Source organism: Manacus candei, unplaced genomic scaffold (genome assembly GCF_025592945.1).
Source record: "Manacus candei isolate 608988 ecotype Guabito, Panama unplaced genomic scaffold, ASM2559294v1 h1tg000003l, whole genome shotgun sequence".
Classification (NCBI taxonomy): domain Eukaryota; kingdom Metazoa; phylum Chordata; class Aves; order Passeriformes; family Pipridae; genus Manacus; species Manacus candei.
Genome location: NW_026138051.1, coordinates 15,111,439 through 15,215,383, shown reverse-complemented (window position 1 = coordinate 15,215,383; position 103,945 = coordinate 15,111,439). Strand labels below are relative to the sequence as shown.

At 37.3% G+C, this 103,945-nt stretch overlaps 3 long non-coding RNA genes across 3 annotated transcripts; 1 reads left to right on the top strand and 2 right to left on the bottom strand.

Annotated features, from left to right (window-relative positions):
- Nucleotides 1–31,113: 31,113 nt before the first annotated feature.
- LOC127470857 (uncharacterized) lies at nucleotides 31,114–46,091 on the bottom strand. Its single transcript, XR_007904430.1, has 9 exons — nucleotides 45,966–46,091; nucleotides 42,310–42,451; nucleotides 41,712–41,871; nucleotides 40,745–40,803; nucleotides 40,319–40,400; nucleotides 37,020–37,206; nucleotides 36,713–36,810; nucleotides 33,055–33,141; nucleotides 31,114–31,322 (listed from the first exon to the last, which is right to left on the bottom strand). It is a non-coding gene; the product is annotated as an uncharacterized LOC127470857 (long non-coding RNA).
- Nucleotides 46,092–60,409: 14,318 nt separating this feature from the next.
- Nucleotides 60,410–74,396, bottom strand: LOC127470865 (uncharacterized). The gene is made up of 4 exons (XR_007904433.1): nucleotides 73,889–74,396; nucleotides 66,978–67,045; nucleotides 66,482–66,666; nucleotides 60,410–60,575 (listed from the first exon to the last, which is right to left on the bottom strand). It is a non-coding gene; the product is annotated as an uncharacterized LOC127470865 (long non-coding RNA).
- Nucleotides 61,602–87,596, top strand: LOC127470877 (uncharacterized). Its single transcript, XR_007904436.1, has 5 exons — nucleotides 61,602–61,753; nucleotides 76,222–76,600; nucleotides 79,394–79,626; nucleotides 80,620–80,757; nucleotides 87,308–87,596. It is a non-coding gene; the product is annotated as an uncharacterized LOC127470877 (long non-coding RNA).
- Nucleotides 87,597–103,945: the final 16,349 nt, after the last annotated feature.

The window sequence follows — 103,945 nt, the reverse complement described above, 5'->3', positions numbered from 1 at the left end:
ATTATAATTATTATTTTATTTATTACAAATATAAGAATTCTTGTTTGGTTTACAGATATCTCCCAGGTGTGTTGTATCATTCATATCTCACAGTACTCAGGTATTTTATGTGGTACAGAGCGTGACTTTTAACCAAGTCTTTAGCAAATAAGTATGAAATAAATATGTGCAATATCCTTCACTTGTGTAATGTCTTAGTTGAACAAAAAAAGGCTTAATAAAATAATGATAGGTCAGGAAGTAGATGCTGAAGTAGGCAAAGAAGACACAGGGAAGTGAAAACTTCTTAAACTAAATTATGCTACCAAAGAAAATGTAAAAGGTTACTGGACTCTGAAAGGATTTCACCTGTGACTCATCTCACATTCTGGATCAGTGCTGTGAGGAGAAACAATCTATTTAAAATATGCTCCTCAAATTTTTCCACAAAATTTAATCAAACAGTATCTGTAACTTCCTCTAGAAAGCACAAGTCTCTAGTACTCAAATTCTATCTGAGACATGAAAAATCTTACAGTAGTACCAGTTTCCTGGTTTTCATTATGAGCTTTTTTAGTTCTTTTTCAAAATCTGTGTTCCTAATTGCAATTTAAATTTACCATATTAAATTTTAGAACTGAAAGCTTAATATTAAATTGAACTGAGCTTATTACTGTGTTTCTTTCTTGGCACTGGCTACTTAAGTCCAAAAGTGATTTACCTCCTGGATGAACACAGAACTAACTTTTAGATATTCTGTATAATTGCGTGTTTCATTTATCCACAGACAGAAATTGGACATTTCTTTTCTTAAAAAGAGAGCAGAAACTAAAAAGCCATTGCACAAATATCTTTGTGAAGCCCAGAGTGCAATGAAATGCTTTATTTTGTTCTAATTTTAAACAGAAAGCTGAAAACTGCTTGAATAACTGGGTTTCAGACAATTATACATAAGACTAGTACAAACTAGTACTTCAAAAATGTAAAAAAATACAAAACATTTTTTATTACTTAATTCTGCCTTTTCCAGGCTCTGTCATTAAGTGTTGAATGGTTCAGGTAAGAATTTTATCATCTTTACATTTCAAAGGTTTTTCTAAGACCAAGTTTTAGAGAGAAAGTATTTAAAAAACCTTCAGAACACAAAACAAATTGGTGTAAATACCTTGCTCAAAAAACTGTTGAAATTAGATTTTCATCTTGGTCATTTAAAAACAAACTATTACTGGTCAAAATACAGCTTGAGTTTCAATGGGAAGAGTCTGTTTGGATCAGAACAACTTAAAAGCTTTAAAGAAAACGGCATTTTTTGAACTCTTTCTGAGTTTCAATACTCACCTTATTAAATCTCACATTAAGAGTTCAATTTCAGTAAATCTATTTTTTTTTCATAATTAAAAGCAGTAGCTTTAATAGAAACTAATTTGAATTTCTAAAAATAACTGTTTCCATGAAAATGACTATCAGTGAATCAATCCCGTGGAGAAAAGAGCCCTACTTTGTCCTGGCAGCAGTGCTGGGTTTGTGGGATCCTCGGCTGGTTGACTTTTTTTCCTGCAAAAATGCACTTCCTTAAAGAGCTGCTGGTCAATTATGGAAAAATCTTTTAAAACCAGTATTTTCTGTATATTGGCATGTTCAAAAAGTGATTTTCACTTGCCTAATTTTATTTACATAAAGGCACTAAACCCCCAACAGAAGGGTCTGACCCAAATTATTAACATTACACTTGCATCTACTGTTTTGAAAGATTACAAACAATCCAGTTTCTAGAAAAATCTTAAAATGGAACATTTCTAGATAAAGTTTGGATACAATATTCAAACAAAAACTGGACTCTATACCTACTGTATCTTAATTTGTCTTTCCTATTACAGATTCCTGTGGAACGGAAGAAAGTTGTCCTCATTTTACTGAGATAGCAATTATTAATTTCCACAAAAACACCCATAGGTCACAGTTGGCCAATCTGATGATGGGAGCATTGGAAGAGTTAGTTAAGTGACCTTCAGAAAGAGCTTAACCAGGTATAAAAATCTTTCAGGATGTACTGGGTATATGAGATAAATACCCCCCGTCTTCAGAGCAGTGAAAAGGGCATTTGTCAGGGTTTCAGCTCTCCAGTTCTAACTGCAGACCTGTTCTTTGAGATATCTATTGCTGTAAATGGAGTACATCTTATTAATATCCATATCTGAAAATGTAACAAAAATAAAAGGAAAAATACAAACAAAAAAAAAGGAGGAAACATTCATTTCACTTTTTTTTTTTTTTTTAATCTGGATATTAATTACTTGCTAGGGGTGAGTGGAATTCACATTACTGTCTTCATTTTACCACTTCAGTTTCAGCAGAGGGAAGAGCTTTACCCTGTCTGGGGCAAAAGGGACTGACCTCCGTGAGTAATTTGATATTTTACAGCATGATTTACACAGGGTGATGTGTAAGGCAAATCAAAATGGTGATTTCATACCCAAATGGACCTAGAAAAGCTTCAGAAGGAGTCCTAGACAAAGGCATAACACTCAGGTGACAGTGTGACTGACTGACCCATCCCAGGGTCCGTGAGTGCAGCACATGGCCAGGAGAGGGGCAGCAAGGGCACCACTGCAAAATCACCTCATGCCTCAGCTACTTCAAAATGGAGCTGCACGGTGATAACAGTGATTTCCTGCAGCTTTCCAAAACCTTTTGTTGTTCAAAGTCTTCTCAAAATTACCTTCAGCCCTTGTAATGGAAGATTCTCCCACCAGATGATGTTAAATGCATTTAATTGTTTGTCCCACACTTGGCTCTGTTAGAGGCAGCTCTGTCGAGAGATGGTGAAAATGAGAGATCTGCCCAGAGGGGATGAGAGAGGGTAGTTCTGCTCTGAGGGCTTTACCTTCTTAAATTCAACTTCTGGACATGGTTTTTGATGAAACTAAATAAATTTTCACTGGATTTCTCAAAAGTTAAAAAAAAAAAAAAAGTTCACATAATCATACTGGAGAACAGTCACAGATAGACTGAATGCTTTACATAAATGCTGGATTTCCCAACAGTTATTAAAGTTTTTAGTACTGAAATCTGTCTACTCCAGCCTTTTCTAAGTGTACAGTAACTATGTCTTGGTGCAGACAAGACTATTATGTTTCAAATGCACAATATTTATTCTAATCAATATCAGCAGCCACACGTTATTAAAGTGTTCCAGATTTAAACTGCATTAATTTGCTTAAAGCATCTTTTCCAAACAAAATATGGTTAAAATGAATATTTGGCTTTGAGCTTTGTGTTTGGAAGCCTGCCAGAGACGCTAAAATGGATTGCAGGATTTTCCATTTCATTTCCTTACCTCCAAACAGTATTTAAAGCCAGCTTCAAAATAAGGCATGAGATTTTGAGGGAAACTAATTTACTTTTATTTTTTTAATTATGTTAAATCAAGGGCATACCTATTATTTCGGGTTTTTAAATAGTCTTTAGGGTCATTAAATAGCTTAATTACAAGACTGGATTGCTGAGGACATACTTGACTAAGAACAGACATGTTCGGTGTGAGAAAAAGGTGGTGGCTTTATGACATGTAACAGCTAAATGGAATAAAGACCAGAACAACATGGCTCAGCTGAAAGCAGCTTTGGAGCCTGAACCAGAAGCACAAAACCATGGGGACCATCTCTAAAATCACACCATAAATCTCTGGATTGGGTCTGTGATGTACAATGTTTAATTTTTGTACAGAAGGACTTTAAATGCTTGCTCAGGAATATTTATCCCATTTGGATCAAATTGTCTCCTCTTATTCAGAGGTCAAATGCTCCATCATATTCCTAATTTTTCCCTTCATCTTAGAAAACTTCAGAACCTTCCTCCCCACACACAGGCTGCTGCTCTGCAGGTCTTTTTTTTTCTGCTCCAGAGATATCAGGTCAGACAATTCCCACAATCTACACACATTAAAAGCCAAATGAAGCCATAAATAATGCATGGAACACTAACTACCCTATGCTTGGATGTGTGTATCTTGTAAGATCTGCTTCTGCATTTCACATACAAATGTATATTAGCCAGTTTGACAGGACAAATTGGGATGTATTCCTGATGGCATCTCCAGGAGCATTATCAAACTCAGACTTGTTATAATGAGACTCAGTTTGAGAAACAAGAAAATAATAACAGGAAAATCCTTTTCCTTGCAGTTATGTTTATTAGAATAAGTTCTGCTCCTATCTCTGATAACTAAACACCTCATGCAGTTACTTTACATAAAGCCAGCAAGATTATTATAGCAATAATAATTTATTCACGTTAGGTATTCACATATTTTTGCTTCTATAATAATCAGGTAGTATCAGATGTTAGGTGTTACATCTGGGTAACTTTTAAAACAACAGTAATATCAGCTCTTACTGTGATGTATAAAATAAGCTTTGGTTCATTCTGCCTCTCTGCTGCCGTTAAAAGATGCTGGATTCTTGTTTTGAAGAAAAAAAGCTTCAGAAAAAAAAGTACCAGCTGTGAAAGGACAGAGAACCCCAACATCTTATTTTCAAAGCAACCAGGTTTCCTCAAAAAGGAGAACAAAAAAATACTTCTTGGTGGTGTTCACCTAAATTCTTATCTGTCAGAAGAACTGTCTTGCTTTCTCTCCCTGTCTTCTCCTAAAGACACAATGAGTGAAAAATGGCAGAGAAAGTGAAGGGAAATCTGTCATCATTTTCTGTGCACTGTGTGCTGGTGGCCTGGGGAGATCCTGAAAGGTTCCCCAGCAGCCACCTGCCAACAACCTTCTGCTTGGTCAGCTCTCGTGCATGTGTGAAATACAGGGCAGCTCTGTTGGTCATTTTTGCCCAAATGGAGACAATGAAGTAAAGAAAATATATTTGACACTGAAGACAAAAGATTAGGCTTGGGACACAAAGGCCTGGAAAATAAAGAATTCATCCTTGAGCTGAGTAAATGAGTTCCACACATCCATCTTTCCCTTCTCTAGATTTTCAACCCCATTTTCATATTTTTTTGTTTCTTTGCAAGTGTTCAGGACCCAGTAGCCTCATATACAGAGCCAAACAATCATACTAAAAGTCAGACAAAAGATCTCTCATCTGGTTTACAGGATACTACAAAAAGTCAGTTCTTTTTCTGTAATAATAAATTATTCACCTGCAGGGAAAATTTCCTGCTATAATAAAAGCATTTGAGTGGAGAACACAGTAAATATGTATTTCTCATGGACAAGAGCTCACAAGGCTTTTCCCTGTCCTCTCCTGGCAATAGTAAGAACTCCATGTACTTGAACAAAGCTGAAATGAGACTTTTCCAAGGAGATAATTAGCTGTCCTTTATTACTTCAGGAGATCATTAGAGACCTTTAATATCCTCAAGAACAAAAATGCAATAGATTCTCTCTGAGGAAAACCCACATTGCTCCCAAATATGGTTTGCAGTGGTAAAGTATCTAGTCCACCTTTTTTCAGCTATTAAAAGGTGGATTCATATAATAAGGAGCTTTGTAATTGGAAACTCAGGGTGTTTTCACGGTCCCTCAGACTTGTGGGATAAGTACAGATTCCAGATCATTTAGCCACTTCAGACTTAAACAAAATGTGAGTTATAGCCACATACCTGAGCATAAATTGCACTTATTCTATACAACAAGAGAACTAAGAAGGTCTTTTGGAGATGTAGATCTCAGTGAACAACTGCAAAGAAATATTTAAAGAGTATTATTTGTATAGTTCAGAGAATCTTTTATTATAAGACAAAAGGCTATATAAGAAATACAGATAGCTAGAAGATTTAATAATTCACTGAACTCTCATCCTTCAGAGTTCAAAATTTCTTCTTGTTTTTAAGGGAAAAATGAAACATATATAAATATATATATATATGTTTGTGTACTATTAAGAAAATTACAAACCCCACAACATTTTCTGTCTCTCATTACAACTGGAACTCCAATTCCCTCCTTTCAGTTCTCTCCAAAACCCTCTAAGATATTTTACTCAAAAAAAATCTGCCTTCTAAGTTCCACAGTGTTTCAGATCTTGGTGTTACCCAGACTTGTCATCACAGGTCAATTAACACTAGATCAGTCCTTTTCCAAGATTTTCTGTATCAAGCATCCTTATTCTGCTGATCTTGAAATGCTTACAGTTTTTGGCTCTAAGCTAGGAACAAACTAAAAGAAAATCCAACAAAACAAAAGAGATAACAAAGTTTGCCTTTATAATTAAAAAGAGCACTTGAGCATTGTTTTAAAAAGTAATTAAAGTTGTGCTTCTCACTGACTATTTACCTGATGGCCTTTGAAAGATGTGACTCACATTTCTTTGCAAATAATGTTATCATAGAGAGCACTGTACACCTAAATGAACCTTTCACAGTTTTAATAATTTAAACCTCTATCTTATTTTACCAAACATCTGCAAAAGGGTTTTTACTTAATGAACATGTCGTTCATTGTTATCTTGTGAATATTACTAATGTGTTATTTTAAATGGAAAATCAAAGTTTTGACACTAGTCTGGGAAGCACAAGAAGAGTCCACGTATACTGGAAATATGTCTGGATTGGTACCTTGAAACTGGTAGAAAAGAGAAAGAAAGAAATGTCTAGAAGTCAAAAGGGTAATATCCTTAAGATTTCCTAAAGTTTTTCTACATTATTTCTTATCTTAGCTGTTCTGTTTCCAGTTACTGTCGAAGGGATTGTTCTCATAGCATCTCTAACACCACATTTAACTAAATCTCTGAAATCTAAGAATTGCAGATGTTCTGAAATATCTCTTTTTTTTTTTTTTTTTTTTTTTAGAGTACATGCCTGTCCTTTCACAGTTTTTTCATCTTTCCAAGTAGCTTATGACTCCAAAACAATGAAGAGAGTTCCCTGCCCCTAAGGATGGATCACACACATCCATTGCAAGAAAGACTTCCAGTGATCTATGTGGTCTCTCTTCCTACAACCAAAGCCAGTGCTACACCACGAGTACTCACTTTTTATTATCCTGTCCATAAATCTGATGTAAAACCCAAGGCACCAAGGATGGCACAGAACAGGTTCTCAGTTTAGAATCCTGTGAGAATCCCAACATCACTTCCCAGCTCTCCCAACTGTTAAAACTTCCAGCACAGTAAAAGGACCCACTCACCTTTTAATTTTGAGAAATACTTTAAGCTAGAGATACCTTTCAGCTGTTTAAAGCCTAACAAAAATACGGTACAAGTAATTTATTAACTGTAAAGTCCACGTAAGTAATTCTCATAAAAAGTCAAATTTAGGATACTCTGCAAAAGAATTCTTTCGTGCTTGACAGTCTTATTATTTTAAATTTAAATGACATATTCAGAGACATTCAATGCTGTACAGCTTGGATCAAAGACACTAGTGCAATGGAAGCAAAATGCAGTGATTAAAAAAAAAAAACAAACCAAAAACCAACAGAAAATCAAGTCCAGCTGTCAGTACTTTTCAATAGAGATTTACATCAAGCCACTTTAAACTCTCATAATTCTTCAAGCACTGTTATAAATCAGATCAAAATGCATTCCTAGTCAAGTCCCCTTTTCCTATAACATTTGATATGTCTTGGATGAATCTCAAGAATTATTTAAATAAAGTACTCCACAAGGGTGAGACTAAAAGTAGAAGAATATACAAAACACTAGAAGTGCACAGAACTCCCCAGATGGGTTATGTCCTCAGCCATGAAGTTTGGTCTCAGTAGAATAGGAAACATTTTGTTGGAAAGTAATATTGGATGAGAATGAGCTCAGTTGGTTGACAGATCACTTCTCTAAACCTTTACCAGACTATAAATTGGTTTGTATAAACTGATTTGGATTCTGGGGGGGGAGAACAGAAAAAATTTCCAATGCCGGACCACACTGTGGGGTTAGTCTGATTTCCCAAACTGATTTACAGGGAAGACTCTGATGAAAGACTGCAAGAGGTAAGAAATGTTTTATGGCTTTGACTTAGCCATTCCTCCAAACAGAATTCCCAGAATAGACTGGGTTTGTGTGAAGATTTTTAAATGGAACCAGAGAGAATTTGCAGAAAACAAGTGAGAACTGTCTTGTTGTTAAGTAAAACTATAATCTGAGGGAGGAAAAAAACCAAAAACTAAACCAAATCAAATTGGTTCACTGTAAAAAATAGAGACCAGCTTGATTTACTCCTATGGACTGAGCTGGGTGGGAGAATGACACCAGCTGATGTTTCTGGCACAGCTCCAGATCCAAGGTGTAAGTTCACAGCAGATTTTCATATGTCATATACCAGTGAAACAGGAAATGAGGATTTTTTCCATTTATCCAAGATCTCTCTATGGTACCATACAGGCACAGTTTGAGACAGAGCATATTTCTAAATCACAAGGGAGTTAGTTTATTCTTGTGTACAGAAGAGTCTCTCATTCTATCCCTACCTTAGTAGTCATTGCAGTAAAAACACATCCTAAAATACCCCTTGCATCTCTGCAGGTTTCTTTAAATAAGAGGATTCCTTAGCACAAGGCAATATATCCTTTGGAAATGAAGTCAGCTTTAGATGTTAGATAGTGGGGCCTGATGGGACAGGTTTCATCATTTCAGAGAACTATTTATTTCTCCTGAAATATGATGCCACCAGGTACTGCACCTGCTCCTTGCATGTTGATAAACTGTTTAGCATTGCCTGTGTAGGTAGGAATATTTACTATTTCTGTTAGTAGGAAAATAGGAGGAGGCAAGCAGGATGTTCAGCTCACAGTGACTTCTCTCTGCCATCTCAGTATCTTCCAAATGCAGGGCTTTTGTTGTATCGAAATTACATATTAAGCAGGTGACCTTTCTGGGCTTTGATTCAAAAACCTTCTGCAAATAAATTAGTAGGTACTCTGTTAATGTAATTTAAGACAAAAGAGATGTAAAGTTATGCCTACTGCAGCCTGCTCTTCCTTCTGGTAGGAAAGCAAGCTTGGAGAGTGCAGATAGCTTATTCTGCATGCACATCTGTGGAGGGAGACAAACAGTTCTTTGATTCAGGTGGATAAACTGTCAACTTTCATGTATGACAGATAGTGTAATGCACAGTGAAACAACTACTGTGGCTATTCATTGCTGCTAAATGCATCAGCAAATGCTGTCTGTGACAGAAAAGCAGTGAAGAAATGCACTATAGTGAGGGCAGATGTCCACAGTGCTTAAAAAGAAATCTGTGTCTTCTTAGATTTAAGGAAACAACTGGATTGATACAATTTACTGTAATTTATCTGATTCTTAGCAAGTTCTATCTTACAAAGCTCATATAATAACAGATGCGTATCTATTCTTTTTCATGCTTTAAGAGTCCATTTAACTTTTGAACGAAGGAAAGAGCACTTAGAGGAGCAGTCACTGATGACAGACTATTGTTAAAAAGCCATCATGTATTCAAATCCATCTGGTGCTATCCTGGGAGCAGTGTGTTACAAACTAATAAAAGTACTGCAGAGGTAGGAAACCAGCAAAGAGAATTTTTAAAAAATGGCCATTTGTTTTATAGACAGAAAAATTACATTGTTTTATGTCACGCAAAACACTTAAAAACACCATTTAGGCAAAATGATCTTCATTTCAAAAGGCTTCAGTCTTATCCAGATTCATGTCAGTCAATGTCTGAATATTCCATAAACAATGATTATAAAAATATCTGCTAGACAATTCTTAGACATTTCTGAAAGGTGAGAATAAGCCTGAAATATGTTTTCACATTTCTGAACTGTAAAGCAATAATAAAAATGATATAAATATGGAGTTAGTCATATTATTAGGACAGTGAATACATTAAAATATTCTGGGTGGTTTTAATTATTTATTCATCCCATCACCTCTTAAACACTACATAGCTTTGTAATACTTCTTAACCCCTTCAACTGCAGCCTTAAAGAAAATGAAAGCACAGCAGATATGAGTCCAAACTGGTCTGGACACAGGAGCACAAATTCTACCTGGATTTGTGCAAAGCTTTTGACACTGTCTCATGTGACATCCTTGTCTCTAAACTGAGAAGACATGGAGCTGATTGACCATGTAGTGCATAAGGAATTGACTGGATGGTCACACTCCAAGAGTTGTGATCAACAGCTCAATATCCAAGGCTGACCAGGAAGGAGTGGTGTCCTCAGGGGTCGGGGTTGGGACTGGCTCTGTTAAACATCTGCCAGTGCCATGGACATTGGGATCAAGGCACCCTCAGCAAGTCTGAGGCTTGACAACCCCAGGATGTGTGGTGTGGTCAGCACTGGAGGGAAGGGGTGGATCCAGAGGGACCTGGACAGGCTGGAGAAGTGAGACTGTGCAAACTTCCTCAAGTTCAACAAGGCCAAACACAAGGTCTTGCATATGGGTCAGGGTAATCCCAAACACAGGCTGAGCAGGGAATGGATTGAGAGCAGCCAGAGGAGAAGGACTTGGTGTCAGTGGACAACAATGTGAGCTGGCAATGGGCACTGGCAGCACAGAAAGCTGAAGGATCGTGGTGGGGGATACCAAAGGAAGCCTGAGCAGCAGATCCAGGAGGGATATTCCCCTCTACTCTGTTTCCATGAAATCCCACCTGCAGTGCTGTGTCCAGCTCTTGGGCCCCTCGACATCAGAAGGATGCAGACCTGTTGGAGCAAGAGTAGAGGATGCCACAAAGATGCTCAGAGGGCTAGAGCACCTGTGCTATAAATAGCTGGAGAAGGAATTTGGACTAGGACATGGAGTTGACAATATAAGAGGGCATGGCTTCATACTGTCAGAGAGCAAGGCTACGTAAGATATTAAAAAGAAATTCTTCCCTGGGAGGGTGGAGAGGCCCTGGCACAGGTTGCTCAGAGAAGCTGTGGCTGTCCCATCCCTGGAAGTGTTCAAGGCCAGGTTGGAAAGGGCTTGGAGTAACCTGGGATAGTGGAAGGTGTCCCTGCCCATGGCAGGGAGATGAAATCAGGTCATCTTTAAAGTCTCTCCCAACCAAACCATCCTGTGATAATCCAACAGTTCTCATAAATCACTTTAAAAATAGTTTTCCAGCTGCAAGTTTTCCCAGTCATAAGCACTTATTCCTCTCAGTGCAGAGAAGCAATCACGGAGAAAACATCCAGCAAAATGTGAACCCAGCCGTGTAAAGCTTTGTTTTCCCTGCGTTTGTTTGAATGGTTTATATTTAATTGATGGATCCCAGTGTGAGTGTCTGAATGACTTTCAGTTCCCCAGTGCCTCAATCAGCACAGAGCAGACACACAAACCACAGGTGGGCTTCCTCACGCTGCTATGCTGATGTTCCTTCCCTCTTCATCTTAAATGACCACCTGAGCTGAATGTGATAGACATTTTTATCTGGGAGTTTATGCAGTTTTTGGCCTTTTCTGAGGCAAACTGTCAGCTTGCTCCCTCTGCACCACATACAACTTAAAAAGAGCAAAAGTTCAAAGTGTAATTCTTATTTATTTAGTTTCTTCTTCTTTTTTTTTTCTGCACGGATTAAGGACAGGTTCATACCTTAGCTCCAAGAAAGAGAAATTCTAAGCATGAAATATATAATATAAAAGTGAAAGGCCACAGATGTTTGCTGCCAAGACATATGGCTGGTAAAAAAGAGTGAAAATGCATTAACACAGATAATATGTAACTAGTCCTTTTAAGTATGGTCTTATTACAAAATACACAAGGGCATTTGTGTTAGATATTGAGATGTATGGCTGGCAAAAAAAAAATGTAAATGCACTAACAGATTTTGTATGCAATTTCACTCTTTAAAAATGATCTTAGACCTGAAAACATGATATCTTTCCTTTATTCTTTTCAGAGCAGGGATCAGAGGGAAAAGAAATTCATTAATACACACATTAGCATCAACAGGCAGAGAATGCAATCATTAGTGTCATGGCTCAGGTGTTTTGTGAATGCAGCTGTAGGATCAAATCATATCACACTAATGTAAATGGCAATGAAGCTCTCCACTGGCTTTTCCTATTATTTGAGTGTTAAACCTGTTTTGCTACAGATCTCTGAAGGACACTGACAATAGTAAACTAACCTTCATTATCATCAACTTCACCCCATCCTTTTTTTTTTTTTAAATCAATAGTAAAGCTGTCATAGCCTATTTTCTGCAAGTTACCCTTTCTGGTTCTGGTAGAATGGATACTTTAAAGTCAGAGCTGTACAAAAGGCATTTGACAGAAATATTAAGTACTTGAGATTTCCTAGTAAAGGCACAGGTAATTCAGTGACTCAAACTCCCCCCCAAAAAACAAACAAACAAACAAAAACCACAAACAAACAGAAATACAACCCAAACCAGGGATGAAAATATTACATACTTATTAGTTTACAGAGAACATTCCGAAAACAGAATGACAAAAAGTGTCCTTAACTGAATGATTTCAGAATGAAATCTCCCAGTTTTGTGCTTAGAAAGGTATTGAGTATTTCTGCATTAGTAGACTTTGGGCCTCTTTCTGTGTTTTCTTTTACTTGCATTTTGACTAAATGCTATTTAATGCAATCATAAATAAATGGAATTACACTGTTTAAGACCATACTAAGGTCTAAGTACGTACATTCTAGAGGAAAACTTGGAGGAAAAACATTAGAAAGGCCCACATTTGGTGTCAGTGCTATTATACTATTATATTTATATTGCAATCTAATGAAAATTAAATACAGAGCCACAAAACAGCTATTTCAGAAGATGAGTTTTCCCTGTAAAGCAAGACTCAGATTCCAGCATGGTTCCCAAGGATCTTGTTTCCTTCCATACTTCAGCTACAGAGTGCCCCTAGAAGGGAAGCTTCCTCTGCACCCCCTTTCCCTGGCACCAGACCAAACCTTTATGCAAATGCAGCAAGTTAGGCCAGCCCTGGGTCTGACACTACTGTTTTTAGTGTCTTAGCTTTCCACTAGATGGTTGAGCTGAACCAACTTCCCTTGTAGCCCCATGTTTGTCAGATCCAATACAGAAGCTGGGATCTTTCCTGATGGAAAAGGTCTGTTCTTTGACTAAAATTTCTTTTCCACTAGTCTGATTTTTCATTTGCAGCCCAAAATTTCAGATACTCTCAGTGGTAGTTCCAATTGGAATTGCTACTAAACTTGCTTCCAGTGTTGGAAAAAATATCTTAGCTAAGTTTCACTTGGTATAGTGTGAAAACTCATATCAAAGTGCCTGAGCACCCTTGAAGTTTAAATGACCTCATTTACACATGTTGTTCTGACAGAATTATATATTATGGTTCTGTCCCATGGGGAGAAAGCAGATCACAATTTTGTCACTTGCGTATCTAAAATTAACATACCAAAGGTTTACTCACAATGTGAAAACAGCCCTCTGTGTTTTTAGACCCTTCTGTTGAATGCTAAATGTCTTCATAAATCTTTACCTGTACCTCAGCATTTACATGGTAATGAATCCACGGTTTAAAACTCCTGAGGTACAATGCCATGTGCTGTCTTGAGTGACTGCCTTCACACGTGGGAGGTAAAAGTTCACAAATCTAAAAATTCAGAATTCCCTTTAGCGTCAAAGAAAAATTCAGACCCAGACAGAATGACTGAGCTGTGGAAATTCAATAGCAGTTGACTTTCATGACTACTAATGGAAGATCTACACTGGAAGAAGTCTGTCCTGAGCTGAACCAAAACGGGACATGGCTCAGAAAGGCTCAAAGAAATGCAATTTTTTCAGGAGTTCATTATTAAAAAGGATTACACAAGGTAGACCTCTATGTTTGTAGCACAGAAGTAAGGTCAGCAGATAGACATTGTGGCATCACTGGCTGCAATCTTCTCTGACAACCATCAGCCCAGAGAAATACAAGTCAATGCTATGAGCAAAAATATTTGTACATTGCTCAGGCAGGAATGAAAACAAACCCTAACTCAAAAGTGCTGTAGAAGATGAGAAAGATGGGAAACATTCCAAGAAATCTTTTGAAAACACAGTGCTAAGTACCAAGAGCACAAGCTCTGTAACACAAAAGGCTTCATATCAGCCTTTGTGGGTTGTGAAGGAACAGCTGCATTAACAGAGCTAAAGCAGTAAAGACACCTGAGAGCAAGGCCTGAACCTTGCCATCAAACAGATCTTGAGAGGGCTGACAAATGGCCTGCATTTATTTGGGATCTCTAGGAAGTCTAGAGATATTTCAGGTTCACAGATTCAAGGGCATTTACCACCAATGTCTACTGGGGGAAATTCTCCATCTCAGAACAGCTTTTACTTGAACCAGCAATCGCTGCACTAAAGCTCCAGCACACCAAATAGATGCTTCCTCCAGGCCATTTTTCACACTCTAATCATTATGGAAGGTTCTGGTAGTTCTGGTCAGAGACTGTTGATATTTAAATGATGGTACAAAACCAAAAGACTGAAGACTTAACAACCAGGTATGATGGCTTATATTATTGAAGATCAGATGTACATATGAAAAGGATTCTTTTTTACTGCTCTTATCAATAAATTCATGAGCAGCTGGTCAAAAAACGTATCCTTACAATAAAAGAAATGTAATGGTGAATTTTCAATTATGTTTTTCTTAAACTTTTAGCCTGCATTCTTCAGTGTGGGAATCATGAAGGGAATAAGAGCGTGGGAAAAACTGGATGCCTCTCTGCTGAGGAGAGGGAGTAGAGAGCATAAACCTCAACTCATAATTAACAAACTTGTACTATTTCTTATTCATTTCCTATTATTTCCTCATTTTCCTCACTTTTTTTCCCCAGTAACTATTAGCAGAGATATTAAAAACTGAAGAAACATTAGGCTAAACTGACCTTACACTAATTAAAATAATCTTTTTATTACTGCACAAACTTAGGGGAAAAACCCTGTATTCCTGTGTTAAAACTACTGCACAAAAATATGCAAAACTGTCCTAAAGGCAACTTCAACAGTCACAATACCCTTAAGGAACATATAGAACTCTACATAAGGTCAAATTTCCATTTGAATGAGAATGGTTTAGCATATATTCTTAACAATCATAGGTTATTTCACAACAGCAATTCCAAAACCACAAGGTCATATGTGAATTTGCAGAAGTGGTGTTGGTTTAATTGTTACAACACTCACTGTAAACTCTCTTGGAAGCATCAGGTACTCACAGCACTTAATGTGTGTTATCTCTCACTCAAGTGTAACTGTGAGAGAGAAGTTAGAGATAAGTGCTTTTCCTTTTTACATATAGAACTCACTGAGAGACCAACTCATTTCTCTTCAAGCAATACTGGGTTCTTGCTGTTCTTAAGAATATTCTCAAATACTTGGGTTAAATGCCCCACTAACAACATTATATTTTTTTTACAAGTTTTGCCTTTGCCTACTGTTATCTTGACATCTCCAACAGGAATGTCAGATTCTCTTAACTGGGAAGTCTGATAGTTTTGCTTTATGTTTGTTATTTAAGTCCACTTGTGTTCTGAAGGTATCACTGCTTCCCTCAATTTTCTTGAGGTAGATTCAGGAAAGCTGGCATGATACAGAACAGTGTTAGCCATGCTTTTTCCCATGCTTATTGAACCTCTGAGGAACATTCATTTTCCTTCTGAAGGGGAGGTGAAGTTCTGTTTATAATCCAGATTTTTTCTTTTATTATTTTTTTAGAGAGGTGCTGGACTGGTATAGAGATGTAGCTTTGGAGACTTTAACTAAAAGTTGGAATTGAGTGACTCATCCTACTAATTATTAAATAAGAGAATGTGCTCATTTGGGGGGAGGGGGGAACCAAACTAAAACAGTCCTCACAGCTTAGAGCTTTAGCATTTCATCAGTGAATGACATTGTTACATGTGAAATGAAAATCAATTCTTATAAAGTGCATGTATTGAATTAAAATGGTCTCTCAAAAGAACTGTCTACTTCCCCAGCAGGATGGGAAATAGGAATTTGCCTTTGAATATAAGAGATTCTGAGCTCAACCATCTCATCTGGTACTTACTCTTGCTATGGTAAGGTCAAGATTATTTTTTTTTAATTCTGAATTACAGCATTAATTTATTTTTTAAAATGTATTACTGAGAGTGTGATAACAAATGCAAATATATAAATGAAAAAGGAGAGGTAAAATAATACAACTCAAGCCTGAAACAGTGACAAGTTAACTGTGGCCACATCAACACCATCACCATCGTTTCTTGACAATATTTTGTGCAGAAAGAACCATCTAACCATGCATCTTTGGAAATTGAATAACATGGTAGAGCTGCTGGCCTAAAATAAATAATAAGTAATCACTTGCCTTTAATCAGAAAAGTTTGGTTCTGTATTAAATATGCATCAAATACAAAAGTATATTCTCAATTACAGATCAAATCTCAGACAAAGTTATTAATATGCCTATGATATTGTTATAGTAATATTTTGGGTTATAAATAATAGAAAAGCAATAATTCAGTGTGTGCTGAAATTATGAAAGCACATTTAAAAAAGAAAGGCAGCACAAAACTTCTTCAATATCTGCCTCTACAGGGATTCCTTGTGACCATGCTGTCAGGCATAATAGGTCACCTCCTGTTCTTTTACATAGGATATTGCCAAATACTTCATCTAATTGTGCTTTTGTTTCTTTCTACATACATTACAAGCTTTGGCATTTTTATCTCTTCCTGTAAAACTTCATTTCAGAGTTTAAAGCAGCTCTGCAGCTTTAGTAAACAGCACTTCAGCCTCCAGCCCAGGTAATCAGGTGTCTACACCACTCCAGCACCTTCTCAGATAAGGTTTTAGAAGCAAGAGCTGGACTATTTTCTTCAGAAAAAACCAGATCAACAGCAAACACATGGCTGTAGATTCTCTGGTCTTCTTCCCTTCATCCATATCTCCCCATTCTTTACTATCCTTAATAATGCTGCACCCGAGGAACAGGGTTCTGAACTGCGCTTCCTAAATTTGCCCTCCATATTTTCCCAAAAGGAATAACAGCAATATCATGCAGGAGTAACCTCATTAGACAAAAAACTGTGCAGTAAGGTTTAGTGGACTTCCTATGCCAACATATTTTTTAAAAGATATGCAGGGATATATCTGTGTTTAAAATGAATTGACTTTGATACCATGTAACCAAGGAAACAGCATCAAAAAATAGATAAAATCACGGTTGATCCAAAACATCTGAAGTTCAGGGGTTTTGTTTTGAATAATCATATTTATAAAACATGCCTTCAAAGTAGGCAATTCAAAATAAAAGCAGTGCAGCAAACAAATATCAAGTGCCGACATGTTTCTGGTGATCCAGAAGAGGCAGAGAGAGCACAGCTCACACCACAAGTGCATAAATCCTGCTTAGTTTGTGTCATTCTCTGGCCACTCTGGGAAGTGTAAAAAGCAGACAATACTCTGACTACAACTAAAGTTATCCCAAGGCTTGAGTTAAGTCACATCCTTGGCACAGGAACAGGTAAAGATGACAAGGGTGTAGCTCTTACACCAGCTCTGGTATCTTACCTGTGTGAACTCACTTGGCATGTCTGTATGAAAATGGATTTAGAACAGAAATTTTAATTGGCTTTTCTTCCCCTGCATGTGCCAAGGCTTTCTACCTCCTTAGGTCACAGGTATGGATGGATCTGCTTTGTGTTTCCATAAATAAACAAGTCAGTGTGGTGTCAGTACCACTCACTGCACTGAGATGTCAAAACTATATAAAGGGGAATGAAACATTATTTAGAAGAAAGGCACTCCAGAATCTTATTTAACAACATCAGTTCTTCACAGGCTCAGGATCACCCAATAATTCTCAAGACAACATTAAAAAAATCCAATCTTAAAGAATTTTTTACCTTAATTTAGACAATCAATGGGTAACAACCAAATTAAACTAACAAATAGATTAAGTGTGCATATAATAAATGTGCAAATAAAAAAAAAAAGACAAGTATGGCTTGTAAGTAATGGTTAAATGTAGAGCTTTTACCTATCCTAGAAAAGACAGGTAAAACATGTTGTAAGAGTTTTAAACATAACATTCCATATAATCTTTCAGCAAGATACTACAATTAAAAGATGAATTATATCAGAGTCCTTTGTTTGAGGCATTTAAAGAAAATCAGGTATTACCAAAGTCCAAGGACAACATTGTCCTAGAGGTAAATTATCACTTCAAAATAATTAATTATTTGCTATTTAGGTAAAGAAGTGGGCAGAGAAGAGTTCTAACCTGTCCCAGGCCAATTTGCGCCCCTTGGTGCCCTCCAGCAGAATAATAAGTTGTTTCCAGGAAAGGAAAAAAGTTTTGAAGTTTGGTAGTTTTATAAACAGGTTTGTTAGGAAAGGTCAATGCAAGTCTAATCACTACTTAATTATTTTAATCTCTTCAGTGAAACTGAAAACAAAGAGAGGATTTTTACCTTCTATAAAACACTCATTAAAGGCTCATAAATAATTAAATCCAAAGAAGTTGAGTTTGCAAACTGTTACAGATGTGATAATGTACATGAAAAAACAGAAATGGCTGCTTTTGCTCGTTGAAATCCAGGAACAGTATTTTGGTGGTATTTAGATTTATTTTTAGTATTTATAACTAATTTATTACGAAAATACGTGGATAGAAGTTTTTCTCGGTTTAATTTCCATGTGTTTAGCTCCTAAATTAATAAAAGCAAATTCTGCAAAAATCATGTAGTGTTTTAACTGTCTGAAACTTTAAATGTTGTTCTTATCTAAAGTTCATATACACAAGACAGACCTTACTCTATTTTTCTTTTCCTCAGCAAATTCTGAATGTTTCTTCATCCCTGCTCCTGCATGATTTTAATTTTTCTAAAAAAAAAAAAAAAAATTATTAAGCTATCAGTTATAAATATCCATAATTTAATATCCCTATTCTTATATTAGAAAACTCTATAGTTTAATAACAGCTACGACAAGAACAAATATTTTACAGCTAATTGCAAATGTGTATTTTCCACAACAGACTAGAAATATGAGATAAACCGAGTTTATCTCTGAATATTTGAAGATAATATTGTCCCTCTTATTCCTTCCCAGTGAGCACAGGTTAAAATTCATTAAAGAAAATACAATTTATTTCTCTTAATGGAAAAAAATGTACCCAAATCATGGCTTTTTATTCTTTTGGCCATTCTATTTTATCATGTTCCTCTGGTATATTTATGAGCTTCCTCAGATTTGATCTGTTCCTGCCATCCTGACAATAAACTTACATGTGATTTAGATGGGTCTTAATCTTATTGTTTATTCAGATGCTCCATCAAAAATTACCCCTTGATTATTTTCTTCTACAGTCTAAACCTCTTTAATTTAGGTGCTTTTCTGTTTCTCCTCTCTGCAAGGTGCTCATGTGGTTCCTGTGTCAATATTAATGAATTAATTCTCTGCCCTATTTTCCCTAAAATTCTGGTGTCTCTAAAAGAAAGGGGTGTTGTGCTGTATTTATTATCCCTTACAAATAAACATCTATTCCAGGAACTCTCAGCAAGCCAAGAATAATATTTCATGTGATAGGGAGCACATCACACAGTATTTCAAATAATCTTGCTCTTTTCTCACATTCAGCTCATGTTCAGACAAATTCAGATGAGGGTGGGCTGGGCTAAACTTTTCTAGCTGGGGTACAGTGGACGTATTTATAGTTTTGCTTTTTGGTTTGAAAGGGATTAAAAATAAGCAAAGAATGTGTTCAAAAAGTCAAACAATTGTTTTTTATTTGCCATCCTTGTGACTTGAAAGTAATTATCCAGCTTTTCATTGACACTGTTTTGGGATTGAGATGCAGACTGGAAACTTTTGCTTCAGAGTTCATACTGCTGCTGAATTCCAAGCAGTTACAGTAGATATTCTGAGCCAGCCCTGGCAGCAGTGGCAGAGAAAATACTCCACTATTAGATTTCTGCAGCAATCAATGGGAAAGCACTGGCAGAATCTACCCTAAGGTACTTTTCTTACCCAGCATAATAATTAGAGCTGTATTTTAAAAGCACTAGCACAGGACAATGTTTTCTGAAATTATAAAGTTACTGCAATCACTATATTTCATTAACCCTCTCCTGTTTCCCACTTTCCTCCATCTTTTGTTCTCATTGAGTGTTATCCTGACCTTCCAGTATGTAAAAATCAACACAAAGCATTTCCTTTTTAATAAGAGATTGATTGCAGGAGGCCTGGGACCACAATGAAAAGGAGACATTACCTGTGCTCAAAACACATCAACTTTGTTACACAGTCAGTGATATTTGGCCCAATAGTAACAGCAGTGCAGACCTGATATTCAAATGCAAGAACGCACAATTTATGATGCCATAAATCAGAAAGAAGTGTATGCACTGTGAGAGAAAATTTTCAATAATTCTATTTAGACATGGATATACAGCTGGAAAAACCTATTACAATGAAGATTACAGGGAGCTATTATGGTCCTACCTGGGATGACAGGCAAAAATGTGTCAGTGTATAGAACTGTGGACACCAATATACCCTAAAGGTGAATGTGCTGTCAAAGCAACTGCACCTTGGCTCTAGAGACATAGAACTCTGCACAAGGGTTTATGGCAACCTCATCTGATAGGATGCTGGCTGATCAAGCTAGTAGATTCCAAAACTCTTTCCTGCCTAGAGTTCTGAGCATAATATAGTTGAATGAGTACAAGAAAATCATAATTTTAAACATCATGAATTGACCACTGTCCCCATTTTATAGAAGGTTAGGTTTTTTAAAGCTTTTAAATATTTGTTTATACAGGGACTTACCCACAAGTCAAAGCCTGATTTGACTTTGAATCTTATTTGTGATACACTCTTGTCCTGTTACTTCAACTGATCTACACACTATTTATGAAATACATCTGAAAACAACCAAACAAATTATTATAAACAGGTTATGACCAGCTGCTGTTGACAGTCAGAAGCACTTGAATAGCACAGTACTGAGCCACAGTTTGATTTTATATGGTTATACTTTCATTTCTGAAGGTCTAAGGTGTCATGCACTTGTCCCTAATCATAAATAAGACTAAAAGAAAGGAAGTGGTCCATAATATAAATATCCCTAGTTTAATTCCTCTCATTAGTCTGCTTTATTGGTTGTGGCATGCACTTGCTCTACCCAGTGAAGGTTAAACAGCCCTGTTTCTTTTACCATCATCCAGCCCCAGGCCTGTCGATCAATGACAATTATTACTTAATGAACATGTAATGACGGGGAAGCCCAGGGAGAAGGGAACAAATAAATCACTCATTACAGCCCTGGTAGGGAGTTAGTCTGTCTCCTGTCAGAGGGCTCTGGTGTGCAGGTTTGTTTAGCCAACATCTTCATCAGTAATCAGCAGCAGCAGGTGCTTAAAAATGCTGGAAATCTTCAATGACCTGAAGTATATTCAACTATTCAGCTTCAAAAGGAGATGTACACAACATTTTCACCTTAATTGAAAAATCTCTTCTAAGTAGCCCTCTAAAAAAAAAAAAGCTCACAGAGCTGTTTGTTTCTTCCTGATTTTTCCCTTCTCACACGAGCAAAGTTGCATTCTTATTCCAGTTTAAATAATAAAAACTTTCCAGAGGCTTTAGTGTGCAACCCACAGTGACTAAACGTGATCTTAACAGTGCTTGATGTTCATCCAACTCTCTGAATAAACAACTCTAAGGAACTAGAGTTCTCTATTCATAGACCCAAACAGCAAGGAGTCCTGGTGAGTTCTGTCAATCAATATTGTGCCAGTAAAACAGGTTATATATTTCACAGAAAGGATGCAGGTGTTTGTTTCTGTGATGCCAATTCCTGCTCATTAAGCTCTGAAGTAAAACTCACTGAAATATTGTGCATCTTAGTAGCAAACTTGAAAAGTTCTAGTCTGGCTTCCACATTAATTTCTCATTTTCCTGTTTTTTAAACAACTCTACCAAAGTTAAAGTAATGTGAGAAGGGAAATCAACAGTTAACTGGTAATCCACAGCCAAGTAAAATTAATACTTCTGGAAACAAACCCACAAATTGGGTATGTGCAGAGGCATATTGACATAAATTCTACAGATTTCCTCTCATGCCCTTTTATATTTTGATGTAACATGGCACCAGTGTCCTGTTTCTTCAAACGATGTTTGGCTTTTTCAAATAACAGTCACGACAGCAAGATTTAATTGAAGTTATTTAGAACTTAAAAAATGGGATTTCACCATAGGATGCCATCATTTCCATGGGATGGAAACAGGCTATCACCATTGGGAAAATCCAGATGAATTTGTAATGGTTCTTTCTAAAGAAAAATCATTCCACAAGACAGTTTCTGTGCAGTTCTCCGAATTCTTGATGTTAAAAATCCTTGCTTTGCAAGATGGTCCTCCTAAAAATTTCACTTAAGGAAGCTTAGTTTTATTTAACAGAAAGTTTAGCAACTTTCTAAAAAAAAAAAAATTCCATAAGAGCATAAAGCTTATAGAAACTCCCTGTGCAAATTTAAATGAGATGAATCTAGTAAAAAATGTAGGGAAAGGGTTACTTCCTCATCCAAGGAAGACTTATTTTTATGTATTTATTTATTTACTGTCAACATTGAGAGAAATATTTACATGAAATTTAAGAGAACATTGACTATCCAAAGTCTCCTTCTAATTCAATGTAGTGTTTGCCAGGCATAAAAGCCTGTTAGACATTCAAATAACAGATTAAGTGTAAAGCACTGAAAAAATCCACCTTGTGTTTTCAAACATATCATTAAAGGAATGGCTTCTTGGGGGAGAAAAAAGAAAACCCCACAGATTTCAAAGCTCTTCAGCCTTTCAGAAGTAAAGAAGAGGGGGAAAAAAAGAGAGAAAAAATATTGTTTCAAGTCAAAGCAGGTAACTGTTCCAGGGCAATACCACATTGGAAAAGGATTTCAATACTTAATTGTAATTTCTATCAACAGAGAAAACTCATAATCATTCTTATCTCCTAAAATAGCTTGTTAAACATGAAAAAAGCTTATTGCTGAAACAGGCTGTATCTGGGCAAGAATCATAAGCAGAAACGTGCTTTAATTACTTTTTTTCCAATATCTTCAACTAAAAGTTGATTTTAATGAGAAGAATCCCTGAGGCTGTATTTTTTTCCTTTCTGTCTTGCATGGGTTTAGGTTTTGTTTGTTATTTTGGGTCAGGCAGGCAAAGGTAGGCAAACTCATCTCAAAAACTGTCAGAAGAACACAGGAAAGTTTACAAGCTGAGGTGTTCACTTTTTGAATGATATTTATAGTACATACCAAGAAATGCAGAGAAAGCCTTAATTCAGTGTCACACAGCCAGACATGGTGAATGATGGCATGGACACCTCAGAACTAACTGGTGGCTTCAAACTATAATCACCACTGGGAAAAGGTGGATTCCTGAAGTCTTTCCACAGTTAAAGCATTGACCACACCATCTTTGATGATTCCTCACTTGAACTTGCCAAACAATAAAATTTAAACTGAGCTTGACAGATGGTGTTTTATCAAACTCTCAAAAAATCCCAACAAAACAAAACAGAAAATAGCTACCAGCAGAAATACATGGATCTTGGAGAAGCAAGGAAAGCTTCCCACAAACCCAGATCTCACGATTCAAACCTGACTCTGCCTAAATGCACAGGATGCTCCCTCACATTACACTGTATTTCTGAGGGACAGAAAGCATGTGATGTCGAGGATAGACTTGTTTAAGAGATAAGTAAAGCATTAGAAGTCTGTTGTTTCTTCTTATTTGTTCGAAGTTTTAAGCCAGTGGGGCTGGGGGAAGCCAGAGGAACAAGTTAGTAGCCCCTCTGTGAAGTTTGATTTTGTCCTGTCACCTTTTGATACTCCTTAGTCCTCACAAATAGTAGGTCTTTTTTATTTTGCAAACGCATCAGCTGATCTTATTGTGATCATTATCAGAGTCCTCCTCAGCTGCACTTCATCAGAAAGTAGATAAGCTGCACTTAAGTAGAACCAGACTCTTTCAATTTCAACAAAGATCTAAGACATAATTTCTCTTGGTTTTTTGTGACATCACTTCTTTCCTTAAATATCTGCTGCTATTATGCTGGGATGAAGAACGACTCTGATGAGGAGCATCAGAAAAATTAAATTAGCACAACTCAATGCCTTGGAAAGGCAGTCTCAGAGGAACACAAAAATTGTCAAATGAATGAAAGGCTTTATGTTAACATATAGACATTTGAAAGTTTTTGAAGAAATGTATCTGATCATTATTAAATATCTTTTATTGTCTTTCTCCCCATTCATATTTTCCACTTCCTCCCCCCCCCTTACCTAAGTATGTTCTTTGAGATTGCATAAAGATGTCTTATGATGTATTACAAATATATCTTTTTTGGTTTTCTTGGGTTTACAAAAGAAATAAAGCAAACAAGAAAAAAATAATCAAACCTTTAAATAGTCAAGGACAAAGCAGTTAGGTTATGAATTACCAAAGCTGTCTCATAATCAAGGCAGGGCACTAAAAATGCCAGGCGGTTACATATGCTATACAGCTCTCTACTGTATAAATCCTTAGCACTGCTGTGTTCCCTTCCTCTTGGATGTAGAAGTATTAGCTGTAATTTGTCACTGTGTTATGTCATGGAAGGAAGGTTTGCTCTTAAAATGCCACTTGGAGAGTAAACAGCAGCCTGCAGAGCAGGATTTGTTTATATCACTTTGGGCACGATGAATAACACACTTAGAAAGATATACTGAATATGAAACATGGAAGTGTAAAAGTTGACTTGTGTTAAATATTCACTGCCATTGCTGCCAGCAGTGGTATATGGAGCTCATGTATTTCAGGCAAAGCCAATACAGGTCATTGCTGCATATCCCAACTAAAACCTTCTGCTCAGGGCTTATGTTCTCTTTTTAATTCCCCTCTCTACTCATCCAATATTTCTGTCCACTCCCTGGGAGCCACCACATCTCATCTAAGAGCTGCATTACAGTGATGAGAGCAGTGATTCCTGCTGTGTGCATAGGTGTTTATACATATGTACAGATACACCCACACTGCAGGAACTGAGGAACCCACAGGTTGCTGGAAATGAGAATTTTGCATGGATGATGAGCTACGTTAACACCCTCTGCTCTCCACCCACAAAAAAGAAAAAAACCCTAAACACCAAATGTTAAGGGGTCTGGAACTAACATGAGAATGAAAATATTAAAGGTGCACAAAACATTTTCCCTCTAAGAAAACAAGAAATCACACAATGTATCTTCCAGCACAGGTACCCTGGGACATGGCTGGAGACATCTCTGGATGCACCAGAGTGGAAGTTGCTCTAATGATGCAGTAAAACCACAGCTGTACCACACCATAGTCAATAATTACTGGCATCTAAGGTTGCATGGGAATTTGCTATAGATTCATATATATGTGAGGAAAAGCTATTTAATCCATGGAAACATAATGGATTCACTGACCTTTGCGTGCTGCTCCCTGACCTTCAGAGGCTGGTGCAGGTCCCCACGGCTGGAGCAGCACTGAAAGCACCTGCTCCTCCACCTCAGCTGCAATTTTAAAGAGGTAACAGGCTCCTGGGCACACCCTCTGATCCAGAATCCAAATCACCTGGGGGTGGCTGCAGCCACTCCCTGTTCCTTGGAGCCCATAAGCCTGTGCATCCTGTCAGAAAAGCAACAGTGTGTTCAGGTCTGAAATTTGGCCCAAACTTGGGTCTCCTCCCTGGGTAGTGCTGGGATGCAGCTGAAACCTTCAGTCAGGAGCTGGGAAGTGTTCCCGTGGGCTGAAGTTCAGAGAGCAGAAGGCCAGAGGAAGGAAAAGGCAGAATACAACACAGTAACAGAAGAAAACATCTTAATATTGAATGTGTTCCATAATGTGTTACTCCTTGAAACAACAGCTCTGGCTTCTCCTCTCTCGTCCCCTCTGTGGAAGCCAACTGTAAGCAGTTGCTGTCACATTTTATGCACCTTTGCAACACACAGCAGTCCTTCCCTGAGAGGCTGGGAGGCTGTACAGTACTTTTAAATACATAAATTATATTAAAATATCTGAAATATTGGTAGGGAAATTACTTCAAACTGAAAGAGAGTAGGTTTAGTTTAGATATTAGGAAGAAACTCTTTACAGCCTTTAAGAAATTCTTTAAAGCCCACCATTTTAAAGAGTGGGCAGGCTCTGGCACAGGTTGCCCAGAGAAGCCTTGGCTGCCCCATCCCTGGAAGTGTCCAAGGCCAGGTTGGACAGGGCTTGGAGCAACCTGGGATAGTAAAAAGTGTCCCTGTCCATGGTAGGGAGTGGAATCAGATGATCTTTCAGATTCTTTATGACCCAGGCCATTCTATGATTTTATTGATTCTCAATACCTAAATACTACTATAGAGAAGAGTTATTACTATATCTAATGTAAGCTGTGTTTTATAGGGCTTTATAGTGCATGAAAAAGAGATGCAGATTTTGGTTCACTTTTAGTCGTGTGTCCACCTGCAATAATTATTTTTAGTGAGTCATTTGTCAAAGACTAATTGAACTAATTTACATTATACAAGAGCAAAGACCAGATAGAATTCTAGATGTGTTGTTGTGTATATTATCACTTAGAACATCTTGCACACAGATAATTCTTTAATGGAATTGAAATGTTCAGATTTTAGAGCCATTGGTTAGAGCACAGCACAAGAACTGCAGTATGCAAATCCTAGGGATAGCTATTTTCACAACATCATTCCACTAACATGTTTTACACAAGATTGATTGTATGCCTTGCTTCTTCTTAGTGACAATATAAACCCAGTCCCAAACCCCTTGGAGTTAAGCTTTAATAAAGAAAGGGCCTGGCCAATGTAAATGTAGTTCACAGGTTAAATTCTAAGGTCTAACTGTATCACTGCTGTTCTCAGTCAAGTTTATTATTTTATTATACTTCCTATTGATTGTCATCATCACCCTATTGACTGGCTGTGTACAGTGCATGAGACAGTTCAGAGGAATCAATAAAGCTGTGGGTAAACCCTGGGGATCTTGGTGGGGAACAGGATGAGTTGCCTAATGATGCCTACAAAAACACCTTTCTTTTGTTTTCCACTCAGAAATAAATGAACCACGGGAGAGAAGCAGATCTAGGTGCCTTCTGAAAACTTAGTTATACCACATTAGAAGGATATACTTGACAATTCATCATTTCACAAAGCAAAACAGGCAGTTAAGGAATTTATCTTGAAGTATGATAATGTACCATGTAGCTCAGCATCAGAAAGCACTGGATGCTGTGGTCAGGGTAGGGAGCTCATCTCCAAAAATACAACTCATCTTGGAAACCATCCTCAGGACAGCTTTATCCTGCATGGCTTTTACATGGATCACTCCGTACCACATGATCCAGCATTGCAGATGGACAGTGGATGTCACAGACTCATGTAAATTTTGAGGTTGGAAGGGACTTGTGGAGGTCATCTTGTCCAACCCAGGGTCACCTAGGTGTAAATCACTAGGTAAGCTATCTAGCACACTGCTAGATACTGGAATAATTAAAAAATAAAAAGCTAGGATAGGTAAGTTGGAAGGTTTTAATGCCTATTCCAAGAATATTTTCCTATAGTGGGAAAAGATTAACTCAAAAATTATTTTTTTGGATATAAGGCTTACCATGAAACTAGGTAGTGTGAATAAGCATATATCCCACATTATTATTCCACAATGCTCTAGCTCATGCTTATGACATAGATTTTAAAATGAACAGAAAAGAAATCCAATTAAATCATTCTTATAACAGTGCTTAATGAAAACAGGTCCTTTTTTAACAGAAGACTAAATGTCTAAGCTTTAAGACTTATTTTTCTTAAATATAAACCTGCAAAAATTGATCTAATTGTCAGTTAGTTTTACAGTTTTTTTATTTATTCTACACAAATGCAATTTAATTCAATGCTTCTGTTGCAAATACTTCGTATTTTTGATTTTTCTTGTTATGATGCAACATAAACATCTGAGGAAAGAATTCCAAAATCTCTTCCAACTGAATTCACACTGTACAGAAATGTCCCACAGTGTGGCTCTGAGTACCCATTCCTAAGCCACGCACTGAAACCCTGTCCAGAGGAGATCAGGTTGTAAATCTGTCCATTAAAAATCTAGGATTCCTTCCAAAGGAGTTGTTCAGAGCTCAAGTGGGTGCTCTCAACCCTCAGTCTGTGAAGGGCATTAGTTATGTGGCAGCTCCAGTGTGCAACCCTAATCCACTATGGCAGGACACCATGTAATGGTGTTTTATAGCCTCAGACAAATTTATCCAAATGAAAGATTTAACAGCCTTCATGACCTGAGACACTTCTAAGTTTTTTTTTTTCCATTCACTGGTCTGCCCAGGTCAACTCACACCTACTGATTTAATATAATGTACCCAGCAAGGGAGATGGTGTTCCACAAAGATGAGACCAAAGTGTCAGGTAGCATGAAGAGCACTGATCAGCAGAACAGAGCCTTTCAACTCCACTCTGCCTGCTATTAAAATCAAACCAAGAAATGAGAGGCTTTTATCGTCATTCAACCTGGAGTACTGGCTTAAAATAGAATCTAATTTTGGCTGGTATCAAATATTTTAACATTAAAGGTTCTATTAATACCATTCAATAATATATGCCTTTTTAAAATATAACACATAGGTCAATTTTTGATTAAGATTAAAACTTCCCTATGAGAAATTACTTCATTCTGCTCTCTGATTAATATAACAGTCTATTTTTCATGTGTTTAAATAAATAAGTATGAGATTGTATCAAAGGGGTGAGTCTAACTATATGAAAATATATTGCACGTGGAAGTCCATCGAATTTTAGCTGCAATTCCAGCAGTGTTGCTCCTGCATTGCTGTAGGAATATAGAAACTAAGTGGCACAGATCCTTCCCTGTGAAAACCTTGCTCTGCACCAGCAGAATGTCAAGATTTCCAGTCACATTTTTAACACCAAGACTACGTTTTCTCCTTAGAAGAAAATTACCACCATACAGCCCCACATCTTTCATTAGATGGTGTTCTTCACATATTTGATTCGGCATTTATGAGCTTGCTTTTAGCTAGGAGTTTATTATTATCCATTTATAGGAAGCCGACAAACTAGTAAATTATGTATCTGAAAGCCCTGCTGGCTGACATTTTTAAAGTTCATTGGATTATATTTTATTTTTTTACAGAGTAGAAATTTGTTGCAAACACTCAAGATCTGATAACTGATTCCCATTTAGATGTCATTGAGACATAAGTGCAATGTATTTTCATTAATATTTCATTGTGTAAGTGTTCCTTGCTCTGACATTGCCATCTTGTAGTTATTTGTCCCACATCTAAAGAGCAACTTGTAATCAGATGGGTATATTGGACTTCATTATCTGTCACCACACATCCTTAGCATAAAGAAGGTTATTAAGTTATAATTGCTTTTGGTTTTCCCTTACGGGAAGATGAAGAATATATGACAATATATGGACTCATTAAAGAACAAAAAAGAGGTTGACAACAAGCATGAAACTGTCAAATACATTAAGATTCTGGATTCCAAAGTTTTATTTCCACTCCTGCTGGTTTTTTATAGCCTGATGGGCCCAGGACATTAAGGAACTCATGGAACATGTAGATGGGGTCATGAGTGACCAGCTGCTGGGGTTAAACCATGACACCACTAAATACAGCCCATATTCAATTAATAAATGAAGACAAGCTACATTTTGACTGTAACAGAACCAATGGTGATTAATTTGTGATTTTATATCAAAATGCTAGTTTTTAAAAAGCAAATGTGACAATACAAGATGCACAATAGCTACAAGTCAATATATTTAAAAAAAAAAATCTTGGTTTTGCTTTTTAAATATACATCAATATGCCAAATAAAAAATAAATGGTAGTACCTGGTATATCAGGTGAGTTCCTGAATTGTTGCAATAATTAGGACCATAACTTGTAGATGCAGATCTAGTTTTTTTTCCTCATCCTCTATCAGAAGTTGTTTTGCTTTGTGTTACATCAAGGAAAATAACATAATCCAGAGTTCAATGAGAATGAAGAATCTCACTTTAAATAACAACAATGGAAAATAATACTTAAGGTTTCTCAATAAAAAGTTTCTATTTGTCTACCATTAAGAATTTTATAGGTAAAGAAAGAGAACCTTTCACACTTTATCATACACAGGGCTGATATTGTCTACTAAAGTTCCCAGTGAAGTAGCATTTTGGAAGGAGTTAAAGGAAATGTTAAAGCTAACTAGAAGATAACACTGACACTGCACATCTTCCATGTTTTCCATTTCAATATTCAGATTGATCTTTAGCTGATGCTTAGGCTGTAGGAGCCAAGGAGGATCCCAGGTGAGTCTGCAGCAGCATCTTCCCATCCTGGGCAATGCAGAGCTCAGTAATCAGAGATTCCAGGTACAAACTGGGTCTACAAAATACCTCTCATTTCCCTTCCTCCACCAACTCTTGCTCCCTCTTTAAAGAAGAAGCAGATGTCATAAAACAAGTTATTTTGATGCCTTGCCATCAGGAAATTTTAAATTTGCCATACAAATCCTTCACAGTTCCTGTAAGGCTTCCTTAAGTCCTCATAGAGGTACCCAGCCACTAAATATATTGTATTATATTTCCACTTTATAGTGTGCAATAGATTTTTTGTATTAGCAATAACTAACTGCATTGTGGAAGTTATTGAGGGAACAGCTGCAGAATTTGAATCCTGTGCGGGAATGAATTGGTGCTTCTGGCACAGGGGAAGGAATAAAAAGTGTTTGGGGCCTCTGGGAAGTTTCTGCTGAAAGAACAACACTAAAATAATTTCAGTTGTTACCTTTTGGTTTCAGTCCCAAGTCCAAGCCTCGCTCCTCTAAAGTGAAGCTCCACATTGTCTGCAGGCTCCAACTGCTCCCTCTCCGAGGCTATATTTGCTCTGTTCTGATTTTTCCACCCCCCAAGGATCTGTACTAGATACTGCACAGATAGCTGGGGAGGCATGGGCTGGATGGCCCCCTGTTAGAACACACTTAATCAGACCTGGACAGGAGGCACCATGTCAATTATCTTCTTTTCCTTTATTCTTGTTGCCACAGCAGGTTTGTACACACTGTGGCCCATGTGATAAATGCCCACAAATACCTGTAGGGTAAAAAACAGTCTCTGATAAACGGAGAGGCAAGACCAGTGGTGAGCCATGTTGGGAATGGCAGAGGCAAATGTAATAGAAAAACTTACTGTATTTCATAGAAAGCAAAGGGTGCTCAGCTGTAATCATCCTGGGGGCTGATATTACATTTACCAGCTTAAATCACAACCCACTGCAGTGAAATGAGTGACGTGATCAATACTGGAGTCAGCAAGAATGAAATAATGATTATATCCACACTCTGAGTCTGAGGTTTGCGTACAGAGCTCCAGCATCTTCATTGTGCTGCCACTTACTGAAAAAAGAAATGTGCTCCAGTAATCAGAGTAGCCAGTGATGTCCTGTCACCAACAACCTGCATTCACAGTTACAGTCCCTCTTGTGCCCACAGAGTCAGTAGGATTGTGTGTACATGTAACCAGTGTTTGCTGTAATAACTGTGAGTTCTCTTTTGTTTTCAACATGATTCACTGCCATCTCTTAATTTTATATTTAATTATATTTGGTTATATTATTGTGTAAGATCACTTTTGGGAATAAATATATAAGGATGAAAAATCATCTTTTTTAAGAGAACTTATACAACTATATAAATAATATTATAAATATCATTAAGAGTTATTTAAAGCAATTCTTAAAATGAAAAACTTTAATGGATATTTCTGAGTACCCTGGCTTTATTATACTTCAGTTCTTCTTTTTTCTTTAAGATTCTTACTTTGAAAGCAAAATGACCCAGGAAGGACCTGATATTCTCAGCTTTCATCAGGCCATTCTCTGCATGTCCATCCAACGTTTCTCAAAAGGTGCAGAGTACTTTGAGCTGCTGATTGTGCAGCAGGTGGTTAATAATGTGATGCTCCTTATTGGTACCATTCCCTCTTTTGTCAAGCTTGGTAGAGAAAACCAGAAAGCAGATCCAAACTACCACTTTTAACAATTCTTAATATCAGTTTTCAGACATTTTAGATAACGTGGTTTTTTGGGTTTTTTTTTGAGAAGGCACATAACAATCATTGGTTCAGCAGGAGCTGAGCTACCTTCAGAATTATAAGACAAAACATCACAAAACAATTGGCATTTCAGTGTAACAAAATCCCAATTCTCGCATTCTGGAATGTTTCCTTGGAAATTGAACAGAATACTTCGGGGATCTGTTTATTAAATTTGTCCCACATAGACTCTGACCTTTCAAAACACAGAAAAGATCACATGGCAAATCACTCTCAGGAGTGACTTATTTTGGCTTTGACCTCTCCCTCTGACCTTGGGAGAAATGCTTTATGTAGACACAGCAGAACAGTTCTATTTCTTTTATTCTTTGAAATGGGAGAAACAATAATTTTTGAATATTCATACAGTTCTCTTTAAATATATATGCAGAGCAGACAGTTGCATGAGACTTCTACAATTCTTTATCATTCACCATATAGGTCAGTAGAAAACATTCATAATTTAGATCCAATTTCCATCTTTGCAAGCCCAGAGAACACAACTTCTGACACTGACTTGTATTAAAAAAGGTAGAATATGAGCTGCTATTGTTCATTTATAGGGCAGCAATTATGCATGGAACTATTTCACTGGAATCCTACATTTATAACTTCTGCTTTCCTTCTCTTTAAATGTATTGATTTTGTCAAGTGTTTCAAATGGACCCCACAGACTGCTATGGTTGGGGATGTACAGTCACTAGTGTAGCTTGTTTTGGATTCCTTGTAATGGTTAAATTTTAATTATTGCAGCTGGAATTATCTTTCACAAATCTCTCCCATGTTTTTGGAAAAGTGTGAGTTGATCTGATTCCAGCAACGAAGAAAGAAATAATACCACTGAGCTGATTATATTACTTCTTTCAGGACATATGGAAGGTTTTCCCTTGGCCCTTGATTTGAAACAGAACTGGAAAGTTGATGGGATGAATCTCAGTGCAATGAAAGAGATTCTTGAATTTTTCCTTACGAGAAGACATTCAGATTTTATATCGTTAGACCTCTAAAAATCACCAGTTGTACAGAGTTGCTAACCTTTCCTTTGGAGTTTCCTGATAGCATTCCAAGCTCTGTGTACACTGAGCAGGACCAGAAGTCAGATTTCAATCCCACTTACAGGTCCTTGAAACATGAAAGGCAGAAGATAAACAGATACACACACATACCAAGGTGATAATGTATATAAATATTGGATTTCTTGCAATAATTTTAGAAACCCCAGTGTATTAATGAATAATTACAAAAGCAAACAATAAAACCTAGGAAGATTAACAAAGCCTACTGATTGTTTTGGTGCAAAAGCTGAAAAGAAGTTGTAAAATCACAAGATGGGGGTCAAAAAATACAATTTATTCCATGTATCACAAGCTGCCAGCAAACAAAATCTTGCCCTACCAATCAGATTCCAGGTACTGCTAATTTTTTTGGGAAGTGTTGGCAACGAGGACTTAGGTTAGGGTGCTCTAGGTTGTATCATCCTTTGGGCTCCATTCAAAGGGAGCTGCTTGAATTTCTCTAGTCTCTATTCCAAGCTTTGATCTTTCTCCTTCCTTTAGATGTTTGCCCCATTCTACTTTTCAGGTGGTTAATTTGCTATTTTTACTTACTTTTCAAAGTCTCTGTCTCCCTTTGGCTAATGCAGAGCTTATGTCTGAAATAAGACAGTTTTACAATCTCACGTTTTCAACAACACAAAGGTGAGCAAGAAAGAAATAAAACCTAAATAGGTGAATAGTCTATTTTTTAGCTGTTTCACTGACAAATTAAATACAGGTCTTGTTGCTCTGAGAGACAAAAGTTGTTCTAATATGAGCAAAATTTTCTGAAGATGTGTTTAATGCAGAGAGAATGTGAGAAGGCAGGAACAAAATGTGCAGAAAAATGAATCCTTTGTTCATCCTCATAGAAACCTCTTGCCTCTGCTAAGGCATTTCATTCATGTACAGAATACAAACATGAGAAAAGAAGTGGACAGGAGCCATTCAAGGGTGAAGATCAGTAAAATTCAGCTATTTTTATTGTGTCTGGGACTTTTCCACCAGAACTGATGGAGGACTTTTGAGTCCCACCATCAGTCATAGACAAATGCCAGAAAGACAGAAGAAGATGGAACAGTGCTGTTCTGGAAAAGCAAACGTTCCAGCACATGAATTCTTTTGGCACACAGCTATTTTTGCTTTTCCTCCCTTCATTATAATGATAATAATCTGTAGCTTCTTATTTCCATGTCTCCAAAGCCTGAGTTTAAAGGCTCATTAATGCAGCACTGATACACATACAGACTCTTGGTGCATCTGTTCCAGCCCAAAGGCCAATCATATGCATCATAGAAGCCCAAAAATAATCTCTTTAATATATATGAGTGTTCTCATGTACCTGTACCTATATCTATGCCTTCAGAGCAGATCAGACATTGCTTAGCAATGCTGTGAGGGTCAGATTTTATTTTTCCCTATGACAGTTGTCATGCTGATCCCCACACAAGCTGCAGACTGAACCAGGCATGCACATCTGATTCCTGAATTGCTGGTCATAAGGAATCATAACAGACATTTGTTTGACAGATAAATCCGAATATATTGGGAAAACACACACTGAGAGCACGTTTCATTTGACTGTTTCCATCATAGTCAGTGCTTTTTAATTATGGGATGCCTGAACAAACAAAGCAATGTTTGCTGGAGCTGATAGAAAAGATAGCTCTACCTGATCTGAAATGCTGCCTCAACTAATAGTGGTGAAAAGCAAGCTCTGTCCTTGCACTCAGCTTGTTGGAAGATGGAATTATGGCTGCCACAATCTCTGCTTCAACCAGAAAAAGAGAATAGGAGTGACATCTGCTGAACCCACACAGTTCAGCTGCTGCTCCCTTTGCTACAACCTGCATGGGGACTGTGCAGTTTGGTTGAACTTTGGCTCTAAGCCACCTGTGTGTGCAAGACTGGACAACAAAGCTCTTCTGAGAGGGAATAAAAGTCATACTTAATACCACATTAACTAAAATTCCTTACTGGTCCTACCTGGAAATTACAGGTAAATACATCCTTCAAAATTAAACCTGAAACAGTAATGTGACAAAAGATTTGAGAGCAGTGGAACCCTTGCACTTTGAGCACTATACTGCAAGCAGCCTTTAAATCAAGATATCATGTCAGATGATGCACATTTTCCCAAGCCTCTCTAAGCTGTTGGATTTTCACTTTACTTTCTACTATTACTTTTTTATTAGCAAAACTTAAATCCTGTTGAGAAGAGCTTATTTAGGCTGAGCTGTCACCTTTAGCTTCAGAACATTAAGTCTTGACAAATGCTTCTTTTGAAGTCTGACACCTGTTTGTTTGGCATTTCCCACTTTCAGGAACTCACTAGACTATAATAATACTCAGCACAGCAGAAGTAAAGAGAATGAATTAAAGCAGAAATGCTTTCAGACGTGAAAGAGCAACACAAAAGAACATCCCTTTGCTCGAGGTTCCTCAGTAGTTTTGAGAGGACCTCAGGAGAGCTCATCTCCAAGCTTTATGGTTTTTTTCTGTAATGGGATTCTAATACCCATGAAACAACCCACAGTAGCAGCCCCAGAGACCAGATAATTCTATCTTAAAACAGCTACAAATCAGCAGGAGGAACCAGGTTTCTCTGCAGACACTTTCAGAAGTACAGGGAAATATCCTAATTACTGTACCAAATACCAGGTATCTGCTCCTTCTGTAACTAAAATGCTGGAGGAGAATGGTTCATAAACATTATGATTCTGTTGGATTGTCCTTTACATTTGGCTTCATGAGGATTTTGATGGTAAATTACTTCAAATAATTATTTATCAGTTTGGGGGGTTCTACATCTAGAAGGGAACCCATAGCCCACTTAAATCAATGAAAATAACTCTCCTGAACTCTCCCTAAGCTTAGAGCAGACCCACAGGCAAGAGTCACAGTTTATTTTCCTCTGCCATGTATTTAGACACTGTACCTATGGCTCTTCACTTTATTCACCAGAGTTTCAGGTAAGAATTTGCAACTGAAATTGAGGAATATAGTCATTAGGAACTGGACACTTGAATTAATTCCTTCGAAAAATCCATCTCATCTGGATATTTTAACACCTGCTTTTAATCTTAAAAAAAAGATTCTCTACAGACATTGCTTTTTCTATGGCAAACAACACAACACACTAATATATTTTTGTGGAAGATTCATCATGATGGAATATATATTCAATTGTGTCCTGAAAACAGTAAGAATCTTAAACAAAACCCACTAGATTTATTTGATTAAAGAAAGAGATTACAAAAACTCTTTCCAAACTAGGTTACGGGCAGCACTGCAATGATCCTTGAATTCTATACTAAAAAATCGATTAAAATGTATAAGCAGCTATTTAGAATAGTTTCACACCACATCAAACTTTCTAATCAGACTGACCACCCTTTCAGGAGTGTATTTTATAGCAATTTTAAGCAGTGCTTGTATCTACTGGGGATTTTGTTGGCCAGGCTGGCACTATTATCCTTTTTAAGAGTACTCGGCACATTCTCTATTGCTAATATTGCTTTAATCTTTTCCCAAATTTGCTAATCTGAAAAATCCCATACAGAGATGACACTTTGGTGAAAATTTAGCTCTAATATTTCAGGAGATCATGTAAATAAGATTAAAGAGCAAATGAATTTGTGGAGAAGATGAGCACATACCCAAAGGTGCAGAGCAGGGTTCCCCAGCCAGCTGTTTCAGAGGCAGCTCAGAGAAAACAAAAAACTTGTGCAGTTGCCAGATGTGTACATTCTAAACACTGAGAACATTAAAAAATAATGATTAGAAAATTATACAAAACCATCACAGAATATTCTGAGTTGGAAGGAACTCACAAGAATTAATACACAGCCATATACACTCATTGTATATATATTTATAAGTTAAGCATCAAATCTTCTAAACTATTGAGATATCTGAAAACTTTATATGAGTACAATATATTATTAATTACATGAAAACTATGACCTCTTGCAACTGTGTTGCTGCAGGCAGGGCTGTAAGGCCAATTTCATTATACAGGTGGGTGCTTCAACTTTTATTTAACATTGGCAGTTTTTAACTGGTGGGCTCAGATTTACATTGCTGGACGAAGGACTTAAAGCAAAGTACACCTCTTCTTAATTAGCTGAATGATCCACAAAGCATTTCATGCCTGAACAAATATAATTGAAACAATTGAAATCACATTAGCCATGCAGGGAATAATCAAACTCTTGGTGAACACTGGTCACTCTTCTAGTTTTGCAACAAAAATGAAAAACCAGCAATGCTGTAAAGCATTAACATCAGGGATAGTGTATTTATAACCCAAAGCACTATTCTGTTTTCAACTATGGAATTTCTTAGAAGACATTCCTCAAATTATACTCAACCAGAAATCATAACTAAGAGAGACATTTCTCATACCGCTACCCTTATCAGAAGGCTTTGGAATACAAAATTATTAATCAAACATTAATCTTTTCTAGAGAAAAAATTATAATGAATAAAAAAAAAATCCAGAAGCAAATGAGTAAATTAATCTCAAGCTTATGTTATTCTTCAAAGGATAAAATAATGAAATGAGGATTGAAGTACTACCAACCCTCTGTCAGAGGCAGGGTAGGTTGCTCCAAGCCCCATCCAACCTGGTCTTGGACACTTCCAGGGATGGGGCAGCCACAGCTCCTCTGGGCAATCTGTACCAGGGCCTCCTCACCCTCAGAGGGAAGAATTTCTTCTCAATATCTAATGTAAACCTGCCTGCTGTCGCCTTAAGGCCATTTCCCCTTGTTCTGTCACTCCCTTGTCCAAAGTCCCTCTCAGCTCTCCTGGAGCCCTTTCAGGTACTGGAAGGGGCTCTAAGGTCTCCCCAGCACCTGGTTTTCCCCAGGCTCTCATCCCAAACACGACCAGGTTTTGTGCTGGTGTCAGTGTCAGTCTAAAGGGGGTTCCAGTGCCCTGTGTCCCTCGCCTTGGTCATGCCAGGCTGCCTTTGGGCTCTCGCCCTGCAGAGCTCCTGGGGCTCCCAGGAAGGAGCTGTTTGGGCACCAAGGAACTTCTCCAGCCCCTCAGCAGGAGTTGGAGCTGCTTCTCTGTGGCGAGCAGATGATTAGCAGTGCCTGCTTTTGTGTGAAGCACAGTGGCTTCTCCTGGATTTGCCTAATGATTTGGCAATGACTTGGAACTGCTTCATATGAAAGAGGAGAGGCACGTTGTGATGGATGACCTTCCTCAGTGCCTGGGAAGGGTGGGGGTGGACAGACAGCTGGGAGGGATGTCAGGGCTGGAGCTTATTGACCCTCGAAGGTACAGGGAGAGAGGGGGCCACAAGGGCTCGAGGCAAAGGTAAGACACTGATTAGGATGAGGTGGAAAGCAGAGAAAGTGTAGCTGTTGGGAGATCAGAGAGCATTTGTGCTGGTAGTGACCACAAACAGCTGTATCTGCTAGCAGGGAGTTGGAATGTATTTTAAAATCCTTCTGGAGCTGACACTGTCTGCCAGGGCTAATGGACAAGGGGGACTCAAAGTGGTAGCAATGCTTTTATGTCCTGTGACAAGTTTGTTCAAAGACTTTTATAGATAAACATGTCAATTCTGAATTTTTTTTGTGCATTTTTTTCAAGAATTTAAGTCTACACAACTCCTAAATAGGCTACAGTACACATGTATTATTCATGTTTACAGTGGTATGTATCATTACTTCAGTGTGTACAAGTTGTACAACTGGAGTTAACTTTGCAGAGGACATTCTGAACTGATAGAAGGGCTAGAGAAAAATACAAATAACAGCAATAAATCCATCTTGTATTGTAGAAGATTTAAAATATTTCACTTGCTAAAAAACTTTCTGTTAGTGAATGTGGGTTAGTAAATATATCCAAACTATTTATGAAATCTAAATCAATGTTATACATAAGAAGCCACAGAAGTTCAAATCAATGAATCCAAAAATAGTTGAAAATCTGTGTCATACTTTGCCTATCATTCTGCTTCATTCTTAGTTCTACAGTAGTATTTGGGTGACATATAAATAGGGCTGAGTACTTTGTAATGAATAATTTATTTCACCAATTTTCCCTCTTTTTTTTTTTTTTTTTTCCTGTGACATACCCATGAATAATCAGGTCACGGTTTTCTTCATTCGTAATTCAAAGTTCTCTGACAGTCCCTCCTCAACCTGCTCCTTTTATTGCCTCCATATATATTCCAAATTTTGAAGCAGAGAAGGGTTAGCATCAGAGCTGTGTAGTTTCCCTGTGTGTGGTCATACACCATTGTTTCTATTCCCCAGTTGGACTCTTCTGAAGTAATTGGGTGTGAATGTTCATGGAGAATAAATTAGACTTTGCTTTTTTGTGATCCTGAATGTAAAACCAACTCTCTCTGTGCGTTGGCACCAATAAAATGCAGAAGAAGCTCCACAGAAAGCTGACACACAAAAGGCATGAGCACAGCTGAAAGGAATTCATTTTAAAATTCACATGAATATTCATAGGTTTGTTTGGGGGTTTTTTGGTTTTTGGGGGGGGTTTTTTGCAGTGTTTTCTCAAATTAAACAGTAGCAAAACAAGTTTTTCTCTTAGTCTTTGGTCTGTTCACCTGTTCCTGATGCGGCCACTGGGAACACTTTAGTGGTTGAAAGGAAGGACAAGCTCGGGGCTCTTGTCATTCTGGAGTTCAGTCAGTCTTTTTCTGGACCCAAGCCTAAAGGCATCTCTTTTCTATATTATTGTGATGGCAGTTCTGTGTTATGTGTGAAGCACAGATTTCCACAATCCACCCAGGGAGGCAGTGCAGAAATCCATCCCTCACATCAGCCAAATGGAGGCACTGCACATTCCCTGTATGCCTTCCTATCTCTACTCTCTAGGTGCTCAGGGGAAGAGAGGCAGCCTTAGATTTTTTTCAGTTATCACACTTTTGATAGATTTCTAAGGGATTACAGGCTTAGAAAAGTCAAAATCCATTCCAAGAGAGGTCTATACTGTACTATATAAGATACCCCTAGCACAAAGTAAGTTTAAAGATAGAGAAAGTAAAACAGCTGGGATAAAAATTTAAGTCAGAAGTTACATTCCAGAAGCAGAAGTGATGCTTAAGGCTGTTTTGCATTAGTACATTTGAAGAACATTGTTTCCTAATCTACTTCGAAGAAATGTTTAGGGATTTTATTAACATAAAACAAGATAGTGAGAGCAAATTTGATATCAATTAACATACTAATTAAATGTCATTTAGTAGTTTTAGCAATTACTTGATATTTAATTAACCACTTGAATACCTTGGGAGATCCAGATTATTGTACATGTAATCAAAGGGCAATTCTTCTGACCCTGTGGGCATATGCTGCATGTCAAGACAATCTGTAGATAGCAACAAAAAATAACTGTGTGTACTGTGACCCCAGGTATGTTGCTGTGTACCTAGGGGATTAATTTACTAATTTGAAAGCATTATCTATCAGTTAAAGAGCTTAAACATACCTCAAGTGATTAGGGACCTACATAAACAACATGAACAACCTACAAAATATCAATTATTTTAGTTCAGGACACATTTTAAATTCATCCTGCAAAATTACCTTGGCATTTATGAAACTTGTATTCACCATCAAGCCCTTTTATTTTTAGCAAACAGCTCAAGGACTGGCGAGTAAGGAAACAAATGTTTCTTAGCAAAAAGTTACTTAAAGAGAGGAAATAAATACCTGAAATCTTCTGGACTCCACTCACACAGAGGCAGTAACTTTTCTATAAGGGAGATTTCCTGTACAGATTGAGAAAAAAAAAGTCTTAACCAGTCAAAGAGCAGGGGTGATCTGTGTGTTGAATTGCCCTCTCCTCCAGGTAAGTCTCCACTCTCCTCCTGGTTTTGGAGCTGCCCTGGTGTCCTTCAGCTCGTGCTGACATATTGTCCCACACTGCCAAAGACTACCTGGGACAACCCACAGTGGTGTCATCCTACAGGTGTCTACAGGAGTAAAGAGTCACCCTTTTTCACATCTCCCACTTCTCTAAGTGGGCATTAACAACTCTTAACTCTCATTTTTAATCTCCTGTTTGTAACCCAGCAACCTTTCAACTGCTTTTGATTATCTTCTCTATCTCTGTGTTATTTTGCTTCCATTTCTGCCTGTGGGTGTCAATATGGAGAAACAGGGCAAAGGAGCCTTTCTGGTCCCTTTGTAGCTCTTTCCCATTTGCCATGAAAAAACCAGAACTTCACTCATCTGTAAAACAATACCTCCTTTGCTCTATCTGTGTTTTCAGTTATTTTTTCACTTCTTGTCTCTACACTGATTAAAGCTTTTTATTTACAATCCATCTTCAGATCTCTCTCTCTAACCAGTGACCCATCCCTCTCACTCCACCAGAACCAATCTAAGTCTCTAATGGTCTCTTTGAAGTAGAAATACAGAAGGAATGTTCCTTTCTCCTCCCTGTTCACCTATCAGCCCCCTTCCACAGTTAGTGATATGCCATTTACTTAAAATCTTTTCCCCTTTTGCTTTTGTGCCTTTGTCTCCCTTGGTTCTCTTGAAAAACTTCTAATTTATCCTTCAGAGGATGTTTATCAGTCTTCTTTCATTCCTGGGTGGGGACTGCACGGATTTCTTTCAAATTCCTGTGGGGCCCTCTCTTGACATAGCCCATACCAAAGAGATTGAGAAGTACCTGAATACTTCAGCTTTAAAAAGGATTTTCTTTTAATTTTAAGAGTATGAAGTGAGTTGATCTCATTTGCTGCTTACAAAAGTGGTTCATGTCTTCATTATAGTTTCTTGACCAGATTAGATTTAAAGGAAATAGAGAGGGTGGTTTGGCGTTTTCTGAGCTGGAAATTTAAAAAGAAAATAACAAAAATCATTAAAATCTTTATGTTAGTGAGACCATATCAACATAAACGAAATTCTGATTCAAGGATTAAAAAAAAAAGAGATTCAATCTGTATTTTTTTTGGATTTAAGGTTCCACAGTAGTACAGCACAAGTTAGTCAAATTTCTTGAGGTATAAATTTATATCTTTTAAATGTAGTCTTGTAATGTATAGATTTTCTTTATATTAATTTATATTTGCTTTGTTCTTAGCCCAGTCTTTGTTCATCCTGCACAAAGGAGCAGTGCTCTATGACATGCTCAGCAATGCCCTGACCAGGAAGCTCATGTATTTACATCTCTAAAATATCAGTGTAATGCTGGTGCAGTCCGAGGAAGAGAATTAACTTGCAGAGCAAAGGTATAAACTAGTTGAGAAACTGGACCCATTGTTTACCCTGATTTGTCTTTATTTGTCTTATTTTCTCTCGAGGGGATCCCCAGGCCACTGCTGTAGGAGGAGTGACAAAAGCACTGATGGACTGTCCCCTGGGGAGAGTTTCACACGGAGCAGTCAATGCAAACCTGACTGTTTCCCCCTGTCAAACAGCAGATATTGGAAGGATAAAATATCCAGTAATAGCCCTCACCAATATTGCTGTACATTAGCAGCTGAAAATTATGTATTTCTACAAAGAAGATAACTGGGGAATAGGTTTTCCTACTATTACCAATGTCGGGAAATATAAGCAAATACTTATATTTTGGAAACAAAAACATCAGCAGAAGAAAACAGTAGTTTAAGTAAATTCAAACACCTCATTCTTACACTGCCTCTTTTATCATTACATGTCAAACTACTTTACAAGCAAGGTCACTGTGACAGTTTTCTTGCATGGTTCTGTTGGCACATGCACAGTAACCGTAGTCAAGCTTTAAAAATTTCTCTTCTGTGAAGTAAATGCTTCCATTAACATTTGCCCAGAATTTCTGGCCACTCAAATCTTATCCCTGTTTTATCGTTCACATACCATGTCCCCAAAACCTTAACTCCTTCTGTATTCAGCATCTACAACCATTTTTACATATCTTAAAAATACTAATTATAAAAATTGCATATTTAGTTCATAAATTGGAAAAAAAAATCTTGCATGCTATTCAGGGATTTAGTTGTGGTTTGTTTTTTTTTTTTTTTGCATGGACCAGATACACTTTGCCATCAAAGCAAAATTTACAGATAATAATTCTAATGATTATTTATCTGGATACCTCTCTATATTGTTTAAACCTGTGTTTATCAATATGCTTATACTTTAATAATATCCTCGGGAAGAAAAAAAATTGAAATTAAAATTACCACAGGGGTTGAGGATTTTGCCTGGAAGAAAGAAAAATTAGTCTTTAATCAAAAAAGGCACAGTTACAAAAGGATTCATTTTGGATCAGAATATACCGTGAGTTAGATATTTTTCTGTCCCAGCTGAGAGTAGTAATTGGAAAATCATAGTTTACACAAAAAAATAATTATTTTCTTATGATCTGCCTTTCTTTCATAAAGCTTTGCATCTCCATCACTCAATTACAATCTGGGAGATTAGGGGACTCAATATATACTAGATTAAAGGTCACCTATTATTACAGACAAGATTTAATTGCAATATTGACAGAAATTCCTTACTAACCATAGGCTTTAAGCTGCTTGTACATACTCAGCATACTAAAAAGGGATGGAATATTCATGAGCTGCACTATGGGAAAAAGTCTAGCAGGAACCTAAAACCAGAGCGAGCCTCCGTTTTTAAAAGAGGAAAATTAGGAAATGTTGGTGGTTGAAAAATTGTAGATTAAATCTTCTTCCATTACAGAGAGTAAAAGTTAGCTTGATTGCACTGCTGTAAGAACTTCCTGGGGGAAATTAAACTTGATAATCTCAAGGTGTTTCCCAGAGGACACCATGCATTCGGTAATGTTCATTATAGTCTGCAGAATACCAGATAGAATTTAAAGTGAAGACTCCTAAGGTTTAATCAATATAGACATTCTAAATTGTTCACAGGATCAAGCCCTGATTATGAAACAAAGATGCAGTGACAAGGGAAGCCACAGTACTTTAGGCAGATTTTTTTTCTTGCATTAACCGGTTGGTTCACAGCGAAGGTGAATAGTGATGGCCAAATCTCCAAAACAATTTCTGGAGCAGCATCACCGAGGGCTTTATTGAGCTTCTGGGACTTCCACAGCTCCACCTGGTTCCAGTGAATAATTCTTAAAACCAGGTAGCAAATACTTTGGAGATTACTTGTTACAAGATTTAAAACCTGTACGTTGCTGTTTTAAACCATGAAGAGTTTAACTATTACAAAATAGATTTTAAATGCTTCCTTTAGAAGGTCATGGAGAGTATAAAGATTTCAATTAGAAAAAAAAAATAAAATAAAATAGCTGTCTGCTCTCTGCCCAAGTTTTAAAGTAAGAAATAAAAGAATATACAGCCTGAACTGATATTGGTGTTTGTTATCATCTGGTGTTATACTCATAGGACAATGTGCAAAGGACTGAAATGGCACATTAGCAGTTCAAAGCACAAAGAAAATGAATCTTCAATTTTGATGAAATGAGTTTGCAGCATCTGTGGCATCTTTAGATAAGAGAAGTTGCCAAATTGCCAATTGCAAAAATAATCCAGCGTAGCAGGTTTTGGAACTGGTAAGGAAAAACTGCCTAAGAACAAATGATTTCAGCTGAAGCCAAAGAGGATACTGACCCTCTCAGATCTTCAGTGGCTTGGACAAAGATCAAGGGAGTGTTTAGGACTAAGAGAAGGACCTGGAATTTCAAACAAAATGTGGCTGGAAACACTGTTTGAATGAGCCAGAACTGGATTTATGGCTCTTCTGCATCTGGTGCTGGTAGATGGCACCTATTCAGATGCCATCTATTCAAAAGACAGATGATGCCCCTTGATTTTATATGGGTACATATGTCTTCCCATTCCTATGATACAAGGGATAATCAAGCTTCAAGATTCAGACAACTCTATCAGTAAGGATTTTGAGATGGATATAAATTAAATAAAAATTCTGGAGAGTTTTTTTTGGTAGTGTCTAAGTTTTAATTTGCCAAGTCCCTGGATTTTTGGAGGGCTCAAACCATGACAGGTAGAAAGAAATGTGTTTCAGAGCCATCAACTCTTTGAGGTAACTGGGATCTGATGGGTATCAGGCTCTGCAGGGTTCATCCTATCCCAAAAAATAATTTGTGCTCCTCTGTCATGCATGTGCCCTCCATGGTTCTGGTCTTTCCCTGCCTCCTTAAGGAGGAGCTGGAAAGTGAACAATTTCTTGGGTTTCAGATCAGTCTCCACTGTCATCTGATGTGCTGGAAATAAAATGGGTCCTTCTCTTTTGTGTTTGGGTACTTTTCCTGGATAGTTAAAGGTAATTGACTAAATTCAGTTTTAATTCCTGCATTACTCCAGTTTTCTGAAGGAGTAATGTAGTAACTTTATTTTCATTTTATTCTTCGTTAAAATTTGAAAAGACTTAAAATGTATATTAAAACATTATTATATTTGGATGAAGCTGATGTTAATAATTTCTCAGACCTATTCCTTGCTTGTCCTTTTCCTGTGACTTTGGATCATAAAACTGTGACTTTGATAATTAAAAAGTCTGAGGTACTTTTGAAAAGAAAGTATAAAATGTTCTACTGAATCTTTCCTAGACAGTACAGTTAAACTGGGAGTCATTTTGTTCAAGAGAGAATAAATTCTGCTGAGATAAACACAAGAATAAGAAAATTAGTAGCTGAACTTGAAGATCAGAAGGTAACATGAGTGCTTGAACAGAGAAATTGTTTGCTACATCAGTGAAAAGATGCCATTTGGCAATTGGACTTCTTGGTCAGCATTTCTCATGAATGCTGGCCAACAATTCAATTGCCACTGAGAGAAGACATCTTAAATTTACATGCTGTGCACATCAGAATTGATACAACTAAATTCTGTAGGAAAGTATTAAGTTTTTATTAACCAAAAAACCACCGACCCTTACTCAAATTATAATTAAAATGACAAAGGAAAAAATTCAGAGTTAATCTCAGCCTGTTCCTTACCTTATTTTCCATGCACCAGTTCTGTAGTTTATTTGTAATTGTGGCCTGATCTGACATCTCAATGAAATTTACTGTTAAACAGATTAAAAATTATGTTGTAGCCTTATTTCTCTGCTATTATTCTGCTTCCATAGCATCCAGAATATTATCTAACCATACCCTCTTAGCACATTATCTTGTTTCTTGAATAGGTGTGTGTAAACTGAGATTATAAACAATGACAGGTTATTTAAAGTATGAATGCAGTAAATTCCAAGCATACATTATGATGAATAGCTTAGTCATGGTCTGAGAGATTTTACACGGAATTACTAAGTTAGGCAATTACTCTTTTTAATCACTTTTAAGAATTACTTGATAACTTAAAAAGCAATATAAGCTTAAGCACCTTATTCAACCATCCCAGACTACCATGGGAACAATTACAAGTGTCTAGGTATGAAAGTTAAAATCAATAACAGAATCACCTTACTTAAAATGAATATTTTATTCCATTTCCTTTTCAGATGAAGCTGTCAAGACAATCAATGTAAAATAAAGGTGCCAGAATTTAGAAACCCCTGGAATCTGGAACGTGCATAACCTCTACTGTACTGGGTTTGCATGGCAAGGTTTTGGTAGTGGGGGGCTCTTGCAGAAATTTCAGAATGTTCTGTTTCAAAGTCTTTTATCCAGTTAGAAGCTCCATGACTAAAACTTTGAAATTTAGTTAGGCAGTTTTTAAATGGGAACTACAGATATACCCCAATATTCCAGTTCATCCCAATGAATGAGATGTGTCCCTAATGTTCTGCAAATCTCAGTGGAGAAAAAGTATTATCAAATGTGCCAATTGCTGTCACAAGTCTGTCACAGAAAAAATATATAAAAATATACTATATACAAGAATAATATTATAAAGAGATGTGTATAAGTACACTTATATTGACTTATATGTAATATATAAGTAAATATAAATATATTATTTTACAATTGCCTTGTAAGAGTTTTACTGAAAGAAGTAACTTTGCCATTACATCTTTGACTCCTTCACCATACTACTTGTCTCTGCCAGAGCTGTGATTTGGTCCTAAACAAGACTTTATTTGGTTGGGAGGTAGATGAGGGAATAAATAATTCATACTGTGTTTTCTTTATGTTTGTTGATAACCCTGCCATTAGAGTTTATAAGACACTTTAAAGATTTTTTTTAATATAAAAATATTAAACAATGTTACCACCTTTGTCTATAATTGCCCACTTGGAATGCAAGTCACTCTTGGAAGCACCTTGTAAATGTGTTAGGAATTGATCCTCACAAACATACAATGTAGGAGGCACCGTGACAGAGCACCCAGAACTCAAAAATATGGGAATGGGTGGGTGGAGAGAGGTTAGAAACTTGGGAGCAAACAGAGACCCTTGAGGTTACAATAAAGACATCTCAACCACAGCTTATATTTAGAAGGCTCTGGAAAAGTCTTACAGAACTGAAAATCTGCGTGAAGATCTGCTGAGAATTTCCTATCATCTTGTGTGTTAACAGTCCACAAATGCTTTCTGCCTTAAACACTAACACAGTAATTACTTCAGATGCAAGATCACATGGGAACCTGTCTCCAAGAATAAACAGTACTTAAAGAATAGGGAGAGCTGAAATCAATGCTGAGAAAATACTCTGAGATTTACACTGTCATCTTGAACCTTTAACTCCTCAGACACGCAGAATATAAGATTTAGCAAACACATTCAATATTAATTTCTGAATAAAATAAATAATTTCTTCCTGTGGGGAAAGGTGAAGGAGATGGGTCAATGACAAGCACACTCTCCACACACTTATTTCTGATAAATGCGGCCACGTTCCTTGTTGGACTGCAGGGTTAACTGGAAATGTGTTTACAGGTAGCATTGCTACAAGCGTCTACAAAATTGGTAACATGCCAGGAAAATGAAATCAAAACCCATCCTAGACTAAGTTTCTTAACATTAGCCTGAGGGCAGGGAAGGAAAGGAAGCTGGTTATTTCAGTATTTAACAATTTATTTCAGTACCTCACAATTTGGGATCTGTTTATAACCTGCTGTACAAGAGCATGGGAAATGCTCTGACATGAGCAGGCGTTTTCCATTTCAAAGGCACATGGATCAAACAGTGGACAGGAGAGTTCCTACATAATAAATTGAATATTATGTAAAAAACTTCTGAGTTGCATATGATTGTCTTTTTATTCTTACCTGGGCTGATGTAAATTAGCAGCAGTTTGTGGAGTTTCACTGGTGTAAGAGGGATGAGAGTGATCAAAGTGAACTAACACCCAAACAAAAACAGTAAAAACCTTTATGTTTTTACCATTACCAGGAAAAAAAGACAAAATCATTTGGTACATAAAAAAGATGTTTCACATAAGTCTAAGGCTGCTCATTCTACCAGTTTAACAAAGTTTATAAAGAACATTAAGCAATAGATCCACATACGATACCGATTCAGGGAAGGAATTGGGGAATCGATTCGACTGTTAGAAAATTCTGTTGTTATTGGCATATTTGAATCTATCTCTCTGCAAGTCTGGCACTCCAGACACAAAATGACCATTGTGAATGATTTCCTGAATTCCAGTCCATAGGATGCTACAGAAGTGACTTTGAACAGATTAAAAATAACACATTACTTTTTACAACAGAACAATCCAGGAACCATTTTCAGGCCCTTGGACCAATGAACAGGCGCAGCTCATTTCCATTCAGCTAAATTTCCAAAGCAGGGTAGTCCTGCCCCAACTGCCTAGAAGGGGATGGTTCCTGGCCTAAGCTAATCCCCAAACTGCTCAAGCATGGTTGAGTGGATGCTACTTAAATCAACAGAAGTGGAAAACATGCCAACATTTAACAATTTACCAGCATGAACAGAGGGCTCACAGGCTGGTGCAGATGCTGCCATCACACCTAACAGTCCATCAGTGTCAAAGACGCAGAGATTTTAGTGATACCAAACTATTGGATCCAGAATGGACTTTCCCATAGTATAAGAGGGCTTTAGATGTGAAGGTGAAACTTCAAATCCTTGTTATCCAAGTTAGAAACTACCTAAGGGGAAAAAACAACCCACGCCATTTTGCTGCAGCAAGCACAGGCCTTGCTAATTATTATGACTGACATATCGTAATTCAATAAATTCCTTTCTAAATAAAATCAACCCCTCACTATACAAAACCATCACTGGGACTTACAAATTATTCCAGACCGTAAAAAGCTTCATTGCTGATCTAATTATGCTCTGCATCTCACAGCTCTGGGAAGTGCAGAAGAATCAGAGCACAGCAGGCACCAGTGCTGGATCCCCCCCTCCCACACCACAGCCCCACATGCTCCAGTGGCTGGGAAGGGACCCTGGAGCAGTGGTACATCAGCTCCTCAGCCTTCTGTGAAAGGGAATGTGCTTTTTGGTCACTCTGACTTCTTTATGCCCCAGAATAAGCCAAAGCAGCCAGAGGTGCAGCCCAGTGAAGTGGTGGAAGGGTCCAGAAGAATCCCAGATGCTGCATGATGTAACAGAACTAAGGAATATGGCAAGTTGGCCATGAGTCAGCAGAGTCCTGGCAGCCAGGAGGGCCAACCCTGTCCTGGGGGGCATCAGGCAAAGCATCGCCAGCCGGGCAAGAGAGGGGATTGTCCTGCTCTGCTCTGCACTGGGGTGGCCTCACCTGGAATATTGAGGCAGTTTTAGGCACCAGAACATAAAAAAAAAGATATACATCCATTCGAGAGGGTCCAAAGTAACACTGCAAATATGGGGAAGGGCCTTGAGGGGAAGCCATACAAGGAGCAGCTGAGGGCACTTGGTGTGTTCAGCTGGAGAAGAGGAGACTGAGGGAAAACCTCACCGTGCTCACAACTTCCTTGGGAGGGGAAGAGAAGAGGCAGGCACTGATCTCTGCTCAGTGTGGACGAGGGACAGGACGCAAGGGAATGGCCTGAAGTTGTTTCAGAGGAGGTTTAGGTTGGTATTAGGAAAAGGTTCTTCCCCCAGAGGGTGGTTGGGCACCGAACAGGCTCCCCAGGGCAGTGGGCACAGCACCAAGGCTGCCAGAGCTCAAGTGTTTGAGCAACACTCGTAGACACAGGGTGTGATTGTTGGAGTTGTTCTGTGCCGGGCCAGGAGTTAGGCTTAGATGACCCCTGTGGGTCCCTTCCAGCTCAGGATATTCTGTGGTTCTGTGTGGATCAGCAGATAGAGCTGGATGTGCCAGCTGTGCACTGTGGTGGAGAGAAAAGGATTAAATCAGTTATGTAGAAGCCATAGGGAAGAAGTCAGTCAGGCCATAAAGAGTAGAAGCAGAATACAGAACAAAGGGGTCAGTAAGACAGGGCACATGTGACAAAGAAATCAGAAGAATTAGAGCCAGAAGGAGGAGCAGACAGATCATAAGGAGTGAAATAAGAAAACTGAGAAAATCTCTCTGGGGTAGAGGAAAGGAGACTTACATGGGCAAGAGACAGTGAAGAAAAGAAAAATGAATGAGCAAAAATGAATGAGTAGAACAGAAGTTATGCTTTTGCAGAAGAAGAGAGGCCAGGAAAAAGGAAGGGGAATAAAAGAAAGCAATTAATAAAAGGAATGAGACAGTAGGGATGAAAGGAGGGACAGGAAAGGGATATAAACCAGCACAAGGCACACACACTGGAAGAAACAAGCACTCACTTATTTATTCATACTTCTATATTTTGTGTTATCTTCCCAGCAAGCATCCCATAGCTGCATAGATATCTTATTTCTTGGGGGGTGGAGGGTGTTGCAGAGGGCTATGACAGGGGGGATGGGCTGGTAACATACCCTTGCTGAGGGATTTAATACTGCTTTTGTATTGCTGGACATATACTTATTAAAATAACTCAAGCTAGTGGCTGGCACTTTTTGAGAAATGTCAATATCTGATTTGAAAGAGAAAGAAAAATTTATTTTAAAAAAAAGAACACAATTAAAATAAACAAGCCTGAGAAAATTTGAAGAGGGGAATACAGATATGAGGAAGTGATTGGTGTCATTTGTCAGCAGTTACCAGCAGCCTGCAAATATTCAGCTCTTATAGATTACCAAATGCTTTTTGCTATTTGAATGACATCTGAAACAGAACAGAGACATGATTTATCTCTCCTGAATATTGCATTAACACAGGATTAATACTGCCTGATGAAATAAAGTTATCTAGAGGGAAATGAAAAAAGGTACCCATTTAAAAATAATTTAAACTAATTCTTGTATTGTTCAGATATTTTGTTGGAATTTTTAAGGCTTTTCAAGAAACATTCAAAATTTTTAGTTTTCTTCTTTGTCCATTTCTATCAATTGTCTGTTTTTCTGAGAAAACAGACAATTCTGTGCAAACGAGGGCAACACATCAGAAGGTTTCATATCTCACTGTTAATCACTACAACGAATGTTCTTATAACCCCACAGACCATTTTGATGAAAACCACAGCTGAAAAATGTTACTATCTTGGCCAGCAATAATTGCCTACTAGCATTCATTGATATTAAATTTTGATTCATATTTATGATTATTTCTACCTGTCCATTTATAGGGCGGTTTCAGAGTGCCCAGAGCATGGCTGCCAGGTGGACACATCAGCCAGTATCACATCCTGGCTTTTTATTGGATTCATTTTTCCTTCAGCAAGTATTTGCTCTTGATGCTTAATTCAGAAGCATCTTGATTCTGTGCTGGGAATAAAAATACAGAATTGGTTCTCCAATTAGCAAACATTTTCAGCTGAAAAACTATCAAATCAATACCATATCCTCGGCAATCATTTTACTCACAAAAGTGTGACTATTTTTTTTTTCCCCAAGAGCTCTCAACGCCCATTTTTCAGCTAATTAGCTGCCTGTCTGCCTTGTCCAAGTGGCAGAGTTTAATTCCAAAATGAAAGACTTGAAAAACACATGAAGGTCCTCCAAAAGCAAATGACTTGCATTCAAACAAACAAAAATTCAGTGCTGCCTTTCTTCCTATGAAAGATTTCTTGTGCAAATTAAAATTCAATGCCTAAGAAAGATTGGGAAGACATTACTCTGGTCATGTTATGCTCTTTCATACTGTTTCTTTCCACATTTTCTCCCCTGAACCACCTGTAATGAAGACAATGAATAGCAGCAATTATATTAATATATAAGTATTGTGGTTGTTTATAGTGACATTAAAATACTGTTAAAACAGCAAACATTCTTACAGATTTTATTCATTCCATCAGTGGGAATGCAGCTTGTTTTACTTGAATGAGAAGGTTTTATCCACTTGTTCTTTAATAGTTTTGATGTGCTGGCTGGGTGTTATTTTCATTCTGTAAGTAGCAGAATAGAGCAAGAAGTGGGGTTAAACCTCTTGCTGATGGTTTAAATTAATGGGTTCTAATGTCACATTTTGCAGTTTCCAGCTGAGTTTGATTGAAATAAGGGTTCTAACCCTGCATTTTCTTCCTGCCTGTGCACTGGTTCAGGATAGATTGCAGGGACTCGTGTAAGGGAAATCCATTAAGGATTTCTAAATGCGTGGATATGCACAGAAATACAACTCACTCAGGGAACAGCAACCAAGCTACAATCTGGGAGAGTAATAGAGGGAATGGCCACAGATAGATTGCCCTCTGTCTGCTGATAGCATATCAAAGGACTAGCTTAACAGATTGTGCTCTCTGGCCAATGAGTTCCTGAGGCTTTTTGGATAATTTACTGCACTACTATGTGTTTTTGGCAAAATGATCTCCTCTACAGTAAAAAGCTAAGTTTGGAAATCAGTCTGTGGGAGTGGGTTGTGTGTTTTGTTTTGTTTGGTTGGTTTTGTTTGGTTTTGTTTGTTTTGGGTTTTTCGGGTTTTTTGTTTGTTTGTTTTCCAGGGAAAAAAATCAATCAGTAGCTCTGTTTCTATTCTATAAATTTTGCAGCTGTTCTTCCTCAGTCTTCCTCTTCTTATAAGAATAGTTTTGGCCAGATTTACAGTGGCATTTAAACATCCAGTTTAGTGATGGATGATATTTTCAGAAGTGAATTGCATGGATAATGCACTTAATTCTGAATAAACTCACTGGCCTAAACATGGGATTTCTGATGATCCTGTCAGCATTTATCTGCATCTTTACATGCCTAAACATCTTTGTAGATCTAATCTTTCATTTAGACTTTACCAGAAGCAGAAAATTCAACCCTCTGCAACTCATCTATGTTATCTCATGGATGCAATGAAATATCCAGCACAATCTGAGAAATACACATGCTGAGTAGCAGGGGATTCAATAACCCTTCCTATTTTCTAGTCTATCTCATTTGGGCACATTACTATCACTAGGCTAGAACATTTTTTTTTTAGCTCAGTCATCTTTGGCTACTGCTGCCTTTTCTTCCTCAGAAATACACCAACAAGCATGAAAACATGCAGTAAAACATGTGAAGATGAAGATATTGGGGTTAAATAGTTGGAAAAAATATTATGGATTAACTCAACAGCTGCAACATCAATGGTACCTAAAAGAAGTGTCCTTTCCCAAATGACAGAACTGCACAGAACACAGCAGTTGTGTCACATGAAGTGCAGGTAAAACAGCACTGGGGATGAACATCCAGTAGTTACAAACACAGCACAAAGTTGTGGCTTCCCAATCCCGGGAAGTGTCCAAGGCCAGGTTGGACAGGGCTTGGAGCAACTTGGTCTAGTGGAAGGTGTCCCTGCCCACAGAGTTGGAACTAGATGACCATTAAGGTCCCTTCCAATTCAAATAAGTCACTGATTCTATGACTTGAACCAAATTTTGCTTGTTTCTTATATACAGAATATTTTAAATCATTGGAAAATTACTATATAATGTCTGCTTCTAGAGAACCAGAGAGTAAGAACCTCTATCTGCACATGTTATTTTAGGATGAATTTAATGATTTGTGCATATGGTCACTCCAGTTTCTGTATTTGTTGACAGCCACTACTCAATACACCAGGTCACTGCAGTCCAGCATCGTAATCATTATTACAGTTCCATCCCAGGATAAGTAATTCTACCTGCCCTTACTCCAAGAGCACCTGAAGGGATACCTAGAAGTTCTGTATGTATATTTTACTTAAACAACAGCCTTTTGTAAAACAGGGGGAGAAACTGCAGAGCCACAATCAGCACTTTCTTAAATGTCTGAAGTGGGGAGAGGGCGAGTTGCTTTTTTGTAGGAGGATGATTAATGAATTGTTGACAGTAGTAAAGAAGCAGACATCTTGGAAATATTATTATGGCTCACATATCTCTTCAAACAGCAACTCTGCCTCCGTAAAACATTTTATTTGTTATATTGTGCAAATCGATTGTAATTTGCTACTGGCTTCTTTTCAAATACATTTCTTCATTGCTGCCTTGGTAAATAATAAATCACACTAACTATTATTTCAAAATTGAGTGTTCCAATTTAGTTATGAATGGAGAAAGTAGAGGTACTTCAGGGTATAAAGTCTTTTAGCAGTTCACAGAAAAATAGCTTCTTAAGGATAAGCACATCAAAAATCATTAGAGGCAGACTAGACCATAGGAGCACACGTGCCTTTGTGACTGAAGGCAGCCTGGCAAAACACTGACAAGGTTATGCTAAATCAAATATTCTGTTCAGATTTGTCTTCAGACATAAATCAGAAATTTATATATATATTTGTTTCTTCCAGATTACCAACTTGTGCTTTGTACAATAAAAGAGATTTGTTTCTCATGCTCAGTATGGACAAGTCATGCTTTTCATATAAGAAATAAACCTGAAGGAATAAAATCAATTCTACAAAGTTATTAGATTTGGATGGGTCTAGTACATCTCTGAAATCTAGTGGATAACCTGTATTAAGATGAGCTATTAATTTTTGTTTTCTCGCCTGGTTTTACATGATGTAAACTTTAAGACTTGATGAATATTTATGCATCCAAAACACAAAGCCATTGAGAATTTTCATATGATTTCAAGAGAAAATATGCAATATTGGTTTAGGTTTCTCTTTTAGGCTATTTATCCTTTTATTTGTGTGTGTGTGTGTGTGTGTGTGTTTTCTTTATTCAGTTTTCTTAACTGAAATCTTTTTGACAAATACCACCTAAAACAAAAGCAAGGCTTTTGTAACTATTATAAGTGGACTATCTAGTGACTGGCATTTCTAGCAGGTGTAATTATTTATGAATTATACAACTCTGCTTTGGGTTTTCCCATTATTTCTGTCCTCTTTTTTTCAAAATAAGGCTTGTTGGTGTTTTTTTTCCCCTGATCTTTCTCCATAGAGGCTTGATACAGAATGACTGTGATTGTGTGCAAAATAAGAATAAAAATGACCTTACATCTTGAGCAAAATGCATTTAGTATATCACTTCAACATATGACAAATAGTTTTGCTAAATGAGGGTTTCATTACAGTCATTTCTGAATGAGAATGTAAACCAGTATTTCTAAATAAACTAAGAAAGACTCACCTGGAATTGGAGAACCTCTGCCAGAACTGCTCACAGACTGCAACTTCCAAAGCATCACTTTTAAAGGTTTGCACTTTGCAATGGATAAATTTAGATGAACATTTGCTTCAAAACAGAGTTTCATGAATTTACTGGACCCTTTCCTGCTGTATGTTCAAAGAACCTGCTTGAAGGAGCTCTGCAATTAGAGATATACATTAAAAATATACCTCCATAAAATAAGGAATAATCTAAGTCATGGCTGCTCATCAACTTAAGTTTTTTAACCAAATAGGAACATACTCCTGATTTTTTTCATATGTCCACCTTTACCTTTTTCCTACAAAGAGGCAGTTTGGTAATGAGAACTTCCCATTAAACCCTCCTATTCAGTTGCTCAAGAAGAAAATATGGAAACGGCAGCTGGGGGTAAAAAAAAGAACTGCAGATCCATAATCACTACTCTGTGATCTGTTGTGCTCCTGACATACATTAAGAAGATCCCTTGGAGAATTCTGTCTCCACTCATTATATCCCAGAAGAGTCTGGTTTCATTGACCTTGCTCTCAGTACAGTGCCTTATGTCCTACTGATTTAAGGAGTTTTATATAATGAGTAGATGAAAAGGGGTGACATTAGCTCAGAGAGCCATAATATATAAAATGTTCTTTGCTCAACACTAATTAGTTTACTTGATTTTCATCTGGTAGGTCTTGTCTCCAAGGTACAGAGAATGCTTTTGATTTCACATGCCATAACATCAGACACTTAAGTTCTTCATTTTCATATCCTGTTCTGGGGGTGGTAATTTTGTTTAAATAAAATCTTACTTCAGCAAATAAAAACGAATTTTTTGTCTTAAGACTTAAAAAAAATAAAAAAAAAAAAGCTCTTTTTATTGGGGGCTTGGGGAAATAGATGATGAATTAGACTTTTTGATAACTGAAGATTAATATTAGTCTGCTCCCAATCAAAAATCTTCAGCACTTGAATGCTGAACACTTGAACAGGGAGGCTCGTTGACACAGCCTCCAAGACAATAAACCAAAATAGATACAGCTGTTGAAGTGGAAGTTGCTTTCAGCCAATGAATTTCCTGCCTGTCAGATTTGTATGCGTGTTTGAATGTGAGGGTAATGAAATAACATTATAGATTTCTGAACCAGGGCAGCCTTTATTCAGATAAGGTTATAAGCAAATATGGTTTCGAATGAGTGTCTGCTGAAGTAATATAATCCATTCCCCACTTATTCTCAGGAGCTTAACTGTTTGCTGCAACATTTAAACAAGCCCAGAACTGCAGGCTGGGATCATGTACAAAGAACTTTGCACCTTGGGCAAATATAGAGTACTAAGGTCACAGAAGCCATAGTCAGACAGTTTAGAGTGAGTGTGTGTAGACTTAACTATTTATTCCCAGTGTTTCCTTTCACATCTCAAAACCAGGCAGTAATAAACAAAATTAATTGAAATTTAATTGCCAAATCAGTGTGAGACTCAAAGGTTTTATGTCAAGATAAATAGCATACAATGCTGAGGCCAGACTGCCAGGCAAATACAAACTGCTAGATCAACACTACATGTTTATAACTCAACAGTGAACATTTCCAACGAAAAGTAGGCAGAATTTTCAAAATCACTTCACTGTGATGCAGGCTTTAAATAATTAAAATTATATTTGAATATATAGTTTTGAAACATATTCAGTTGGAAAACTCACCAGAGGGTTAATGTTAGTCCCACTCTGCAATGCTAACAACACTCCTCATCTAAAGGAAATACTCGCAGCAGCACTTGTGGGATGAACATTTTGAAAAGCCTTTAGACTCATCAGTGAAAAGTCTGGGATCACCAGTATCACCACAGTGTTCAGCACAAATGCCATAAAAGCAGTTAAGTGGAGAGAGGTGGAGAACAGCACTGAGCTGCTCCCACTCACACCAGGCACAGAGCGAGCAAAGGGCCACGTGCCTGAAAGAAGTGGGGCCATATCTACAACTGGATCTGATGAAAATTCTCCAGTTGCAAATGTAAACTATAATGGGTTATTAAAATATTAAAGATAAAAGTGACCTTTGGTTATTGGGGTTTGTAAGTTTAGCTTTCTTTTCTTTCAAATCAGGAAGAAAGAATTTTGAGCCATTCAAAAGCAATGGGTTGGCAGTAGAGATTAAATTAAAATGAATAGCATGACCATGACAGAATTAAAAATATGTTCTATAGAGCTACTGAAGATATGTATTTCATTACCATTTCATTCTTCTAAAGAAAGCTTTTAGCTTACTCTCAAAAGGCTGAAGTTGTGACCAAAATATTCAAGGCAAGGACCAGAACTGCCCTAAAGAGTATTTAAGTCATGGGATAGTTTTTCTGAAGAACACAAGTAAACAGGCAAAGTGGAACAGACACATTCTGGGAATAATTATTGCCTCCAGTATATTAAGTTATTCAGCAGTAGGCTATTCAGCAGTAATTATACTACCCCTGGGCAAGGATGATTTAGTGTAGCACACTGGTGAAAGCTGCATAATTAAGAGAATGGGATCTGGCTACTATTTAACACACCTTTCCAAATGTTCATTTGATCCAGTTGGCAAGAGCCACAATGGACTGCATTCCATGGGAAGGTTAGCACTGTGTCTTGTATTACAGCGTCCTGAGTGCTGCAGCATTTAGCACTCTGTAGTAAGAAGGTCAAACTCTGCCCTCATTTAACTCTGTGTGAGCCAACCAGCTCACACAGAATTGCATGTGTCTAATTAAAAGCTGCATGTGGTCTGCTGGGCCACCCTCTGATGTTAATACTTAATGCAGTTTAGCACAATTTTTTCTGGTGATGTTGAAATCAGGCTGAACAAAGCCATGTATGGGTCCTAAAATCAGTTATAAGGCTTCATATGCTTGAATAGGAAAAAAATTAGTTATTTAAAAGAAAGAAGAAATATTTTGGTGTTTGAGATTATGTTTAAGTGCTTATTTGATATTGAGGATCGTTCCCTTTTTTCTGCTGTTCACGCTGTGGGATTCATAGGAATGGGGGAAAAGAACCTCTGGAATGTTTATTACAATATCACAAAACCACTCAGACTCCCTTTCTATCCATATTTGTTACAGAACAGAAAATCAGGACATAAAGAGGTATGAATCTGTTCCATAAGGCTTAGAAAGTACCACAATGTAAACAACCAATTCAGTCACACAGTTGCTGAATTTACACATCCTGCAGAATCCATGCACGGAAATACTCACCTGGGGGCTTTTACCTTGTCCCTGTGCTTCAGTCAGCTCGGAGAGCACTTTTCAAGAACAAGGGATTTGAAAGGCACCTGACACAGGGTGATATTCTAAAACATCCCACTTGGCTATCTTTGCTATGGCAGGAATTCTTTCTTGGAGCCTTATACCCACACATGGAGGACTATCAGCAAACATCTGACAGAGACAGCGAGCCTGGAATGCCTCCAGCCCTGGAATCTGGCTCTGTGCCTCGGCTCTTTGGCTCAGTCTCTGACAGATCCCATGACTTGCTTTACAAGCAGTAGCAGTGGCAGTTTGGAAAAGCCTCCAGGGGAGGTCATGAGGGGATTGGCTTGGCTCCTCCATATCATTTGTCTTGTCTGAAATTAATTTTGAGGAAGCTGTTCAGCATTGCTTAAAAATAAGATTATGTGTTAGCAATAGCCATTCATTTTCCTGCTTAGGGTAAAGTAACAGAACACAGCATTCAAATGCCAGGATTTATGTCACTCTGGGGAAACATGTTCTAAGCAATTTGATTTTTTTTAAACATTTCTCAGTTATCCTGTTTGATACAGACATCACAAATAGTGAAAACCTATAGCTCTGTAGAAAAAAATAAATAAATCTAGGTTTTAGGAGCTTAGAAAAAATATAGGAAAACTTAACATTTCTTGCTCTTTTGTCTTAAAAGTAAAACCAATAAAACATTACATTTCAATTTCTTTTTTACATTCTTTTACTACTTACTTCTGAGAACTTACAAAATCCTTCAGGAAGAACAGTTGGCATTTTTGCATCTCTTGCTATTTCACAGCAATAAGACTCTGACTTACATTTGAAAAAGGCTGAAGATACTTTGACTAAACTTATTTACAAAGTCACTGACTTCAATTAAATTCTTCAAGGTTAAGCCAAGTTCAAAGATGACCTAATAATTCTATAGCCCTCCAGATATCATCTTCTATGACTTGTTTTGTTATCAAGACCTGCTCAGAATTACACTAGGATTTTAGCCATCTTTCACTATTACCTTCCCTCGCTGTTACCAATCATTTATTGTGTATTTCTTATTTTTGTCATATTTTTTTTCAGTTGCTTATCTCTTCTGGCCCATTGCAATTGCTGGTAGATTACTTTCTGAGTTTGTTTTTCTATTATTATTATTATTATTTTTATGAAAGAAAATAGATTTTCCTGGGGGGAAAAATAAAAATTAAAAAAATTCAATATCCAAATCATTAAATATTGGGAAATGGAGTAGAACTGCAGAATGTTGTAGCTTGTGCCTGCCCTTTGCTTTAAACACAACTCTGAAAGCAGGAAGCTCACATATGAGGACACTGTCCAAGGATGCAGGAAGGCCAGTAGCAGGAATTTGTTCCAATTCTGATGTGAACCAGAAGGGTATCACAACACAGAGGTGTTCAAAGAGAATGTACCAAGCCAGGACAGAGTTGGACAATATTCATCATGCTGAATGCAGGCTCTGGTGTAAAAGCCAGATGGGTGAGGATTTCGGGGCAGACTGAACTTGCTTTGGACTCTGCTTATCACTCATGGATATGCTCAGCACTAACAGAAAAGCATCAAAAGCTGACTGAGAAAAGTCTGAAGTCACTTAAGGACAGTGACTCTGCAGTGAACACAATCACATATTTGGTTCTTTCACCGCTCTTTGACTTCACCGATGAGTCAAAAATCAAGCTCTCATTTTTAGCTGGTTGCAAACAAACTGTACAAGATACTGAAAAAGCTTCCAGGACTTACATCTGTTATCACAAACACAGATGAGATTCTGCCTCTGGGCGAGCAGCCGTAGGTTCTTCATGATTTACCGTACAGGGGAGAATTTCAGCATCAGTCCACCCAATTTCCACAGCATTTTGGAATTTTTAGGTTTCCAAGATTGCACATGCTTCTCAACAAGCACCTGCTAATTTGAAAAGAACACAAAAACAGAATACAAAATAAAATTTAAAAAAAGAGAAAAATAAAATAAAAACAAGACAGCTGCTTATAGCATTGGGGGCAAGAACAAGTTTGAGATGAAGAAGCAATCTTTATCTCAGGGAAAGGCAATAGTGCTTCCTGCACATGCCTCAGCAGTGGTTTCTCTGCTGTAATGCACACTTTGAACTGGCTCTTTTCTCCTTCTCATTTTTAGATCAGAGCCTAATGATCCTTGTTGCTAAGTCACGTCAGGGAAACGCTACAAAAGGACGAGTTCCATTTCAACAAATGAGTCTATATTGGCACACACAATTTTCATCTGTGTTCCAAGGAATTATTTTGATCTGCAAACTTAAATTAAAGCTCATTCCTGGTCTTTTAGCAAGGCACATTGCCCTGGGAGCTTATACTCTAAGTAACACTTAGTGTCATTGCTCTCTTCTCTTTTGGAAAACAGTGGATGCTTAGAATTAATTCTCAAAGCTGTAAGTTTTGTGCAAAATGCACAAAACTTCAGGCAATGGCATATGTAGTGACACTGTGCATTCAAGTACCAGTTATAGTCAATATTTGTGATTTATAGGCTGGAATTTAATGACCTCTTACATACTTATTACGAAGATTAATATAATTTTGACTCCAAACTCCCACCAGCCTGTGTGCACAGCAGTCTGTAACACCATAATTTTTTTTGCCACAAGTTGTACAGCAAACCTGAAAATGTTTCTCATCACTATGGTACAGATGATTGCAGTAGTTTCCACACTGGAAATGAGAGCACTTGCTGGAACAACAGAAAAGTGTGATATGTCCTCTCACAAAACCTCAAACCTGCAGATTTATTTGCTCCAAAACCTCACTGACTCACGAGTGCACAGAAAAAGAAGGTATGAGAAGAGAAGGTGACATGTACAAGTTCTGCTTCGTGTGCAACTCAATGCTGACGTGGCTCCTGTGACACCTTCTACAAAACCCAGGGAAAACAGAGAGGACAAAGTGACCCAAAGGACTGGTCCCTTCGTGCTAGAGCCTACCCAGGTGGAAGCCTGCCATCTGTACAGGTCAAAGATCAAAAGCAACAGGGGCACTCAATCTTTATCAAGCATCACAGAGAATCTTCTCTGAGAACTTCACAGTCCACGAAGATCTCTGCTTTAACAGGTATTTACAATTTCCTTTCAAACTACAAATCTCCAGCACACTTTTACCATTTCCAGTTGAGCTTTTAAATATTTGTTCTATCTTTCTTTCTTTCCCCTTGAATATCAAGGACAAATCTCAAATTATCCTACAAGAATGTCAAAGCTCCTGCCTTAAAATTAAATCCTATCCTATCCCAATGCGAACCAGAATACTTCCTGAAATCTCAGTAGACACAGTTTAAATTAAGTGTTCACTCAGGAAAAAAAGAAATATCCAGGCACCTTACTTTATAATGACTTTAAAATACAACAAGGACTACCAAATTTGAATACCACATGTTCTGGTTTTTTTCCAGTAAGCTATGTTTTGGTTTACAAAAGAAGCTGAAGACTGTTCTTCTGTGGAGAGAGAGAAAAAGAGGAAGAGAAGTAAATACTAAAGATAGAATAAAAATCCTTTGAAGGGGAATTGAGTGCTTGCCTACTGCTTAAGAAAAATGCACTATAAAGCAGCTATTGATTTTTTCATTCAACAGCACTGAATGTTTTATTGAAAAGGAGCAATGCTCAGTAATTTGAATTTTCAATTAAGGTAGCACGTTCCTTGGACACATTTACTACTGCACTCCAGTGACATTTATTTGACTTTTAAAATCCCTCTACTATTGTATTCATGTTTGTATAGATCAAACTCCCAAAACAGAAAATGTTGGGATTATAACACTGCTGATTATAGACATGTCTGGAGGGCTCTGTGGACAATCTAATGACTTTATTTATAGGTAGGGCAATGTGTAGTCAGACAGAGTTGAAGCAAAATATGCCACTATGAGAGATTAGACAATTCAGTATTTCAGCTGAGAAATACTTACATTTTATATGCCTTTACAGGCAGTGTATAGTTGCAGTGAAGTTAATCTAGTTTTTAATAAAAGTTTACATTTTAGAGGACTGGGAGGAGGTTTTCCTGAAATTCACACTTCTAAAACTCATCAGCTACTTATTTATATAAAAGTTTCAGCAGTTAAGATAGACTGCAGTATTTCTGGACTACAAATAGATAATGATGGTTCATACAGAACTCTCTTCTGGAGAAAAACTGGCTGGAAACCTGACAGTTTTCATTGCCCCATGGAGAAGTGGGGAAGCTTGACCTCCATATGGTCAACTGGCAAATTTATACTTCTAGAAATAGATTTAGTCTTTCCTTGTCATAGGTGTTCCCTGTTCAAAAACCTTACCACCTGCTTCTGTTACTGGAAGGATTTGGGTAATCCTTGGGAATTTTACTAACCATGGGAGGCACAGCTTGGAAGCAATTTATTTCATCAAAATTGCAGCACGGGTTGCAATTCCCATCAATTTGTGATGTGTTGTGCTTAAAATCTTGTTCCTTGCCCTAAAAATCTAGGTATGAGCAAAAGGAACACACCTCATATGCAAAGCCAAGAAATTCCTGTTGCTTTAACTGAAATCCAAAGATTTAGTGCAATTGCAGTGATACCAGTACTTATATCTCAAAATAAATTAGGCTAAACTGTTGTGCCTACCCTTCCCCATGTTTTATTTCTTCTCACCCCTGGAACTACTTGAGGCCACTTTTATGTGCTCACATGTTCATTCTTCCCTGCTTTGCAAGTACATGTTGCATTCAAATCTTCTATAATACATATGGTGTGTTTTCAAGAATGTTGGACATCTTTCTTCATTTTGTTACCTACCCCTCAAACTGGTTTTACCCAGGCTTGTTTCCTTTAACAATATTTATCCACTGGAGAGTCATTTATAGTGTTCTGGACTTTGGTATCATCCTATGCCTGTAGATTCACACCCCTGCTGTTTTCTCTTGCTCATACTCCTCTATGCTGCATTTTTGTTCCAGGGTCACGGGTAGTTCATTCTGCACAGGGAAGCTACTTGCTTTTCCCAAATACCAGTCACAGAAGTACAGATAACAATGTATAAGAATGCATATATGTATGTTTAGACATATACACACCAATTAGACAACTGGACTAAAGCTAAAAATAAAAATTAAAAAAATAGATGGCAGCACCTGTGTGTCAGACAATTGTTGTTGGAGCTAAATAAGCAAAAGCAGAGCACACACACAGGCCAAACCAATTCCAGACAAGGCCTGACAGGTCCCAAGACCTACGTTGTTACCCTTAACACAAAGACTATTTGCTTTTGCAAGCAACAGCAACACCAGATTTACAAGGCTACAAGGCTGCAAAAGAATAATTTCACAGAACTTGTGTGAGAAAAAAAAGTCAGTAAATCAACAGTGTCTTCAATGGTTCCTAATTTGCTTCAGCAATCTTTCTGCTACTGGGGGAAAAACAAATTTTGGTGCTGAATTTAATACTTTCTGCATATGCAGTGAACACTAACCTTTTCTGCAATCCAAGCCTTTTCCCCCTAAAAATCACTAATTTCTCTCTTTTGTTGTTGTTTTGGTTTTTTTGTGTGTTTGGGGTTTTGTGGTTTTTTTTGTTTGGTTGGTTGTTGCTTGGGTTTTTTTTGTTGTTGTTGTTTTTTGCTGGTGGTAAAGATGAGTATACTTGTCTATTACTAAGAGGCCACTGTTTGGGGTCATCCCAGACAAATCCTTTCTTCTAACCTTTATAACATCAGACATTTTCAAGTCAGACAGGCAAGTGGCTTCTTGGAGGACAGGAGGAGCTCCCCAGTCTCTCTACAAGACTGAGCCCACTCAATATATTGTAGTATTTAAGGTGCCTTGTTTCTCTACGTGACCCTTTAATCAGGATGGACTCACAGATGTACTCAGAGAAGTGTTCCCAGTCCTGCTATCATCTGACTGAGATTTCCTGTTAGAGCTAATGAGGTTCTGCTCCCACTTAATCTCTAAATATGGCACAGTTCACGCTTTTTAGTTTGCTTAATGACATGCTATTAATAAAGACATGACCTGAACAGCTACTTGCATTTATTGTCTCTCCAACCCCTCCCCATTTTTAAAAATTATGCTAGGGTAATTTAATTTTTTAAGTTCATAAACTGTTGTTTTGTTTGACAAATTGTATATAATCATCCAACACTGCCATGAAGGCCCTCACCAAGGTCAGTGCATAAAATAGCAATTTATCCAAAACATTTATCATGATATAGAAATTGCTTTGCTACTTTTTCAAGTAGCAAATTTATTTGCTAGTAGCATTGTTATTGCCCTATTGACAGGGTGGTAGCCAACCTGTACTAAAGAAGGGTTGAGTCCTCTAATTACATGTTTTTTCAAGCAATTTCAAGTTATTGAAAGCACAGAACTATGCTTAACTATAACTTTGTTGAACACTAACTATGCTGACAGAACTACTCAATATCTTGTTTTTCCAATGAGAAACAGCCCTGGAAAAAGGTACAACAACCTACCCCTTTATTGAAATAAAATAATTGGTGTTAGCACAAGAACCAAAAGTTTTTGCTGGATTTAATGAAACCATAATATAATTCTCTGATCAAAATCATTACCAGAGAATCTTGGTGCAAATGAGATTTTTTGTGGGTTTGTGTATAAAACTCCAATATTAGACAGCAGAGAATTAACTCTGCATCATTATTTTAAATTGAAAACAAACAAGCAAACAAATGTTAATTACCTTTAATTTCGAGAACAAGAAACCTTGTTTGTGTGAGTGAAATCAGAGTGCATTGAATTTTAATGGGATTTGAGTGTTTTGTCTCTTTAGGCTTGATTCGGTCCTAGCATTTTTTAAAATGCTTCTAACGCATTTTTTGCTTCTATTTTTGCTTCTAAAAGACACAAAGTTGGCCAAAGAATATTAGAGTTCTCTGTTTACAAAGCTCTGTTCCTTATTTTGAACCAGATATTACAAAAGAGAAGAATACCTAAATTGTGCTGGTATGGATGTACTTGTTCTGAGAGGGGACTCTGTCCCAACATCCAAGCTCTTAAAAATGTTAAGGACTACTGGTCCCTGGAGAGGTTCCTAGGGGGTACTACTGATAGCAGGAGTTTTGCACTCCTGGTCATAACCTTTAGAGCCCAGTTGGTCCACGTAATTTTCTGTCCAAAATAAATTTCCAACAGATCTTAAGATATTTTCAACCATTTTCCAACCTCCTTAAGAAACAGCCCAGGTATCTTTGTTTTCTAGTGTCTCAAAAGCAAGAAGGAAATACAGCCTTCAAACATACCAAGGCAAAACAAAGAGAAAAATAAAAAGGAGTGCCATAAAAAACTGCTGAGCTTTAGAAATTAAAACTTAAGAATTATATGCATTCCATATGCTTACAAATGATCTTCATTAGCACCTAATTACAATTTAGTTCAACTAATCAGATGATCAACTGCATTGATTCCTATCAGCTTATTAACCCTAATATAAAGTACTATGAAAATTTACAAGATTGCAGTTGACAATTCAAGTTATTTTCAAGTGCTTTGTTCTCTGAAAAAAATAAAAAAAGGATTACATTTTGCATTCCTGCTTAGGAAAAACTGCATTCAACTGAAGGAAGGAATGAAGACGGTGTATAATAGCATGGTTTGGCCTACATAAATTTAAGTGTGAATTTGAGACTGCAAAGAGCCTCATTAAGTTTCTGCCTTAAATAAATTCACACTTTCAGAGATTTTAAATGGAGTTCTACAAAGGTACAGTGTGAGCTACTTCTAAACAGAACTTGAACTGTTGCTGCATGAAGCTGGAATGATCATAAAATGGTGAATGACTGAAGACAATGAGAAATGAGGACATACCTGGAGCTCTGAATTTCTGTGTGTTATGGTTGAATACTTCCCATCCTGATAAATCTTCTCTTCCTCAATTTTAATGCTGAGGGGATCTGAGAACAGGAGATGAGCCTGGCCTGAAGTTTACCTTTCTGAAGCACTACAACTCTTACAGAATTCCTGGGTGACTTGTGTTGCTTGAAAGCTACAAGCTGAAATCAGAGGTATTGCCTGATAAGTAAGTTAAGTGTCAAAATAGACAGTAAAGATCAAAATTTTACCATTATGAAGAATAACATCAGGAAACTATTCAGTGAAACTAAGAATCTCTTCTTTGTACACACGTGGACAGTTAATAAAGGGGTCTCAAATTTGTGTTTAGGAAACTTTTAAGGTTTTATATAAAATGATAGAGACTGTCCTCATACACTTTTCTAATCTACAATATATATATATGTACACCTTTATATACACACATAAACATATGAATTAGACATAACCTTCCTTTAGTGTTCATTGTTACCTCCCAATGACACTACCAAGTTTTTCACTCCATTCAGGTGCTTGAAACATCTCTCTCACAAGAAGCTTCTGTAACACAAGAAAGTGAAATACAAAACACTCTGTTTAAATGTAATGGGAAAAAACCCCCAACCAAACTTCTTTAAGACAAGAGTGGTCAAACAGTGGAGCAAGCTGCCCAAAGAGGTCATGGATCTCTCCTTAAAAATACTCAAAATCCAGCTGGACAATGTCCAGGAACATGCCCTGGTTGCTCCTACTCTGAGCAGGGATATCAGACTATACAGTCTGCAGAACTCTGTGCCAACCTCAGTGATTCTCTGCAATAGCTTTTATTGCCAGGGTTATGGGAACATCCTGTGTAAAACCCTGGAAACATTACCTTAAATCCTCTGCTGCTTTAGGGGCTAACCCTCATCTTCCAGTTTTATTTCCAATAGTGTGCTAATGAGAGCACCACTAGTGGAAAGCAGCACTTGCTGTTGGATCTATTAAATATGATTAAAAGAAAGAGGCTGAAGTGCAATTAAGGTAAATATTTCACTGAGTTTTATTAATCTTCAGAGATTGTATCCAAAGCATACATACTGAAGTCTGAGAGTCATTGTGTTAAATCTCATGAGAGTAGAGCTGTGTGCTGTGGATATAAGGTGGGACAGGGCATTATCTAGTAAGACTTTAACACACATAATTATTTTAACATTTTTCAGTCTTTTTTTTTGCTACTACCACTGCACACAAAAATCTCCAAGTTTAGAAAGAAAAAAGTAATAAGTAGTAGTGTGACTCATGAAGAATAGAATTAGCAATACAGATATTGAAAGCATTAAATTGATTCTATTCTAATCTGTTTACAAGAGACAGAATATGAAATAATAATATACAGACATTTAAGTGTTAAATTCTTTTGAAGACAGTAGGAAACTGTTATTAATTTTTGAAAGTGGCAAAAACTGAATGCTTAAAAAATGAAAAACTCTTTTCAGTAACACAAGATATTTTAATTTAGATCACATGTCAATAATCTCCTGTTGTTCCATTTTGGTCTAGTTTTATTACCTGCTTTCTTGGCTCTGCCTTATCTAACAGCTTGTGGAAATAACAATTTGTGTCACTGACTTACCTTTCAGTCTCTCTGATCATTTTCTCATTCAGATGTATTTTCCATTTCATCACCTTGCCTCCAATTCACTAGAATAGAATGGAAATATGCAAGAAGTGATATTCAAAAATCAAAATATTGTATACTATATATATTTTTGGTAGCACAATGGCAAGGTAAACTGCAGTAGCAAGATAAACACACTTCTTTTCTCATTGTCTCATTTGTGTAAAAAATGGAAGAGCAGAGATTCTTAATCAAGTGCCTGCAGAAAGCAGGGCATTTGAAGTATCACACCACCTCCCATTCAAGTCATGAAAAAAAAAAAAATCAAGAGAATTGGCAACAGATGTAAAAGCTTTGACCCTACTGGAAAAAAATACAAGGTCTTGTATCCACTGGTGTAACATCCTCAATGTTTGTGATTTTAGGAATTGATCATCACTGGCCATTCCTGCTGTCTCTTTATAAAACTGAGGCCGTGTGTTAAGTCCTGTGGAACAGCAAAAATTAGAGTCTAGAATTAAGAGTTAAATGTGAAATAGAAAATACAGCGTTAATTCTATTGTCAACTTGGAAAAGTAAACTTTTGGAAAAGGTCCTCTAATGTTCCACTGGAAAAAAACTCCATAAGACAGTGCACAGATAAAGATGCAGATCAAACCAATCTGCACATTATCTGAAGCTGAGGGTAGCTTCAAGAATCTGCATTGATCTCAAGGCCTCATAATCAAATGCATTGTCTGATGCTGGAATGAAGCCAACTTGCTTTGAAAGGCCTTTGCTTTATCCCTCCAAAAGCACCGGAAAAAAAGTATACAGAGAAAAAAAAATCTGATCTGATCTTCATTTCTCAGTAAAGTTCAGAGCAAAGACATTATAAAGAAAATCGCTTGTACCTTGCTGTGTTCTGGCAGAGAACGTGGAAGCAGATATAAAAAATACAGAATGGATTTCAAATTAAAAATAGAAGGAATAACCTTTGTGAATTTGTAGGAAACAATAAGTGTGACAGAAGAGAATCTAAATTCTTGAACTTTAAATCTTAACTACAACACTGGTTATACAGATGGTTGATGATTTGGTGGCATTACCACTGTTAGCTGTGCCTGATGTCCACAGTACAGCACTAGCCATGAATCTCACATTTAATCTTCATCATCAGGGACTAGCACACATTAACTGGACATTATTTAAATACAATGGTAATGAACTCATCTATTAAAATCATTATAATCTATCTCTCCACATGACAACAGCACGTTCTCTGTCAGTCTTTCACATCCATTTTTAAGCCATCAGCACTGCATTGCCACATGGAAAACCTCTTCTAGCTCTTCTGTGTTCTTTTGCAACCACATTAGATTGTCTTAAAAATTTGGTGACCTCTCTGTATACACTAAGATCCATAAGTCTTTAAAAAATAAAGCAGCAAGACACAGGAATTAGTTGTGTGCTTAGACCTCTCCTGTGAAACACTTTACTGTTCAATCCACAGAGATGAAAGAACTCCACAGGAAACAGCCATGGAAATAAAAGCATTTGGAAGCTTTCTCTTGTAATTTAAGCATAGGCAAAAAAAATCCAGTAAAAAAATGTACTTAGTGATGAGTACAGACCTTAGTTTCCCAGAATCTGCTCTCACCACAGTTCTGCTGGATTAACAGTAAAGATGATTTTCAACTGATAGGTTTCACTTTCCAAAGACATTTCAGTGAAAAAAAAAGCAACCAACAAGCTCCTCACAAACTTAAAATGTATGCAAAGGAAACTCAACTACATTTAAACAGCAAGAGCTTGCATTCTATATAAACAACATATGCTCTATAACCAACAATATTTTTTGTAAAAAGAAGCAAACAGTCTTCAGTTTACAGGTTTAATTAAGAACAGCCAGAGCATTTCACATTCAGATACAGAAAATCATGGAAATAAATTAAGGACACAAACAAGTGCTAGTTTCTCATCTAAATTCCTCTTCCATTGCATCTATTTGTGTTTTATAATCAAAGATTATATTTTACATAATTTTACTCTTCCTTTTCTTTATGCATTTTCTAGAATAGGGTTATAGCAGCTCGTCATTATCTTAAAACAAGCATCTTGTCAATATTTTCACATGATTCCCTAATGCTTACATAAAGCATCATACAAAAAAAGAAGTAATCTGGAGTCAGACATTATATCTGCTTTAATGTTAGGGTGTACAACACAGCACAGTCTAAAGACAGAGAACATTGTTTGTGAGAGCTACAAATTTGGGTGACCTCATATTCATACTTTAGTGTCTACAGAACACTTTGCAACCTAGGCTGTTATTAAAGAGATATACTAGACATTTTTATTCTACATACCTCTAAAACAACCACTTTTCTTCTTTTGGCAAATGATGTAGAAAACCATTTGGGTGTTTATACGCTCATTGTTCATTCCTCTACAAAGAGGAATTATTACTGGCATCCTTAAATTAATTTTAAGTACAGAAGTCTATGTATAAATAAGTGGAAAAGCTCAATGTAGAATGACAGTAACCACATGAAACTGCTGTATTTTTGTTAAGAAGATTTGTAAGTGTAGCCTATTCATTTCTAGTACACTTTAGTCCCTGGGCTGTGGTGTTTCTTTGAGCCCTTGTTTTAGTCCAGCTAACTTTTGGTAGCCTACTGATGGGTCTTGAGCACTTATTTCCTGTAAGCTTCCTTAAGCAAGAAATAAAAACAACCTTGTGGGCTAATTCAGCCTACCTAAGGTAAAAACTCTAGGTATTTAAACTCTTTTTATTTAAGATATAGAAGTTGAAAAACAAAGCAATGCAGTGAGTTCATACCTGTACAGAAGACAGAAAGTTAACTTTAAAGAGCTTAGTTTGCCAAACTTAAATGCTGGAATAAACTCACCATGTAAATATGATAATGAGTTAATTCTAACATCTTCAGTCAAACATCTACAGAATTTTTTCTGTCTTGCTTAATTAGCTACAGTTTCATGTAGTGTCGTCTTTCATTAACTTTGTAATTCCTGGCCACGCATAGGTGGGTGCAGCACTAAATATTATTTGATTAACGCACTGCACTCCTATAATATATGCTAATTCTTATTTGCTAGGAAGTTAATTATAAAGCCTCGATAATCTGTTTTGATAAATTTAGTTCAGTGGGAAATGTGTGTTCCTAGAACAGAGCTATATTAAATTAAGTTTGTTTTGCTTTTGATTTTTTTAAGGCAGTTACCTGCTACCTATTGAGATGAAGCATTTGCCTGCAGCACAGGCAAAGCCAGTTTCAGAGGTAGCATTGGGTAACCCTTTTGTTGTGGCAGCTAAGCACCACTCACCCCACTGCCCCAGCCTGATGAAATGGGGAGGAGAACCAAAAGTAAAACTTGTAGCTTCAGAGAACAGCAGCTCAATAACTGAAACACAGTAAAAATATAATAATAATAGTAAATAGTAATAATGATACTGAAAAGAAAAAGTAGAACAAAGAAGTGATGCACAATACAAATGCTCACCACCCACTGACAAAAGCCAGACTCCTTCCCTGAACCCCAGTCGGCCCCACTTCTAGGTAACTGCCCCAGTTTATATACTGGGCATGACATGGTCATATATATACATATATAAATGGTTTTATATATCCTTTGGCCACTTGAGATCACCTGTCCCAGCCTATGCTCCCTCACAACCTTTTTTTTTGTACCTCCTCACTGACAGAGCATGAGACACACAACAGTTCTTGATTTAGGATAAACACAACTCAGCAACAACCAAAAAAATCACTGTGCTATCAATATTGTTCTCTGAATGAATCCAAAACACAGCATCATACAAGCTACTGAGAGGAAATGAACTCTAGCCCAGCTGAAACCAGGACATCCTTCCTTTTAGTAACTCTTCCCACAGCAAAGGTTTTACTAAACCTTTCTTGAACATGAAAAAGACATTAAGACACATGACCGAGAAGGAAATATAGGAAAATCAGTGTGACTTGCTTTAAAAATGACTAATAGATCAGTTACAAGGAGCTTCTAATAAAGCAACAAGTCTATGTGGAAAGACTATAGCAGCACTCTCGGAGATGACATTAAAGTATCATCATGGAAGACCAGTACTCCCATGTTGCCAGGTAGGGATGTGTCTCAGGATTTTAAATACTGAACATGTGACAGAGGCTCTATGGGAGCAACAACCCCATGAGAAAAGGAGAAACCTGGAGTAACTCAGTTCCCCTCCCTTTTACAGGTATCATGTTGTAACCTGCGTAGAACTGAGCCAATAGTCCATGAACTGACAGTGAGATCCTGGCAGCAGGAGACAGACACGTAATTTTGGAATTATTCTCATTTAGATTTCCACATTCCTTTCCTGGTTGGTGTCTCTGACTTCCCTCCCTGTCTCCAAATCAAATTGTAGGCACATCTAATGTTTGGCTGCTGCGATCTGTCTTCTATTTTCTTGTCCTTGGGAGTTGCACAAATGGTAACACTATTCTGAAATTGTCATGGTAATACCCTTATTTCTTAAGAAATGAGTTTGAATTCAACTCACAGCAACACACTGTGAGTTGTAAAACTCATCTCAGATATAAAATTAATTTTACATGGGCACATAGAAAATGATTGTCACTAGATAGCGATGTGAAGCCATACCTATATTTAAGCAAAGTTAATCTCTTGTACAAACAAAATGCCTCTTGCTTATTCAGTTTCCTTCAGCTTAATTCCAAAACTTCTAAAGACTTCAAAGAACTACACAGAAGCCAGATAAAGAGTTTATCTGCATAATTCTTATGCTAATTCACAGAAGGTGTCTTGACTAAAGGGATGTCTACGTGCACACCACGTGCTCACTTACTAATTCTTTTCCTCTAACACCTGAGTTATTATACACATATTTAATCATAATATATCTTACTCTGCTTCAAGGGAGTACATGGTTCTGGATCTCACTGTGAGCCTAGTTACTCACAGGCTGACCTGCCACTTTTTTGGGATGTCTAGAGGTATTTTTGCGTCAGGCTACTACCACAGTGCATGTGGGCAGAGCATGAAACACGAATGCTCACTTCTTAAAAAACCCCAGCTCGGTGTCCTGCACAGCAACAAGAGATTAGCATGTAAAATACTCTTGACTGCTGCTAATCAGAAATGTGTAGTTATCCTAAAAACTGGAATTACTCATTTTCTCGCCAATTTCTCCCTTCCCCAGCCCTCCACTTCCACATCTCCAAGCAGACTCTAATATCAGTCACTTTATCTTAGGGTAGAAACAATTTAAAGTCCTGACATTACACATCTCTGACAATACAATTTCCACATTATAGTATAACTCTGTAAACCTTTCAGTTCACAGCAGTCAAAGACAAACTGAAATGATTTACAAAAGAGGTAGAGCTTTTCTATGGAATTTAAATAGTTTTTAATAGTATGGTTTTATCATCTACTTGAAAATATTTATCATTTTAGTTCTATTTCTGTTCAGTAAAAAAAGCACCAGTTATTAAAAAAAAAAAATTTGAAGCAGTTTGCTTTAAAATTAATAGAGGGTCTAAATGTATATTACAGAATCATGGAATCATAGAATGGTTTGGGTTGGAAGGGACCTTAAATTTAACCTCATTCCAGCCTCCCTGCCATGGGCAGGGACACTTCCCACTAGACCAGGTTGTTCATTGGTCATCCAAACTTCTGCTAGTGTAAGGAGGGATCAGGAACTGTATATATAAAATTAATATTTACCAACTACTTAATAAAATGATGAGAAACCCACTTAAAAACACAGAGTAATTCAGTTGTTTTCTCCATGCACTTACCTTTATTATTTCTGTTTCTGACTTAGATACTCTTTTGACAAGATGATGTATTCAGTCAAAATTGCTTACAAACAGCCAAAACAAACTGTTTCAAGACTCTGTGGAGGAGAAACTTTCTTGATGAAACACCTCATTTTTACACAAATATGAAAGTGTAAAATTACATGATATTAAAAAAATCTGTGTTTTCAGCTTGTGTATGTATATATACTTTCCAGGTGTCTATAAAATGACATAATTAAGCAATATTATCCACTTCTTATGGACTATCATCATGGTGACTGTATGATAGAACTGCCAGCTGATGTAGTTGCTACAGCCCCAGGTAGTTCTGCTGCTCTCCCATGGATCACACACACAGACCATTCCCAAACCCAACCCGAAAAAGTAATATACTATCATTTTACATTCTTTTAAACAAATTGCAATTGAAGCCTATAAAAATTACTTTTTTCCTAAAAGTTTTTCCACCCTATGCTTTTTCCTGTGTTTTTGGTTTTAACTCTACACCCTGTGCTGGTTTGCTAATCATGACTGTGCAAATACATTCTCATCAGTAGATAACAATGTTTGTAATAGGAGCTCAGCCAGAAGACTACTGTTGCCTACAAAGCAATTCCCTGATACTGTCTTGACAGACTTTTTGTATGAAAATGAATTAACTAGGTTTATTTACTTAATGAAATGGTACAGTACTGATTCACCTCCAAAACCTAAGGAGGCTTTTCATTTTAATAAAGGGAAGGAAAACAATACAAAGAAACATAATTCTCTTAGAAGTAGAAAAAAAAATCCTGAAAGGTCACGGCTTTCTATTTTATGCTTATTCTTCCTGGAATGACACTGATTTATATGTATAGTAAATAACCCATTATGAAAGCATCACTAGGCCAGCCACTAAACTATCATTCATCAGGAACTGTGGGAATAGGACAGGGGGGAATGGCTTCATGCTGAAAGAGAGTAGGTTTAGATTAGATGTTAGCAGGAAACTCTTCCCTGTGAGGGTGGGGAGGCCCTGGCACAGGTTGCCCAGAGAAGCTGTGGCTGCCCCATCCCTGGAAGTGTCCAAGGCCAGGTTGGACAGGGCTTGGAGCAACTTGGGTTTGTGGAAGGTGTCCCTGCCCATGGCAGGGGGTGCAACAAGATGATATTTAAGGTCCCTTCTAACCAAACCATTCTATGATTCTATACTACCACTTTCCTTCTTGTGGAAATGGGAGTAACTGGAATAGCAGAAGCCCAAGTGGAGGACCTGAAGGCAATAGTCCTTTTTGGCAGAAAACGTTCCACTTCAAACTTGATCCAAAGTGGGAGCTATTAAAGGGATGTAATTCTATAGCTTCCTAATGTGTTAAGATGTGGAATTCAAATCATTCCCATTCCAATCTGCAACACTGCTCAGTACTGACTCTGGCAATAGCAGGTTCTTAAAATATTTGCCAATTCTGTCCAAGGGATCGTTCAGAATAGAACACGAAGGCACATTAGGCAATCAGTCCAGTGACAGCCTGTGCTGTATCAGGGCATAGACAGTATCATTCATTGCTAAATTACACTTTTTATTTGGGAGCCTTTTTTTAGATTTTTGACGCAAGTAATTGACTGCAACTGATGAGTTTTGTCTAACAGTTTATCCTTTAGCACTAACACTGCATTTCTTAATCATATACAAAGTGGGGTGGAGTCCTGATGCTGCTCTTTTCAAAGTCAATGGAAGTTTTAGTAGAGCTCTCAATAGCATTCTAGTTTTAGTTTTCTATTTGCCACTGCACAATGAATATAGAAACAATGGCTCAAGTTGCAGATGCAGCAAGAATTCCAACACACCACTCAATGGAAGAAGCAATTTAACTATACTTTAGTGATGACCCCTAAAAAGTTAATTACAAATCTAGTATGCAAATGATGAGCACTCACTACACTTTACCTTTCTATTTGAAGGATAAAGAATGAAAGAACCTATTTAGAACTGCCCAATATTCTTTTACCTTAAACAGCTCAGTATAACACATAGTTCCAAAGTGATTTTGCAAAAAGAACATTTTAGCAGATTCTGATATAGAGCCAGAATTATATTCTGATATAATTCCTACTAAGTAGGAATTAGTAACAGAGGTGACAAGACCTATCCAGCAACAGAGTGATGTCCCCCGTATCCTCAAACAACAACTCTTTTCTTGATTATTAAGTTACAAAAATACACCAAATATATCCCTGCTTCTCAGTTCTTAACATGCATTAAGAAAGTCTGTGTTGTTTTTGCCACATTTCAGGCATCACTAACATTACTTTTTATATATATTTTTCTAATGTGTAACTTGAATCTACAGGATGACTTGTCAGACAAATGAAACAGCTCTGCTTGCAAGTTGAAGGAGTTGCCTGTGAAGGAGCTCTGGAGGATAAAAGACTTTTATAGCGTCGCAATATTAGATACAAACTCCCATTTAGTTTTGCTGGACTTACACTGCTCTAATTTCATTGACTTCAGGGCTGCTAATGAGCTGCGGCTCCTGTCACAAAGGGGAAAAATAAACACATGCTAAACACAGAGAGACTCCTTTCTGCAGCTGTATTTCCTTACAGGGGATTGTGGTATCGACCTGACTGATGGAGCCGTTCACTCCTTGGGAGGCACTGAAACAGGAGATATGACCACAGAAACCAGCATGTGATGAGGCCTGATAAATCCTTTCTGATGGCCTGGAAGTGAGTTTGATGGTGTCATCCAATTTCCAATGAACAATGTCTAGACTGCAAAAAAACCTAGGTGATAGCTGGGTCCTGTGTTTAGCACTCTCAGCCAAAGACAACTGATCAGGAAACAGCCATGGGAATAAAACAAGTCTCTTACCTGCAGAGGAAAGCCAGGCAAATAACATTTTTCTTAGTTTGCAGACAGACCAGAGAGGAAAACAGATATATATATATATATATTAGCCAAAGAAAAAATATATTTTAATTTTTTTTCTGCTAACAGAAATAAACAACAAAAAAATTCTTAATTAAATAATGAAATCTCTACTCTTCCTTTGATAATTAACCTTTTTAAAATCCTAATAACTCCACATTCTAACTAAAGAGCAAGCATTTTGACTGCAACTATTTACTGAATTTAATGCACAGATCTAAAATTATTAATCTCCATAATTAATCTATTTAGAGACCAATTTCCTGAAATATGCAGAAAAATTACTGCTTTGGACTTTACCTTAGAGGTGTTTAATTTTCACAATTTTTTATCCTGCTCGAGATGGGTGACTTGGAAAGGCCTGTAGAGCTGCCAGCCTTGTTCTGTGTTATTTGAATAAAAAACTTGTCACTTCTGAGTCTTTCAGCCAAACATACAAAGCAGCAGACAAAATCCAAATGAAACTTTTGTTTCTCATCACAATATCCTGGGACAGAAAAAGATGATGCTACAAAGGCCTCTATGAGCAACAGAGAGATTTTTATTTTTAAAAATATATTTTTATTACCTCTACCTACCCTTTCAAATACCTTCATGACATGAGCTCTTAGCACAGATTTTATCATGCACATAAAGAATGCAAATTCCTAAAAGGGGGATGTAGCCAAATAGTGATTCCAGGATGGAAAACTTGGAGGGACCAACTTCCAAAGGAAAATGGAAGCTTTCAGGGCCCTTCCATGAGCCCCCCACCTGTGGCTTATTGTCCACAGATGGGCTGGTCAGTGAGATCAGAGCAACCAAAATCTGCTATATTCATGCAAAACCCATCTCTAGGGGAAAAAAAAGAAACAAAGAAAATTTACCTGCAATGGCAGGTTGGGAAATTAATTCTGCTTTTCCCAGTATGTTATTGCAAACCAAGACTCGTCTTCATAGGCAGCAAACCTTAATCAGTAAGAGAGAGGGAAAATTTTAGAGGAGAAAGTCAGTACAAGTAACTGATGTATCCGGGTAGCAGCTTTCTCCCAGGGTTTTGACTGAAGTGTTCTCAGAAATATCTATTTTTAGTCACACGTTCTGCAATCAGTTTTTTTGTAAACTAAATAAAAATCAAGAAATTGCAAAGATATCTCAGAAAAATGAGGACACAAAGCCCCTGGATGATTTCTCTGCCTGCGGGAAGCAGGAGTACTCTAAAGTTCAAAATGTGTTATACTGTTAGTCATTAGATTATCAAATACCACGAATCTCAGTGCAGAAAATTATGGGGGATTTGGCGGGTGTTTTTTTATGGTAACTGCTGTATCAGCTCAAATACTTTCAGAAAGTTCATCCCATACCTTCTGGTTTGTGGAAGATGATCTTAACTGAACTGATTCCTCCACACCAGGAAGTACCAAAAGGATATAAAGCCCTCTAAATGCAAAAGAGAATTTCTCGTAGGCAGAAATATGAGCAAGACAAAAAATTTTCTTATTCCACCTCTGGCTCAGTTTAAGAGGTGCATATAGTACATAATAATAAATGAGTTTTTGGTAGCATGCTATTTGTACAGCAGCCCTGAGGCTCAACTATAACTCAAGCAGATTCCCAAGGACCTTTAATTTTAATTCTGTGTTTTTCTTAAAGTGCTCAGTTGAGACAATTACTGTAGGATGAAAACCCCACTTTTTTTTTTTCCATCTTTGCTCAACTGCTAATTTTATGCTGTAGTTTAGACTACAGAAGTAAGACAAACTATGAGTGTTGACTCTGTTGTTATATTACTTTAAAAATCACTTTAAATTTTAAAATGAAATTTGCATAAAACAATATAAAGACATAAATAAATCTTAACCCTCTTTTTCCCCCCAAGCTAGTTTATTTCCTAGAAAATATTTCCCTACCTATTAAAAATGGATTTTCATAGTGGCAGCATGAGACTTAAAGCTCTGACAAATTAGGAAACACAGATAAAAAGGGTTAATTTTTCTTTTTAAATTAAACTCTGTCTGGATTGTGTATTTTTGAGAAGACATAACTACGATTTCCATGTTATCTGATTGTACAAGTAAGCTGCATTTTCTGCATCAGGGTAACAAACACCAGTGAAGTCAGTCTAACATTGTCTGTGGTTTGTAATCAATAATATTATAGAATATGTCACAAATACTGATATACATATAGCAACATATAAAACATATTTGTTCGTACTGCCCAATATGGTGCTAATAAAAGTTGTTTGATTTGTGTATGTTCAAAGTCTAGTTATGTTTTGGATTTGAAGCTCTGCCGGATGAATTTTTAAAAGTAGTTTAAAACTTTAAAACATGCTCTGGGTAAATTTTAAAGGGTGATGCTGAACATACCAATAAACCCATCTTTGTTAAGGAAACTGTCAGTCCTTTTTTTCTTTTCACTCCTGAACTAGGGGACACAAAACATTCCATTCTGAGTGATAGTGCTGTGCCAGTTTCATTTAATACCAGAAGGAAAATAAGCATTTTATGATTAAGCAGTAATCGAGACAAACAAGAGAAAGAGTTGAAAGACATCAGCCCACACAGGGACCAAGAATTCGTTTGTGTTTCATCTTGTGCGTGGAACAGGCACCGCTGCCTCTCCTGCTTCAGAGACCAGAACAGTGTTCTGAGTGGCTGCTTCAGGGATTGATATTCCTCCAGGGTAATAGCACTGATTATTTAATCACCTCGGATGCGCCACTTAGGCAGGGGGAAGGTCATCATGTGCATCAGGAGTCACCAAGATCGATCCCACCGTCTGTTCCTTTCTCCTGCAACAACCTCCCGACACTCCAGGCTGGAGCCAGGTTTGGAAGCAGGTATGACATGTAATCAAACCAGCAACCAAAATAGCAAAAAGAGTCAGTTTTTGATGTAGAGGAGGCAATTTCCATCATGGAGCATCAGAGATGTACATGAACAAGGGATATGAATTGCATTTCTGAGGGAACGAGCGACACCAAATCAACGCTCGCTGGGCTCCGCGTGCCTGCAGCACTGTGCAGCCAAGTATGAACAAATACCAGTGCCTCTGAATGATGTGACAGTCTAAAGGGGGGATTCCAGGTGGAATGAAACCGCTGTCAAAGTTTGTTCACCCCAGCACAGTCTACATATTAATACAAAAAATAGCTTCTCTCTGAAAGCATCTGTCATCAGCGCTGTAACAGCCAGGATACATGAGCAGCACTCTCCTCTCTATTCTAGGAACAATTAGAACATATTAATAATGAGGGAGGAAAAAAACAATCAAGTCTGTTCGTCGAATAAACTGTAATTAGTCATGGTTGTGTAAGCTGTGTGCTGTTCTATACTGTCTGGACACAAGACAGATGGGTAAAATTTTTAACAACCACCATAAAAGTTGTTCATAGAAAATGTTTTATTGACCTCACTTCCACTCACAGATCACTAGGTTTAGAATTTTTAAAAAATTGTATTTTCAAAAATCTACCTCTTTGCTTCCCTTGAAGTAGATTCTGTTTCTCCAAGTGAGGAGATTAGAAGTAACTTCGAGTTTGATTTGTACTTGTTCAAAGGTATCCTTAGCAGGATAATGTTTTTAAGTCATCACCTGTATACCCTAACCAAGATAAGGGTTGCTGTACATGCTCCCCACTGAAGACAAATGCTGTTCAAGAGCAAAGCATCATTCAGAAAGTTTTCTCCTTATGAGCTGTGCTAGAGCACATAGCTGTGATTGCCTGACCCCAAATTTTTAGCAAATGCTAACAATGACACCCATCATCATCCTTTTTCCCCTTTTCCCTTTCAGTACATTTTTTGCAAGGAGGCTCTCTTTCATTTTATAGGATGCTATTCTTTAATGGCACCAGAACTCAGAAAACCAAGCCCTGCTCTTCTGCTCTTACAGGAGGAGACTGCTTTTACATCTGGTACATTGTAACACAACTTGGAGTGATGTGATTGATGTTGCTTTCCAAGTGAAGGTAAGATGATTGTTTCTGGAGGCACCATCAAAGCAAGAACAGTCCTTTATTAATGTAATAAAGGCTGAGCAGATGCTGCATTCTTATCATAAGTGGCATTAACAGAAACTGGAACGTAGGCAACAAAATAACAGTGATAGTGAACAGTTTGTCCTCTCCCCCAGTCATCCAGAACCTGAACTGGGACTGCCAGCTGAGCCTCCAGCCTTCTGCTTCATTGTGCTAATGCAAAACCATCAGTAAGCACGTTGCCACACTTTCCTTTTAAGCTACATCTGTTGCAATTTTATATTTAACAGGATGCATCCATGATCAGCATCACTGACTTTTAGTCTTCAGGACAGTTTATCTCTAATCTCATAGATTCCATTATTATCACAGAGAAAAAGACTTGATGATCCCTATGTTGGATGAAATGCAGGAAAATCTTGCAAAGAGAGATCCTTCTTTTCACACTTTACATGTGAACATTCAGTGCTGTTCTTCTGAACTAGACTTTTAACTTGGCTTTGAAAGTAGCTGATGATGTTTCCAAACACAGCTTTTCCAAGACTTGCATGAAAGCTTCTGATCTGAACTGTGAACTAGAACTACTGGTTTGCATGCTGGAAAATACCCTTTATTTTTAACCTTTGCTGGACTACAGAATCAAAGAATGAACCATGGAAGGGCCTTGTTTGGAAGGGGTCAAAGACTATCTCATTCCACCTCCCTGCCATGGGCAGGGACACCTTCCACTATCCCATCCAACCTGGTCTTGGACACTTCCAGGGATGGGGCAGCCACAGCTTCTCTGGGCAACCTGTGCCAGGGTCTCACCACCCTCACAGTAAAGAATTTCTTCCTAATGTCTAATATAAACCCGCTTTTTTTCTGTTTAAAACCCCTCACCCTCATCCTGTCACTACTTGCTCTTGTAAAAGAGGGGCAGAATTCCCTCCTTAACTTTCTGCCCACTCTCTTTTTGACACAGGCCAGGACAGGGGTGGTTTTTTGGGTTGAAAGGGCACGTGGCCAGCTCATGGTCAGTCTCTCCTCCATCAATAACCCCAAGTCCTTCTCAGCAGGGCTGCTCTCACAATATTTGAAATGCTAAAATTACCACAAGTCTACTTCAGCTTTTTTAGCCAGAGAAAAAATATTAAAAATTAATTATAATGCTTCCCAGCCATTTCTCACCCCCCACAAAATTTGTTGCAAAGGGAATGTGAACAGAATACACAGTATTTAGCATAAACAGCTTTGAACCATTTCACATTCCAGCAAAATTTATTCCCACTCAGGCTCTATGGCAATGCTCCTCCACTGAGTGTTCAGTCAGTGCCATTATCACCATCTCATCATCAGCAGTGACTGGTGCTGTAGGAACAGAACTCATTACTTTCAGCCTCAAAGCAGCCCTGAAATAAAGGTTTTCTCTGCTTAGCTGTTTGTAAAGGACTCAGTGCATACTTTGACATAATGCTTTTGAAGTCAGTGAAACCAACACTGAAAAATCCCTTTGTTGGGTTCAGCTGTGCAACGCTGGAAAGTTCAGAAGAAAATTGAATATGCAGATATTTTTACTGGTAAAAGGAGAGAATGTTCTCATAAGACAGAGAAAATCAAACTATTTTCTAATTTATGTATAGGAGTTTGTGTGTTTTTATAACTAATAGAAAGAAGCCTTAGAGATTGAGGGAGAACCACAGGAATTTTTAACACATGTGTAGTAACGATAAGCTAAATTCAGCCATAGAAAATAGATGTCTCCTTTTCCAGTAATCCATAACATTAAAGAACTGTAATAGGAGGAACCTTTAGTATTGATTCATTAAAATAAAATAGAATTCTTTTAATTAAAAACCCCTCTCTCGAGATTGCCAGCCTTATTCACATACATTGAGAACTCTTCTGATGTTCCATAAGACAACGATCTCTTTTCTTTCTTTTTTTTTATTATGTAGGCATAGTTTTATTGGGTTTTTTTCCCCTCTTTTGTTGAACATAGCATATTAGCATGTTAAATGCTAATTTATATTTTATGGAAAAATGACTGTTAAATGAACAACTACCATGAGGATGGGAAATTTTTACATGATGGGCTGTCAATGACTGGCATGTGTTCACCTGAAGATGAACATAGCTGCAAACAAGGCATGAAATTCAGCTTTCTAAGAGATGCACAGGAACTCTAAATTCAAAGCCAAAACCTCAGGTTTTTTAGCAATCATTGAAAATATAATGCAATTATTATCTGAACCCTCTTGATTGCTGCAGAGATGGAATCTCAGCTCTGCAGGTTGAATTTTGTATCTCAATAGCTGCTGGCCTGACTGAGCCAATGAACCCAAGTAAAAGTGTAAATTTACTCAGTGGTGGCATTGCAAACTGGATCCTCAGTCAGGGAGTGATCAAACAAACACTAAAATCACCAGGACTCCCAGTTTCTGAGAGCAGACAGTAATAAGCAGCTGAGGACAGAATTTCTTATTTAAGCCCAAGCAGCAGCCAGAACAGTTCATCTGGTTGCCCAAAGAGTTCTGATCTCTGCTATGGATGCAGATGCACTTATCCCATTGACATATCACCTCAAAAACATATATCACACTCTGCTATCTTGCTGTAATGCTCAGTGCTAATTTTAATCTTATCTGAATTTAAGGTAATGAAATTAAAATAATAGCATAAGGTAATTAAAGAACCAAAGGAGATTCCTTCTTTTGCATAATAATCTTACTAACTCTGCCTAAAAATCTTATATATCATTATCAAATGAACTTTAAAAAATAACCTTAGTGCCAACACATCTAACATCTAACTCACCTTTTTAAATAGTTCTCCTTCTGGCCTTTACTCATCACAATTTACAATAACTTCTTTTTAAATCAAAACTTGACTCTTAAATCATTTGAAAACCATACTAAGTGCATAGAGCCCCTATGACAGCACCAATATTTTTCTAGGCATAGAGACAATGACTGTATCTTAGGCAGAGAAGAGACTGGTTGTGTTGATTTGGGAATTTCAAACAACCATTTGTCAAATGACCAAGTTCTTTAAGCTCCTACCTTACGTATCCACCTATTTAACACACACACAAACAATTTCAAGGAATAGTTTTGCATACCTGAGCTTTTTGAACAGGTTATTTTGTCCCTTTATAAGAGTTCTCTTATGAATTTTGGATGGTCAGTTAAAACTTAAATGTTCTCATAACAAAAAGCTCCAGCTGTCCTGGAACTTGAGAGAACTTGCCTGTGCCCACTGGGGCTCAGACTCTGAGCAGGCAACAGTTCCCAGCAAGAGCAATATCAAAGCTCTTTATCTAATCATCCAGTTATTCACTGGTGCTTTCTATTTCCTTCAAAAACTCAGACATCCTAAAAGAAAAAAAAATCAAAACTCCCATATGCTGCCCTCCTCAACATATTTTGGGTTTGTTCTTTGTTGTTTGGGTTTTTTTGTAAATTGGAAACCACAGGAAATAAAGGAATTTCACATGCAAAAATAAATTCAGATATCATGAAAAGTCCAACTAAATAAAAAAAGCCTAGAAAACTCAGGGCTGCTACTGCATCTCTCCTCACAGTCCCCTGTTGTGGCAAAGCTCTGAAGGAGTCTCCAAACAGCATGAGATTTTATAGACCATATGATCTGCAATATTTACCATGCATAATGGAAATAGATAAGGCAAAGCAAACAGCTTGAATTTTGTATTTCCTCGCTTTTTATTTAGTCTAGGTTGTTAGCACCATGTGAATATATATTTGGGAGTCTCTGTGTTTGTGTATGTATGCATATGTGTGTATATATAGGTATAAACAAACATATAGAGTCATTTTAATGCATTTCTCACTTATCATAAAAAAATTCTGAGCAATTAGCTTTTAATTTCTAAAATTTCTCAGGAAAAGAAAAAGCATTGTTTAATTTGGTCAGAATCAGAAAAACCACATTATGTTTTTTTCACCTTCTGTGTTCTCTTGTTGTCCCTGGTGTGAGCTGCTTGTTTGTGGAGCTCTTGAGTTTTAATAACAACAAATGTCAACACCTACAATCAGAATATCTGACCATTGTTTTATAACTTTAAAATGCACTGCTATAAAGTGCTAAGCAAATGAGGATAAATGGGAAATGCATTTACTAACCACACGTTTTTATTTAGCAGTACATACAGGAGTAGGGAACAGAGGCTCACAGGAACTTTAAAGTAGAAAAAAACTCCATATTGCATTGAAAATGTAAAGGCACATATTTGAAAGTGATTCCTCTACAAATAAAGATATATGTGCAAGTGCAAGGTCATATTGCCAACATCTGGTTTACTTACCTGGACTTACATTTGGAACCTCTAACAGGGTCAGGGGAAGAAAACAAATATGTGGGTAATTCAATATATCACGAGTTACCTGCTCCTCCTGTGCTGAGCCTAATAGGGTCATTTTGCCCTCTTTCATTATTTTAATTTTATCTCTGAAAGCTTGTCCCCTCAGGTTTTGCACCTGTAATCATTGTTTACTGGTATCTATTGTATATATATCTGCCAGTCTGCTTGAAATCTGCTCCCAATAATCTTTACTGTTCCACAGTTATCTACAGTTTTCTGCCAAATTTAAAGACAAAAACAAACACTCACCTCCAAAAGAAGTTCAGAGAAATCACCTTCTGCCAATAAGGTGTTGTAGGGAAGACAACTCTACTCACTAATGAAGCGCATGAGATGAAGGGAAGAGCCATTCTGTGCCAACATTTTCCTGAATGGAAGTATAAATTCATCAGGAATACTTCCCTGGTTTGGATAGCTCTCAGCCAAGTCCACCTGAAAGACAGGAATTCACTTCCATGTGATTTGAATCAGGTCCTGAGAAGGCACAGTTTCCATTTTCAGCTGCTTTTCATGATTACCTTCAGATGAGATTTAATTCTACGAGAAAGAAACCCTTTATCTTATGAAATATTTGAATTTCTGTGGTTATATTCTTGATTATTATTTGCAGAATTGTTTGTATTATTAATATTTGATGATACGTATTGATTGGGAATTGGTCACATCAAGGCTCTCTGATTGATTATCCACAGACATTATTTATCTTACTTTATTGGGTCCTGAAAAATGTATAAGGAACTCAGAAGAATGGCGAAAATAATGTACCTAGAGCACATATTAGTGAGCTACAGATCATTTGCACTAAATCTCAGGAAACTTTTTAAGGTTCATACATAGTTGCATGAAAATCTTTTTGCCATGTTGACAAGCTTGGGCTTTTTAGTTAGATCTTTGATTTCTTCAGTTTGATTTTTTAATTTGGAGTCCCTTTCCCCTTTTCTCACATTTAAGAAGGGTTAGTCCTGAGTTCATTATAACATATGTAAATTTGCTTATTTTTAGAAAATGTCCTTTAGCACTCTGGTTTCCTTATCAGGGTCTGTAGTGGTAATAGCTGTATTCATAAAATTGTTATCTACAGCAAAGAAACTGTTTTCCATACATAGAAATTTAATGAGATGGAAGTTTCCAGGAGCTGAAGTGATTCTCAGCAGTGGTTTGGTAGATTCTCATAACATCTGCCCATGTAAAGACTGGAAATACTCGATGCCAGTAGAGATGTCATTAAATTAAATCTGATTTGTGTTTCACACACACATATTCCTCCTCCTCCTCCCCTTAATTTATTAACTTGGTGAGCTAAATGTTAATGAATATCCATGTTTACTGACCAGATGATCATCTTTCCTCAGGCAAATTTCATTTCAAGAGCACTACAGGGTTAGGGTTTATTATTTACGTTATTTTATCTCCCTAAAGCAATGAAGCAGTGAGTACATGTATCCATTACAACCCAGTTGTGAACAGGACCACTTCACTAGAGACTGGAAGATCTTTCTACCCCTATTAACCTGACATGAGTAATTTATTTATCATTTCCATAAGCTTTGGTATTATCACTGCAAAGCACACAGCAGTGTGGTAAAAAAACCCACACTGCACTTACTCTTGATAGACCTTTGTGCCCTTTCCCACCCAGACATGATTCCTGCCCATCCCAACAATTACAGGTGCTTCAGCAGGGGATTTGGGTGCATTTGGTATAAAAATACCTGGAGCTGTTTTCTGTCACTTTGTTTTTTCCCCTCTCATTCCAAACAAGTGTTCTTCAGCACAAAGAACAAAAAGACTGACCAGCTTTGTTATGCAAACATTAAAAGTGAAAATGTGTGTTCAGACAAACACAACATTTACCCACAAAAATTCAAAGGCTGTAGAACAGGCCTTAAACAGCCTTTTGAGACATGCTTTTATCCCTAAATCTGTGGAAATTAGGAATGAGAAAGCTGACTTTGCCAGGAAAGCACAGATATCAGAGAGCATCCAGCATTTTATTTTTGGTTTTGCCCTTGCTGGGCAAGTAATTCATAACCTTTATATAAATGCATTTTAATTTCATCCTTGTACAACGCAGAGAGAAGCAAAGCTGCCCCTGCCTTGCTTCCATGCACCACCTTCATCAAGTTTACACATATTAAACCCTCCTTTATTCCTGACTGCTCTTTCTCCTCTGTTCTCCAGACTACACCTCCTGACATTCACTATTAAGGAACTCGCCATTCAAAGCAAAAGTAAGTGACTTTATCATTTGATTGTAGATCCTAAGGAGCAAAGCCTCTAAAAGATTAAATATTTAATCCTTTGATCTGCCGTGTTGGCAAGTGCCCCATCTATTTTATAAGCAGGTTGACAAAAACGTTATGGGGCCTGGGATTTGTGTAATGAAGCAGTGTTAAACCTTGCACTCTTCAGTGCCAAAAAGTGGAATAAGGTTTTTTTCTAACAGACAATGTCACTACAAAACTTAACGTAACAGTACCTGGGGCTAAACTGAACGCTGATGTTATTTCAAACAATTTCGTGTGATGGTTTTAACAAGGTATTTAAGACAAAGTCATTGAATATATTCAGAATCAACTATAAACAAGTTGCTAAGAGGAAGTGAGAGAGTCCATTACAAAGAAAGGGCTGAACAAATGTTACAGAGCAGATCGATGATCTCAGAGAGCAGGGAAAGGAAGTCTGGTTACAGAAGACTGGGGAAGGTCAAACCTGGTATCAAGTGAAAGGGTGGAAGAGAAGTATCAGGAAACTGCAATTGAGAGAATTCATTTGAAGAAGGGTACCAGAATAATCTATGAAACTATTTGTAGACACCTTGGCAACGTTTATGAAGATTAAAAAAAAAAATCTGCTTGCTATTATGGGTTTATCCTCAGATAATTCTTTTTCCTTGTTCTTAGATAAACCTTCAGTATCACCAAACTGGGTCCACTTAAGAAAATTTAAGAATGACAAGTAGACAACTGGAAAAATTTAATCTACAGCCACCATGAAAATGTTGAAAGAACTCTACACTTTTTGATCAAGAACATAAAAGCATAATAACAATCTTCCAGTATTTAAAATGCCACCAGTAAGAGATCTGTGACCAATTGTAGCACACATCAACCTTATTAAAACTACAAATAATGAGCTTTGTTTGCACCAGGGTCAGGTGTTAGGGAGACCCTGCCGATTTTGAGGATGGGTAAACCTTGGAAAAAGTTACACAGGAAAAAAAAAAACTATAGAATTTTAGTTGGTATTTTTGCAAAACAGCATCTTTCAGAAATTATTTAGGTATAAGTGATCCTCCTACCCTCTGGCTCTGATAGACTAGTTAACCTTTTCAAGTCCATTCTAAGTTAACACTTCTGTGAATTCTCCTGTAACTCTCATATAACAATGTCCTTTGACAAGTAACTGCTGGTGTGACAAGTATTTAATACAGGCTCAAACCCAGTGCTCCAAAGTAGTTATGTTTCAAAGAATTCTAAAGGGAAACCCCTACCTCTCAAGCAGATTAAGGAGTCTGGAAAGGATTATCTCTCCTCATTTTAACATTAAAAATATTACATTACACATTGGCACAGTTGCAGTAGGCAGGTAATCCTTTGCCTTCCTGAGATGTTTGCAGTAAATCTTCATTCTTTGTTAAAAAGAATCAATACCAAAATGTGACAAAAATTTAAATTAGCACCTCTGATTTAGAAACTAAACAAACCCATTGAAATTCAGTAAGGAACAGACTTTCTTGACTTTAAAAACTGCTATAGAATTGTTTAAAAATACATAATTATTTAGAAGGGATGGTCAAGGCAGAAACATTAACTTAATTTCATTGAATTTGTCAGCCAAAGATGGAAAGGCTAAAGGTCTCTTAAAAAAAAAAAATCAAAACAACCAAAAAACCTTACTCTGCAGTAACAAGATGGGACTCAATCAATCTGTAATTACCTTCATGAAACCCCATGAACATTCCTTCATCTCAGTGATCTTTGGCAACCACCACAAATGTGGTGCCATTAAGAATACAAGAAGCTCATTATTTAATCTCCTCCGATTTTCATTCTGAGGGAGCTCAAGTATTGCATAAAACAGCAGCTACTCACACAATTTAGAGCTCAGAAGACTGGAGCCAACTTATTTCTTTCTGAAACGAAAGCACAGAGAAAGTATCCAGTTACATTTTAGCCTTGTCCTTCTCAAAAACTGAAACAGAGCCACAAGAGTTCTAAAGTATGTAATCAATACAAAACCATGCACAACATTAATGGATGAAACTAAAACTACAGATAAGATCTAAAGAGCACTGGATTTTCACAAGAATAGATGTTTTGAACAGGGTTTCTGACCTACTTCACCAGAATTTCATTAGAAGGCTTGCAAGATTTTAGTATCACCTCTGAAGATGAAAACTCAAATTAATTAATCCTTTTTATAATTAAACAGCAATATAACATGTAAAATGTAACCAAAAAATTACAATTGCCATCAAAGGATACAAAGAGGGAAGTGACTTTACTGAAATAGTTCTCAGGGAATAAACTCTTACAACAGGAGTTTAAGATCTGCTGTTGTACTGAGACTGAGGCTAAAATTATAAACCTATATATTACTCAAATTATTTTTCCAATTAAAAGAATAGGAAGAGAGCTAAATCTTGCAAATGGAAATAATTCAAGGATTTAAAAGTTCAAGTAAAAAATATAACAATTATATTAGCTCCCACTTTTCTCTCTAAGGGAACACCCACTTCAGTTTCTCAGATGATATAAGGTCAGTCAGTGAGCAAGGAGATGACATATTGCCAAAAAAATGAGCTTTTACTTCTTACAGACAAAGTTAAGAAACACATTCTATCAGGGTAACATCTGAAAATTGAGATTTACAGGTAGACCCTACAAATCCCCCTGTTTTGTTTTTTTTTTTTTTTTCTGCTAAGCACTACTTTAGGTTTTACACTGAAAATTTCTATGAGGAAGAAACAGTGCAAAAGTATCATTGCTCTTTTTCATGGTGTTCTCATAAATATGTTAAACAAGTTCTTCAAAACAGTCAAGGACCGATAATTTAGATAGAACAGACTACTGAAACTGGCTCTCAGTACTCAAAGTACAATAAGAGGAACCCAGTCTAACTCCACTGTGCAACATTCCAAGGGGCCATCCATACTTCCCCAATCCAGCCCAACTCCCCAGTTGAGCTGTTTGAGAGCTCTCATCTTATGGAAAAGAGTGAATTTAAGCACATACTCATTGAATCCTAAAATAACAAGCAGGTTTTCACCCATTTCCTGCCAGTGACATTTTTGAGGTGCCTTGTTTTATTCCTCACTTAAAAAAATAAAGAAATTCCCTTCTGGAAATTCCATGAAAAATAAAATTGAGAAGACAGTAATGGAAAAACATATTGGAATAGAAAATAGCTTTTAGTGAGAGAGGAAATCGATTACAAACCAGTCCCAAGGACTAATGTCTGCTTGGTTTACTGTACAATAGGGTTAAAAAGCTGCCACTTACCAATTTCTGCCTCCAATCTTCCTTCTATCTGCTCTATATTACAGGGATTACAGAAGTGACCAACAGAAATAAGCAGAAAATTTATTTGGATTTGCACTTTTTTTTCTGTCTCCAGCACCAAGGCCAGGCACAATCTGCAATCATTTGTTTGATCTCTCAGCAGATACACTGAACACAAATTTTGTATTCAGGCTGGGGTACCTTCCAAGATCCTCAAAAATTCTCCCTCACAGTATAATAGAAGGAAAATCCTATAATAGCATAGAGAAGACCAGGATTACACACATATTTTAGTTGACAGTGCACTACTGAAAAGTGAATGAGTCAAATCCAAGCAGACCTGAAATACCAGCTGGATATACCCCTTGAAGAAAAGAGCAATTTGCTACCAGAAATGGCTTGGTTTCTTTAAAAAATTAAAATATCTCACTAGTAGGACACTTTGATTTTTCACTTTTAAATAACAAAATTTCCTGAGCATTTTATCTGACATGTAATACTGAATTACAATGTAAAAATACAAAAAGGAAAAACTGAGAAAGGAACAAAAAAGGACCTGTTAATATTTAGTATTTAACCTTACAAGTTCTCTGAGTGAGAACCTCCACTGATGATGGACATTAAAGAAAGTCTCTCTGTGTACTGACTTAAATCTAAAAATTGCATCTAAATGCACTAGTTTAAATCTAAAATCATAAGGGTTGAATCCAATTCTGCCTAAAACAAGAAAATTGTATTTACCCATTGCACTTGTAGCATCCTCCATTATACAATCTTACCACAAAGTCCTGCAGTCAACTGCAAAGTGTCACAACAAATTGACCTTGTCCAGCTAAGACTTCATATTTCAATTTTTGGAGGGTGCTTTCTGTTCTGTGTAACCACATTCTTATGTAACAATATCATCATTGTAAGTGTCTTTATCCTTCCCAGTACCTCAAAATGCCTTTCCAATCTACTTGGCAGAAATCTAGTAAATTCAGGATACATCTGCACCATAATGCAATAGAAATGGTTCTAAGAGTTGTTGAAATGCCCACCCAGTACATGCTGGAGTTAATTTATTCCAACTAATTTTGATGTGGCTTTGAGGACTGAATGCCCATCAGCAACTGCTGCCCATCAGGGCACTCTTTGTGTGCACACTCCAGTGTCATTCCAAAATGGGTCTTCCTCTGCAGGGATAAGCAGTGTTCTTATCCCCTCCAGTGCTAAAACAGACAATGAAAAATCCAGAGAGGAGTTGGTATTACACTGTCTTCTTGGAAAATATTTACATTGCTGCAGCTCACTCTGATAGCAACAGAATTGTATCAGAGACGGGTGCAAAGTATCACCTTTGCTTTCAAATTTAGATAATCAACTAATTTGAATATATTTTGGCTGCAAAACAGAAATTCCATTGTAGGAATAAAACTGAAGTTTTTAGATTTTGTCAGAACGACCCCAAGACTGTTTGTGGCAGAGAGAAGGAAGGAGCAGCTCATCACAAGCAGCCCGAAGGTTCAGTCATGAGCTTTCACCTGAAGCGTGTGCCCTTAAATCCCTGCTCTGTTTGTTTGAAGTGGGGACTAAAAGTTGTCTTGTCCTCCAGACAGGGTTGGTCTCTCTCACACAGTTGAAAGCTGAAGTGGCTCTTTGGGGACAACCCAGTGACAGTCAGATGCCTGACCCTGCTCCTCTGATGTGGCCACAGGCTGGAGCATCTGCTTCTCTGCTCTGGGGCCACAGGGACTCCATCCACTTCACACTTTGATCACAAATGTGGTACTGGCAAGAGCTCCTTCAAACAGACACATTCCTGCAAAAAAATAACTCCAATTATTTTACTCACACTTTTTTCCCTTTAGTCCTGATCAGTTCGAGTGAATCTGTGACTGGTTGTTCACCCCACCGTTACAGCTCACTGAGGTGTGTGGCAACAAATTTGGGTGGTTCAGAGCACAGAGTAGCCTGCTATCTCCAACTATCCTTAATCCAGACATTTAGCAAGAGTCACAGGAGTTCCTTAATGCCTTCAAATTCTCATGTTCATACACCTGAGGACAGTGCAGCCTTCGCAGAGACACTCTGGGAAGCCTTGTCCCTGAGCAGTGCTCTGCCCAATGTCATCCCAAACTGGCCCACATTGTCTTTCTGCCCTTTAGATCAACACAGTTGTTCTAGGAATCAAAGGGATTTACAATTCTCATCCAGTCAGAATGGAGGTGCTTCCATAAGGAACACAGTAACAGCACAAAGAGTGGCAAAGGCAGATTACAGAAGACCACAGGATATGATGCCAAGAAAATTCAAATCCATAGGAAAAAAAAAGATAAGAGAGGTTCACACAGGCTTTTGCTTCACAAATAACCACCTATTGTACCTATTTGCTTTCTGAGCACTACTTTGTATATACAGTTATGATGTTTTCATGAAAGGTTTTCAATGTTGTGCAAAAGTTCCGTATTTTATGACTTTTATTAGGCTTTAATTTAACCGACTCTTCTCTGCACCCTCCTAACAGCTGAAGGGAAATGAAAGGATTTGTTATAACATATAGCATGCTTAATTCTTTTCTTTCAAATCCATCATCTTTAGTTTCACAATAACAGTAATCATAAGTGTATATTTTAAAGGCTGCATTGTTCTCTCATGCCTGTAAACAGGGATAACCTTGGGGAAATCTCTGAACACATTCCCTAATGTGCTTTGCAAGAGTGGCTGTGTTCAGTGGTTTCTTTCTCAGCTCTAGTACAATTTACTCTGGCCTAACATTCTTAGTCTGGCTTGCAGACCTTCTTCTTTGTGAATACAGGTGACTGGCTCATGAAATTTAAATTAAATTATATGACTATTTAAACCAAATGTTAATTCACAAAGAAACAAACCTTCCATCTACAGATGACGATTTACCAAACAAATACTGTTCAAACTGTATATGAATTAATAAAGTTCTGAGCTGGTCTCTTGAACTTATCCCATTAAATGGATGAAATCCATTTAACATTACAAGTGAGTACCTATTAAAAAAAACACATTTCACAACCTAAACCAAGCCAGAGTCTTTTTTTAAAAGCTTCATGTGTGCAATTCTGCAAAATGCAAAACAGACTTCTCATTGCAAATAAGTTAACAGTGTGTTATCATTATGTGTGATATGTGATTTTAACAAATTGCTTTAAACAGTCACAGAAAACAACAAAATGCTGCAAAATACACAAGTTTAGGAAAACATCTGCTTGGAACCTGACTGCGTAATTGTTATCACATCAGTGTGAAGATCTATCATAATTTCAAGGAAAAGCTGAATCTGATTGAAGACACTCATATTTCTGACTGAAAGCTTAGTAATTTCTTCCAGGTGGTATATGGAAAAGAGAAATATTTTCTGCAAAAAATGCAGAATACATTTGTGTGTTTTGCATGTTTCATTACAAAGCTGTCTCATAAATACCAAAACACAACACCAGATCTATTCTCGGGGGTTTTAGGAACAAAGTATTTTTTTGCTTTGGGATGTATAAAAATATTGACTGAAGTCAGCTGACAATTTGAAAACATCATAGAAGCTTGTGGGAAAGTGACCTGACAGTCTATGGCTTATCTGGAAAAATCAAAGACTAAACACAGGTAAGAACACTTCTGGGTTGAAATCTACACTGCTTTCTGATTATAAATATACTACTTCTATAAGCATTTTTATTTGTTTTATAAATATTATGGTATCATCTTTCTAATCAGGTTACAAAGTAACCATGTTACTTTCTGTACATGATGTCATGTTTTCAAACCTTAAAAAATGTGAATATGGCAATTGGATCATTCTCAAGACATAGCACCTTTTTGAGCTACTTTGTTTAGCATTTCTTTTATTACTAAGAATCATGCAGCTAATTAAATCACCTTTGTCTTAGCCTTTCATTTTCTTCCTCATAGAAAAATCAGAATATATTCACCTTGCTCTTCTTGGGGGCTGAATAACAGCAAATGAAAATGGGAGTATTTCACTTGACAAATTTAATCCATTCATCTGTTCTAAACTTTTCTGTCAAAATCCCCAAAATATACCTGCTGCTTTCCCAATAACTAAGCACACAGCAAAACCTGTGATGTGGAAATGAGCAGGAGATGACATTTGCCCGCTGGTCTAATGTGTATTAGGTTTTGACACTTGTCTATCTTCCTTGTCAGCTCAGAAGTCATCTGGATTTGTTCAAAGATATTGCCATGCTCACAAACAGACAACATGTTTCTCTCTTTATCACATCTGACACACAGTGTAAGGCAATAATATGAAGAAAAATACTGCATCTATTTTAAAATCTAGTTAAATATAACTTCTTGCATTTCTGCTCAAAAGAGATGACAAGGTGAATTAATTTACTGGGGTTCTGAACCACTTAATGTCCCCTGATACTCGAGTCAAGTATCATATATAATATTTTACACAGAATTTTATAGTGGTATAAGTATACCATGTGCGTCAGAAGCAAAAGACCAAATGGATGTCACAGTGCAGCAATTTGTTAAACACCAGGCCTTGTTTTTCACACAAATGTTTACAATGGTTCCCAAATATCATTGCACTGAGTTTTCTTCTATTAATTTCTAAGCAGAAGGGGATCCCAACTACAGTTTTTCACATTTCAGAGCCACCCAAGCTGCCTGCTGAAGGAAGCAGGATCATCTGCAGCAGACTGATCACACACCACTACAGAGGGAACAGCAGATTTGCCAACAGACAGCACAAAAATAAAGCTTTAACTGCAAGGGATACAAATCCCACATCTACAGGCCCCACAGCCCTGCTTGTGCCACCTTTCACTCCCAGTGGATCTTAGCTATTCACATGGTTTTGTCCTATTGACTCTATGAAACCATGGCACTAAAAAATAAAAGATATTGGGTGAGATACAAAAGTTGCTTTCCAAGGGAATTGCTCTTCCAGCTGCCATTTACACCTTCACAGATCCTTCTGCATGTTCTCCTTCCACTTCTGCTTGGCTTCATCATTTCACTCCATGGATGATGAGAGCCGGTCGCTCTAGCACGCGATTTTTGGGTTTTAGCAATTGTAAGAGAATAAACTCCATAATTGTCTGTTAAAACACACACACAAAACCAAAAAAAAAGCATTTTTCTGAGGTTGCATTTAGTTCGGTACGTTCTTGTCTTTTAAACAACAACTACCAAAAAAAAATCTGATTAAAAGTAAAGGTCAAGTTCCAATCTTCACACAAGAAAGTTTTGGCAACTGAGTGAAATAATCATAAATCCACAAGAAAACAAAGAAAGAAAACACTGAAGCCATCTGCTCCTGGGAGAGGTAGAGGAAGGAAATTCTATCTTGAACAATGTATGTAAGAACTGTTCCATTCAATAAGATAACTTGTAATTCCTGGATCCCTGGAGCTCCTTAGAAATGTTTTATTGAGAAACCTTTCTCTATTGCTTAAAATGTCACAATCTTTATATATATATATATATAGATAGATAGATAGATAGATATTCATACATAAAAAAATAGGTTTTTTTCTTTTCCATTGTCCTTAAGCTTAAAAAGCAACAAAACTTTTAATGTTTCAAAAATCATGAGCAACCCAGCCTGCCATAATTCAGTACAACTGTCTTTTTGGCAAAATAAAACCACTTTAAGTGTGTTGGCAATGTAAAGCACTAGATAATTGCAACAGTAGTAATCAGTGACACATTGGTACCATTTTTATATGCAGCTTTGATAGTGAAGGTTTCTGATCTGAGATTATTAAAATAACATTAACTATCCCTGCCTGGGTATATTTCACACTTCACACACATTTACTGTAGAAGCTGAGCATCTCACAGTCATTTATAATTCATCTTCTCTGTGAGACACAAAAACTCTATTAGCCCCATTCCCACATACAGGACTAAAGGACATCGAGAATAAGTCGCTTCCCAATTCTACATGCAAAATTGTTCCCAAGGAAAGGTGTAGAAGTGGCAAATGTGGGCCTTGGACTAGTTTCACAATCACTACCCATCCTTCCTCACAGACTCTTGTTACTGAGATTATGAACATTTGCAATACACTGTAAAATATACTGTTGGCTTTTCAGACTTCTTATGCAAGACTGACATGAAAGAGTACAAAATGTGATGATATAGTGCTATTTCCTATTCCACTGGATATTTTTATTTGAATTAATTTGATAATATAGTAATAAATTTGAGGACCATAATAAAGTGTTTGAACAGTTGTCACCTGTACATTAATGTTTGTGAGGTATAATTATACCTTAGTGTTTTAGCAAACAGACATTGCAATAATAGATTTTTAATAATAGGGCCTGGTTTTTTCTTTATGACTTAAGTGGATCTTCTCAGTTCCCCAATTTTAGCTGAGCTGTAAATGTAAATTTGGACTCATCTCAAGCAATCTTAGAACAAAACTTAGAACAAATCTTAGAACAAAGAGGTTTTACTGCAGGTCTCCTGTTATAATTTAAACAGGAGTTGGGGGGAGAAAGGTACATATACATATGAAAAGGTATTAATAACAAATATAATTGCAAAGGAGTTTCAGAGAAAACAGAATTTGTGACAAATACGTGGGGAACGAAAGTGTAGGCACTTAGGGCTTTTAAAACTCAGCATCACATAAACTGCATTTTTCTCACTGCAATGGAGCAATCAGGACAAGCAATCAGGATGGAATCCTCTCCCTTTGCCCTCTCTAATAACTTATTCAGCACGATGGGGTGATCTATCTTCTCCTTTCCCAAGTAATATTCATATCACAGTCACATTCTGCTCTGCAGGATGATCTGTGAGCATTGCTTGTCAAATGGGGATATATTATTCAGCAGCAATGGTAGTGGAAGAGGTACCCCACCTTTCTCTCATTCCCTATTAGTCTTTACCTGCAGAGCCTTGACAGAAACAGGCCCTTTCCTAATGAGAACTGCTTTTTACTTTAAATCACCCCCAAATTTATAGCGTCTGGTCAATTCCCCCAAACAATTTCTGCTCAAAATAGACTTAAAACCATTTCTCCTGCAGAATTTTCAGCTTAGCTCCCAAACTGAAGTCTGTCAGCTGCCCTGCTTCACTGTCTGCTTGGAGATGTTAAGGAAAAGAGGCATGTTAAGATCACCTGGTATCACTTGCTACAAACACAGGTTAAAGAAAAAAATTACCCATTTGCACCTTGGAGAACCCAATATATTTTCCTTGACTAAAGCATATCAAATATCTAATGATAAAACACTCCAGATTAAAAGCAAATATTTTAGTAGATAAGGCTGAGAATATATGAGAAGCCAACATAATTCTCCTCCAAAAGTCTTACTAAAGTTGTCTGCTATAGACAAGTAAAATGAGGGTATATAATTCCAGGAGTATAAATAGTCTTTCTGCTCTTACATCAATATTTTATGCTATTCATAGGGAGTCACTAAGGTATTATTAATTGCTTCTAGCAACACAGGTAAATTAAAGGCTGATCTATTAACAACATTAAAGCTTAAATATTAATTCCTCAAAGCCACAAAATGTACTAATGTCAGAGCTGAAAATGGAAGTGTTAAAAAAAGAAAGAAGGTGTTGGTTTGTTTAGAAGCAAGGGCTGCATTGTGGTTTCAGGCAGAGCCTTTAACAAAAGGCTCTGTGTAAACTGGAGCAGCATAGAAATAGCTCTGGGAGACGTTGTGCCCCAGGCAAGTTCTACTCTACAAAGTTCTGGCAGAGTTGTGTAATGAGGTATGATTTGTGACCAAAGCACCCCTGCTCCTGGGGCAGACAGTCACAAAGGCAAACACTGTGTCCCTGCTGGCACAGCCTGCTGTGCCCTGTGGGAAGGGACTGAGGGAGGCAGATTTGTCTGAGCCTGGTTTAACTTGTGTGAGCTGCTGTCACACCAGGAGCACCTTGCCAGCACAGTGCACAGGTGAAGCTGCACCAGTGACTGTTTATAAGGCTTCAAAGATGGATAAATAAGCGTCAGTAAAGGAACTGACTGTTTCATGGCTCTTTCAAAAGAACTATAAGAACCATAGTATCTCTGAAGGGTTTGGGATGGAAGGGACCTTATAGATCACCTTGTTCCACCCCCTTGCCATGGGCAGGGACACCTTCCACCAGACCAACCTGGCCTTGGACACTTCCAGGGGTGGGGCAGCCACAGCTTCTCTGGGTAACCTGTGCCAGCAACCTCACCTTCCAAGTCAGAGTCTCAAGACTACTTCTTCCACCATCCTTGGCCAGAGTTGTAGGTGAAGCAAAGGTTACAACCTCACGCTTGGATATTCTAAGCCTCGGTGTCAGAGCCTATCACTTGGTATCTATTGATTTTTCAGCTCTGTCTTTAGCAGAACATGCATGTAAGCTGTGAACCAGTTCATTTCACAGAACATTTTAGAGACTGCTTGGAAACGGAGTTATAAACCCAGCAGGAAACGAAGCAGAACCAAACTAATTCTCTTTGCTTTTTCAATGACTCACAGTATGGCAGATACAGTATGACAATTCAATAGCGTTGGTTGCAACAGATTAAAATAGTAATGAAAAAATGCATCAATTTGGCAGATAGGAATTATTAAATACTTGTATAGCTCTGTGACTCTCCTATAATGTCTGCCACAGATACAGCTGAGTGCTAAATGCACTTCTTTTAGAAAAAGGTAGAATTAATTACATTGTACATGAAAAATTTGAACAGCTGATGACATATCACTATGCTAATGGTATCACTAGACGTGCCATGTCTTAAAAATGTGCATATTTTACTTTAATATAATAAATAATTATACACCTAATTATTAGTACCTGGTTTTGGATAATCTGCATCTTTAAGAAGTACCATCCTTACTTCCCATCGAGGCCAGATTTTGCCACCTCTCCTTAAGATAAAGAGGTTTACTCTGAAAATGAGCTTATTTCTATAGAAATCCCAAACCATAAGAATAATTTAATATGATTAATATGATATGGTTAATTTTATGAAACAAACAAACAAACAAAATGTAGACAAATGTTGGGAAAGAAGGGTTGAAGTGTTACCTGATTCCAACATTCTCCCTAGAACCCACCTTCCATCCAAGCAACGTAGCCTGGAGATGGGACACCTGAACTTATCACAGGCTACGCTCATGATTAGACCAGGATTGCTCAATGAAGTGTCAAAGTACAAAAATAATGTATGAATTTTAAAAGCATGGATATTCCATGTACACAAGCAAAAAGGTTCATTTAAAAAAAAAAAATAAGAACAGCACAGTAGTGTAGAAATACAGAAAGCTCACCCTCTGTGCATATGTGTAGTTTCAAATGAATATTTCATTTCATACTAAATATTTAAAAGCATTAATAACTGATGGAATTCTGATTTTGAATATTCAAATATCTTTTGAATCATACATGGTAAATATGTTTGTTACATTAGATTAAGGTTTATTTTGTAGACCAGGGGATATGTATTGTTATTATTCATGTATGCAAGCATACTGGAAGGATAACCACAAGGAAATGAACACTGAGCCAGATCCCAGATACATGGATTTTACCCAAACTTCAGCAGTATTTATGACCATTGTGAGACATGACTTATGGTGGCCTGAAAAGCACTCCAGAAGAAAAGACAAACAAACCTGTGCTTTTTGGAGAGTTTTGAGGAGGCTCTTCTGGCGTTCTGAACATATGTATCTCTGAGAGCAGTTGATCAAACTTAATGATGGATTAATCATATGCCTTCTAAGATACATTTACTGGTGAAAAATGACTGGCCCTTCATTCCCAGCTACTCAAAATGAGGTATTGACTTGATTTTCCAACAAAGCAACCTCTAGAACAGCAACCAGTGTGAGATATAACAGAGTAGGTAAAAAGAGAAGGAAAAAAAACATTGATCCCTGTCCAAAGCAAATAAAAATCAAAAGCTTACTGAGACAAGGGGAAAAAATAAATCAGATTGACATCTTATAGCAAAGTACAATTTTCTTGTAATGTCTGTTTAAGCTAAAGCCATGACAAAACTGCAGTGTTTATATGAAATCATGCAACTGCCACTAAGCTGTTCATTTTGATGGAAAGAACACACAATGCCTTTCATTCCAATATTTTCTAAATAGAGTATTTCTGTTTTTCAACTTGCGCCTTTTTTCCCCTGCCAAATTTCTCATCAGATTGCAACAGAATTTTTTTACCACCTAAAAAGCTGTTAATTTTAATTGCAAAACTCTTCTGCCCCCCCCCCCTTTTTTTTTTTCCCCGCTACTCCCTTGATTTTTGTCCTAATGAAGCAATTAGTCCCTGCTGAGGTCAGTTATATTTGCTCACAGATAGTTTTCCAGTATGTTCTCAAGCAGGTACACAGAGAGAGTCATTGTCAGATAAAGTGATGTTGACATAAACATCTTTTCCCACTGGGCCCAGAGCAATCATTACAAACAATAAGCAAAGACCTGCATCACCAGTAGCTTTTATAAAGTTCCTTTTCAAGCTTCTTAATCAGAGAGAGACAATTAGACAGCATCTTCACTTACTTGTCCATTGTCCTATCTCAGTACACCTTAAAAACCTGTTTGCATTACCAAAGTTTTCTAAATTAAATTAAGTAATTAAAAATAATTTTTAATCCTTCCTTTTTCTTAAATAAGTTCTGCCACACTACAGCAAAAAATGCTCCAGGAAAGGAGTTTCTCAAAGACAAATGTAAAACCATCAGAACCACGGTGGATAAGGGAAATAAGTCTTTGGAAACTTTAACAAATTAATTGGTTGAGGTAAATTTATGCCATTTGCAACAATCCAGAAATCAATTATGATGCATAATCTTCACTAGTGTCTGTAGATTTTACAGGAGAGTTAGCAGGACAGCAAAGAATATTAATGACAAGTTTTACATAAGAAACACTGATAAACTGGTTCCATTTGCTGCATTTCAATATTGAAGTAATATGAAATATTTTAGCGTTGACTGCAGAGACAGAGAAATGCTGGAATTTATAAATACACAGTTTATGTTTATTCTGCTCAGGCAATTCGTGCTGAGACACCCACAAAATAACCACGAGTTCAAGGGCACGTTGGATGGGGCTTAGAGCAAACTGGTCTAGTGGAAGGTGTCCCTCCCCATGGCGAGGGTTGGGACAATATATTGTGCAAGGTCCCTTCCAACCCAAACCATTCCAGAATTCTGTAATTCCATAAAGTTATCCACCAGAACTGTTCTTCCAGTCCAACAAAATGTCTGTACAGTGTTGTATTTGTACAGCCAGCCAGGGCAAACAGAATCTAAGCTGCTGCATCTCAAACTGCTCACTTTTTTTTTGACAATTGCAAAGTAAGTTTCAGAACTGGTTATCTCTGATGTGAAAGACAAAATTGAAGTACAGCCAAACACAGCCTTCAAACCCACCCTTTCATTGTGCAGCAGTGTGCTATTTTAGTAAATGCCATTATTTTTCCCCACAATCCAGCCCTACAACCCATAGCAGTTTCTGTCAATGGCTCTGTACTTCACGATACCAAATTCAGACCACACTCACACCACAGTGATGAAATCAATACAGAATCCCAATAGTTTGGATATATGCACACAGATATCCCTATAAATTACTTCTAATTATAAAAGCAAACAATTTTATTTAGGGGCTTTTCTTAGATTAGCAGGATTCCAGCAAGTTCTGTACCACTGTAATTTAGGCAAATAGCACTTGTCAGAAGCAGACAGCTAATAAAAGTTACATTAGAAAAGAGAAATATATAGGTATTTTTTTCCTTATTGCTGATTTTTTTTGCATGTATGGTTGCTTTTCTAAGTCTCTGTTGTAATTTAAACATCATTTGACAACACTGTACTTGTGCTGCTCCATCATTTTAACCGGGAGGAAAAGTGATGACAGTAAACACCTGTAATAACCATTCTTTTTTAGCTCAACATTTTCAAGCACCAAGAGAGATTATGGAAAATAAATTTTTGCTGAAGTAAAGGTTCATATAATCTTGGGCAATGTTTTCAAGTAATTGCCTTAACACTGAAACATCTGCTGGCAGTAAACATTCACGACTGATGCTAGTTCTGAAAAAGAGATCTAAGGTTTAGCTCTTCCTCATATCTACTGAGATTCTTATCTTCTTTAACCACTTTGTCCATTTTTAGTCATCTAAAAAGTGTTGCTGCCAGGTGAGGTAAGGTCAGAAAGTTGTTCTAGTGCTTTCTGAGAATGAATTGAATGCCATCGCCCCTGCCAGTCCTGGGAGATGTACCTTGGCTTCAGGTCTGATGAACTGCTCCTCAGTTTCCAGCTTGCCTCCTCCAGGCTGGATTTCTGTCTTTCCAACATTTTCTGTATTAAACCCCCCAAGGTAACTTGCTTCCCAGCTAATGACTACTTGAGAGGATTCATAGTTACAGAAAATCAATGTTTTAAATGGTATTGAACCATGCTCTCAGAATCTGAAGGTGACTGGTTCAATCTTTGCTGATTAAACATGACATGGAATCATCAAAGTAAGCTGAAAAGTTGTTCTTTGCCTGTTTTCTTGTGCCTTTTCAGACAGAGCATCACATCATTTCAACCAGGACCACAACCTAAGCTGTAAGAAGACAATGGGAACTCTGCAATGTATTTTAAGTGAGTAGAAAGAATCAAATTCATCAAGTGTCTGAGGGTTATCTGTATGGGATGAAATGTTTCCCGACCAGTGAAAGGGCATTCACTTTGGAAGGAATTGATTTGAAAGTATACATGCATAATAAGAGATATATAATATCCATCTACTAACCTACAAAGCTATGTGGTATTTTTCTGCTATCTACTTACTTACAGCTAAAGCAAAGTCTGAAGAGAGGATTCAGGACTCACCCTGTAAGACAGCACCTTTACCTTCAGGCAGCAGCACAGAGCAGGAAGCAGCAGATCTACTCCAGTATTTTTTCCTCTCCTGTGCAGTGAATACTTTCACACAGGTTTTGTGGGATGCTTTTTAGAAGCTGAGAACAGAATATCTCAACTCCTCCAGCCAGAGCAAGGATTATCCTGGGTTTTGCAGACCCTGGTCACTAAACAACAGTGTGCAGAGACATCTTTTTCACTGTCCTTTCTGGTCATTGCTCAGGAGTCAGCAGTAACCTCGCTGAATCATTTCACAGAAACCATATCAATGCATTTTCTCAAGAAAAGAGTGCTGAGCTCCAGATACTGAGTGGACATGAGTGTCCTCATATACTTTTCCCTGCCCTGGATTTTTTGACTATCATTCTGAAGCGTGACTTTTCACTGGCCAGTTGGCAGAAGATTCCAGATTTCTCCCTAAGGATATAAATACTAAACTTAAGAACCCAGGCATTTTA